Source organism: Cupressus sempervirens, chromosome 6 (assembly GCF_028749045.1).
Source record: "Cupressus sempervirens isolate cs-2001-9-10 chromosome 6, ASM2874904v1, whole genome shotgun sequence".
In the NCBI taxonomy this organism is placed as follows: domain Eukaryota; kingdom Viridiplantae; phylum Streptophyta; class Pinopsida; order Cupressales; family Cupressaceae; genus Cupressus; species Cupressus sempervirens.
In genome coordinates this window covers 334882435-335026613 of record NC_143123.1, presented here as the reverse complement: position 1 = coordinate 335026613, position 144179 = coordinate 334882435, and the positions used below count along the sequence as shown (strand labels likewise).

Here is a 144179-nt window from a genome sequence, read left to right as displayed (position 1 = left end):
TCTTCACTAGAACTGAAACCACTATTGGCTTTGGAGGAGGAACTCCCTAATCATTGATCTTTGGTCCAAACAATACATCATTGTCTTTCCTAACAGAGGTAGTAGAGGGATTTTGCTTTTCAATCATTGGGTCTTTGTGAACCCCCTCCTTCTAACCACTCTTGAAATTCTTCTTTTTCCAAATTAATTTGTCCCTCTATTGAGAAGAAGAAGGAAACTTCTTCTTATCCTTTTTAACCTTTGGACATTGATACACCTTGTGCCCTATTTTCAAACAATGAAAGTAGGCAAAAGGGATACTTTTGCAATCCATCTTTTGAATATGAGTACATAGCTCAAAGTGAAAACACACCACTTCTGGCATGTCATCCCCTTCCCTAACACTAATATAAATCCTTGCATAAGTTAATCTACTCTTTGAAACTATAATTGGATCAATAGATAAAAGTTCCCTAAAAGAGTTTTCCACTCCCAAAAAACATCCTCATTCCAAAACTCCAATGGAAGCTCCAGAAGTCTGACCCATACTGTGCTTGTTGAAAGAAAGATTCATTGAGATCTAGTTTTGATGACCATTTTTGTAGCACCAAGATAGATCGACCTATACTCCAAGGTCTTGACATAAAATGTTAGCTAGGTCCTCTTTGTAGGTAAAATCAAAAGACAGAAATCCTTTTGCCATTGTTGTAACATTGACCTGACCTTTAAGATGTCATTTCTTCATAGTGAAAGCTCTCACCACATCTATATTTTCTCTTTGCCCAATGAACATCCCAACCAAAGTAGAGGCCATAGAAGCAATACTATGATCAACAAGCTCATCCAGAATAGCAATCACACCGACCCCTTTTCCAACCTAGACAAGATCTTGACCAAAGGGAAAGAAGGCTTACCAGACAGTTTGACACAAAAAAGGGAAGACCATTTCCTCTCTAAAAGATTCCCTGACCTATCCACCTTGGGTGTCAAAAGTGACTTGTCCAATCCTTTGCCATTGTCATGTGGGTCCCCATCCCCATTCTCTATAGCATCTCCACACTCTACTAAACTCTCCTCCTTCGATCCTAGTTTCCAATTTCCCCCTCCTTGTAGATTCCCACCCAAGGCCAATTTTAAAATTTGAATGGACATTACCCCATCCTCTCCCCTGACCACTCTCACTCTCACTTGACAGAAGATTTTGAGTGACTATAAAAGTTACAATTTGAGAAAGATTTGACTTTGAGGCTAACACAGTTAGAATTTTGAATTAGTAAAAGTGTGTGGAAGATAAGGATTGATGATTTGTCATATCTAATGCATGGGAAGAATTTGTTACAGGATCAAAGCTAAGGATTTGATCAAAACTTTCTAGAAGGAGAAGGAGAACAAAAATATGGAAGGATTCAATGAATCTAACCTAACCCTAAGATCAATGATGATGTTCAAGTGGAAAAAGATCAAAATTACCTATATAAGGAGGCATAAAGAATGAGTTGTAAGGTTGGTTCATTTTTTATTAGAGATCTTAAGGAGAAGCTATGAAGAGTAGAACAATACAAGTGAAGTGTGAAGAGTTTTGAAGAAGTGGTTTCTTGAGGAGATGCCAAGAAGATCAATGATGAAGATGTCAATGAAGGCTAGTCAATGAAGTAGTAGATGAAAAAATGGAGATCTAAATTTGTAAAGTGATTTGTACTTTATAGACCAAACCTACTATTACATTATAACCATTGTATTAGTCCAAAATTCTTTAATCAAGGTAGACCTAATAGTCATTTTGTAAATCTTTTAATCAAGGTGACATTGTAATGGAATGTTCTAAATTCCTCTAACAAGGCCACTCCTAACACGGTGATTAAATCCTCTAACATGGTTACATTTAATAGTGTATTGTATAAGCTTTAACAAGGTTGGCTATTAATCGAGCTCACTTCAAAAGAGTGAAAATTTCATAGCATAATACTTGATGATTTTTCCCAAATTGGGCTTCCACATTAAGTCCTAGTGTCAAAGTGTTATTTTCACATGGGGATGTTATTGTTTTACATGTTATATTTTACAAAATTTTATTTACTAGAAGATGACACATATAGCGACAATGAGTTAAGATATTGCATGGGTTGGAAATGTAGGTGTGCCCTAGGTGACTAAGAGAGGGGGGAGGGGGTGAATCAAGAACCAATAAAACTTTAACTTATATTCACTAATTAATCCTTCATAAGCTATTCTGATCTAATTGCATGCATGAAAGATTGAAAGCATTAAAACATTCATAAAACTTGACATAATATTTGGTAACCCAGAAACCTTCCAAATAGAAAGTAAAACTAGGGTGGGGATGATACCTACAAGCTTTATGACTGTAGTATAATGTTGACATGTTAAGGCTTACAAATGATCACTTCTAGTGATCTACCCTATTAGGAGAAATAAGGACTATTAGGTCCACCTTGTGAAAGGATTTATACAATATAATGAAGTATGCACTTAGTTAGGAGATTCAACATAAGACTATTAAGTCCACCTTCTTAGAGGATTTGATTGATGCACCTGTTAGGATGAACTAGTAGTTGATCTCTGATTTGCAACTTGATTTGTTGTATGAGATTCCTTTGACGTAAACTGATCACCTTTTATGTGATGGATGAGACTCTACTTTTCCTTATATTGTTTGTAGCCTTTGTCTTCTAATTTGAATTCATTATGCTTCTTACTTGTTATACATTCACAATTGGATATGATAAGATGTAATACATATATACCAATATAATCAATTACCTTCTAGAGTCAGCTACAACACCAATTTCAAACAATCTTCACTAAGTCAGCTTACTGTTGTAACTCGGGTTCAGAAGACCACTTGGGTGATATTCGAACACTCTACAATGCTGTCAACTCAGAAAGCTCTGGTATTTGGTTGACACTAGTGCTTAGTCCACATTGATCACTTGGGAATAGCCACAAACTTGGTTAACATTTGGTGACTTGGCAAATACTGGAGAACTCAGTGGACACTGAAGGGCTCGATTGACACTACAGCTCGGTCAACACTACCTTCCTTCTGCTTGGTTTAGATGGCTAACTTAGTAGACACTGCTAGCTTGGTTAACACCACATCCTTCTTAGTTTGCACTATGAAGCTCGGTAGACTCTGTGAAGCTCAATAGCAATGTAACCAATCAAATTAATTAAGTGTTTAGTCACATACTGACAAATGATTTGACCATCATGTCAACAATCCCCCCTTTGGCATTAGTGACAAAAACACTTATCATATCAAAATTTTAAGTGCTCAAAATATAATATAAAACTCCCCCTATCAATATGCTTGGGTCTATTATTTGGTTTTGATTGTTGTGCTAACAACTTGGTAAATATTGGCTCTATTTTTGAATTTTCAAAATTGTTTTTGTAGCTTTGTTGTATATAACTGCATTTTCCCCTTTCTATATTTCCCTTTGGATGCCCTTCCATATATACATATGCATTGTATAGTCTAATAATAACTATTTCCCCCTTGATTTTGACACAAATGCCAAGAAAATGCATATTTTAAAGGTAACACCAAAATGTGAAAGGAAATCACTATGTACCTTCAAAATTATGGACATGGTTTTGTCCCAATTCTCTTGCAAAACTTTGGAAGCATGCAAAGCTATCTGTACTTTAGCTGATAAATTCATCATGTGATCAACAATTAAAAGTTTTCATCATGGATTAATGTTTTTGCATGCACAATATGTTTTTGCATTACATCCATGTTGGGAATTATCATATTTTGAATATATGCTAGTGTAGCCCTTATTTTGGCTTCTTCCCTCAACAATTATGTCTGTAAGTCTATCAGATACCTTATCTTCATAGAATGTGTGGAGTTAGTGCTAGAATCAAGTGACAACTGGTGTGCACTTGCCTTTAGATTAGCTTCATTTTTTGATAATTTCTTCTTTATTTCCTTTGTAAAATTAGCAGTGTCACTTAACTTTAGAAATAATGAAACAACATTATTAACAGAATTTTCAAAATTTTCAAGAATAGTGGACAATTCCACTTAATCAATGGTAGTTTTCTAAGCCATTTTCTCCAAAACTTTATTTTCAAATTTCCTTTTTACCCTCTACAAAAGTTTTTCTTGTCCACTCAATTCTTCATTGAACTTGTGCACAATGTCAACAAGTTGATCCAATATAGGTTGTTTCTCATCAACCTCTACTCTTAGTGCATCAAAAAATATACCCTTAATGTCTTCAAGCACTTGTTTTCTCTTCTTCTTTTTAGCTCTTAGCTTCCGTTATCTTTCCCTTTTCTTCCAAAGCTCTCCTAGAGTGTCCATCTGATTAGGAGTTAGACTAGAGAGATCCCAATCTAGTATGACTATGTCTTCTTCTAGATCAATCTCATCATTGGAAGCTTCTACCTCTTTACCCTTTTCTTTATGAATAGTAGAAGGAATAATGTATTTTCCTTTACTCAAATCCTCTATGTTCGATGGAGGCTTAACCTCAACTATCATTGCACTTATTGTTGAAACACTAGAAGAAAGAATAGTATCAATTACAAAAGAAACAACAATAATAGCAGGAATATTCACAATACCTTGCTAAAACTTAGCCTGGCTTATTGCTATGAAGAGTGGAGCCTATTACTCGATAGATGAAATGGTGGAAACAACACTCATCGTTGCACTTGATAAACAAGCTCCAAAAATCAATTGGTTTCTTGATGGAACTATGTTTACCTCAATTGATTGTGACTCAATAGCAACCTACTCTAGCCTAGATGGCACTAAGGCTTTGCTAGAAGAGTTGGGAAGGGAGGACATTACCTTTGTTGCTATCTTCTTAGGATCAAAATATTGGATATCCTAAATCTCAAGTAGATCCTCACTAATTGTACATCTTCTTCATCATCTTCCTCATTATTACCATCATCTACTTGTACAACCTCCTCAATAGGCTTTACATCATGCAGTCCATAGATGTTCTTCCATGTATTTGTATTTAATTGTACCATAGCTTCAATATCTTTTGATAGAATTAGGAATGAATTGAACCTGGGAATTAGTTGTTGTTCATTCTTTTCCAATGGTTCCTTCACTTCCTTCTTAGAAAACTTTAGCATTGTCTTTCTTAAGGTCTATCTCTAATATCTTTGGCAACATTTATTGCATTTTCCCATTGATGTGCAACAACCTTTAGTAAGATATTAGGAACTTTTTTGGTTAGCTCTTCTAGAGAGTACTTCCACTTAGCCATTTTAGCCACTAGGGCTTCTTCAAGCTTCTTTTGTTCTTCTTTATTCCTTGTTTCATACTTAAGAAATTTAAAGTCAACCATACCTCCACCATCTTGCAATCTTCTTAGTCTTTCCTCAATAGTGGGAGCAAACCTTTTAAAGGTTACTTGCTGCTCTTCTTCATCTTCCTCTTCATCCTACAATTTGAGTTTCTTCCTCGATTTGGTAGGTCTCCTTGTGAAGAAAGTAGGTTAAGACTTGGCTGGTTTCTCTATTTTAACCTTCCCCTTTTTCTTGGAAGGCTCTTCTTCTTATGGTTCTTCTTTTTCTACATGTTCCTCTTCTCCTTTTCTTCATCAATATCATCACCTTTTCCTTCTGTTAGCTAAAGAGGGAAACTAGATTTCTTATTCTTCATTTCAATTTTCTCAACCTATTTTATTCCTCTCTTCAAATCTTAAGGTAGCTTAATTTCCAAAGAGATTCCAGTTTCTTAGCCTCTTCATAGGATCCAAAGCACAGTGTCTTGGGTTTCATTGGCTCATTGACAAGAGCCTCAATGATATCTCTTGTGTCATCAATGTTTACCTCATATCCAAGAGGTTTTACCCATGCTATTCTTGGCCTAATTGCCTAAATATGCACCTTGTCACAATCCACAAGAAAATATATATCTTGTTCATAGTTTTCAACTAGCTACTTGGGTATTCTAAAATTGCTTTGCATTCTTTCCTTGAATGTCTCAAAATATGCATCCATGAAGTCCTAAAATTTGTCTCTCATTTCTACTATATACTCATTAATTTGATAAAGAATAGGTTTTTCTTTCTTCCAAACTATAGTGCCTTTGGAAGGGAATCATTTCTGAACATAAAAGAATAGACTGTCAAAAGTGAGCCAAACTTACACAGATTTGTCTTAGATGCTTGAATGCTTTCCATAGTCTTGCTTATCTAGTTTAGCTACAACTTGGTAAGGTCAAATGATAGATTGTTCTTGACCAATTTGTATGCTAAGTCCATAGCTTCACATAGAATATTGTTCAATCTACTAGAATTGTAAATTTTGTGAGCAATCACATGGATTCTTAACTTGATTTACATGTCTATAATACCATTCAACTTCATTCCTCTATCATCCCACTTGGCAAAAGTCTTCTTTGCTAGCTCAACCCAACCTAGGATTTTTGTTTTCTTTGCTTTGTTGAGAATTGGTAACCTAGTAACCCTATGAATCATTTCCTTTATTATCTAAATAGGTTGATCAAGCCAAAATTACATGTCATGGACATGACTTGGGATAAATCTGATCCATTTGATTTGGAAATCCCTTAGCATATGTAAAATGTGAGTTAAACCCTTTTTTTCAAAATGCTTACGCTTAGGTTTCAAACTTTCATCCACACATAACACCTCATATGCTTGATTCATCTCAAAAGTACCTAATTCCAAAATTGAACAATGATAGAATGACCTAATGTCATGAATTAAGAGTGCCTTTGGAGGGATTTGCAAATGAGCTCTAACTAGATCTATTTCCTCTATGATCACTAGATATAGTTTGAATGTCAAGGTTCTATGTTCAACACCTCTAGTTAACATCTCAAAACCTTTCTTTACTTTGTTGCTAGATGAAGATGCCATTACGCTTGGTAATTGATTGATAAAACCTTTGAAAACTTCTCAATAAATCACTTTGAGTCACTCAAGGGCTCAAGAATGCTCTACTATATCTTCTTAATTCATGGTGAAGAATAAACCTTTCAATTTCATCTTTTAACCAAAATTTGTCTTTAAGGTTCCATTAATGCATTGTATGATAGATAGCTCAATGATAGCCTATTCAATTTAGCAGTCATAAGATGCTTGGTTAAGTCCATCAACTCAATATGTGCCATCAATACTCAGTTGAAACTACAAACTCACCATTTGTATCCAAGCTCGGTTAGGTCTAGCAACCCAACCTTGCTCAATAATGTCTTAAGACATTACTTCAACTTTTATCTAACTCAGTGATCCTAGTGTATTTGAGATACTAATTTGGATCTTCTTGCTTGCTAACTAGAACTGATATGAGATAATTTCTTTGAATCATAGTTCCAGTGATCTCCATGGATAACTAGTTTGAAATGGTTGAGTTACCCAACTCATTGACTTAAGTGTCAATAGTTTTAGGACTTTAATTTGTATTCTCTAGAGATTTATTTATCCATTTCTGCCTCATTTGACTTATTATATTGTCAGCCTTTGCTTTCTTCACATCTTTAACTTTACCTTAGTTCATAAAATTTCTAGCTAGATGTCCAAATTGTGTACATACAAAACATCTCTTTGTAGGGTCTCTCTTCCTCATGTGAGTTCTTATAAAATTTGGTCCAATATGACCATGCTTATCACATAAACGACATTAGCACCATGTGCTATAATCCCAACCAAAAATAGCTTTCACAATCTATTCTGTTGGATTCCATTTCTTGGTCTTGCATTCTGAAGATGTGTGCCCTCGTTTGTTGCAATTGAAACATTTTTCTTCAAACTTAGATTTCTCTATGCATTCACTTGCTATATGTCCTAGCTTGTCACAAATATAATATTTTCCACTGAATTTTGATTTCCCATTGCTTCAACACTTTTTTGATGTATACCCTATCTTCCCACAATGATTAAAAGTAGGTATTTTGTTCTTTTGAGCTCCTTGCTTAGATGATTCACCTTCATCTTTATAACCTAATTATTCTTTACCTTTGTGTCTAAATTTAGTTTGTTTGTCCAATTGATTCATGCTTCTTGTGATTTCATTATCCTCTCATTGGTTTGATTTTATATGCTAAGATCATTTTGTAATATTTCATTCTCCATCCTCAAGTTCATAAGCTCTTAATTTGCATAATTGATTTGATTGATCAAATCTTCTTGTTGAAGAGATAGGTGATAAATTCTATTGTCCTTTTCTTCTATCTTTTCAATTAGAAATCTTTTTCTCTTCTTTGGCTTTGTCCTTTTGTTCCATGTCTTCACACATTCTGACTGATTGAATTTCTAGTTCTCTTTTCAACTTTCTAACTTCTTCATGAAGAGTACGATTCTTTTCAAGTAGATCTTTGATTACTACATCAGCTTCATCTAAACTTCTATCTTGGCAAATGTCTTCAATTATTTCTTCAATGTAGAGATTGTCATTCATCTATGATGTCAGGTCTTTTCTTCTTTTCAAGGATTGAGAGAGTTACTCCTTCATTTTCTTGAATTGATCCATGGTCAATTGCAGATCCAAATTTTCATTCTCAATAGCTTTCTTTAATCTATACACTTCTATTGCCTCTAATCTTTTCTCAAGCTGCTAGACTTTTGATGTGAGAACCAAAAGCTTTGATACCAATTGTTGGAAATGTAGGTGGGCCCAAGTGAATGAGAGGGGGGGGGGGAGGGGTTGAATTAGGAACCAATAAAATTTTAACTTATATTTACCAATTAATACTTCATAAGCTATTACGATCTAATTGCATGCATTAAAGACTAAAAGCAATAAAATATTCATAACACTTGACACAATATTTTGTAACCCATAAACCTTCCAAATAGAAATTAAAACTAGGGTGGGGATGATACCCACAAGCTTTATGACTATAGTATGAATTTGGCCTATTAAGGCTTATAAATGATCACATATGGTGATCTTCCCTATTAGGAGCAATAAGGATAGTTAGGTCCACCTTGTGAAAGGATTTATACAATACAATGAAGTATGCACTTGGTTGGGAGATTCAACATAAGATTGTTAAGCCCACCTTGTTAGAGGATTTGACTAATGCACCTATTAGGATGAACTAGTAGTTGATCTTTGATTTGCAACTTGATTTTTTGTATGAGATTCCTTTGATGTAAATTGATCACCTATATTTGATGGATGAGACTCTACTTTTCCTTATACTACTTACATCCTTTTTCCTCTAATTCACATTCATTCTACTTCTTACTTTTTACACATTCATACTTGGATATGATAAGATGTAATATATATACCAATCCAATTAATTACCTTCTAGAGTTGGATACAACACTAAATTCAAACAATGTTCACTAAGTCATCTTACTATTGTAACTTAGGTTCACTCAGGTGATATTCTAACACTTAACAACACTATCAACTCAGCAAGCTCTAGAATTTAGTTGACACTAGTGCTCAGTCCACATTGATCACTTGGGAGTAGAAATGAACTTGGTTAGAATTTGGTGGATCGGTGAATACTAGAGAACTCAGTAGACACTGAAGGGCTTAGTTGACACTACAACTCAATCAACACTACCTTCCTTCTACTTGGTTAACATGACTAACTTGGTAGACACTATTAGCTCAATTAACACTACATCCTACTTAGTTTGCACTATGAAGCTTGGTAGACTCTCGGTAGACATTGTTAGCTCAGTTAACACTACATCCTACTTAGTTTTCACTATGAAGCTTGGTAGTAACCTAACCAATCAAACTAATTAAGTGTTTTGTCACTAACTGAAAAATGATTTGACCATCAGGTCAATAGCATGAAATGTTAAATTGGTAATGATATGTTATACAGACCAAGTGGGTATCTGAGTTGGATTAAGTTGTTCAAAGAGTTCAAAAGTTGAATTGGTACATCTAGACATGAGGATAACTGATTCACCACCCCCCCACCCCCTCCTCCTAGTTATTCTAAATCATTATAGCAACTAGTATCAGAGCTCTGGTTTTTGTGAGGAAAGTTTGAAGGGACTTTGGTCAAAGATCAAGATGTATAAGAGAGAGATACCTAAGCTTAACAAGGAGAATTTCCTAGCATGGAAAAGTTTGATGAGATTGAACTTATATGGAATTGGAGATTCAACATCCTACTACTTGGACAATGACTACATTGAGGTGCCTATACCTATGACATTTAAAAAAATGAAAGAGAATCAAGAGCACAACCAAATGATGATTGAAATTTCAAAAGCCTTAAGTTATGTTGAATTCAATGATGTGAAGGAGTGCACTACTAATAAGAAAATATGGGATAAGTTGGCAAAAATCCATGGTGGAGACAAGAATGTGTTGAGAGCTAAGGCATCAATCTTAAGACAAAAGTTTGATGACCTGAGAATTTAGGAAGGTGAGAATTTTTTTTTTTTTTTGGGTGAAAGTGGTATATACCATTATATATATATATATATATATATATATATATATATATATATATATATATATATATATAAAATTAGAAAAACTAGTTGAAGAACTCCATGGGGAAAGAACTATCAAGAAAACCCCATTTCTAGTGCAATTACAAAAAAGCTCACAAGAATTATGTTAACTAATAATAAGTCCTAAATCTTGGCATGAAAAAATCCATTACATTTTTCATATGCCAAGACATAACATCAAAATTGACCTACTGAAGACTAACCAAAGACATGCAAACAACTCTACATGAACTTAGAAATATGAAGCTAGCCAAGAAAAAACCAAGGCTAACAATCTTAGAAAAAAACTCCCAAACCAACTATTATAGGTATCACCAATTCAGGAAAAATGACCCAGGCTAAGGATAGAAGGACAAGAGATTTCAGTGACATCATATAGTGACCAACTCATCATTAATGATATTGCATAGTATTGTAGTTGAATTAAAGAAGTGAATTCTATTAGAGGATCTGAAGGACATATAACTAATGAGACTATGATAAGTAACGTATTAAGGATTTTGCTTCCTATCTATGCAATCAAAGTATCTATAATTCAAGAATTGAGATGTACACCTAGTAATGATCTGACCTTCGATAGTTTAATTGGTAGACTTACTACATTTAAATTATCAAATTTTGATAATTACTCCCCTACAAGTGGTGAACCTACATTCAAAGCCCAACTAACCCTTGATGGAAATAAGAAAAAGAAGAAAAGAAAGTATGTAGCAAGTGACAATGGATTTGATGATGACCTTGATGAACTTGAAGCATTATTAGCAAGAAGACTTCCAAGAGGAAAAGGAAAATACAAAGGTAAACTTCCTATTATTTGTTCTATATGTAACAAATTTGGTCACATTGCAGCTAGATACCCTTGTAATCACCTAAAAATGGTCATCTAGACTATTAACTCCCTTCTCAACATTTTGGATAAATTAATTAATCATTTCCCTAGGCCAAATTGCTAAAAATCAATTCATTTGATTTAACTTATTATTTGACTATAATATCCTAAGTTCATATTTGATTGAAAGAACATGTCCCCTTTTATTAAATAAAAGACCCCATTATTCTAACCCACTCTAATGTGTACACATAAAGTCTTTTTTCCTATTTACAAATTAAAAGAAATGGCTTTTGTCTCACATGGAAAAGGCAACTCTCTCTCATTGGTTGACATGCTCTTGGACATTAATCATGCCAAAAGTCAACCTCCATCCTTGATCCCTCATTTCTTGATCTTAATCTCAATCGTTCATACACCTTTAAAAGAGAGAGCTCTCTCCCTTTCTAAGGATCTGGTTTTTGAGCTAATGTTATGTTGAAGGTTTATTACCAAATTCCTTAGAGCTTTTGTGGAGAACTTATATTCTTCTTTTCTCATTCTTTCATCCTCCATCTTAGCACTAGATTCATTTAGAATATCTTGATTTCCTTTATTAAAACAAAGTTCACATAGCCTAATTAGAAATGCTTGTAACACATTCATCTTGATTAGCTTAGTTGCATTCTTCATTCTTGTATTACATGTTTGAGATCTCTCTTGAACATTTGCACTCTTTCTCTTGTCTAAGGAATCTCCCATTGCATGGTTTACTATCAAGATTTGTGTCTATAAGGCTTAGCTAAGAGCTCCTCATATGCACAAGCACACACATTTTCACTACATGGATAGGGATCCCTAACCTGTCATTCAAGCATTCCAATCTATGGGATACCTTAGATAGAAGGATTTAGAGAAGTGCACAAATTGAGTGTACATTTTTGGCACCTAAAGAGCCTAAACATACTTTTGAGATGAATTTTTAATCCCTTAGAAGAATTTTATGGCATCATCTTGAAAATGTTCCTTGCTAATGAGCTCATCACATTGCCTAAGACTAGCTCATATGGAAACCCATTCTTGGATATCTATTGTGCTTATCATTAATATAATGAGCATAGTACTTTAGATTGCATTGAGATGAAACATAAAGTCTAAGATCTTTTTGATGATGGGATCGTTGATACCTCTAATGGCTCATATGGTGAGGATACTTTTCTTGAGAAAGATCATATTAATGAACCTATGTCTAGTGATGGTTTCCTTGATAACTCGTGCAGCTCCCAACACTTCAAATCTTTCCAGTGTGACTCCATCAAACAAAGAACCTAATTCTTTCCATATGGACTACGCCTACCCTCAAGGGCTGCCTCTAAAAGAAACTCAAGCTAACCTTCACTTGGCTGAAAACCTTTTCCACACTACTAAGACTAAAGATCCTCAACCTTCATGTGATGCTATGCTTACTATGCCCACTTTATTTAATCCTTCATTACCTCTTCAAGATTCTATCACACAAACTCCACATTCTTCCCTTTCTTTAGAAGTGGTTCTATGTCAAGAGGACTCTCAAAAAGAAAAAGCTATGATTTTCAAGAAAGATCAAGATCAAGCACCCTTTCATCTTCTTCAAAATGTCACCTTTCCATATCCTATGTCTTACCCACCTCCTACATATGATGAAGATAACATTGCCACTACTTCCATTGAGCTTACTAAAAAATCATCGAAGAAGTTATATGCCTATGCTACCCAAATAAACATGTTAAGATTAAAGTATCCCCTCTTGTTCTACTTCTCCATATCCACTTTAAAACTATGCTCAAGCTTCAAATGTTCCAACTAAAAATGTTTCTTCTATCAAAGTTTCACATGAGTCTATTAATGACCTTAGTCATGTTTCTCACTCTAAAGATGTTGATAATCCTACTCATTATCCCTTTGCATCTCCAAAATCTATCCTTGGTCCTTATCCATCAAAGTTAAAACCTTCAAACCTTCCTTCCATACTGGGGCCTTATGTTCCTTTATCTCCTACACTTTCCACTTCTATCTCTCATATTGTACCTCAAGATCAAAAAAGACATTCATCCTTGAAAAATATCCATCCACTCAACCATCTAAACTAGTCATATCAATCTTATCCATCCATTATTCCCAAGTCTTATGGAAGCAATTTGGATGTTCAACACAAGAAATACAAGAATCCAATGAAACATAAAAATCATTATGTCTCATCTAATAGGCATGTGAATGGTATGAAAGAACAATCATTCAAGAGACCACAAGGGTCCACTATCCAAAGATATAAATCAAAGGAAATAAGGGTTCCTAAATCCATTATTGAATAAATACACTCTAAAATTCCAAAGGAAAAGAAAAATCTAAAGCTATATGGATTCCCAAGTCTTTCTTGAAAGACTTAAATATTGAAACAAATCAAAGTTGACATTTAAGCTTCCAAACGCTTCCATTCCATCTTCTTCTAAACATCTTCCTCAAAATATTTTGAAGCCTTCCACTCCATCTTCCTCCAAGATTACTCTACCACTTCATATATCAAAACCTAAAGCTATTTCATCCATGATTACTTGGTCATTCCACCACCCTTCAAGGTGTGTGTCAATGTTGATCTTTCCTACTTTCTCACCTATCATTATGCAATCTTTTCAAGCCTACATGTACTTACTATCCAACCTCCTTCTCACCTTCCAAGGTATGAACTAATATCCTCCATATACCTTTTCCTCTATCATCTCCTTTTCATCACCTTATCAACATTTTTGAGCATACCTTTCAATGGTCTTGGATTATCATGGCTTATCCTTCCAATAGGAGCACTATCCAAGTTGAAGAATCTTGAACTCTTTCCGAAAAATCCAAATAGAAAAAGAAAAAATGAAAAAATGTGCCTTGGTGAAAACCACTTCTTGTGGCACCTTGGTAGCAAAATTAAAGAGAAATAAACTCATTATATGGTGAAAACCATTTCTTGTGGCACCCTGGATAAATACCATGATGAAAACCTGGTAAACAGGCATTATGCATAATTCTTCCATCATCCATCTCTTCCCTCTTCCTCTTTGATATTGACAATGTTGATCTATTCTTGTGTATTGGCTATTTTATCCATTAACTTTCCTACTGTGATTTCTTATTCGCTCATATCCTTCATATCTAGCTCCATCCTTATTGCTCTATCTCATTGCTATCCTATCTAGTTGACCCCTTGGTCTTTATCACAATAAAGAAAAGCATGGTTTTAGGCCTCTTGACATGTCTTCTCTTTTTAATTACATGACATCATGTTATCTTTCTTATTAGCTTGCATTGCTTATCCTATATGCTATCTCACTTATTCACTTCAACTTCTTATTCTACATGCTATTTGCTTTCATGGCTTTCTTGGCTTGTCCAACACATGCTTCATATGGCTATATTTTCCTAGCTTGGGTACTCTTGAGGAGTTAGTCCTTGAGGATCACTTTCACTTGCTTCATACTCCTTTCTTATCCATCTTTTCTTATCAACCAGCTCACTGCTCCATCATGTCCTACATCTTGCTTGACAATGGAATAAAATGATGTGATCTTGCTCGAGAACTAGTGATCTCTAAATCATTCAAAAAAATCCCCAAAAATCATATATAATGCTGAAAAATGCTAAAAAAAAAAGAAAATATCCTTTAAAATGATCATCTTAGTGAAAACCTGGCAATACATAGTTTGATGTATCACCAAAAAAAAAAAAAAAAGATAAATTGAAAAAAGTCCTGAAAACATTTGCCAAGTAGTCCACCAAGATAACTGAGAGAGGGGGGGCATGAATCAGTTATCCAATAATTAAAACATTTATATTCTTTAAACAAACTTAACCATTCAACCAAAGTAAACAACAACCATACAAAGATGCACATAGAGAATTACACCAGATATGTTGACTAGGGAAACCCTTGATCAGAAAGAAAACCCTAGTGGGAATGATGCCCACAAGATGATGTACTAATATAAGTATTCCTTGTTAGAGGATGGACCCTATTAGGATTCTATTACAAAATTTAGTACAATGAGTCCTTATTAGGAGACTTTGAATCCCTTTTAGGAGATTCCAACCCTATTAGGAGTTGTGGTATAATGTATGCAAGAAGAACCCACTGCCCAAACATGCAATTTCAACTACAAGAAGAGCTCATTTCTTAAACAAGTAATTACTATTATCTTATTCTTTCCTCTATCCTATCAATTGGACCAATCACTTTTAGACCTTGTAGACTAGGTCATAAACCTTGGATCCAAATACCAAACCTCAGATCTCTTAGCAAAATCTCGACAATGAAGTTTCTTTCACTTTCGCATTGTTCTGCTCAACTTCACATTCTGCACTCTCTTCTACTTATCATCAATTCTCATTACATTTATTTGATACCATGATAAAGGAAAATATCATTCCTTTATATCGAGCCCATAAATCAAATTCCATGAGTCAGTTGTTAGACCTTCTCAATTAATTATTATAGGACCACATTAAGAATGTGTTACTCTTAGCAATAACCTTAATCTTCCACATTGAAAATTGAATAACTTTCCATATATGCAATATTATGACAAGTGAGCTTAGCCATGTCATCGTCAACATGTCTTCTCCATGTCCTCAACCTCGATCCTCAAGATATCAACTTTGCTAAGAGATATAATGAGTTTACCAAAACATGCCTTTGTAAAGTCTATCTCAAAATAGACATCACCAAAACTTACATAACTTCTCCTAGGCTTGTCTTTCTTCTTCTGATGTTAACTACCTGTACTAGATACTCAGAAGTATCTCCCATAACCTCGGGTGGTTATTATGCCAAACTAGTCATCCATACCAACTTAATCTTTCCACTGTTCTTCTGTTAGATACCATAGAAAACTTGCTATGTTGACATCAAACTTGATATGTTGACATCAATGGCAAACTCAGTCATGAATGTAACATATCATCATAGTAGTACTCCCCCATAGGAATATCATCAGCATTCATGCTTCCAATCAATCTTCCAACAATCTTCCCAATCTTCCAACAATCTCCCCCTTTGGCATTTATGGCAACATAGATGAAAAACATCTAGTTTCAAGAATACCAACAAAAGATAGTCCAATTTCAAATCCTCTTCATCAATCATACTCCCCAATTGATATACCTCGATGTGCTCTGTACCAAACTATTATTCTACATATTGTGCTTATGTTGAACTTCTCCTTTTTAGCATAATGTTTTTTATGTGAAACTTCTCCCCTATTGACATCAATGTCAAAAGTTTCTGCAACCAACATCTCTACATAAAACTCAGCAACAACTTGCTAGCTCAAGTGTCAAAAGACATTGTTCAAAACAACATCAGAAAGAGTCCTAGATGACTCTATCCATCACAGATACTCCCCCATTCAAGAAGCATCAACATTCAATCCAAACAAAAATGGTGCTTTGTTACCTTGGACTAATGCACTCTTATATCTTCTACTCTAATTTAGGAAGGGGCATAACCCCAAGCATACCTCGCAAATACTCAAAAGTCTCTTTGGGAAGAGGCTTAATGAATATATCTACAATCTACTCTTTAGTGATTACATACTCCAATTTGGTTTCCTTTTCTGCAACTTTTTCTCTCAACATATGATACTTAATAGAAATGTGCTTAGTCCTTGAATGCAATACTAGATTCTTAAACATATTTACCATACTTGTGTTGTCACAATGTATAACAATAGGTTCACTAATTTCTATCCTTATATCCTTTAGCATCTACTTCATCCAAATGACTTGATTGCTATTATTTTTTGTTGCAACATACTTTTCTTCTATTGTACTTTGAGATGTACAATCCTTCTTCTTTCTTAATCAAGAAACTAATCTTCCTCTAAGAAAGAAAGCTCCTCCATTGGTGCTCTTTCTATAATCCATACTACCTACCCAATTTGCATAAGTATAAGCACTCAAAGTAAAATCATTAGATCTGTCATACCATAATCCAAACTCAGATGTTCCCTTTAGATATCTAAATATCCTTTTCACAACTACATAATGTGCTTCTGTGGGATCAACCTAGAATCTTGCAACAATTCCAACTGCATTTTCTATATCTGGCCTTGTGTGAGTCAGATATTGCAATCCTCTTATCATAGATATTTATTTCTTTTTCCCAGCAGTAGGTGTTTCATCCTTTGTAGATAACTTGTGTCTAGTTACCATAGGTGTTCCAATGGGTTTACATGCTTCCAAACCAAACCTTTTTAGTAAATCCTTCAAGTACTTAGTTTGAGAAATAAAGATTCCTTCTTTGTTTTCTATAATCTGCAATCCTAGGAAATATTTCATCTCTCCTATCGTACTCATTTCAAATTCTTTCTTCATTTCTTTTGAAAACTTATCACTTTCTTCATCATTTCCTCCAAATATAATGTCATTAGAAAATAATACCAAAACCATCAAACCATCATCAGTTTCTTTCCAATAAAAATTACTATCTTTCATACCTTTGCTATATCCAAGCTTTGTCAAATGCTTATCCAATCTTGCATACCAGGTTATGGGTGCTTTCTTTAATCTATACAATGCTTTCCTTAATCTGCATACTATGTGTTTCTCATCTATCAAATTACATCCTTCAAGCTACTCAATGTATACCTCTTCTTTAAGTCCTCCATTCAAAAATGTTGACTTGACATCCATCTAATATACTTTGAATTTCTTCTATGTTACACAGGCTGAAAATAATCTTACTACTTCTATTCTAGCCACTGCAGCATAAGTCTCCTCATAATATATTCATTCTTTTTGTGAGTTTTACAACTTGTCCTTTCTCATTCATCTTGTTCCTAAATACCCATTTAGTTCCTATCACATTCTTGTCTACTAATCTAGGGATTAATTCATTCTTTTCTATCTGATCCAATTCCTCTTTCATAGCTTACGTCCAATAGTCATATTTACATGCTTCATCTACATTCCTAGGCTCAACTTGAGATATCACGCATAGTTCTTCATTTATTCTACTTCTATTTTCACACCTTTATCTTTCCTTCTGATGATCTATTTGGATGGGTGATTCTTTCTAATGTTCTTTTCTGAAGTAGGAATTGCTATCTCAACTCTTGGCTCTACTAAAGGTTCTACGCTTTGTTCCTGCCTTGGCTCTTCTTCATTTTGCAAATCATTGTTAGTCTCAAGAAATACCTCATCATTCCTTGTCTTAGTAACAACATCATCATTGTAACGGCCCGCCAAGGGATCCCAAAAGAATAAACCTAAAGTTTTACAAACTTTGCCAAACTTTTTTTTTTTCCTAATACATGAAAGATCAACCATTCACATCAAATCATGATAGTGGAAGCATTAACATTTAATCATGTAAAGCATACCTAACAGGTTAAATTCCTTAAGGATCCCAAAATGTTGAGTCACATTTAATTTAATCAAACTAATTTTAACAACATCTACTTCCACATTCATATAAATTATAGAAAGTCTAAGATTGAAAATGTTCTAAATGCATCTTGGCAAATCAATTATGAATGCTCAATCATCTACTGAACATGTCACATGGTATGATCGGCTCAAAAGGATATAAAAATACAAAGATAATGATTCATCAACCTTATTAAATCCATGATACAAGTGCATTCAAGTATTGAAACTAATAACATACATGATACATCCATTCATCACTAAAGATATAACCAGCATCGTAAAAGCTAACCATCTATCATAATACACAATTAATCTAAGTGCGCGGTTCCTCCCAATCGTCAATAGCATCATTAGACCATCATGGGCCCTAGCCATCCCTCTGTGTGTAACATCCCAAGTCACCGAAGAGATCATCGGTATTACCAAAGTAGGAATGTCACTCCTAAAACATACTACATCATACGTAGAAAGAAATCTAACATGTTACAACATATGCATGAGAAATCTAATCATACAAAATAAAACATAAGATATAACATCCATCACAATGATCCAAAAATAGAAGGAAGGTAAATGCCAACAAAGAATGTGCTGAAAGAGATAAACTCAAGTCGAAATCCAATTGTCAAGAGTACATCATCCAAAAATTGCCAATCATCATCAATGTAAATCGATAGTGATAGTAAGCACATTCAACAATAAGTACACCATTAGAGGTACACACAAACTCTACAGAGGAGACTTAAGTTACATTCTAGGGAGTGTCATCACATGGTTGCTTGAGTTACCCTGGACTGGTCTCTCAATAGACCCCAGACCCTCAAGCGTTGAGTTACCCTGGACTGGTTACTCTGAACCTCGGACCCTCAATGTGGCACATGTGGAACTAGAAAGCCCTCTCGTGAAGACGAGGTAATCATCCCATTCCCATCCTTAGTCTATACAAGCACTCAAGGCATGGGTGGATCAAATATCTCTAACTTATCTTTTTAGTGTGTTTTTCCCCCCCATAAATTTTAATTACTAGATTATCACTTATTACATAACTTGCATCAGGTTACCCTGGTACTGACCACTTTGGGCCCCAGACCCCTTCTGCAAGCCACTTCCAAATGATATGTACCTAGACATCCTCTCTTGGGAACATAATACATAGGTGTGTCCCATACCACAACCTTCGCAATAATCAAACTCGGTTCCTTAGAAGGCAACCTGAAATAAGCGGGTACTTCTACCCAAGTAAGCATAAATCCTTTGCAAGGTAAACCTCACAACTATAATTTCCAATATAAATCACATGACATACATAAACATTATAAAAGATATCTCACAAATACCTCTAGTATACACTGATGAAACCAAAGAATCATATAAAAGCACCTCAGTCGTATATAAGTGACTGGTAGCAACAAAAGATAACCCTAATGTTCACAATGAACAACTGAATGGCAGTAAATATCCATTGACTCTTAGCAAGCATTCTAAAAGTATCTCAAAATAATACTATTTAAGGATTCCAACAAGATCAACCCAAACATATCACAATATGGCATCAACAAGAATGAATCACTCAAGGTGCCTCAGCTTCACACAAGGAACTGGAAACCAATCAATAATCAACATTACTAATAATTAAATAATACTCTATTAACTTCAAAAAGCATCTCCCATTATTCAATTGTTAGAAAAGGAATTATCAATCTTCAATTAAATAATTTACATTTCATTAACCTCGATACTATCGGTGATCATTTTAGTTAAAACCCATTGCATAACTTACTTTTCAATTAGATTTAATTAATTTAACAATTACATGAATTTATAATTCCACTTAACAACTAACAATCTGATGCATTAATACTCCAAATGGCATAGAAAGAACTATTGTTTAAATTACTAAAACAATGACTCAATGTCATTATCCAATGATTAGTTCAATCATATCATCCCATACAACCCGATATGATTTTTTTCAAAATTATTGTATTAATTATCTTAATATAATTTATCATTCCTTACTCGTCAACTGTTCTATTATTATGAATAATTCCAAAACTTATTATTAAAGAAAATTAGGATTGTGAATAATTAAATAAATCCCTAATAAAATATTTGTAGTACTACTAAGTCAAACAATAAAAGATAAATGTCCTATTTAGCTATTGTTTATAATAAATTGAATTAATTTAAAATAAACAAAAACTACCACTCATAACAACCTTTATTAAACTTTTCCATTAATAAAGTCAATTTTCAAATGGGTCTACCTTAAAACTAACTCATATTGGCACTAACTATGATCAAACGCTACTTCATTGCAATGTAATAAACATTGCATAAAAGATGAGGGATTTTTTTGTTTATTTTTATTTTTTCCAATCCCAACATGGCTCACGACTAATTGAGCTACTTATGCCCTTCACTCACACACTCGTCGGTAGAGGTAAATCGACAAGCAAGAGTTTCATCCTTTCCTTACGAGATTGTGAAGAACTGGGATATTGTTTCTTAGAATTCCCAAATCAATGACCAATCCCCATTCCAGAGCTTCAAACTACTGGTCTGGAGTAATTCCATGGCATGTAACTCCGAGAGCTTGCTGATAAATGAGTCTTTGTCTGTTTATTCGGACATTGATGACAAGGAGTAGTGGACTCAGTTTCTTGTTGATGGAAAAGAAGATGATCAGTTCTATGTTGCGAAGAGAGATGATCAAGTGGAGAAAGCTGTCGAGCGTAGACATGAGGATACTAAAGCTAATGTGTGACTCTAACCACTACACAAGGACTATAATGGCAGCCCATATGGAGGAGATTAGAAGGTTGGACGAAACATACTGATGTAGGGGCATCGAGAGATAACAAATTATTTGCCAGAGCCAAGATTTTATATACACAACTAAAGACAGCTGAGAAAAGTACTAGAAGTGTGTAGAATGTTTCGTATCAAAGCAAGCAAATAAAGATGTAAGGAGATATCAAAGAATGGAAAGAAGATTTGAATTTTGTTAAGAACTTTGTACATTATATGAGAAAGGAATAATCAGAGAATTAGACTCATAAGAACTAATAAATAAATATTATTCTATATACTTCTCATCTACACATATACCGTCATTGACGCATTTTGATGTGCCCTCTATGAATGGGTTGCTTTTAGGGTTCAAATTTACATGCCAAATTGAACTGGGTTTGGTTATCACTACAAATTCATGTGCCAATTTATATGTATAGTTCTAGGAAAAACTAACTGGTGTTTATGAGATCTGTTGTTTTTCCCGTGATCCCTAAACAATATTGTATAGATCATGCAGAGTTACGTCTACAGAGATATTACCCAGCGGTGATTGAATTTAATAGATGCCATCTATGGAGAAGTCACAAATATGTTTGGGGCACCAAACAAAAATTTCATTCCTTACACTAGCGATGGCAAAGTGAATCCCTAGCAAGGGAGCAAAGTACTCAGGCAAGTTCTAAGATACAAGGACAATTTTGATGGTAATAGTAATGTCTCTATCATGGTTACACCCACCGACAAGAGATGTATCACCGATTTTGGCTCTCCTGAGAAATTCCTTTCTTAGGTAAATTATTTACTTGGCAAACAAGCTCATTCTGAAAAGACGACATCAGAGGGAGGATTTGACACGAATGTTGTGGCAACTACATCTTTAATAGAGTCTAGAAGTCACTGACTACGCTCTCTCCTTAGTTTCATATGCGCAGGGTTTTATACAGTCATTGATTATTATTATTAGACCATTTAGCTCCCCACATTGCAGGTATATTACAGGCCATAAGTCGATAACAAATATAGGGTTTGTAATCTTCCATTCAGGCACATATATAATGGTGGGATTTATTGGATGGAAATGGAAAACAAGTTACCATAGCTAAGAAGTCCAAAAGACAAGAACACGAACAACACATACTAATTGCTGATTTAAATAACAACTCAATAGTAACAGATCTCATGTGTTTATTTCTAACCAACACAACTATGCACTTTATGAGCAAACAAATCAAAATTGAGAGAAAGAAGCTGAACTCACTGGGCACCCTCGGGAGGCTATGCTTCTTCATACTAAAATGGCCCCTCCAAGAATTGAGATCGAGCTGCTTGCAGTCTTCAACCCCAATTTTGTGACTTGCTGATAGAAGAGCATACCAATTTGCAACCAAAGACAACATAATTGAGCGCAATTGTAATGTCACCCCATGCTTCTGGATGTTTTGACTACTCGTTAAGCACAAAGCACATATATGGTCATCAAATCTGTATCATGGGCAGCTACCGCATGATCCAACCTGACTCTACCAAGGCAGAAGCACTATCAAAATTCTCCAAGTTTTCTCCTTATGCATTGATGGTGTTGTTACAACTTTCTCCCCGCTCTCCCCACTCTCCCCCCAAGTGACTAAGAATGCCTAGATCTAAAGACCTCTCAGGGAGCACCTAGAATCCTCTAGAAGCAACTAGGAGATAAGATAAGCATTGCCAACTAAGCGTAAGCCTTATCCCAACCTTGAGTGATGACACGGATATGGTTGTAGACACCATGTGCTCAATTGGCGTGCTAATTCCCATGATGGAGACAACTCGTGCATAATAGAGATGCACATACTCCTAGGTAAATAGTATGCATTAATTTTACTAATATTCACGTGATCCCTTTAAATTTAATTTATAGTTTCTTTTCCACTTTTACATTTATTTTTGAAACTTAATTGGTAATTATTTATTAACTTAAATAATAATAATATTTAGTAATTTATTTTAAAATGAACACTAAATAAATTAATATTAAATAAATATCATCTCGTTCCAACCTTAGACTTATAACTTTCATTTTCAAATAAATTCTTTTTATTTAATTCTCTTTTATTTATTTAATTTTCTAATTAATTAAATAAATACCAATATTAAAATATCCTTTTAATTTTTTATTAAATTAAATCCTTAATTAAATCTTTTAATTAGACTTAATTAATAGAAAAATACACCAAGAAGAGTTTGGCAATGATAACAAAGTCGTGACTAAGGGGGAGGCACTACAATCATCTGAATTGTAATCAACTATTCTCTCTTGTATTCTGAATTTTTCATTAATTCTCACATTTGCACTTTCCATAATAGTCTTAGTTCTCTAATTATAACATCTATAATCCTTGCTTTTCAATGACTAACTAAGAAATATACCTTCATCACTTTTAGTATCAAACTTACTAATGTAATCATCTTTCTTTATGTAACACTTACTTCCAAATATTCTAAAATACTTAACTGTAGGTGAGTGACCAAACCACAATTCATAAGGTGTCTTCTTTTTGTCTTTCTTGACTTGTACTTTTTTCATAGTGTAGACTGTTGTATTCACAACATCTCTCCAAAATGTCTTGGATACATCATTTTCTATTAACATAGCTCTTGTAGCTTCTATAACTAACTTGCTCCTTCTCTCTGCAATGCCATTCTATTCAGGGGTTCTTGGAGCTCGTAGTTGTCTTTTGATTCCATTTTCTTCACAAAACATGTTAAACTCATTTGAAATAAATTTTCCTCCTCTATCTAATCTTAAACATTTAATCTTCACACTAGATTCATTCACAACTCTATTCTTGAATATCTTGAACTTGTTGAATGCCTCAAATTTCTCTTTAAGAAATGCAACCCACATCATTCTAGAAAAATCATCAACTAGAATCTTAAAATACCTTTTACCATAGAATCCTTTAATCTTTGTGGGACCACTGAGATCTTTGTGTACAATCTCCAACTTCACTATAGTGGTAAACTTTTGTTGGGAAAAGAAGTTCTGTCATGCTTTTCGAAAACACATTCCTTGCAAATTGTGTTAGTAGGCTTTACAATCTTTGGAAAATCTCTAACTGCCAACATTTTAATAGTCCTCACAATACTATCAAATTTTATATGACAAAATCTCGTATGCCATAACCAACTATCATCTACCTTTGCAACCAAACATGTCATTTTAGTAGGATTCAACTAAAATACATTACCTCTAGATCTAGTTCCTATTCCAATTACCTTTCCATCCTTATCTTTGATCATGCATGTCTTTTCTATGAACTAAAATTGATAACCTTAGTCTGCTTATTGTCCAACACTCAAAAGATTGTGCTTTAAACCATCAACAAAGTATACATCCTTAGTGTTAGTTTTACCATCAAGAGTTATAGATCCAATACCTTTTACTTGGCATGCTACATTGTTTTGGACTCTAACAATTCCTCCATCTTGACTTTTGAAGTCAATAAACTTGTTCATATCACCAGTCATATGATGTGAACAACAACTATCAATTATCCAATTATATTTCTTCTCAACCTGTAATACCAAAGCTACATTCTCTAGAATTTCTTCTTTAATTGCCATAAATCCAATTTCACCATCACTAGTACTTAATGCTTGTTCATCAAAATCATTATCTTCCTTTGCATATAAACACTCTCTATCTTTTCTAGGCTTATGATTTCCCTTATACTTTTTCTTCCTTTTAGGACACTTAGATGCATAATGACCATATTCATCACAAGTCCAACATTTAAATATTTTCTTATCTCCTTTTTCTCGTCTTACCAAAAGGGCTACTCCTTCAATCTTTCTATCTTCTTCAGATTTTCTACTACTAGAAAAATCTCCTCTAGCACTTGTGCTCCTTAATAAGTTAGGTCAAATATTCAAGGCATTGAAAGCTATCTCTATTTTGGTCAATTTTCCATACTGTCTAAGTTCATTCACAATTACTTCAAGTCTTCCAAGAAATGTCTCCTTTGTGAAATCTTTGGTACATGATATTAACAATTGTATCATCTGAACTGCTAACTTGAATGGTGGTGTAAGAGTCTTCAATATCTTCCATATAAACTCACCATATTCTTTGGTTCCTCCTTGAGCTTTAATAATTGTAGTATCTTTTGATATCCTACCTATATATGTTATTATAGATTCATCTTCCATCATTTTAGCATTTTGAAATGCACAAATCCAAGTTTGTAGCCTCAACTTCCTAGAATGTGCATCACCTTCAAAACTATTTTCCAAAGCTTTCCAAATCAATGTGAAGTAGCAAGTGATTTTACCTGATTGTATTCAATTTTAGGAACTATAGTTAGTAGTGCTTCCCTAGCTCTCATGTCACACATGAAAAGATCTCTTTCTGCCTCAGTGCAAATTTCCAAATCCTTTTCTTCTATGATTTTCTTTAATGATTTTGTTAAGATCCAATATCCTAGACCCATACATAACAAATTTGTCTTCATCTTTTCTTTCCAGCTATCATAGTTTGTTCCATCAAACTTCAAACTATATTTCTTGAACATGTTCACCATGGATCTCCCAAAGCTGTTAAACTCTTTCGTCAAGGACCTAATGCTCTGATACCAATTGTTAGAAACAATAGTCCACCAAGATAACTGAGAGGGGGGTGAATTATTTTTCCAATAATTAAAACATTTATATTCTTTAAACAAACTTAACCATTCAACCAAAGTAAATAGCAACTATACAAAGATGCACATAGACAATTACACTAGATATGTTGACTAGGGAAACCCTTAACCAAAGGGAAAACCTCAATGGGAATGATGCCTGCAAGATAATGTACTAATATAAATATTCCTTGTTAGAGGATGGACCTTGTTAGGATTTTATTACAATATTTAGTACAATGAGTCCCTGTTAGGAGACTTTGAATCCCTGTTAGGAGATTCCAACCTTGTTAGGAGTTGTGGTATAATGTATGCAAGAAGAACCCACTACCCAAATATGTAGTTTCAACTACAAGAAGATCTCACTGCTCAAACAAGTAATTTACTGTTATCTTCTTCTTTCCTCTGGTCTTTCCCCTATCCTATCAACTACACCAATTACTGTTAGACCTTGTAGACTAGGTCACAAACCTTGAATCCAAATACCAAACCTCAAATCTCTCAGTAAAACCTCAATAAAGAAGTTTCCTTCACTTTCGCACTACTCTACTCAACTTCATATTTTGCACTCATTGTTTCTTATCATCAATTCTTATTACATTAATTCAATACCATGATAAAGGAAAATGTCCTTCCTTTATACTAAGTCCCTAAAACAATTCCCTAAGTTGGTTGTTAAACCTTCTCAATTAATTATTATAAAACCACATTAAGAACATGTTACTCTTAATGATAACCTTAATCTTTTGCCTTGTAACTTGAATAACTTTCTATATATGCAATATTATGATGAGTGATCTTAGCCATGTTATCCTCAACATGTCTTCTCTATGTCCTCAACCTTGATCCTCAAGATATCAACTTTGCTAAGAGATATAACAAGTTTACCAGAACATGCCTCTGTATACTCTATCTTAGAATAGACATCACCAAAACTTACATAACTTCTCCTAGGATTGTCCTTTCTTATTCCTACATTAACTACATATACCAGATACTTAGAAGTATCTTCCATAACCTTGGGTGGTCATCATGCTCAACTAGTCATCTGTACCAACTTAATCTTTCTGATGTTCTTCTGTTAGATACCACAAAAAACTTGCTATGTTGACATCAATGACAAACTCAGTCATGAATGTAACATATCATCATAGTAGTACTCCCCCATAGGAATATCATCAGCATTCATGCTTCTAATCAATCTTCCAAAAATCTTCCCATTCTTCCAACAGTGGTGAAAACTTGGAAATAGATGAATACTTGAGACACTCAAACCTATGTCTATCAATATCACTTTCTCATTTCACAACTCAATTTCCTAGCTTGGACTTGTCTCTTTGTCCTTATCTAGGGGGCACAAATTCTTATCTTATCAAGGTCTTCTTTTTCTTTAGGGTTCCTTTGTAAACTTTTCTAAAATAGTGTTTCTCAACACTACCCCCCTTGACATCGAGTGTTTCTTAACACTTTTTGAATACCTTACCTATAGTCTAGGATGCTAAAATGTTTCTCACTGTCAAATGTGAGTCTTCAAGAAATGGCCACCTAACATACACATGCACTTAAACATTAAACTTGTTGAGCTATGATGAACTTTTTCTTTTTCTTTATGTGATGTCTATGATGATTTCTTTGTTGAGTGTTCCCTCCCTAATGGTCTCTTAAGGATGTCATGGACTAGAAGACTGGGGGCATGGGGCATGTTTTACTTTCTTTCTACTTGTGGGTATACTTTTTAAGCCTAAGGCATTGAGATAATTTATGCTTGTCCTACTTAACACTTTGGACCTACAATGCATCATCCTTGTCTCTTTTCACAAGACCGTAGTCGGGGGTTATCTTGGAACTTATGCCTTGATACATGTGTAGTCTTGCTATACTAAACTTAAGGAATCTAACTACATTAGTCATCTTGACTTACATGTCTTTGATGCTTAATTTGGATTCTCACATACCTATCCAATATAGATCACATTCATATCCTCATGGTTTATACTAGTGAGCATTGTATGATCTTTCAATGTCCCTAATAATGCTCAATGATGAATTAGAGTCTAAATGTTTTACGTCCCTTGCAAGTAAACCATTTTTTCCATACTATTCTGCATTATATGATCATTCTAGTTTAGTCTTGCATTATTTCATATGGAGAGAGCTCTCTATTCATCTTTCATGGGGACATCAGCTAATTACTTTCACATTCTCTTACTTTTCTTTCAACCATGTCTTCCATTCCTTGTTGACCATGTCCACTTTCTTTCTTCTTCTATAGATGTGATTACATCTATATAACCTTTTGACCCCCAACTAATTTCGACATCCTGGATCCATTTTTTAGATTGAAATTGAAATTTGAGTTCATCTTGATACTCAAAATCATGTTTCAAAATTCTACCTTCTTCTATGCAGTTAGCTAATCTTTTAAGGTCTAATCTTTGAATCTTCATTGGGGCATCTTCATTTCTCCATGTCTTCATCATTTCTACACTTTGTACCTATTAAAGTGGGATTTTCATCACACCAAAAGACTGATATGTCAATGCTCGATAAAACCACTCAACTTATAGTACACATGAGGTGGTTAAGCCCTTGTCACAAATCTCGAGGGGAGTGCTAAATAAATTTCCAACAATCTCCCCCTCAACATTACTCGAGGGTTTGAGGATTCAAATTTGTGACCAAGCTTTGATACTACTTGTTAGAGTGGGGTTGTTGTCACACCAAAAGACAGATTTGTCAATGCTCAATACAACCACTCAACTTATAGTACATAGGAGGTGGTTAAGCCCTTGTCACAAATCTTGAGTGGAGCATTGAATAAATTTACAACAGTACCAACTTCAATTCACCCCTTTCACTTCTAAATCATCTTTCTACTTTAGTTGACCTAATTTCCAAGCTTCTTCCTTCTTGGTCAACTCTAGTCAAACTAGGGCATTCTATCACTTCCTTATATTCACTCTTGGAATCTAATCACTTATCTATCATCATGGACTTTGTTATATCTTGATTTAATCATATCTTTCTCATTTTTTCATTCCCTTTACTTCATTTTGATTTTGATCTCGAGGGGGGGAAATTATTCTATCATTACTTGCTTGCTATAAATATCTATTTGTTAGAAGCATATGCTTGATCTTTTCATTTTTTCTTAATCTATCTTCTTTTCTCATTGTTATCACTCTTCTTGATCTCTAATATCACTTCTCTCTCCTAGTGTTTAGTACTACCACTATCAAGTTGTACATTCAGGACTTTCTATCTTGCTCTTTACATTTTGTTCTTCAAAATTAAATCTCTCTATTTTTCATTGCCTGCTTGGCTTCTCTATTCTTTAATATCATGTGTTCCTAGATCAATCACACATTAGTCAAAGAGGGGAAAATTTAATCACCCAAAAATGGTCATCTAGACTATTAACCCCCTTATCAGCAATTATTAATCATTTCCCTAGGCCAAATTGCTAAAAAAATCAATTTATTTGGTTTAACCTATAGTTTAACTATAATATCCTAAGTTCATAATTGATTTAAAGAACATGTCTCATTTTTATTAAATAAAAGACCCCATTCTTCTAACCCACTCTAATATGCACACATAAAGTCTTTTCCTATTTACAAATTAAAAGAAAAGGCTTTTGTCTCACATGGAAAAGTCAACTCTCGCTCATTGGTTGACTTGTTATTGCCTGTGGATCATGCCAAAAGTCAACCCCTACCCTTTATCCCTCATTTCTTGATCTTGATCTCAATTTTTTGTACACCTTTAAAAGAGAGAGCTCTCTTCCCCTCTAAGGATCTGGTTTTTGAGCTAATGTTATGGTGTAGGTTTATTACTAGATTCCTTAGAGCTTTTGTGGAATTTTTTATTCTTCTTGTATCATTCTTCATCCTCCATCTTAACACTAGATTCATTTATAATGGCTTGATTTCCTTTGTTATAACATAGCTCACATAGCCTAATTAGCAATGGTTGTAACACATTCATCTTGCTTAACTTAGTTGCATTCTTGCATTTCATTATAACATAGTTCATTCTTGCATTGCATGTTTGAGAGCTCTCTTGGACATTTGCACTCTTGATCTTGTCTAGGTAATCTCCCATTCCATGGTTTACTAGAAAGGGTTGTGTCTCTAAGGCTCAAATTAGAGCCCCTCATATGCACAAGCACACACCTTTGCACTCTATGGATAGGGAGCTTTAAGTCGACATTCAAGCATTCCAATCTATGGGATACCTTGGATAGAAGGGTTTAGGGAAGTGCACATATTGAGTATACAACCAACCCTAACAAAGATGAAAGGAAATATTTCAAGTACAAAGGAAGGAGAGACAATAGAAGCAACAGAGACAAAAGGGACCACAAAGAAAAAGGTAAGAAATCTTGCTATAGTGTTGAGGAGGATGGTTCTGATAGTAATTCTAATGATCATGATGAAGAAGTTATTTATGTTGCAATGAAAGATGATTCTAATAAAGATGAGAAAATGACATTGATCTCACATGTGAGTAAAAATGATATATGGATAATTGATAGTGGTTGCTCACATCATATGACTAGTGATACAAGTGAATTTGATAATGTTGTCAACTTTTAGTTTCTCCCTTGTCAGCTATAATTGTTGGTATTCATTGAGTTCCTATCCTAGATTGATGTCTAAGTAGCCTTTAGGTAACTTACTTCTCATCATTCTTGAGGCTCTCACTTTCTATATTTTTCGAGTCTCCTTTCCTTTACCTTTACCTATTCCTCCACACAGGTTTCTTGTTATTCTAATGCATTCAGGGTCTAGGTGATTAGGGTGTGGATGGGATATGTTTCAGGTGTCTTCCCAATGAGAAGTAAGCCTTTCTTATTCCTTTATCTTCTATCTTGCTTCACCATTCCATGTCTTGCAGATTCTAAGCAACCAAGCTAGTTTTCCCCCTTGGCGAAGTTCATTGAGCACGCACCTAAAGAGTAAAGTCACAAAGGTATCAAAAAGTTGTACACTTGATCATCTCATGATTAAATGATCCATGAAGGTGCAAATAAAAGTCAAGAAGATTTTGAGTTAAGTTACAGAGGTAAAAATCTATTTTTATGAAGAAAGATAGATCCACGGGTTTCCAATTGCTCACTAATGGAAACACATTTATTTTGTTCTTCTTCTGAAGCTAATATGGCCTATGAAAATTTTAAGTCTTTATGTACAAGAAGGATTAGCATGATGTTAAATGAACTATTCTGAGCCCATGATGAATGATCCATGCTCGAGACCTCACCTTGTAGCCATCGGATCAAGATTAAAAGGAGGATGTTGTAGAGTCCTCTTTGCTCTAGAAAATGTTGTCTTTAGAGGGTTTTTTCACCCTTGGGTAATGTAAAAGACTATTTCTTTGAAAGCTTTGAAAATAGAAAACCAAGTCACTTTAATAGGCCAATATTCTTCAGAGATGCTCAAAGATGCTTCTGACGAAGTCAACTCTAAAGGTATGACCCTGACATAAAGCAAATCAAGTGTTAAATGCTTAGGGCATAAAATGAAAGAATGAAGTACACAAGTTATTGCAAGATCAAACCCTACATTGTGATTCTGAATTAAAGAAAATTTGGGCTTACAAAAAATTTGATGTACTCTCTCTCCCCCACACATGTTAAGTTATCTACTTAATCTTCATTCAAAATTTTGAAGGGAAAAGAGGCACTTTCCACTAAACTGAAGTCCTTGTTTTGGTAAGTGGCCTTTAATGATAAGACTTTACTTTAAGTAAAGTAACAAGGCTTTTGGGGTTACGAGCTTTTTTTTGTGCATGAAAAAGGGAAAATTTTAAATAGCTATTGATCATGAAATTTAATGCAAATCCTATCATTATGATCATTGGCTAAACTTAATTTCATTCATATGGTGCCAATGTTTAGATTTCTATATCTATTTCATTAGAGTTGCTTGAAATTTTTTTCCTCAAGTATTTTAAAATGGCTATTTATCAAGAAATACATCATGTACAATCATAGAAAATGGCAATTAGGGCTAGAGGTTATGATAAGCTTATAGGCCCAGAGAGTGAGTTGAAGGATTTAATAGATACATCATTCAAGTTTTATGATTTAGGTGATCTCCATAGAAGACTTAACTCTCAACCTATTCACTTGATCACTTAGAAGTTAAAATAAAGTTGATTTAGAGGTGGTCAAATTTCCCATGGCAATACAAGCTTAAGAGCTAGTAAGAGAGTGCATTGAGAGATACAATCCGAAAATGAAGTAGATTATGTTTCCTGACTAGTATATCCTCCTTGAAATCAACAAGGATTTAATGCATTTTTTTTTTTAGAATCCCTATGAAGGAGGAGTATTATGACATCAACTTTGGCTCCTTTTCATCCATGTTCAATGAGAAGAAGACCCATAGAAGGGAGGATATGCAGAGGACCTAGTTTCAAATGCCTCACTTGAAGAAGAGCAAGATGCCCAAGACCCTTTTTGGACCCAATCTAAATAAGGAGATTGTAGACTTCCTTGCATTGATAATCAGACTAAAGAGAAAGGAGGAAATTATGGAGTTTATTAAGCGCCATTTCTTTCTAGTGCAAGCTATCTATGTCAAAGGTCTACAAATTGACTAGGCTAGATCATCTATGATGAGCTCATCTCATGGATGAATTTGGAAAAAGGGTTCAAACATTTCTACATGTCCTCTTACCTAATTTATGCCTTGGCTATACATCACCTTTGGTCTAACCTTTCTAGCATTCAGAGTTATAATGAACATACAAAAGTGTATGAGTTTTACCCGCATCTATAGCTGCAAAGGGGCTTTGAGGAATCTGTAGTAGTGAATAATGCCTTTACAATGTGATTGTGTTAGGAATTACAAGGCTTCCCTGAGAGGAGATTTTCACCAAAAGCTATTTTGGCTATTAGCCAATTTGGATGCTCATTCATTCAGTTTCCAAGCTTCGCCTACCTACAGATAGGTGCTTTTGATGACTTTCCCAAAAGACTTCCTAGGTACCCAAAGGACAAGGTTGTTCTTGTTGAATTGTCTCGACAAATTCTTGAAGTGAACACCTTGTATTCAAATGTGAAGAAGATAGCTAGGATTTCCTTCCCCATAGTAGTTGGACCCTATTCATGTGCCTCTAGATCCGATGCTCAGAATCTAATGAAGAGCTTTGAAGTAAACTTAGGTTGATTGATTACAAGGTATCCAAGCCTTAGTATGACCTAGTGAACTTTGTGAGGGATCATTTAAAGCTAGGATATGCCTACAGACATGTTCCTAACATTGAAGATTATTGGGTAGGATGTCTCAATGAGTATCAAACCCTGGAGAAGTTTTGGTCTTGGTTAACTATTGATGAAATTAAATTGTATAGTGATTTTATTAATGTTTATGATCTTGCAGATGATGGATCCTACATGGCTCCCTCATCTTACAAGTAGATCAAAGGCACTCCCATTGTGTCTACCCCACCTACATGTCATGTTATTGATACCATGGAGGTCCTGATGCACAGAATCATCAAGAGGACATACAAATGGGTAGAGTGGACTAGGGAAAGGAAAAAAAGAATGGTAATCACTAGTTCTATAGGTGGAGTATCTTTTGGAGTTGCCCAATCAACTACAAAGACTACCACTGTGATTGCTACTTTAACATTTGTAGGTCTAGCTTAGTCTATAGGCCAAGGTGGAGACCAACACCTAGACAAGAATGTTCCAATCACTCCTACTTATGGAGGTGGCTCTCTTTTGAATGCTAGAAAAGTTGGGGAGAAGGAAGGGGACAAAGACAAAGAGAAGGAGAAAGAGAAAGAGAAAGTCATGGCTAAGCCTACCTCCTCTATTCAAGTCATCAATCTAGATGGTGACATTAACCCCATGGATGGACAAGTTACATCAAAGAAAGGGGATACTTTGGACCTCTCAATGACCAAAGTCATTGCCTTCCCAACTGCTTCTCAGAGCAAGCAAACTCCCCTAGTCCCAAGAAAGTTGTTTGATCCTACTGCCTTGCAGTCTGCAGTCAAATTCATCTCAACCAAGTCATGGTTGGAGGAACCATTAATTGAATGAAGTAGAGGTAAAAAGAAGCCACCCCATCAAAGGATCTTATCACACAAGATACGTCTACTATGCCACCCTCCAAGAAGATAAAGAAGCAAAAAAAAATTTACAGCATTGGATGATGATCCTTCTACTAGCCACATGTTGGTGGAGATAGTAGAGCCACAAAAAGAGGGGAAGTTCCATGAGCATACCATGAATGACTTCCATATTAGAACGATGGATCTTGGGATCCCTATTCATGACTCCAAGGTTAATATATGGAAGTATACTAATGAGAAGATTGAGGATAGGCTAGAAGAGCCGAGAATAGAATAAGAGGTCTTCAAGGCCTCAAAAAAAGAATTGATGGAGTATATCAAGTCTGCACTAGAGAGTAACTCAACAAGCTAATTCGACCCAAATGTAGAGGAGAACAAGAATTTACTTCTAAAGCTACAACAAGAAAGGAAATTCGGGCAAATTGGCCAAACATGGGTGGATCAAATGAAGGCTCAAGGTCCCCCATTGATTGAAAATTTGGGAAATCTATTGTTGTCTACTAACAAGTTGAGGGAGACAACTTCTAGCCATCAGATCACCGTGCAAAAGGTAGCAAATAGCTTGATAGAGAAGATGGTCCTATTGCAAGAGGTCATCGACATGAAGACCAATGTTACCATGACTCACGAGATCCTTAAAATGGGCAAAGAGCCATTGTTTCATTGGAAACAATCTTTGGAATGCATAGTGGAAAGCTCCATGAGGTCTATGAATAAGCTTAAGGATGTGCACGATCTAGTGTAGAAGGTCATTGAGAAGCTATTTGAATATTTGAAGGTATTGCAAACAGAATCCCATCTGTCCACTAATGGAAAATTAGTAGATATTGAGAGGATGAAGTCGAAGTTCCTAGCATTTTTTGATGAAGTTGTTGATTCACTCAATTTCCATATGTCAAAGATCCAAGAGCTTTCATGAGTTAACTCAATCATAAGGAGGGCAAAGAAGTTCCAATTAAAGATTGCTAGAGTGGATGAGCTAACAAAAATGTATGACTACTGGATGATTCAAGCTGACAATATCATCTTTCTAGGTGTCGAGGAGTTAGACAAAGTAACTAATGCAATGAAAGATTATAGAGTTAAGGCAATTATTCCTAAGAAGGCAAGATGCTCTTACATTCTTCCAGACATTTGTCATTCCCTTCTCTCTCTTTCTTTTTGTAGTCATTTATGGCATTTTGTTAGTTAGCCTAGTCTCTATAATGGACAATGATTCAATCATGTCCTATTTTTAGTTTATTACATTCAAAGATGCTTTGCAATGCAATCATCTAATGTAACTAGCCATTTTGAGAAGCCCTATAAATGTAACTTTTTGATAAGTTAATAAGATCAACAAAATTATAGCTGGGACTATTGTGCATGACTCTGAGTCTACTTTTAATTCTCTTGTTCATTTAGTTACAGTATAGTATTTGGAATAAGTATGATATCATTGAAAATTGGATGAATACAAGTGAACTTGGTTTTATTTCCTTCATTTAGTGGATTGTAAGATTTACTTTCTTCAGTATAAGCATTTTTTTTTCTTTGTGCTATACTCTATAGTTCATATGTGTAGTTTAGTTCATTGTATGAGAGGGCCAAAAATTGATTACTAGAGTAGCTAAATAGTAGACAATCTAGGTATTGTCAAATATTAGTTAACTCAACAATCCTGCATGTGTCCATCTTTGCATTTAAGATTAGAATAGATTGAGTTTGAAGAGTTAGTCACTAATTTTGAATTGCCTAGGTTGTTTAAGGTGTTGAACAATATGGTCTTTTCCTCTTCTGTTGTCTAGTTAAGAGCATACCCCTAAAACCCAAAAAACAAAATTTATTGCAAATCTTACACCTAAAAGGGAGTTGTACCTTTCAATTCAAGGATCTTTGATAGATTACTACATTGATCCATTTTGTTGATTAAATTCTATGTTCTCCATTATCCATTGGACATTTTCAAGAGTCAAGGTATAAACCAAAGAATTAAGGGAGACAAACTATTAACTAATAGATAACCTAGAACATTAGAATGGAAGTAGTGTTAAGTTTGGTAATGATACACCATGTTATGTGAAAGGTAAAGGATCGATTAAACTGAATGAAAAGATCAAGTGTGACAATGCATAGTGGTTTATGGTTTGAAGTATAACTTGTTGAGTATAGCACAATCGATAAGTTTGGGCTATAGAGTTGACTTCCAGAACAAGAAAACAAAGATCTATGTTGCTACTGGTGAAATAAGAGGAGAGAAAACAAGAGGTAACTTGTTCTATCTAGACCTATATAAAGATACTTGTCTATTTACACAATGCGAAGATTTTTGGTTATGGCATAAAAGGCTATGCCATGTGGGCTTTGACAACTTGGAAAGAATTGGTAAAATAAGAAGAGTTAGAGGGTTACCAAGACTAAGTAAACCTAATAAAGTAATGTGCAAACAATGTCAAATGGATAAAATGACAAAGTCTAGTTTCAAGAGCAAGACATATTCTTCATATGAAGTTTTGGAGTTGGTTCATACTGACCTGTGTGGTACTATTGAAATACAGATCTATTATGGTGATAAATATTTTATTATGTTTGTTGATAATTTTTCAAGAATCATGACTGTGATGTTTCCAAAGGAAAGATCTGATGCATTTCAAATATTTAAGTGGTATCTTGCTAGAGTTGAGAAAGAACAGGTAAGAGTCTGAAATGTTTGAGATCAAATAGAGGTGGAAAATTCATTTTAGATGAGTTCAACATATTTTACAATGATAAAGGAATCTAGAGGAAAATGAGTGCACCAAGGACACCACTATAGAATGCTATAGTAGAGAGAAGGAACATATCAATTATGGATTGTGCAAGAACACTGATGATGGAGAAGGATGCTTCATAGAAGTATTAGAGAGAGATTGTAAGCACTGTAGTCTATACTTTGAACCCAGTTCAAGTGAAGAAAGGAACAAAAAACACACCTTTTGAACTCTGATATGGATAATGCACCAAATATGAATTATTTTAAGTCTTTGAAAGTAAATTTTATATATTGAAATATGCTAAAAGTGATGAAGGCATATCCCTTCCACTAAGAGAAAAGATTATAAGTGTTTGAATTCTAACACTAACAAAATTGTGGAAAGTGAAAATGTTAGAGTTGATGAATTTGTAGAGAAAAATGAAAAAGAATGCAAGAAAGAACCTACAGATTATAGAAAGTTTGACTACGTCTATGAAGGTCAACCTAGCACCTTACCTGAACCAGAGAAGATGGTTGTTGAGCATCAATAGGTAGGCACTGCTGAGGTTTTGTAGAAGATTTATGTTAAGCTTTAGCAGTTTGTTGAGCATTTGGCTACAATAGTCGAGTAATAGACTATGACTTCCAAACAACAAATAGAGGAAGCTGAGTTATAACCAGAGACAATAGAAAATATTGAACATGCAAAATCTAGTGAAAAACAACAAGAGGAACCAAGATTAGAACTCGTATTAGAAAAGTATCTAAGGAGACATTATGTAACAAAACAAATTATTGGAGAAAAATATTTAGGAGTTATGACAAGGAGACTCGGGAATGACACAAGCTTATCGTGTGAACTTGAGCCTAAATCTATTAAAGATGCTTTGGAGCATGAAGATTGTATCAAGATAATGATTGAAAAAATTGAGTAGATTGAGAAGAACAAAACATGGACATTGGTACCCAAACCCAAAGATAAAAATGTAATTAGTACTAAGTGGGCATTCAAAAACAAGTTGAATGAGAAAGGTGAAGTCACTAGGAACAAGGAAAGATTGGTTTGTAAGGGATATGCACAAGACTAAGGAGTTGAAAATGGTGAAACTTTTGTCCTAGTTGCAAGTTTAGAAGGAGTGAGAACTTTGCTTGTATATGTTGCTTACAAAGGATTCAAAGTATACCAAATGGATGTAAAATCTATATTTTTAAATGAAATTCTAGAGGAAGAAGTCTACATTGAACAACCTAAAGGATTTGTTGATCCAAACAAAAGGAATACAGTATGTAAGTTATGCAAATATTTATATGGTTTAAAGCAAGCCCCTAGAGCATGGTGTGAAAGGTTACATGATTACTTGGTGAAAATTGGGTTTGAAATAACTAATGACAATAGCAATTTGTATATGCAACGTGAAGCTAAAAATAAGATATTGCTAGCTGAAATGTTTCTCGATGGCATCATATTTGGAGGAAAGGATTCATTGAGAAAGTCATTTTCTGATCAAATGAAAAAGGATTTTGAAATGGAAATGTTTGGAGAGATTAAATTCTTTGTTGGTTTGAAATTTTATAGATGAACAAGGGTATTTTCATTACTGAATCAAAGTATATCAAATAAATTTTGAAGACTTTTGGTATGGAAGACTCAAGACTAGTATGAACTCAAATGGCGACTAAATATAAATTGTCAAAGAATGATGATTTTGGTGAGGTGAATCAAACATTATACAGGTCTATGATTGGGAAACTACAATATGTTGTACATAGCAGACCTGGCATTGTATTAGATGTTGGAATTGTTGCTATATTCTTAGTTAATCCTAGAGAAAATCATACGATGACAATGAAAAGGATACTAAGATACCTTAAAGGAACATAAGACAATGGCCTATGGTATGAGATGAGTGAAAAATTTGAACTAAAAGTGTACACATATGCTAATTGGGATGGAAATACTAAAAGAAAGAGCACAAGTGGAGGAGCTTTCTTCTTGGGTGGAAAACTGATTTCATGAACAAGCAAGAAGAAGAACTGTACTTCACAATCTACAATAGAACCTGAATATGTTGTTGCAATAGTGAATTGTTCAAACATTGTATGGATCAAACAATTATTGAAAGGCATGAAGGAAGAGATCATTGAACCCATTGTGATTTATTGTGATAACACAAGTGCTATAAACATATCAAAGAACCCAAAAATGAACATCTAGACTATGAGCCCCCTTTCTAGCATTTTTGCATAATTTATCTAATGCTTATCCTTGATCAAATCTCCAAAAAATTATTTATGTGATTTTATCCTATAGTTTGACCACTTTATCCTAAGTTCATATTTAATTTAAAAAAATGACCCCCTTTTAATTAAATAAAATTACCCACTCATCTCTTATCCTAAGTTGCACACACAAAATCATTTCCCTTATTTAAAAATAAAAGAAAGGACATTTTTTTTCCACATGGGGGACAAAAGTCAACTCTTCATCATGATTGGTGGAAGTGCTTGTGCACATGGATCACTCCCACTTTCAAACTCCACCCTTGATCAAATGCATCTTGCCTCATGATCTCTATCATCCATTATCTTTAAAAGGGGGAGCTTTTTCCTCACTTCACAACTCCACTCTTTTACTAATGTTATGTTGCAGGATTGAAGATCTCATACTTGTTGAGCTCCTCTTCTTCTATATTCTATTATTCATTCTTCATGCTTCTCATTCATTCTAGTTTCTCTCCATGCTTATAGCTTAAATCATCTAGTCTAAATAGGGGTTTTGTAATATTTAATACTTGTTACCTTGACATTTGCATCTCATTTAGTTTACTCTGCATTTGTATTGCATACCCATTTGGGGATTCTTGGATATTGGCACTCTTGCCTGTACTCTTTGAATCTCTCATTCTATGGTGCACCTTACAAGGGTTGCATAGTTTAGCTCATTTGAAAGCCACGATCTCATAGCCTTTGCAAGTCATAGATAGAGAGCTATAAGCCACCTCTTGAGATGCCCTCTTTCATAGGTATTCTCAATAATAATGATTTATAGAAGTGTGACATTTTTTGTACACACATTTTTTGTGCCCACTATGGGGTTTCAATCAAGTTTCTAGCTCTATTTTCTTTCATTTTAGTTTCATTTCTCATTTTTGATTTTTTATAGTAGCATATTGGATCTAATCAAGTGATTTTTCAAGTTTATCATTTTAGTTATAAGGCTAGACCTTGTATAGATTTGTGGGTAAAATTACAAAGCTATGTCACCTTTAGGTTGACTTATCAAAATGATTGAATTTGAGTATTTCTATCTAAAAATCATTTTTTTTCAAACATATGATCTAGATAAATTCATTCTAGCTAACTTACATATGGTCTCACACTTTTCCAATTGCACATGTCTATTAAATGCATGGTTTATACTAGTTTGTATCCAATTACTAAAGAAATGAAAATATTTTAGAAAATTGGTGTTTCAATAACTGTTACTATTTTTTATGATATTTTTTTAATAACATATAAACACCATTTTATAGAGCTCAAAGTCAAGAATATTCTCATATAGATTTTATAGTGTTTTAATTAGAAATAGTATATTGTAATTAAAAAATTCTATAAACACGTATTTTAACACTAAAAAATATGTCAATTTTGAGAAAGAAAAAATATTAAATCATATTAAAAAAATATACAAATTATATGACATTCTAGAGGAGAAAGTCCCCTTCAAGAATGTATAATTTTTCTCCTGGTTAGAATAGAATTATTTTGAAAAATGTGGTGGGAGATGAAAACTATCAATTTCAAGTGACTTGAAATTTGAATCATTATAAAAGAGAAAATATAGGTCTAAAGCTGATTTTTGTATTTGATTGTTCTAGCTATATATGTTATTTATAACATAGTTTGAGATGAAAGGGAAATAAGATTATTTTCATATAGTTTTGTGGTGGGAACTAGACCCCTAATTTTTAGCATTTTTCAGTAGCTAAAAAATTATCTATAAAAACTAAGAAAATATATCAATTCTTATTCCAAATAACTATGAAAAATTATAATCCTAAACTTCATCCATTTATACACATTTCATTAGTTTACTTCATTTTCAAATTCAAAATAATAATACAAATTTTATGTCATTGATGGTGAATAGATGTACTTTTGTTAGCCTTTTCCTTTACAAAAGAGTGACACAAGTTTGTGTTTTTACCCTTGTTTAGGCCAAAACCCTAGGATTCTAAAGATTTGATCATATCTCTTAAATTGTTTAGCATTCAAATCTGATCTTTTTTTGTAGCTTACAAATACATCCTAAATGTCTCAGTCCAATTTTCTGAGTGTTGTGAGTTTATTTGCATCTATTATGAATTTTCTTTTTTTTCATAAAATTTCATTTTTTAGTGTAAATCAGTGAATTTTTTGAAAAAATGTATATTTTCAAAAAGGTATTTGAATTCTAAAGAGGGTTTGTTCTTTGTGTTTTGAATTTAGAGGTCAGCTCGATTTGAAAAATCTAGTCTATTTTGGGAAAATGAGTCCCTACAGCAAAAATGAAAAGATATGGCTGAATTTCTTACATTTTTGGAAATCTCTTTAGTTTTTAGCAAGGGTCTCTTCCTTGTATTTCTAGTTTTGGAGCTAAAATCATATCAAACAAGTCCAATCTTGTTGACTAGGTCAAAAGCAAAGAGTAAAATGAGAGCATTTGTAATTAGCTTGCACTTTCTTTGCATACACTTGGTTAAAAGATAACTTAAATTTTTGAGGTAACTAATCACTTTATGTTCTAGGTCTTACTTGGTTACTATGCCCTAACCTTAGTTATTTTGTTCAGAGTTTCTCATTTCATTTCTAAAAAGAGCGTATGTCAAATACCTTGCTTGCTAAAAGGACTACTAACACTCATTTGCAGGGTTGCCCAAAGAAAATAAACAAATAAAAAAGTGTTCTTTATTTTCTTATTTTTGTGTGTGGCAATATTACTAGTTTTTCATATTTCATAGACACAAAACTTGTAATTGAGATCTCTTGGTGATAAGAAAGTATGCTCTTCACCCTTGTGGTGAATCAAAAATCTTGTATCTACACTTCATGCCCTTCTCCAAGCTGGAATGATGATTCCCCTAAAGACTCCAAAAACCCTTTACTTATACCCAACTAAGCCACAAGCCAACCCAACTCATTACAAACTAAATTAAATCCCTTACATTAAATATAGGTCAAGCCACAAGTCGGCTACAACACTAAATTAAATACCCATATAAAATTAAATGCCAAAAGTTGGCTCATAGACAACTCGACATGAACAAAACCAAGATCAATATTGGCACTCAACACATATTGGAACACTCAACATCCACTAGAAAAATCAACACCAACAGGTTCACTCAATATCCACTAAGAGCTACAGTAACTCGACATCCACTAAGAGCTACAATAACTTGGCACCCACTAGGTACTACAGTAACATGGCATCCACTAAGAGCTACAATAACTCGGCACCCACTAGGTGCTATAGTAACTTGGCATACACTAGAGCTATAGAAACTCAACACCCACTAGAGCTACAATAACTTAGCACCCACTAGGAGCTACAATACCTTGGCCTCCACTGAACATCTCGGTAGCAACACATTTTTTTGAAACCACTGGCACTCAGCTCCAACATGTAGGATTGCAAGAAATCCTAGGATGGTCCTGCATCAGATACCCCAAGTTTGAAAAGATGTTAAGTAAGTGGAAGAACATCTTCTGGGATTTATCACATAAATACCAATTGGTTCTTCACAGACATATCCTTCAAATACTCAACTTGTACACTCTTTCCCTTGTTCTTCTTCTACTTCTTCACATCCATCTTAGGTGTGTTATAGCTTTGCTTTCCACACTAATCTCTAACCTTCTCAGAATCTGTCAACTCAAATTGGCTACCAATACTCAGGTTCCTCCTACCAAGCTCTTCATTTTGCAAAGGAATCAAGAAAAATTTCCTGCCACCTTTTTCAATAGTAAACACATTCTTAACACAATCATGCACAACCCTACAATAATACTACCAAGGTCTACAACACAACACATGACAACTATTCATGTCCACAATATCACACAATACTTGATCCTTATACAGCCCAATCTGGAAATCAACAAGGCATTTCTCCCTCACTTCCAAAGCATGTTTACCTTGCAACCAGCCAATCCTATAAGGATAAGGATGTCTTACTCTCTTCAAAAAAAGTTTATGAACCATCTCCTTAGCAACAATGTTATTAGTACTACCACCATCCACAATCACCTTGCAGATTTTACCACCAAACTTACAACAAGTCCTGAATAAACTAGTCCTCTAATAAGATTCCAATTTCCTCTCACTAACTAGTACTCGCCAAGCCAACAAACTTTCTCCTTACTTAAGCTGACTGTCTTGAACTACAATATCATTGACAACTGTAGTTGTCCTAACAATCAGACATTCAAAAGATCTATGCCCTTCTTTACCACATCTAAAACAATTACCTCTGAAGCCACCTCCACTTATTCTCCTTTTCTAATCAATAGGTTTTGGTTCACTTTCTACACTTGGTTTAGCTTGTGCCAAGTTATCCTACTTCTTCTTCCCTCTAGCATTACCTAGACTTTCCCTTTTCAACTTATCTTCTGCATTCAAAACATATTGATAAACATCCCCAACTGAAGAAATATTCAACATACCAACCTCATCCTGATATTGAATCTCAAACTATTAATGTAGTGAGCTACCTTTTCTTTTGACAATTCTCTATGACTAGACCAAATAGTCAACTTATAGAACTCCTCGTTATAATCTTCCACAGACATATCTTTCTATTTCAGATTCTACAACCTTTTATATAACTCAAGTTCATAATCAATAGGAATAAACTTAGCCTTCAACTTAGTCACCATGAATCTCCATCTAGTGATCTTCATTTCACCTTCCTCTTCTTTGTCTCTTTGCAATTCTTTCCACCAAAGAGTAGCATGTCCTTTCAATTTAGTTTGTGCCAACCTCACTCTAAGTGGATCCTCAATATCCTCAAGCTCAAAGTAGTCTTCCAAATCACCAATCCAATCAATCAAGTCTTCAAGAGTCAAAGTTCCTAAGAAATTAGAAACCTCCATCTTATGTTTTAGCTTCAACTAAGATCTAGGTCTAACAAACTAACTAGTCCTATTTCCAATAGGTCTCTCCACACAATCAGCTCTATCCTCACCACTAGATTCGACAACTTCAAAGTCTTCAACAACTTCCTCATTACTACCTTAAGTACCCACATGCCTAGGTACACCACCTAAAGCACTTACAATTTCAGCAATCATGTCACTCTTCATCAGTGCAATCTCAAATCTGAACTTTACTCTTATCTTCTCTGAGATCCTTTCTTCCATAGCATCACTAAGATCATTAATTGCCCTAGGGTCCAATCTTCTTGGAAGAATTTTTCAAAATTTTAGCAAACCCTAAGCAATAGATCCACCAATCCAAAAGATAAATTAGCCACATGATCAACCTTCTCCAACCTAAGATCCTGACGCAAATTGCCTCAACTTTGGTGATCTATCTACACACATAGGATCAACCTTTTCTCTGATACCATCTAACGTAGTGCAAGGCAGGAAAATCCCAAAGGAGATGTCCAAACCACCAACAAACAACCACATAGTAAAAATACAACAATAAAACAATAATAATGCAAGATCTGATACCAAATCATAATTCTTTATTCACAGATGTAACTAATTACATGCAATATGTCTAGTTAAAAGGCCTTTTAGGTTAGGGTCAAATACAAATTACAATTACAAAATTAGTTCTACAAGGTCCAACAAGATCCAACTTACAAACCTAATCCCAACTAGTCTAGATACATAACTGGATAAGAACACCAAGAAGAATCCACACTTGTACCCTTAAGTCCACTAAGCAATCCTCTGGTTCCTAAGCTACAACCCTAGCTCTTCAAAATTTTCATCTACACTTCATCCCCTTCTCTAAGCCAGAATGATGACTCCCCTAAAGACTCCAAAAAACCCTTACTTATGCTCAACTAAGCCACATGTTAGCCTAGCTCACTACAAACTAAATTAAATCCCTTACATTAAATATAGGTCCAACCACAAGTTAGCTACAACACTAAATTAAATACCCATACAAAATTAAATGCCAAAAGTCAGCTCATAGACAACTTGACACGAATAGAACCAAGACCAATACTGGCACTTGACATATACAGGAACACTTAGCATCCATTAGAAAACTTGGCACCAACAAGTTCACTCGGCATCCACTAAGAGCTACAATAACTGGACATCCACTAAGAGCTATAGTAACTCGACACCCACTAGGTGCTATAGTAACTTGACATCCACTAAGAGCTATAGTAACTTGGCACCCACTAGGTGCTATAGTAATTTGACATCACTAGAGCTACAGTAACTCGGCACCCACTATAGCTATAGTAACTCAGCACCCACCAGGAGCTATAATAACTTGGCCTCCACTAAATATCTCAGCAACAATAGAAAATTTGGAAATCACTGGCACTCAGCTCCAACATGTAGGATTGCAAGAAAGCCTAGGATGCTCCTGCATCAAAAGAATCTAATGCTTTTCATATTGACTATGTGTACCCTCAAGGGCTACACCTAAAACAAACTCAATCTAAACTTCACTTAGATGCAAACCTTTTCCATGCTACTAAGGCTAAAGATCCTCAACCTTCATGCAATGTTATACCTACTTCATCTAGTCCTTCATTATCTCTTCAAGAGTCTATCATGCAAACCTCATATTCTCCCTTGTCCTTAGAAGTGTCTCCATGTCAAGAGGACTCTCAAAAAGATAAAGCTATAAATGTAAAAAAACATCAAGATCAAGAATCCTTTCATCTCCTTCAAGATGTCACTCTTCCATATCCTATATTTTACCCACCTCCTAAGTATGATGAAGATGCCACTTCCACTATTTCCCTTTAGGTTATTGAAAATTATGAGAAAACCTCTATTCTTATGCTATCTAAAGAAACTTTTCAATATCAAAGTCTCCCCTCATGTTCTACTTCTCCATATCCACTTCAAAACTATGCTCAAGCTTCAAATGCTTGCATTAAAGTTGTTGCTCCGATCAAAGTTTCTCATGAGTCTATTGATGGCCTTGGCCATGTTTCTCACTCTAAAGATGTTAATACCATTTGCATCTCCAAAATCTATCCTTGGTCTGTATCCATCTAAGCTAGAATCTTCAAACCTTCCTTCCATATTGGGGCCTTATGTTCCTTTATCTCCTACATTTTCCACTCCTATCTCTCCCATTATACTTCAAGATCAACAAAAACACTAATCCTTGATAAATATTCATTCATCTATCCATATGAACCAGTTATACCAATCTTATTCATCCACAAATTTCATGTCTTTTGGAAGAAATTTGGATGATCAACATAAGAAATACAAGAATCCATTGAAAAATAAAGATTATTATGTCTCATCTAATCGACATGTGAATAAAAAGAGAGAACAAAAATTCAAAAGACCACAAAGGTCTACTACCCAAAGAGCTAAATCAAAGAAAATATGGGTTCCTAAATCCACCAATGAAGAAATGCACTCTAAAGCATCCAAAGAAAAAGAAAAGTCTAAAGCTGCATGGATTCCCAAGTCTCTCTTGAATGACTTGGAGATTGAAAATAAATCAAAGTTTACATTCAAGATTCCAAAGGCCTCTACTCCATCTTCTTCCAAATATCTTCATAAAAAGCTTCCAAAGCTTTTCACTCCATCTTCTTTCAAGATTTCTCTACTACCTCATACATCTAAACCTCGAGCTATTTGATCCATCATTCCAACACCCTTCAAGGTGTGTGTCAATGTTGATCTTGCCCAATATTTCAGCTACCCTCATGAAATCCTCTAAAGCTTACACTTGCTATCCATGCTTGGTCAATTCTTTCAAGACATGAACTCTTATCCTCCATATACTCTTCCTATTATTATCTCCCTTCCATCACCCTATCAACATCTTTGAGCATACTTATCTATGGTCTTGGCTTATCATGACTTATCCTTCCCATAGGATCACTATCTAAATTGAAAAAGCTTGAGCTCTTTCTAAAAATCTAAAAAAGGAAAAAATTCAAAAAAAGAGAGAGAAAATGTGCCTTGGTGAAAACCACTTCTTGTGGCACCTTGGTAGAAAAATTAATTCGTTCTATGGTGAAAAACACTTCTTGTAGTGCCTTGGATAAGTACCATGATGAAAACCTTGCAAACAAGCATCATGCATAATTCTTCCATCATCCATCTATTCTCTCTTCCTCTTTGATCTTGACAATGTTGAGCTATCCTTGCATATTAGCTATCTTGTTCATCAGCTTACCTATTGTGCTTTCTCATTCACTCATAACCTTCATATCTAACTTCATTCTTATTTCTCTATCCTATCTACTTGACCCCTTGGTATTGATCACAATAAAAAAATGGTTCTTAGGCCTCTTGACATGCCTACTCTCTTGGATTACATGGTTTCATGCTATCTCGCTTATTGCCTTCCACTACTTATGTCATATGCTATCTCACTTGTTGGCTTCACTTCTTATCCTACATGCTATCTTTCTCATTACTTCCATTTATTATACAAAACCTGCTTTATATGGCTATCTTTCCCTAGATTAGGTACTCTTGAGGAGTTGGTCCTTGAGGATCACTTTCACTTGCTTCATTTTTTTCTTTCTTATGCATTGTATCCACTTGGTTTCTACTCCATATTCCACACCTTGCTAGACATTGGGACAATTTATGTGATCTTTCTTGAGAACTAGTAATCTCTAAATCATTCTGAAAAATCCAAAAAAAAAATATATGATGCTGAAAAAATCCTAAAAATTTGAAAAAGTCCTTATAAAAATCTACCAAGTGGTGAAAACCTAGAAATGGGTGCTACTTGAGATCCTTGCACCTATGTCTATGAGTCTCATTCATTTTACAACACATTTGCCAGCTTGGAATTGTCTCTTGTCCTTGTCTCAAGGGCACACTTGCTTATCTTATAAGGGTCTCCTTGTGCATTAGGGTTTCTTTGGAAACTCATTCAAAACAATGCTTCTCAACACTTTCCCCTTGACATTAAGTGTTTCTCAAAACTTTTCGAATACTCTACCCATAGTCTAGGATATTGTGATATTTCTAACTATCAAATTCAAATCTTGAAGAAATGGCCATGTGACATTCACACATGCACTTAAATAGTAAAACTCATTGAGCTATGATGAACTTTACCTTCTTTGCGTGGGGGCATGAGGCATGTTTACTTTCTTTCTTCTTACGGGTATACTTTGTTAGTCTAAGGTGTTTAGATAATTCATGCTTGTCCTACTTGACACTTTGACTTACAACATATCATCCTTGTCTATTTTTGCAAGACCACACTCAAGGGTTATCCTGGTGATTATGCCTTGATATAGGTGTAATCTTGCTATACTAAACTTAGCAAATCTAAATGCATAGTCATCTTGACCTATATGTCATCGATGCATAGGTTGGATTTCCACATTTTTATCCAATATAAGATCATATTCATATCCTCATAAGGATCAATGATAAAAATTAGGACCTACTTATGTAACCCTTGCAATTGCACCTTTTTATTCTAACTTGCATGCTAGGGTTAATTCTAGCTTAGCTTTTCATTTTGCATGTTAAGAGAGCTCTTTTCTTTATCTTTCACGGGCTTGTCAACTAACTACTTTCATCCTTCTCTTTCCTCTTCTCAATCTTATCTTATCTCTTCTTTCGTATTTCTCTCTTCTTTTCTATCTTACCATCTCATCTATGCTTTTGACTTATCTTTTCTAATCTCGACATCCTAGATCCATTTTCGAGATCGAAATCCAAATTTGAGTTCATCTTGCTAATTAAAATTTCTTCCTTCTTCTATGTAGTTGGCTGACCTATTGAAGCTAAATCTTTGAATCTTGTTGGGGCAATCATCATTTCTTCATTTTTTCATCACTTCTACTCTCTTCCACTCTTCGCTTTCATTTCTATTTCATCTCATTTCCTCTTTCTTCTTTCTTTGACCTGATTCTTATGCTTTATCTTTTTGGGTCAAACTTAGTCAAAATGGGGCATATCTTAAGTGTTGGTGGTCACTCTTTGGTCTTAATCTCTTATCTATCATCATGAACTTTTTTGTGTTTTGATTTGATCAAATCTAGCTTATTTCTGCATCTCCTCTATCTCATTTTGATTTCACTCCCAAGGGGGTAGGAATATGTTAGAGAAAAAAGTTTATCTCATTTCATTTATTAAATTACCTTTTCTCCCTTCTTAAGATTTCACTTTATGCACGTTTGCATTCTCATTTAATAATTAATTAGTAATTATTAAATAGCTTTTACCTTTTAGGTTACCCTTTTACCTTTTAGGTTACCTTTTTCGGGTTTTGATCTCCTTCTATAAGGATAGATCGTTTGTAATTACCTATTATATTTTTCATTTCTAAGAATACAATTTGTATATTTTCAAAGCAAACCTTACCTCTTCTTGTCTTTTTCTTCTCTATGACATGTTTTTACATGCAGGAATTCTTTGTGCTTTGTGGATTTGTATTACAAATTGCTCAAATCCTTCATGGTATCAGAGCTATGTAGTCAGAATAAAGTACTTATTGTCTCCTCCTTTCCCTTTGTGTCCCCGCTCTTTCATCTATTGTAGTTTGTTCAGTATTTGGAGAAAAAGGAGAATAAGGGTTTGACAGAATATATCTGATGATTTTTCAAACATTTTTCTTTGATTATCGAAGGTGTGACGGCAGTGATTCGAAAAAAATAATTACAAAGGTGATTTTCAAATAGCGATATCTCCCCCATATGGAATCCTTTTTCTGAGCAATTTTTTTTTGTTTTAGGGTAGAATATCGTGATTTACACATTGGTATAGGTTGTTTGTGATCTTTGTTTCTAAATTTTTCTAAAAATCACAAATCCTAATTTTTTCAACTTCAAAGGCTTCGCTCAAGCTCATATGAACACATATTTTGGTGTTATTTTTTTAAAAAGTGCATGATTTATTGTCTGCTTTCTAGATCTGGTATCAATTTGGAGTAATATTGAGTTGAAATAGTACTTTCAGCATTTGGTAATTTTTTGGCCTACAAAAAATAAGTATTTGTGATTCATATTTAAAGCTTTTTTGCTCTTCTCTCATTTACACATTCCTACTAGTAGCTAGGGTTTAGTTTTTTGCATTATGGGAGGTGTTTTGTCATTTTGTTTCTGTTGTTTACTTATGTAAACCAAAACTTCATTAAAAAAAAATTCAATACCTTCTAAAGCAATGGTTGAGACCTCTTCTTGTCTAGAACTTCTAACCCCTCATAACTATCACACATGGAAGATCTTGATGACATGACTTCTCTGGTAAAAAGGGTCATGGTCTTGTTTAGATGTTCTACAACTAGTTTTAAAGAGGCCTTTTGAGGTCATGCAACACAGGAATAGGTTGGATGATGCAATAGGATTGATTTCCTTATAGGTCTCTAATAGTCTATAGTTTTATCTTGATGGGTGCAGTACCCCTCTAGCTTTGTGGACCAAACTTGAAGGCTTGTTTGGTACAGTGAATGAGTTCAAGGCACTTTAGATTGAGGTAGAGCTTACCTCACTTATACTGAATTATTTTCCCTCCAATGAGTACTTCTTGGTGAAATTCAAACAACTGAGATCTTTATTGCAAGGTTGTGGGAAAACCAAGACTGACACTAAGTGTATCTATCTAATTCTTTCTAAGCTTTGTGGAAACTTTAAGATTTTTTCTTCTACCTTCTATTCTACCAAAGATGCTTTGGATAATAGATCTTCCATGCCGTCCTTTGAGGTTTTTCATGATCATTTGTATCGAGACAAAGCTAAGCTTTCTTAGTTGGATTCTCTCATAGGCTCTCATACTCATGCATTGGTAGTTCGGCCATCTTCAGGGACAAAAGAGAAGACTCAGAAATCTCATTCTATAGAGTCTTAGATTGATTCCAATACTCACAGTTCATCAGGGCCACCTCCTCCTAAAGGGGGTAAATCAAAGCCAGAAAGACATAAATGTGCTTATTGTAACAAGCCTAATCATGATGAGTCACATTGATATGAGAAGAAGTTAGATGGCTATGGAAAACAGGTTTAAGATTTGACAAATCTCCTTCAAAAGAGAAACATTGATATTCTTTCTACTTCTCACAGAGCTTCTTCATCATCATCATTTCAGTCTGATGGTAAAGATATAGGAAAGGGTCATGCACCATGTGCAACTACTATTATTCATTCTTCTAGATGGTTACTGGATTTAGGTGCTTCACACCATATGTCATCTTCTTAGGATTTGTTCTCTTCTTTTGAGGCTTCTCCTACTCCACACATATTGATGGGGAACAACATTGTTATGATTGTATGTGGGAAAGGTTCTATTGACATTGATGCTGGTATATTTGTACTTTGTGTTCCATCTTTTTCCTCTAACCTTCTCTCTATTTATCAGATTACACATAGTGGGATTGGGAAGACAGTTGAGTTTGCACAAGATTCATTAGACATCAAAGATAGTGAGATAGGCAATATTATTACTACAGGGACTGTTGATCATGCTTCCCACCTATATTCCTTCTCACATTTTGGTCCACTATCTCCACTATCGGAGACTCACTCTCTTTTCTCACGAGAGTCTACTAATGTGAAGTTAGGTCATTTGAACTTATGTGTTGTTCCTGAGACTAGTGTTGTGACTTCTACACCTCCACCTCCTGTTCAAATTCCATCTCTTGCACAAGATTACTCTTCAACATTGCCTACTATTGTAGCTCTAGTCATCGAGCCACCTACTATAGTTGTTGAGGATATATTAGAGGACACACATCTCCTCTCATATGATAGATTCAACACACCAATTATTCCACCTCCATTGGAAATTCCATTTTAGGATTCTCATGTTTTCTCCTTTGAGCATCAGCTAGGACTTCCAATTGCACCTTACATACATGGGTTTTATCATCATTGTCCATTGCCTCTATTTCCTTCAGATTGGAGCCACATTGGTATGTTCATTGATATAAGAGTTCTACCATTCTGGAGGGGCTATGGAGTCTCAAGCTTCTATCATGGAGGCTTTCATTGTACTTATGGTATTGAGAGATTCTCTTAACATGTTTCATTTGTGCATGCTTTTCTATCTCTTTTTGGAGTAGGTTTTTTCCCACTAGGTTTTCTCTATTTCTCCATTTCATAGAGATTTTATTGTGATTTGGTATCTCATCAGACCTTGTTGTTGTGACCCAAGTTTTCTTTCCACATTGCATTTTAGTTTCCTTGATCTTTTTGCATTGTTTGTAGTTGTATTGTTGCTCATCTTAAGGGGGTGTTAGAGAAAAAAGGTTAATTTAATTTAATTTATTAAATTACCTTTTCTCCCTTCTTAAGATTTTACTTTATGCACCTTTTGCATTATCATTTAATAATTAATTATTAATTATTAAATAGATTTTACCTTTTAGGTTACCCTTTTTGAGTTTCGATCTCCTTCTATAAGGATAGATCATTTGTAATTATCTATTATCTTTTTCATTTTTGAGAATATAATTTACATATTTTTAGAGGAAACCCTTGCCTCTTCTTGTCTTTTTCTTCTCTATGACAGGTTTTTACATGTAGGTATTCTTCAGGCTTTGTGGATTTGTATTATGTATTGCTCAAATCCTTCAAAATATTCTATCATTGTTGCAAATTGCTTTCTACTACAACTATCTATTTTCTCTCTATCTATCTACATTATTTTCTCAATATATCAGTGCTCATATTGGGTACTAATATTGTCTCTTGTCTCTCCAAATGTTCATTATTGTTACTAAATAGACTGTGCATTCGAGATCTGCTATCTCTTTGTGCTTCATTCTTCAAAGTCAGATCTCTCTATCATCTTGGCTTCTTCATTCTTTGACGTAATGTGTTCTTGAATTGATCACACATTAGTCAAAGAGAGGTAAATGTAATCACCCAAAAATGGTTATCTAGACTATGAGCCCCCTTTCTAGCATTTTTGCATAATTTATCTAATGCTTATCCTAGATTAAATCTCTAAAAATTAATTTATGTGATTTTATCCTATAGTTTGACCACTTTATTGTAAGTTCATATTTAATTAAAAGAACATGTCCCCCTTTTAATTAAATAAAATTACCCACTCATCTCTTATCCTAAGTTGCACACACAAAATCATTTGCCTTATTTACAAATAAAAGAAATGACATTTTTGTCCCACATGGGGGACAAAAGTAAACTCTTCATCGTGATTGGTGGAAGTGCTTGTGCACATGGATCACTCTCACTTTCAAACTCCACCCTTGATCACATGCATCTTGCCTCATGATCTCTATCGTCCATTTCTCTTTGAAAGGGAGAGCTCTCTCCTCACTTCAAAAACTTCACTCTTTTACTAACATTATGCTACAAGATTGAAGATCTCATACTTGTGGAGCTCCTCTTCTTCTATCTTCTATTCTTCATTCTTTATGCTTCTCATTCATTCTAGTTTCTCTCCATGCCTATAGCTTAAATCATCTAGTCTAAATAGAGGTTGTAATACTTATTTTCTAGTTTAGATTGCATTCTACTTTCTCTCATATAGCTTTCACTTGCACTACATTCATTCTAGATTCTTGGATACTAGCATTCTTGCTCCCATCTTTGAATCTCTCATTCTATGGTGCACCTTGAAAGGTTTGCATAGTTTGGTTCATTTGAGAGCTACCATCTCACAAACTTTGCACATCAAAGATAGAGATCTATAAGCTGCCTCTTGAGATGCCCTCTTTCATGGGTATTTTCAAGAATAATGGGTAATTTTATTTAATTAAAAGGGGGACATGTTCTTTTAATTAAATATGAACTTAGGATAAAGTGGTCAAACTATAGGATAAAATCAATAAATGAATGTTTGGAGATTTGATCAAGGATAAGCATTAGATAAATTATGCAAAAATGCTAGAAAAGGGGCTCATAGTCTAGATGACCATTTTTGGGTGATTACACTATATATATATATATATATACATAAACCCTATGATGCATACAAAGACTAAGCATATTGAGATCAAGTATCATTACTTGTGAGAGCTAGTACAAGAGAAAGAAGTGAGATTGGAATATGTGAAAAAAAAGGTGGTTGGCTGACATATTCACTAAGGCACTATCTAAGGATGCTTTTGAGTATCTAAGAGGCAAGATAGGGGTCATCCCCTTAGCTGAAGTAAACTGAGTAGAGATGTTGCATTGCATCAATAGGAAAGAATCAAAATATCATGAATATTGATGCATGGGGTTACACTTTAGGAGCTACCTAAAGGTGTGGAATGGAAGACACTGAAGTATGAGTAGAAGAAGCTACAAGGAGTTTATGAAGATATGATTTGTTGTATCAGTCAGAGAAGTGACATGAAAATGTGTGCGCATGGTATATCTTTTGCATTATTATTAAAGGAGATAAGTACTATTGAGTTACCATACAAGTATATAGTAAGAGTGAGAGAATGTATGAGTTATCAGATAAAGAGGGAGACGCTAATTGGAGAAAATGATTGTTATCAAGAGGTTGCCACTTGTTGAGGTTGCTATAGAGATGAGTATGTACTTAATTTATTGAGGGAGCATATTGAGTTTGATTGAATGGGAGATTGTTGGAAACTACAACTGGAGTAATTATTATGTTGTCATTGATGTCAAACCTATTGGTAAGATAGAGTGTCAAACCTACTGGAGAGACATTTACTAACAATGTAGATTGTCATATCATTTGATTGATGAAGAGGATTTGAAAAGAAGAGATGATGAGATGACCTAGTGAAAGGTTGAGTTGAGATGTGTTATGTATCATAGAAATTCAATGGGCACTTAATAAGTTAGTCCTTGATAAGATAATGTGTTGTTCAATCAATACATGAAGTGTAGAAGATAATCAGATGAAGCTAAGAGTTGAAACAAGTCAAAAGGCCAAGCTTGATTGAATGTCAGTATTACATGGTCAATGAAGGAGGTGAAGCAGTAGATTAAGGAACTTAGTAGAAGCTAAGTGAAACAATTCAAGCTGAGCGCTAGTTATTGCTAATAGAATGTAAGAAGAAGTGTAGTTACATATAAGCATAGTATCAACCAAGTGAGCATGTTGATACTGAGTGAGAAAGTATAGTTATTGCCGAGCTACATAGTGATGACCGAGCTAAAGAACACAATGATTGTTGAGTGACAACAAAAGTTATAGTTTGAGAAAGATTTCATTTTGAGGCCGACATGGTGGGACTTTTGAATTAGTCAAAGCATGTGGAAGATAAGGATTGATGAGTTAGAATATTTAATGCATGTTGATAGTTTGTACATAATCAAAGGCAAAGATTTGAGTTTCTAGAAGAAGAAGGAGAACAAAAAGATGGAAGGAATCGATGAATCTGACTTAACCCTAAGATCAATAGTGATGTTTAAGAGGCAAAAGATCAAAATTATCTATTTAAGGAAGCATAATGAATGATTTTAAAGGTTGGTTCGTTGTTGATTAGCGATCTCAAGGAGAAGTTGTGAAGAATAGAACAACAAAGGTAAAGTGTGAAGAGTTTGTGAAGAAGTGATTTCTTTAGGAGATACCAAGGAGATCAGTGATGGTGATGTCAATGAACCAACATATGAGTGAATGGAGATATGAATTTGCAAAGTGAGTTGTACTTTACAAATCAAATCTATTGTTACATTCTAACCATTGTATAAGTTTGAAATCCTTTAATCAAGGTTGACCTAACAATCATTTTGTAATTTGTTTAATCGAGGTGACATTCTAATGGAATGTTCTAAAGTCCTCTAATAGGACCACTCATGTCAAGGTGATTAAATCCTTTAATAGGGTCACATTTAACAATGCATTTTATGACCTTTAACAGGGTTGGCTCTTCACCAAGCTTACTTCAGAAGAGTGAAAAATTGGTAACATGTTACTTGGTGGTTTTTCCCAAATTGGGTTTCTACATTAAATCATGATGTCAAAGTGTTATTTTCATGTGTGGATGTTATTATTTTGTATGCATAGTTTATAGTAGTTTATTTATTGGCAGACGAGACATATAGAGTCAGTGAGTTAATATATTGCATGGAATGTTAAATTATTGATGATATGCTATAGAGACCAAGTGGATATTCGAGTTTGATTAAGCTATTTAAAGAGTTTAAAATTTGAATTGGTACATCTAGTCTTGGGGATAATTGATTCACACCACCCCACCCCCTGCCTCAATTATTCTAAATCATTATAACACCTTCAACTATATTCTAAAACCAAATTGATAATCTCCCCCATATTTCCATAGTTAAATAATTTTAATCAATTATTAATTAATTAATGTCTAATTAATTGTATCACATTTTCCTCTAGAAATTAATTAAATAATAATAATATAATTAACATCCCTACATTTCTATTTTAAATAAGTAATTACTTTATTTAATTAATATTCTTCATGAAATTGTTGCATTTATGCAATAATTGCCATTAAATTGATATTTCCTCAAATAAATGTTAATTTCTTTAATTTTCCTAATTTTTACTTTTTACTATTTCTTTTAATAAATAATAAATAATTTATTTATTCTATATATTTGAAATAAAATAGATTTTATAATTTATTTAAATGATTTTCTTCTCTCAATTTTGATTGATATTAACCCTTTGTTTGACTACTTGGTTAAATGTGTCAACTTACCAATAAATTTTTTAACTATTCAATCTATCTTCTAGACTAACCATTCTATTCACTCTACTAATTCCTTAATCCACTTTACTGATCAATCAAGTTAGATTTTTCCAATCAAATTAGGCAACTGCCAAGTCAACCTTATGTCACTTCTCATTGACTTAGTTAACATGCCAATATTTAGTTTCACATCACTTCATTGGTCAATCAATTTTTTCATTTGATCAATCAAATGAGTTGACTATTCAATCAAGGCACTTAACTCATTAATCAATTTGAGTTTAACTTATCAATCAAATTCATTCAATTCTCATCAATTATGCATTCAAGTTGAAGCCCAAAATTTTATAAATGAGATGCATTTCTCATCATTTGACAACTACGATCTTTGAATTCTTATGTTGTCAAATTGAGTGAGAAGGATTGAGAGACCAAAAATAGTCAAAAGGAAGGAGAAGAACAAGGGAGGAATCAAGATGGTTTGCATCCTTGTATGAGTTGAATTCATTATTTTATGCATGAATTTCTGTTATTATCATCTTCTCTCTTGCATGTTCGGGTTTCGTTTGCAACTATTAGTTTCTATGGTTGGATAACACTATTGTTGCATCTTTGTAGATCATAGAAAATTAACCCTTACATACAAGCTTCAAGGAATTCAACCCATTTCAAATATTAGTGTTTGAAATAGAAGCCATAATCTTCATGCAATTCTTCGTTGCAATATTCCTAATGTTGTCCCTATCATTCTATATTTTCTTATCTCCATCAGTGATTTCATTAATTGCATTTCTAGTCTTGACTATGTATAAAAGAATTTAGTAATCAAGTCCCTCTTCTTGATCCACAGTCCTTTGGCCTTATCCCTCCAATAAATTTCTTTCCTAGCTAGTGTTTCAATGACTCTTTTTTTAAGGCCTTTTCCTAAAGGCAATCTTCATTATACATTCCCCCTTTCATTATTTTTTCATTCAAATTTTCTAATCCCATTTCAATCTCCTCTTTCTCTACAAATATGTCCTTGAATACTTCTTTGTTCCATATTCTTAACTTATTTTTCATGTTATGAAGTTTTTTTGTTATGTGAAAATTGCATATACCTTTATAAAAGCTACATTTATTCCACTATGTCTCTAGTGAATACATTAGTATTTTGTACTTCCACTGCATGTTTTAAAACTTGAAGTAGTTGCATCCCCATCTATATGTCCCATCGATCTCCAATAATAGTAGATAGTAATAAAAAATTGCATAGGCTAAAGTGGAAGAATTTTTCAACATATTCTCCATGGCCATTTAGATCTAAGGAGAAATTTGTCGAGCTGCTTTGTAATATCTATGAAACTGATTATTTTACTTGTCCATGTAAAACAACCACCCTTTGGTATACAATTCATTGCATTAATCCTAGGCACAAACTCCTTGAAGTCTAATATGTCCGTACTAACTTTACGGACACCGCATTTCTTGGATAAGTTGGTCATTGCATTGAAGTCTCCCTTAATAATAGACTTACTTTTGTTGGAGGAGAGGATACCATTCATAATTTCTTCCCATACCCTTGTCTTCTCCACAATTTGAATTGGTCCGTAATGTTTCATAGAAAGAATTCTAATTTAGTTACTTTACACTGGACCCTCTACAACATCCACTTCTTCATACCAACAAGAATAAGCTGAAATGTCCCTTTACTGATTTTTTATGATATTTCCAGCCTCAAATCTGAACTTTAAAATCAAACAACCAATATAACAAAGATCTGCCAATTTTCCAATAAAACCCAAATCGGGTATGTCCAAATTAGTGCCAAAAACTTCACAACTTCACAAATTATTAATAAATCTGAAAATGGACATTTTTACAGAGATTTCAGCATCATAACAGCCTACAAAATGACATTTCTAGATTTGTATAGCCCTTACACAACAGATCACAAATGTAGGGCAAAACTATGCTCAATCGGGCTCCCGAAATTAACACAAAAAAATGCCCGGAAACACCACAAAACACTCATAAATTATCTCAGAAGTTTAATCACGACCCAATACATATATTCAGCTCTATTTTAACATCATAAAGTCTGAAATACAACAGCAAACCAAACTGATATGAAACACTCAACTGAAAACCCAAATTCAAACCAAAAACAACCCCGAAAACACCCAAATCGGCACTATTCAGCACAAGGGCAAACTCTGTATGAGCATGCACATGGAATGGCTTCAAACTCCCATCCTTAGCCTTCCTGGAAACCTGCAAACTCCCGTTCTTGGGTCTCCTTCTCCACAGGTTTGGCAGCCTCTGAAGAACAACAAGAAAATTATCAAGAATCAAGATGTAGAATGAGCCCAAAATGCCTCCAAACCCCTTTTAAAGAGGGCATAACCCTAACTCACGTCCAAGAGGGGTTAATAAAATATAATTTAATAATAATTTTTATTTATTAGTCCATTGGTTTCCAAAGATTAACCCTTTTTTCCGAAATTTCACCTTTTTGGAGCCTGCCTGCCTTAACAAAGTTTATATTTTTTTTTTATTATTTGAATAGGGGACATGACAAGTCCTCCCCTCCCAAATATTGCTTGTCCTCAAGCAATGAAGGTTGGAATTTTCAAGAATATGTTCTCCTTCCCAAGTTGCATCCTCTAGTGGTAATCCTTTCCATTTGACCAAATGCTCTGTGATGCTCCTATTTCTCAACCTTTTCTCTCTTGTATCCAAAATCTCTTCTGGTATCAAAACTAATTTCCCTTCATCATCAAGAGGTGGTAATTCTGTAGATACTATGGTTTGCTGGCCTAGAACCTTCTTTAAGCAAGATACATGAAAAATATTATGTATTTTGCTGTTTGGTGGGAGCTCTAATTCATAAGCTACCTCTCCTACCTTCTTGATGATTTTATAAGGCCCATAGAACCTTGGCTTGAGTTTCTCTGCCCCACTTCTCTTCAAGGTGCTTTGCTTATATGGCTGCAACCTCACAAATACCAAATCTCCCACCTCAAAAGATCTTTCAATCCTTTTCCTATCAGCATATATCTTTTGTTGGTTTTGTGCATGTTGTAGATTATCCTTGAGGGACCTTATTATGTCTTGGCTTTGCTTGATGAAATCACTTGCTGCGGGTACTCTGCTATCGGAAAGTATTAGATCAACAAAGGAAAGGGCATCATAACCATAAAGAGCACGAAAAGGAGGCATACCAATAGACATGTGATGAGATGTATTGTAACAATACTCCCCTAGGTGTAACCATTTCACCCAAGCATGTTGTTGATTTGAAACATAGTTCCTCAAATATCCTTCTATCCATTTATTAACTATCTCTGTTTGTCCATCTGTTTGAGGGTGATAGCTAGTACTGGGAGTGAGTTCAGTTCCTGCCAAATGAAAGAGCTCCTTCCAAAAAGAGCTGAGGAATCTACTGTCCCGGTCACTAACAATGTTTCTAGGCAAACCATGTAATCTAAAAATTTCCTTGAAGAACAATTCGGCCACTTGTGATGCCTTGAAATCAGATGTGATAGGAAAGAAATGTGCATACTTAGTTAGTCTATCTACCACCACATATATGCAATCCTTACCTTGAACTTTGGGCAACCCAGTGATGAAATCCATGGAAATACTTTCCCATTTTTGTTCAGGAATAGGAAGTGGCTGCAACAACCCTGCAAGAAAATTTTGCTCACTCTTGCTTTGTTGGCATACCATACATTCCTTAATGTGTTTAAGGACATCCTCCTTCATACCCTTCCATGAAAACCGCTCTCGAATTTGCCTGTATGTCTTGAAGTATCCCTGGTGACCAGCCAAAGGTGTGTCATGAAAGGCCCTCAATATCCTCTCCTTAGTTTTTGACCCTGGCACTAAGAAGATCCTGTTCTTGTAATAAATCAATTCATCAACAACCTTGTACCTGTTATCATCCACTAACTTATCCAAAATCTTGGTGGCAAATGAATCTTTAGCATACTCTAAAATTATGGAGACTTTCCAATCAGCAGAGATAGATGATAAGGAACACAAAGTGGGCTTTCTTGAGAGAGCATCAGCAACCACATTATTCTTTCCTTTCATGTATTCAATATCAAAATCATAAGCTTGCAATTTGCTTACCCATTTTTGTTGACGATCATTCAAATCCCTTTGGTTCAAGAAGAACCTGAGGCTATTATGGTCTGTCTTTACAATGAATCTCCCACATACCAAATATTGTCTAAACTTATGAAGTGCATGCATGATTGCCAACATTTCCTTATCATAGATGGAGTACCCTTTCTCTGATTGATTTAATTTTCGACTCTCAAATGCTATTGGATGTCCCCTTTGAGTTAGGACAGCCCCTATACCTTCTCCCGAAGCATCACATTCAACAACAAAAGGTAAAGAGAAATCTGGAATTGCAAGCACAGGGCATGAACTCATTACCTCCTTAAGCTTATCAAATGTTTTTTGTGCCTCTTCTGTCCAAACAAAAGCTCCTTTCTTTGTCAAATCAGTCAAGGGGGCAGCAAGCTGAGAAAATCCCTTGGCAAATCTCCTATAGTAGCTACACAACCCGAAGAAACCTCTCAACTGTGTAAGATTAGTGGGTGGAGGCCAATCCAAAATTGCCTGGATTTTTTGTTGATCAACCTGTACTCCTTTAGAGCTTATAATATGTCCCAAATATAGGATCTCTGTCAAACCAAACTCACATTTAGATAGCTTAGCATAGAAGGATTGCTGCTCCAAGATTCCCAAAACAGTGTCTATGTGCTTTAGATGCTCTTCCCATGTTTTACTGTATATCAAGATATCATCAAAAAATACCAAAACAAATTTTCGAAGATGCTGACTGAATACCTTATTCATACAAGATTGGAATGTTGCTGGTGCATTAGTGAGTCCAAATGGCATAACAAGAAATTCAAAGTGCCCATAGTGACATCTGAAAGCAGTCTTTTCCACATCTTCACTCCTCATTCGGATTTGATGGTAGCCTGATCTTAAGTCAATTTTTGAGAAGTATACAGCACCATGTAACTCATCAATGAGTTCATCTATGCGTGGTATGGGATACCTATTTTTTATGGTCTTCTTGTTTAGAGCCCTGTAGTCTATACACATTCTCATTGTACCATCCTTTTTCTTGACAAGTACCACAGATGATGCAAATGGACTAGAGCTAGGCCTTATGAATCCCATGTCTAGGAGTTCTTTAATAGTTTTTTCAATTTCTTCCTTATAACCTCTTGGATGGCGGTATGGGGTTGTTATAACTGGTTTGGTACCCTGTTCTAACTCTATAACATGCTCAAAACCTCTATCTGGTGGTAATCCTGGAGGCAAGTCATTGAAAACTATACTATGCTTATCAAGAATATTTTGAATTTCAAAATGGAAATTACCTTGATTCTTGGGAGAGCTTGTTGGTTGGATTATGACTCCTGCTGCCCATGTTACTTGTCCTCTTCGAAAAGTCCTCTCCATCCTCTTTGCAGAGACCGCCTTAGGTGCTCCATTCGATAACCCTCTCAATATGACTTCTTTCCCATTGGAATGAAATTTAAACTCCATAGTTTGATGGTTCATGTAATAGCCTCCGATAGAGTGCAACCATTGAACACCCAATACAAGATCTGTCTCCCCAATACCAACCACATAGAAGTCATCACATAACTCATAATCTCCTAAGGTCATCTTGAGTTGTTTCACCACCCGTGTGCAAGGCATAGTGAATCCATCAGCTACAGTAACATTGAATCCCTCAAAATCTTCTGCTTTAAGCCCTCTTTTCATGACAAATCCCTCATCAATAAAATTGTGAGTTGCCCCACTATCAAGAAGAACAGTCAACCTTTGCCCTGCTAGTACCCCTCGAATTCGGAAGGGATGGTATCTTGGGACTCCTGATAATGCTGCTAAAGTGCCATCCTTGCTGATTTCTTTTACTTTCTCTTCTTCTACCTCCTCCTTAATATCATGAAATTCCTCATGCTCATCTGAATCAGATTCTGAAGCAACTTCAATATAGTGCACTTGACCTTTCCCCAAACATCTGTGTCCTGGAACCCATGGTTCTCTACAAGTAAAACAAAGCTTTTTCCTTCGTAATTCACTCCTAGTCTCTTCATCTACCTTCTTTTTTGCCACATTTGTCACATCTTTTGGTGGTAGTGTTGGGAAAATCTTTTTCTGAAAATTTCCCTTATGTTGCCAAAGATTTGGGGGTTTTTGATTAGTGACTGATTTCATAGGCACACAAGTTTCAAGTTGCAAGCTTCTTTTGATAGCTTCCTGTAAGGTTGAGGGTGAGAAAGCCTTAACCAAACCCTTAACAGAATCTTCTAAACCATCAAGGAAAAGATAAATGATCCTCTTTTCACTCATATCAGGTACCATAACAGCCACTTTTTGAAATTCTTCTATATACTCATTAACTGATTTGGTTTGCTTCAACTTTGACAATTCTTTAAAGTACTCTTCATCATCCTTGAGGTCAAATCTATCTATCACCCTTTGACTGAAATCTTCAAATGTAGTTACCTGATCGTGACCTTGAGTAGTCATTCCATGATACCACCAATCATAGGCTGCATCTTCCAAGTGTAGACTTGCAAATTGAATAGCATCACTCTCTTTCATGGGGTTAAGTGTGAAGAAAGTTTGTAATTTTTGTAGCCATGCTCTAGCTGAAATTTTATTTGTTCCATCAAAAGTAGGCGCTGTAAACTTGCTTATTTTATTTTTGAGCTCTCTTCCACTTGTGTCATGCTCCCTCCTATTCTCTTTCTTGGGCATCAAAGCGTTCATCATATCCACATATTCTCTAAAAGGAACTGAACTACGAAAGTCATCATCTAAGCCATTGTAAGTAGCTCTTAATGTAACCAAATTACCTGTAACCTCTTCCACTGGATTAATGGCTGGATTTGGTACTGGTGGCTCATCTGCAGGCAAGAAAATGGATTTGGTTGATTTAGATGGTGTGGATCTCCCATTATTCGGCTCCTCTGAAGTGCTCCCTTTCTCATTAATAGATGCAATTCCTTGTAATTTTTCTGTCAATATTCACAAAGCCTCTCTAGTTTCCACCAAACCATCCACTGTTTGCTTCTGAGTATTTTGGATGTCTTGGAAGAATTTCTTTGCCATCTCATCTGGATCAGCCATACCTTTTTCTTCCTTGGATTTTGTACTTTTGCTTTCAACTGGGGCTTTGATCAAAATTTCTTTATTCTTTTCTCGCTGTAAATATCTTTTTTCTCTTTCACTTAGTTGCATGCAATCATAAAATATGACATGCAAGATCTGGGTAGTTATCAAAACTTGACATGCAAGATCTGGGTAGCTGTTAAAACTGACATGCAACTTCTACAAACCCTCAGGCTGGCAAGATCACGGCTCTGATACCACTGAAATGTCCCTTTACTGATTTTTTATGATATTTCTAGCCTCAAATCTGAACTTTAAAATCAAACAACCAATATAACAAAGATCTGCCAATTTTCCAATAAAACCCAAATCGGGTATGTCCAAATTAGTGCCAAAAACTTCACAACTTCACAAATTATTAATAAATCTGAAAATGGACATTTTTACAGAGATTTCAGCATCATAACAGCCTACAAAATGACATTTCCAGATTTGTATAGCCCTTACACAACAGATCACAAATGTAGGGCAAAACTATGCTCAATCGGGCTCCCGAAATTAACACAAAAAAATGCCCGGAAACACCACAAAACACTCATAAATTATCTCAGAAGTTTAATCACGACCCAATACATATATTCAGCTCTATTTTAACATCATAAAGTCTGAAATACAACAGCAAACCAAACTGATATGAAACACTCAACTGAAAACCCAAATTCAAACCAAAAACAACCCCGAAAACACCCAAATCGGCACTATTCAGCACAAGGGCAAACTCTGTATGAGCATGCACATGGAATGGCTTCAAACTCCCGTCCTTAGCCTTCCTGGAAACCTGCAAACTCCCGTTCTTGGGTCTCCTTCTCCACAGGTTTGGCAGCCTCTGAAGAACAACAAGAAAATTATCAAGAATCAAGATGTAGAATGAGCCCAAAATGCCTCCAAACCCCTTTTAAAGAGGGCATAACCCTAACTCACGTCCAAGAGGGGTTAATAAAATATAATTTAATAATAATTTTTATTTATTAGTCCATTGGTTTCCAAAGATTAACCCTTTTTTCCGAAATTTCACCTTTTTGGAGCCTGCCTGCCTTAACAAAGTTTATATTTTTTTTTTATTATTTGAATAGGGGACATGACATAAGCCCAATTAGATAAGGGTCCCATAGTATTCTAAGCCCCCCAACATGTCCCTTCATTATCTAAAGAACATCTGATCCTTTCCTAAAATATTTGATAAACTTATTCTAATCCTCAACACTAATTTGGTTTCCTATAAAAGTACTATATTACAAGTTCTTTTTATCTATATTGCACTAGACCATCCTTCGTTTGTTAGGGGTTGCTAGGCCCCTATCGTTCCATGCTTACATCTTCATTATTTTCCAAGGAAGCGGCTTGCTCCATTGGTATTTTTCCTTTTGAAGAAATCAACATTGTAAAGCCCTTTTTCCTATTATATTTGTGGTTTCTACTATATCTATTATTAAATATTATGTTGTATTATAATTTTTTTGTATAATGCAAAAACTAAACATATTAATAATATAATATGATTAAACTATACATTCATATATTTGTTGTTTAATTTTATTTATTTTTATATATGCTATTATATAATAAGTATTAAAATATATAGATAATAAATATAATGTACATAAATAGTGAATTATACTTTATTTTTGAAGTAATTATCTATCTTACATCTCCCTCTTTCCTATTGTCTCTCTCTACCTGATTCAATTTCCTTTTTCCTCTATCCTTCCATCTCCTTCTTACCCTCTTATCTTCCTCAAACTTATGTATGTATGTATATGCATATATACATGTATACATATATACATCTATATACATATGCGTAAACATACACACGTGTGTATGTAAACACATCATTTTAATTCTCTCTTCATATTTTCACTTCCACCTCTCTCATCTCTTTTCATCATCTCTACATCTTTCTCTACCCCTATATATCTCCCTCTCTCCTTATCTCTTAATATCACTTCCTTTCTCTCCTATACATATTTTTCTCCCCTCTCTATGCTTCTGCATCTCCAACTCATCACTATCCCATTTCCATCTTGATCTTTATCTATCCTCTTTCTACCCTTCTCTCTCTTTTGGTGTCTCTATTGAAAACATGATATAAACGTATTTGTAAAATAAAAAGATCTAATTATCTTCTTGATTGAAAAATTATATTCTACAAATATATAATTGAATGTTAATCGATTTGAACCTCCCCAGTTCTCAGTTAATACATTTTTGCAGAAGGAGGAGTGAGCCACGTAGCTACAAAATTCAGTTTCGATATCTTTTGCAACATATCATGAATTATCGGTATTTTGTGGCCATGGGTTCATGCGAGTCAAGAACTTAACCATGGCGTCTAATTAGTCGTCCGACAGAGTGGAGATTGGGGCAGCTGGTTTCAGAATCAGCAGTGGATATGGCAGCAGCCGTAGATGTAGCACACCCATGTTTTCGTACATTTGCTTCGCTTTCATTATCCAAACGTCGCTCACATTGTTCTTTTAATTTATCTGGGAGACCCCTTTACCAGAGACCTAAAACCTTAACATTGTCATCAAACCTAAGCCAATTCACTAGCAATTTACCCACCAAAAATGCAGCGTCTCTTAGTGTAAGATGCAATGCCAGCGAAGTCTCTGCGTCCGTTGCAGAAGAAGCTTCTGGCATGGGCAAGAATTGGGTCCCTGTGGTGCCTCTTGCTGCATTGCCCCAAGGAGAGCGCAGACTTGTTAGGCAGACTAACGAAAACATTTTGCTTCTATGGTATAAAAATGATGTAATTGCCATTGAGAACAAGTCACCTGCTGAGGGAGCCTACAGTGAAGGCCTTGTCAATGCAAAATTAACACAGGTAATCAATCCTTTTCAGCTAAATGCTCTGTTTCTTATGTACTCTGTGAAGGTAGGAAATGAAAAAGGGAATCCCCACTTGGAAATTCAAACTCCCAATGTGTAGAACACCTCCAGACGCTCCTGTGCAGTTGCTTGTCTATTAAATCTTTAAAGGCGAAGGTGGCTTCATGCAGTTTGTTGATTAAAATCCTATAGTTTAGGATTTGAGACTTTAGCTACAAGGAGGGAGCTAAATTTGTGCAGTCATTTTTTTGATCTACAAATTTACTCTATTCCTTCATACTTTATCCACCTGCATGTTTACATTTTCCTTGAGTTTAATCCAAATTTTGTTCATTAAGAAAAGATCACCATGTCTTAAACTTAATAGAAAACGAAATCATGGGATGGCGGATCACGAAAACACTACTCTGATTTTTTTTAAGTGTTTGCTTAAAAATTTAGTTAAGCAGTTTTATGGGATCTTTAGCGAGAAAGCGTACCTAAATGGAACTGGAACTTTATGGGAGCTGATAGTCAATGCACCTAAATCAACTCATTATATGTATTAAAGAACTTTGTTGGAAAAGGAGTCACACCTGAATTAGAGACGGAGAGGTCTAAACCAAGAAGGCTGGAAGCTCAGTAGTAGAGCACCTTGGTAACAATGGGAGGTTCTAGGTGAATCCTAGTTGGTCCATGAAAATATTTAACATGCTATCAGAGTTTAGAGATAAGTAGAACTAGCCCAAGCTAGGATCCTTGAAAACCTACACTGTAGCTCAAGGGGAGCTGTTGGAAAATGAACACCACCTAATCCAAAGATGGATTCGTCATCAAGATGGCTAATAGTTAGTGATAGGGCGCCCAAACAACAAATGAGAGGTCATAGATTCAAATTGAGTTTGGCCCGTGAAAATTTTAACAAATGTAATTTGTCAGCATAATACTGTCAAATGGCAGAATCCCTGCTCTTCGAACTGCATAAAAAATTACCTCATCTAAGTCATGTAACAGTTGCTCCAAATCAAAGGTGACGCCAAATATTTTAGGAGATCTTTATCTTCCTCAAGGTCTCACAAAACTGCCACGAGTATGGAAGAGATATCTATGTTTATTGCATCCGTGCTATGCAGTCATAAATTCTTCACCCAACTGTAACATCCTCTACTCAAATTAAAATAATTAACAGCAGATTGGTTGTCCTTTCCTTGAATTACCCAAGAGAGGGTAAAGGATGAAAAGAATCATTGCGTAAGATTTGGGAGCCTTTGACTTGCTCGAAATTCTATTCTTCGGTTGTGTGCATGTCTTTTTGTGGAACTTAAGTGAACTTGAATAATTTTAAGATATGGGCACGTCTTTAGGCAGCTAAAATGACTTTAAGCCAAAGGACTTAAGTTGTCCCCTTTTCATGTAATTCAAGTGATGTTTTAAAACATGTGACAAATTGGCAAAAAACTGGTGTACACCTTCTAGGAACTTATAAAAGCATATTTTAGAGTTTTAGGCAGGGGTTCCATGAGAGGGGCTTAAACACTATCTTTGGGGAAGTGTGTGGTTTTATGGGCAAAAAATTATTTTGTTACGGGATTATTTGAATTCTTCTCCTAAAAAAATAGAAGCCCCTGATTTTTAGCAAGTGGTTGAAAAAGGGGTGGGGCTGAAAATTGGCCCACCAGCTTAGGAATGCTTTTTGCGACATGTCAAACACTTTAATTTTAGACTTTTTGTTAAAAAATAGTTTTAAAGGGAAATTGAATTTTTGTTCTTATTTTTAATGCATAATGTTTAGAAAACAAAATTATTGTTTTCATGAGACCACCACCTTCCTTAAATTTTGAGCAAAAATTTTCAGCTTCATGGGACTGCTAGCTTTAAAATATTTCCTAAAAAATAGCAATCAGCTTCCACTCTATTTTATAGGAAGCCCCCTTCCACGAGACCCCAGCCTTATTTTGGGCCATTGGATTAAGAGGTGGAATTTCAATCGTGGAGATTTGTTCATCTCTTTAGAAATTTTTACATAACTCCCTAGTGCTAATTCTGAGATCATCATGTGATGAAGATTTTGTTTATTGTTACTGCATCTTGGCTTGAGGATTGAAACCCTTAAGTATCCTTGATTTTGGTGAGACATAGGTTTTCCTTATGTGTCTTTTGGTGGAAAAATTCCAGTTTGTGAAACCCTGGCACATGATTATTTCTTGGTTGTAAATATTCATCAGATTTGGAGATCGAATCGCAGAAGAATATATTTGTTGAAGACTCAGATTTGGGATCATCTACAGCTGCAAAGTTGCAAACCACCAATTTGTGAGCACTCTAGGAATAGCTACTAAAGAGCCCATAAAACAGACCCAGCGCTGAGCATTTTGGAAGCCAGACTTTGAGGCTCAGCGAGGGTTTGGAAATTATTTTGAACCAATTCTGAAGCATATTTGGTATTGCCATGTGTATTTATCTCTTCCCCACCCACCAGCCCCCTGCCCCAGAAAATTTAAGGAAAGACATTGTATTTCAGTCTGAAAATTCTGGGCTGTAACGAGGGTTTTTTGTTGTAATTTCCTAAGCATGTAAATAATTTGATAACTATATCTGCACAAATCAGTTATGAATTATGATCAGAACTCTGGAATTGTAATGGAAATATTTATATGTAAATAAATTTCCAGATTATGTGCCCTAGTTACAGAATTTGTCTTTTTTGTAGCATCCCTATTTGGGGATATTATTGTGTTATTAGAGTTGCAAGATCTGGCAGCCTATTTGGGTTGGTTGTATTTGTGGAAAAACAGAAGGAAATAATGTTAGACAGCAATCAACTACCATTGTCAAGTGAAGAGGAAACAAATCAAATGTTTGTAAAATTGCTAGGACAGCTACAAAATACCAATCTTTATTTGAGTCAGATGGCTCATAACACAACAAATGGAAGAAACATTGTGCATGCATATACAGAGAGAGGAAGGTAGCAAAGCTGTAAAAGATAATAATAATTCTACCAGCAAACCTTCAGGTGCATCATATTCTAAACCTTTCATGCTAACATTTATACAAGAGGATGAGCATACACAAGAGGAGCCTATGGAGGACAATGAGGGTGCCAAAATTTTGGCTAAGTACAAAACTTTGGGAGAAGACTTTCAATCAGTGATCTCTTTTAAAGACTACTTGGAGGTCACCAAACACACAAAGGAAAGCAAAAGAAATGGAATGAAGGAAAGCAAAATTACAAGTTGCAAAAGATTTTGAGACGTCTATCCTTACCAAGTTTGATGGATCATCCACATGTACGACTACAACTTGGCTTCACAAATTGGATAGTTTTCTTGCCCTAAATCAGATGAAGGAGATTGATGATAGGGAGACTCCCACACTAAGTTCCTCTGAACTCCTCACCAAGGCCACTTTCTAGACCTTCCAGGGTTTTCTCTCCTCAACCCTTTTTCCTTGGGAAACTCAATTCTCTTTCCCACACACACTAGAGTCTCTACCAATTGAAACTCAACCTACTTTGAATTCACACTAGTAAGTTCACTCATCAACTACCATGGCTACTCACCATCACTTCACAAGAGTGTTTGGCCTTTAGACTAGCTACTTCAATCACATTTGGTTCCATTTTGCAAGAACTTAACAAGTTTCTCTTACCAATCTCCAAATTCACTAGTTTTAGGTCTTGTAGCCCTATTATGCCAAATTAGCCCTCCTAATTAGTTTTTTGCCCAATAACTTATAAACTTCCCAAAAGAGCCTGCAAACTAACCACCAATGCAAATACTCTTTTCAAAGACCTTAAAGATTTTTAAGGTTTCTGGTCCCCACCTTGTCATACAACACGTCCCAATTTGGATCAAAATACAAAGGAAATGGGCAATCTTCACTTTTTCAATGGGTTACTCTCCCAAATGTATTCAACTGAGTTCGATTTCACACCTAGAGCTTCCTTGGGCTCCATTCAACACTCCATGCCTTTGGATTGCATTTGCCAATCCACCCCTGCATTTTTCACATAATTGTCTTGTCTTGCACCTAGCCGGATTGCTGCTAGACTCCCCTAGGGCAAGGTCTCAAAATTAGCAAACTCCATTTTCTGAATCTTTACAAAAGGGAGAAGAAAGCTTATTGAGTCTACTAGCTATCCTCAAAAGGCCGTGAAATCCCCATGGTGAAGATTCAACCTAGACTCATTTAATTGCACACGACTCTATATAGGCCAGAAAACTGACACGAAGCAAAACGATTTAGTGTAACCTAGCTATATTGTACAAAAGTTCACAACAAAACACTGGAAATAAAACTAATTATTCTAACTATCTACAATGAAAAGATTCAAGTTTCAATCCATGAAGTATAAGTTGCACCAGTTGCAAAGGTGACTGTGATAGTTTTATCAGAAAATGTGCTCTGTTCTCTATTACTTCCACATCAAAACTTCAACAACCCTTCACAGTGATCTTGGGAACGCTTAAATATGTTTTTCTCACATGTTCTTGCAGGTATTTTGGGTAGATAACTGTTTCTACACAAGATGCAACTTCTATGCCAAAGTTTTCATGCAACTTTGCAAAATTGCAAATGTTGTCATGTCAGCTTTTTGACAACTTTAGCAATTTCGCCTTCCCTCATACAAAATTGACTCCCACTTGTGCAAAATGACTTAGAATCATGTCTAGGACATGTCTACCATCATTTCAACCTACTCTTAAGCATTTTGGGGCCATTACCCCTATTGTGCCCAATTTTGCCTACCTAGCAACTTTTTGGCTACATGTTGGCAACTTTTTGCGCATGTTGCATTGACTCACCTTGACCTCTAAACTTCCTAGAAACCATCTATTAGACCCTCCTATGGTCCTTATTTCACTCATGACCTAGCTAAGGTCATTGCAAGCCAAAATTGCTTTGGGTTTTGCACTAAACCCTAGGTGCTCCTGCATCAATTGAGGCCATCAAATTTGCTACCCTTCATCTTCAAGGAGATGCATATGAGTGATGGTATCATGGTTCAGCAACACAACGACATGATGCAATAGTTTCTTATGATCAGGTTGGCATTACATTGACATAGGGGTTTGACCACAAAGATTCAAAGGCAAACTCTAAAGAGTTGGCTCAATTGAGACAAGTTGGGACACTTGATGCATACATTTTTTAGTCTTGTTGGTTGTCAATTATGGTGTTTGATTTGATAGAGAGGAGATTGATTTCTTGGTTTATGGAGGGTCTATCAAAACAGATGCAGGAGCATCCTTGGGCTGTTGGCAATCTTGCATCACCCAAAAATATATTTGTTGTTTTCTGTTTTGCACTTACCTATCTATTGGTTTGTATTGGAAAACACTTGTTTTTTGTTTCTAGATTCGGCGCTCTTGGCTTCATATTGGGGACATATAATGGATCATTACCCTAAGCACGCATAATCCTTTGTGATCATTTGCAGAAGTTATGCTTCATCTTCTCGGGTGCTATTTTATTTTGGTTTCTCTCTAGCAATGACTGGTATTTAATTTGGCGTGGTTATGTATTTAAGAGTCAGCTTGCACACTCTTGGATTTAGGTGCTTGGTTATCGTGTAGACCTATACGTAAGGTTGCATAATGTAATCCCATGTATTATGTATTTCATCTTTAATTTATTGGGTGTAGTGTCCCCATTTTAGCAGTTGACCAAGTGTGTGTGCGTTAGCCTTGTTCTACATGGTCCCGAGGGCTAACGAAGGGTTTAATGGGATCTTGGAGTGTTTTGACCTAGTCATTTCCAGTTTGGGCCAAGACGAAGTTGATTTACTCAGTTTCAGGCATACTTACTATTTTTAGTAAGTCGACAGGACATAGTGCAGGTCAATTTTGGTGATTGGATTCAATACTCCTTGGTGAGAGCTTTCCGATGAGCTATCACTCGCATTATTCGGAGTCCGATTGCTAATACATTTTAATGCCTGAAGTTTTATTAAAGTAACGTCTAATTTAATTGTAAAAGATTAAAGTGTTACTTTAATATTTATTTTTTGGTGATGTGTACCCAAGGGAGACATAAGGGGTGTTTTAATATATGTTTTATATATTACACATCTTTTATCCCACATTGCCTATATGAGTTGAGCGGACCCTTGGAAATAGAATAAAAGGAAGCATTTGTGGCTTCATTAGACAGGTTGAATATGAGAAGAAATTGGTGTGTGAGTTGCAGCTCCGTTCTTGGCATTTGAGGATGTCTATCCTCTCTTGTAACATTCTAGACGTCATTCCCTTGGGGTTTGGCCTTTGGAATTTCTTCTTATTGGCTTCATTATCAGGCAGTTTAGTTGCATTTCCGGCTACAGGCAGATTTGATATTTTGCTCATATCTTCTTCACTACTTGTCCGATGCTTATGCCGCTTGGAGGGAATGGTATTATGAAGGTAGTGGACTGATTGGAGTACAAAGTATTGTAGCAGCAAGTTCGAAAGCATGGGCTGGAGTATTATGTCAATACTGCTGAAGTAATTAGTGAGTAGATAAATCTGCCATGTATTTGGTTTTATGAATTCTGAAAATAACATTTTATTAGCAGCAGTTCATTTCCACTTTGCATATTATTGTAGTTTCTTTCTTGTTTATGTTGTATGATACCAATTCCATGCACAAAACACAACAAACAAATAAACGTTTGATTTCCGGAGTTCTAAGGGGTTTAAAACATTAAATGGAGAAATAAGAGGTTGCATGCATCATGGTTGCTTTAGTGTTGGGAACCATGCTGAAGTGTTGGGAAGACATTAAAATTTCCCCAGGGCGAACTATTCACCATCATTGAGTAGTTCACAGTCTCAATCATTGTTCTAATGATTTTAATGACTTTCTGGTTGAAGCCAATCTTCTCCATGACTTCATAGAGAAAAGACCAATTGACTTTATCATAGGCTTTTGAAATATCTAGCTTCAGAGCCATACCTGGATTACCACTCTTATGCATCAAGTGAAGCACCTCATGGGTAGTAATAGTAGCATCCAAAATTTGGCGACCCAGGACAAACCCATTCTGGGGTTTGCCAATAAATTTGTGAAGTAACAACTTCAGGCAATTCACTAAGATCTTAGAGCAGATCTTGTAGGTTGTATTGCATAAGCTAATAGGTCTGAAGTAAGTGAGAGCCTTCGGGTCCTTAATCTTCGGGGCCAGAACAATTAACGTTCTATTAAGTCTTCGAAGTATCTTCCCAATCCTGAAGAAATCCCTAGCAGCTCTAACTACATCAACTCTTATTATGTCCCAAAAGTGTTGGAAGAAGGCCGGGGGGAACCCATCAAGTCCCGATGTTTTATAGGCCTTCATGGAGAAAACAACTCTCCGAACTTCCTCCTCCATGACCAGTTGAGTAAGGTCAGCATTATCATCCGCCAAGATCACATTAGGTATGGAGTCGATCAATCACTTCTTGTCCTCCCTATTGGACACACTATGCTGCTCCTTATAATCATTTTGGAAGAAATTACTCGCCTAGCTACCAATCTCCTCCATCTTAGTCATCTTATTGTTCTGGTCATCCATCACAAAGTCAATCATATTTCTTCTTTTATGATTAGAGGTTGACCTATGGAAAAATGCCGTATTACTATCCCCCAGCTTCAGCCACAAGATTCTCGATCTTTGTTTCCAGAACGCTTCCTCCCTGGTTATTGTGTCCTTCCATAGCCTCCTACAACTGTCCTCTTCTTGAATCATATCTTCTGAGGCCAACCCATCCCCCATCGCCTTTTGGAGATTCTCCAGTTTCCTTTCCACCTTCTTCTTGATCTTAAAGATATCTCCAAAGGATTTCTTATTCCAAGGGAAAACATTCCTTCTCATGTTATCCAATTTAGTAGTGAGCCTAAACATAATAGTACCCTCAATCCTTATATTCCACCACTTCACACATTTTCTAAAGTCTGGGTGGGACTGCGACATTATTTCATATCTAAAAGGTCTTGGGCCCCTCTGCACCTCCTCCTTCCAGTTGAAAAGGATAGGGGCATGATCTGATGCCGTCCTAGGGAGACCCGTGAGAGTAGAAGAAGTCAGCCGCTTCCAACCAACCGGGACAAGAAGTCTATCCAGTTTGACTTGAATAAGGTCCTCCCCTACTTGTTATTTGACTATGTCAGCTTGACTCCTCTCAACTCCAAATCCATCAAGTCATTGGTATTAATAAACTCCGCCAAATCATTCATACTATTAGTAAAATCATTCGCTCCCCCAAACTTCTCAAAGGGGTACAAGGGAGAATTGAAGTCGCCCATACAAAAGGAGTTACTAGAATGTGATAAGAAGTCGGTCAATTCCTCCGAGAGCCGGCATCTGCCTTCTCTCAAGTTTGGAGCATAAACATTAATGACATTCCATACTTCCTAATCCTTCATATGCTGAGTAATGAGGTAGAACTTCGAACTGTGAATAAATCTCCCTTTCCCGGCACCAGGGTTCCAAAAGGTGGCCACTCCTTCTGAAGCTCCCTTCGCTTCACTATAATAGCAACTAGTCCTCGGCCAAATATAACCCGCAATCTTATCCAAATTTTTCAAGGACATTTTCATTTCCTGAATCGGTAGGATATGTACCCTAGTATCAGATAACTGTTGTTTCAATGCAAACTGCTTTTCAGGGCTATTCAACCCCCTCACATTCCAGGAGAGGACAATCATTTCCTACCTTTGGTCATAGCCTCCAGGGTTGGTTGCCTGCCACTAGCCACCTCCCTTGCCATCTGCTTCATCCTCCTGTTCTGCTTCGTCGTCTTCCCCACATCCAGCTTCATTGCCTTCCCCACCTCCGGTTTCTTTGACACTCTAGTCTGTCTTCTTCGAGTCTGCCACATCCCTTCATCAACTCCCAGGGGGGAGACTGAAGCCGAGGTTGAGGCTCTTGTCAAATCCTCCATCTTGGATTCTAGTGGGGATCCAACACTCCAACTAAGCATACAAGCCAACTCTTTATCTATCAAATCAGTCCTCTCATCTTCTTTAATCTCCTTACACACTCCTAAATCCACACTTACCTCCTCTCTCACCACCGTCCCTAGGGGGGTTGTTAGAAGGTCCTCAATACTTCACAGGAAGGGGAAGGGGTCACCCCCATCAACATCAACAATCTCTCCTTCCTTCACTATACCAGATGAACTTCCCACCTCAAGAGGTTTCTCAAGCAGACTCAAGGACGCCTCTATTAGCGACCCCTCCCCTTGAGTACCTGTCGACAACTTATTCGCCTTCTCATTAGCCACCACTAGGATCTCCTAGGGAGCAAAGTCCACTGATACCCTCCAACTGGTCTTCTCTTCCACCTTCTCATTAGGTAGGTCCACCACTTATTTCTCACTCAGGGCTTATTATTTTTTTTGCAGTCCACAAACACCTCCGAACATTGAGCAATTCTAGCAGAAAAGCCTCGCATTTTCATACACTATAGGCTGGAGCTTCTTACCCCAATTGGAGCTCAACAAGATGGACTCAAGGAGAATCGCATCAATTGATACATTCACATTGAATCTCGCAAATACTAGTCTAGACTTCTGTAGAGTAACCAAATCAGCAACAACAAAATGACCAAAGGAGTTCCCAATCGACTTGAGGATCCTTTCATGCCAAAACTCTAGGGGAAGGCCCGGAAGCCTCACCCAAACTGGAGCTAGCTGATTCAACTCCTTCGTCGGATCCAAGCCAGGATGCTATTTAGCTACTGTAAGACCATGTTTAGCATAGTATCATGACCCTGCTAGAACCAGGGCCATGTCTTCTTCAGTCGTAAACTTGAAGCAGAAGAGACCTCCAGGCATTGCCAAAACAACAACACTGCCCTTCACCTTCCACTTCTGATTCACCCATTTCCTAACCATCTCAATCGATGGGTGAAAAGCCACAAAGCATCCCACTAGGCACAACTTTAGGTTAGCTGACACACTATCAACCAAACTGTCAGGGACAACAACCTCTAGCTCCTCATCATCACAGATCACCTTGGGGGCTTCAAAAGAGTTTTCTGTCGATTTCTCCCCAAGGACCATATCCTTCCAACGAGAGATTACAGGGGGCGGGTTGGTTGCAACATTCCCCTAGAGATCCCCAAGGAACAGGCCTGACACAATTGGGTCCCCACCCAGAGAGAACTGGGGATCCACTTCCACTTGGGCCCTCCCACTCGAGGTCAAAACCAATTGCAGGTTAGGGCAAATCGTAGGGATTTAGCTTGCCAAAAGAGGGCCATCCCAGCTCATAGTAATTCAAAAAACAAAACAAGCGGGAAAGTTGCAGATTTATTTTTTTAGAATATGTTATTCAAACTAAACTTAATTTGATGTTGCGCATTCTCCCCTCTATTGATGAAGTACAGATTGACTTGAAGTTAGTTGATCTTGTGATAAAGAACAGAGGTAAAAGAAAGAAAATTCCTAATCAAATGAAGGCATGCAACAAGTATGATTCATTTGATCATAGTAGTTGCAGTAGCAATAGAAGATTTGAGATTGTGGATGATACAGTTGGTTGCAGCAGTAAGTTTGGATAGACTTCTATGTTGATTGATGAAGAGGATTTGTGGATTAAGAATGAGCATGGGATTTATGTTCTGAATTCCTTTAGATGTTCATAAGTCCTTATAGAACATCTCTTTGTCACTTTGGGTGTCTGATGCAGGAGCATCCCTGGTCTGTTGGCAATCTTGCATCACCCAAAAATGTATTTGTTGTTTTCTATTTTACAATTACCTATCTAATGGTTTGTATTGGAAAACACTTGTTTGTTGTTTCCAGATTTCACGCTCTTGGCTTCATATTGGGGACATTTAATGGATCATTACCCCAAGTGCACATAATCCTTTGTGACCGTTTGTGGAATTTATGCTTCATCTTCTCGGGTGCTATTTTCCTTTGGTTTCTCTTCTAGCAATGCTTGGTATTTAACTTGGTGCGGTTTTGTATTGAAGAGTTAGCTTGTGCACTTTTGGATTTAGGTGCTTGGTTATCATGTGGACCTATACCTAAGGCTGCATAATGTAATCCCATGTATGTATTTGGTCATTAATTCATTGGGCCAGTCCTATATTTAATGTAATGCACATTTCCTGTTATTGGGGATTGTAACTCTAAGCTGATCTCCCTGTCTAGATGACTATATATGTAATGTTCTTGAATCTTAGGGGGCATCATTCTAGTAGTATCATTTTGAGGAGATACATGGAGCTTGGATAGTGAGCTTTGGTTAGTAATTTGGAATTGTACATTGGTCGTAACCAAGAAGGCCTTACAGCTTGCCATATTGTCCGTTATTCATGCTAGTTGTGCTATCATTAGTGGAATGTATGCTGAACATTGGATATAATTGAATCTCTGTTGTTAATAAAGTGGTTTCTTGCAATTATATCTTGTTTACTTCTGCTGTGTTGTATTTGTCGGGGGCTTGGTCATCTCCTTTGGAGACTTACCTGCCTTGTATTGCATCAAGAACTTCTCACGAGCTGGGTCAAAGATTTTGATCCACTATGCTTGTAGGATCCTACCAAGCATGCTAGGGAATATGGATTTATTTATAACACAAGTTAGGTTTCCTAGGAAGTCTCCACAAAGATCCTTATCACAAAGTTTGTTGGAGAAGGACAGGAAACCAAAATATACCAGACCACTAGGTGAGATGTCTAGGCTAATTAGTGGTGCATTGTGTGGTTTGAGAGATGAGATGAGATGAAAGAGGCTTTGTTTTGATTGTTGTGGACCATGGACTTGTGGGATTAAGTGCAAAAGTGAGGGCAAGGTCACTAGATTGAAGTCTTTAAGGAGCCTAGTGATGATGAATTGGAGGAGAGATAGGTTCATGATGAGTAGTATGAGAAGATCGAGGAGGAGATAGGCATAGATGAGCATTGGGATGATTTTGCATCGATGAAGGGCGTGATTGCAACTCTCACTATAACTCCTCATTATAATGCCTTCAAAGTAAGGGGCATTGAAAGGACAACAATTTGTTATATTGATTGATAGTGGGGCTGACCAAAACTTCATTGATACATCCTATGGAGAGAAAAAAAGATTGAACATTGAGGAGCATGAAGGTTTTTGTGTGAGGACAACAAATGACACATTGCATTGTGTTAATCTTGTTTCGTAATTGAGCAGGACCCTGGGTAAGTACACCCTTATGAAGGATTTTTATGTGATTGATATTGAGGAGACCAATGTTGTGTTGGGTGTTCAATGGTTGCACACTTTAAGTCCATACCTCAAAGACTTTAAAACTATGCAATTGAGTAGTACAACAAAAGGTCAGAAGGTGCTATTATGTAAAGTCCCCATTTTCTAGTTCTCTTGTGTGTTGGTTTCCTCATTTATAGTCAGCAAGATCAAAGAGGTATTATGATGTCACCAATTTGTTTAGATGGTATAATGAGCATAACACCCTTTTCAGACACTTTACCCTTAATATATTTAGTAAGTTAAGTTTGTGGCTATTTTTAGTAATATCAATGGAGTTGATTTTGATGTTTATCTTGAGATTTGATTATATGGTCTAGAGTTAAAATAAAATAATGATAAGCTATTGATTTATAAAGTTAATTGACTATTTAACTTTATGGTTATTTTAATTTATTTTATAGAGGACCATGAAAAGGACATATCTAAAATAAAATGTATAGTTTTAAGTGGTCTTTTATTTTAAAGTGACATGAGTGAAATATTAAATGAAAGTATTCGCAGAAAAATAGTAGAAAAGCATTCTCTCAAAAGTGATGGGGAAAAAGTGATTTTATATGGTCCCACGGGCATTGTTGAAGAGGGCCAAACTTCTTGGAAATAATATGAAACCAATTATGTGGACCTCATTCTCATGTTTGAGTGAATATTGTTGTTATTTATGCTTTAGTTCTTGAAGGAGATTGTGCTTCTTGCTGGTTTATGAGGACAGGAACCCTTGCAAACATCATTCTCCATGTTGCTGAGATATAAAATCTGGAGAATTGGGAGTGGCTTCACTGTAGGAGCATGAACATTGGATCTTGTTGGGAGTTATTACTTCAATCTTCAGCAGCAAATATTGCAGTAGTTGTGAGAATTTTGGAGAGTACAGCAAGTATATTCATTGTTGTGCATGTTGTTGCATAACAAACCCAGCAGTGGTATTTTGGCGATATATTAGCTAGGCTTTGAAACCCTTTGTATTTTCTGAATATAATTGTTGCAGACATTCATATTCATTTGTAGTAAATGGGTATGTTGAATTTGTGCTTGTATAATGATTTGATCGTCCATGTATTCACAATTTGCAACAGTACTTCAATTTCATATTTGTATCAGATTTTGAGTGAAAGATGAAGTTTTCAGTATATTATTTCAATTCTTGATTTGCATTATAAATCTGCCTTCTATTCTATTGTATCTTCTCTCTTCAAGCAATATATGTATCAGTCCAAAATAGGGCTGTATATTACATTTTATGGGGCTTATCTTCAGATGATCCTAGAGTTATTTCAGCCAAGAGGACGGGGATAATTTTTCAGCATTCAAAGGCTGAGTGGGCAGTGTAGTTTTTCATTTCAGGTAAGTCTACCAACACAGGACAGAATTAGAATTGTTGATGTGAGTTTTGTTCCACTAGAACATGCATAGTTGAATACTTAATATTTTGAGATGAAATACTAAATCTCCAACTCTATCTTGATTAAGGATGCTCATATGCTAAACAATGTTTGTTTAGTATGTGATCAAAGGAGACAACCTCAATGCTCCTTCTTTATTGTGAACTTTTACTCAGTTTTAAAGATGTGATATACTTGTAATCACAAAAGGACATGCTATTCAACAATGGATATCAATTGCTTCAACTTATTCAATCACTTCCAACCAACAAATTGCAAGGAAAGAAAATTTAATCTAACTCTTAAGAATGCAAGATACTCTTGATGATGGGTGAGCCTCTAACTAATCCTTGCTTCACCATGTCAACTGTTTACCGTATGGATTAATTAAGCAATGCACACAGGAAATAGACACGAGCACCGAACAGCAAACAACAGAACTATTATTATTATTCGCATATGCCAACAGTACATCATGCTTTTCTCATATGATAATGATAAGATATCATTACAATGCTTCCCGAAGGGGTTATAAATACTTTCCGACGAACCTTCCCGAAGGTATCCGTCGGCCAGATACATCATGTCCGCTACAAACTATTCACCGTCGGCTACATAACAAGAACTTTCCCGAAGGGACCTGTCGGCCGATACACAATTTCCTTTCCGAAGGGACCTGTCGGCCGATACGCAATTTCTACCGACGACATCATTCCCCCCAAAAAAGAAAAGTCGTCTCCTGACGACTACAAAACAAAACTCAAACAACTAATACAACAATATTGATTTGCCATATTACTTTCACATTCATCCCGTTGCATCTATAGCCTTTGCTAACACAATACTGACTCTTCAAGCTGACCTTGATAGCCACCTATGCTGCTTTCTCTGCTTCCAACTCCTCGGTACCCTGAGCCAAGTGTCGCTGCACTGCCTCCAACTGGATGATTAGCTCCTCCCGAGCTCTCTACGCATCCACCAAGACAGCCTCACAGCCAACACCTGCTCCCACTGCCTCTGGTACACAGAAAGTCCATGCCTGTAGCAACTTCAATTCTTCTCAACTGGTCAGACTCCCACGACTGATATCCGCAACGACTGGGGGTCTAGGGGGCAACGCCCCCGGCGGGGTCGAGGGGCAGCGCCCTCGCAGGGTCTTGGGGCAGCGCCCCGAGTGCGCTGGGCGAGGTTGAGGGGCAGCGCCCCTCGCCGCCAACACCAATTTAGCACTTTGAAACCCACACAAAACTACACGGAACACACCATTTCTGTCATTTTCTGTCGATTCTACACTCTTTCTGGCAATCGCTGATTCTTCCCCTTCCTATGGTATCATCTGATATTCATTCTGAGCATTCTTGATTTGTCGACGTTTTTTTTTTTTTTATAGTTATTACAAAACCTCCTTCCACAATTTCTCTAACCCTTGACAAAGATGCAAAATATTGGCTACTCCATGCATTAATCTTTCAAACATATAATTTAAATTTTACACCCCGTACACCAAATTGTGGTTGAAATCCGTATGGCCAGATATATACTGGAAATCCGTACAGCTTAAAGTCCGTACAAGCATGAAAAAACCGTGCTCAAATCTGGAAAGCTTAACTGCACACCAAGCTTGAAATCCATACGCTGAACTGAGAAGAAGAATCCATACGGTGCAATGCGGGATTGACAAGAAGCTAATACCAAATCCGTATTCCATAGTGAACAAGCTTTGTCCCCAAAATCCGTACGGTAAAGTGATTGCCAAATTCCGTATGCTAACTTGCAATTCGTACATTGTAGTCTTTATTGCAATTTCTGTATGCCACTTTGCAAATGAACTTGAAATCCGTACGGTGCAAAAAAATCCGAACTTTACCAGTGGAAAACTGTACTTTGCTAAGAATTCTGTACCTCACCAATGGAAAACCGTACGGCAACATAAAATCCGTACCTTGCTATGGAAAACCGTACGGGAACACGAAATGCGTACCTTGCTGATGGAAAACCGTACGGTAACATGAAATCCATACCTTGCTGATGGAAAATCGTACGGTAACATGAAATCCGTACCTTGCTGATGGAAAACTGTACGGTGCTTTTCAAAATCCGTACTTTAGTTCTGAAAAACCGTACGGTGCTCTTCAAAATCCGCACTTTAGTTTCAAAATCCGTACTTCACTTCTGAAAAACCGTACGACACTTCAAAATCCGTACGGTGCTTTCCAGAAACCGTACGGTGCTTTACTTCACTTCTCTCTCTTTTTTTTAAAAAAAAAAAAATTATATTGAAAATCTCACTCCTGGAACAATTATGTACAATATTTACATATATATAGTACTTACAGTCTTCTCTTAGTTATTCGTCCACGGGGGTGCGTTACTTCTTTCATTGTAGACATTCAACTTCGACCTCTTCACTACATCGAATACTTCCTTTCGGTCTAGCATCCACTGTTTTATTGCTCCGTTATTGCTTACTTCCCGCATCTAGTACGGCCCGACCCATTTAATTTTGCCTGGTTTGATCTCATTCCGATTGTCGTACTTCAACACCCACTGTCCGAGTTGAAACCTGCTACGCTTGTTCTGTGTCATCTCCATACTGCCCAGTTTTTTCCCGAAGCTCCGTAGCATGGACTCCATCAGTTGCCCCTTCTGGCCACCAATAACATGTCCACTCCGTACTGCTGCAACTTTTATTAGACCCTTCCGCTTTGTTTCCTGTGCAGACCATATCGTGTGCCTTCCTTGCTGCCAGTACCTTTCTGTTATATTTGTGGTTCGACATAATACTTTCTTCCTGCGCAATCGTACAGTAGAATCTTTCCTTCTTTTGGGTTCGTACTGTATGTTCTGTCCTTCAGCTTCAGTCATGCTCGCATTTCCTTCTTCGGCTTCTCTATGTTGCTTCGAACATTCATTTCCTCCTTCGGCTTCTCCATGTTCCTTCAGACATTCATTTCCTCCGTCGGCTTCTCTGTGTTCCTTCGGACATTCATTTCCTCCTTCTACTTCTCTGTGTTCCTTCGGACATTCATATCCTTCTTCTTTCTTACCTTTGTCGATCCTTAGCATATTACAACTCGGAAAGAGCTCATAATCCTCTATCTGCCAGTGGTAAAGACCATTTACTGAATCCAAATCATCATCTCCTTCCAATCGTAGGACTCCCTCCTGATCGGGTTCCATACTCTGCCTCCTTTTATCGTCTTCTCCTTCAGAATCCGACGACAAAGCTTCTTCTCCAACCATCTGAGTGTGTAGATCGATGACATACTTGCGGCCTTTGCTTTCAAGTGATAAAGTATTTTTCTTCCAATCGTGTTTTACCTTGGCTTGTATCAACCACCCTCGGCCCAGAATGGCATCATATCCTCTCCGCTTCAGTGGGATTATGACAAAGTCCAACAGGAATGGTTGTGTTCCAATCGTCACTGGTTGTGCTGTCAGGACTCCCAAGGGCTTGATTCCATGTTGATCGGCTGTTAGCAGCTGGAATGTAGGCGGCCATAATGTCGGTTGTCCCAACTTTTTCCAAGTGTCTTCAGGCAACACATTGACACCGGACCCTCCGTCCACAATTGTTTCCGTCAATACAGTCCCGAGAATTCCCATTTCGACGACTGCTGGATGGCGTCCGGATGAGAGGGCTAACAACATTGGATCTTCTGCACTTGCGCCACTTTCCTTCTCCTTTTTGTGCACTGTACTTGCTCCACTTTCTTGCTTCCTTCCATGTTCTCCTGGTAGTTGAGCAGCGGGAACGATGTTTGTGAGTGCTGATCGGAGCTGAGGCATAGTGAGCAACAGATCACTTATCCTGACAGGTATCTCGGCTTGCAAAATTTGCCGGACAATGTTCTGTTCTGCGCAGTTCCGTACGGAAGTACTCGGCGTGTCCTTCAGGTGTGCCGTTTCTGCCCGTGTTGCTTTCTGGATCTCTGCCCTTGCTTCCTCCATTCTCTTCTTTTCTTCCGCTGGGTCAGGGTATAGCTTCGCCTGTTTCCGAGTGATTGCCAGAACTTCTTCTTCGTCTGTCCTTACGGTAATCAAGTTTACTCCGGACTTCGGACACTTAGTATCATCATGATCTCCAAGTCCACACCATCGGCACAGCAACTTTGGTGGGTTCGTCGTTGTGCACTCTCGGGCGAAGTGACCCCACAGATTGCATGCGCGGCATTGAACAATTGGCCGACCATTCGCATCGTACTGAATTCGACTCCTTCCTCCATTGTTGTTGTTGCCACCATTGTTGTTATTGCTGTTGTTGTTGTTTGGACCACGCCGGTTATTTCTATATCCGCCTGATGTGGCACCTTCCGCACTGGTGTTCTCGTTTCCTCTTGACGGGGATGCCTCCTGTGACAGGAACACTTGCTACGGTGTCCTTGTTTTTAAATTGAAAGGGCACTCCTTTACCGAGTGTCCCAAGATCTGACAGATTTCACAAAATTGATCTTTCGGGCAGGATCCCTTCGTATGGCCTTCTTTCTTACATTCTGTGCACCATAGGTCATTGCCCTTAGTTTCCTTGTTCATGTTTTTGAATTCTTTCATCATCCGCATCATGTCCTTCTGGAGAGCACGGACTTTCTTGCTACTTCCCTCGTCATCGTCGCTGCTATCTTCTCCTGAAGGCTCATCGTCATCTGAATCCAACGAGCTGGTCTTCTTCTTCTTCTTTGTCTTCTGGTCACTTTCGAGGTTCATTGCTCGGTTGTAAGCTTCAATGTATGTCGATGGTGGCACGATCTTCATCTTCTTCCGCAGCTTCGGGTGAAGGCCTTCAATGAACCATCGTTTCTGTAACCCGTCAACTGGCTTATTCTCCATCTTACTGATTAAGTCCTTCAACCTCCTGGCAAAGACCCGTACAGTTTCATTCTTCTTTTGCTTGGTATTGAATATCTCTGCGACAATTTCATTGTCATCATGCAAAAGTTGAAATTCTGCGATGAACTCCTTCTTAATGTTATCCCAACTATTCAATTTTTGTGGATCAGCATCAGTAAACCAATCAATGGCAACACCCCGTAGGGTTGCGGGAAATTGTCGGATCCATTCGTTTGTATCTGTTATGCCATTCGCCCTCCAGATCGTTTCACATGTTTTACAATGTCGAATGGGATCAGCTGCTTCATCACCATCAAATATAGGTAATTTTTCCTTCGGACCTGCCATTATTACTGTATGTCGAGGGTTTTGTTGTGTACCTGTGCTGTTTTGCACTCCCGCGCTGTTTTGAGCACCCGCGCTGTTCTGCACACCCGCGCTGTTTTCGGCTTCCGTGTTGTTTTCAACACCCGCGCAGTTTTGGACTTCCGCGCTATTTGGTGAAGAAGAGGGTTTGTCAACCGTAGCTATCCGTTCCAGAAGTATATCTCGAACGAAGAGGTCACTCCATGCTCGTGCTCCTTTGGCACTCCGAGCCGTGCGAGTCGATCTCCTTCCGTCAGGATTCTCTTCCCGTGGCGTATGCAAGTTTAGAAACTCTTCCCTCGCTTCTTCCACCAAATCAAGCCGTTGTCGAGTCTCCTTCAACAATCCTTCCGCGCTCTTGCTTCCGTCGGAAATCTTTTGAAACCTCCTTCGACGCTCTATCTGCTGAGCCAAAATTAAATTTTCTTGCGCAACGCGTATGTCATCTTTTTCCTTCAGCTTACTCTTGCCTTTGTTCAACTGATTCGGCATTTAATTCATCTCCGCCTGCCTGCGTGCCAGATCCATCGGGCAACGACGCCAAATGTTTACCGTATGGATTAATTAAGCAACGCACACAGGATATAGACATGAGCACCGAATAGCAAACAGCAGAACTATTATTATTATTCGCATATGCCAACAGTACATCATGCTTTTCTCATATGATAATGATAAGATATCATTACAATGCTTCCCGAAGGGGTTATAAATACTTTCCGACGAACCTTCCCGAAGGTATCCGTCGGCCAGATACATCATGTCCGCTACAAACTATTCACCGTCGGCTACATAACAAGAACTTTCCCGAAGGGACCCGTCGGCCGATACACAATTTCCTTTCCGAAGGGACCCGTCGGCCGATACGCAATTTCTACCGACGACATCAACTAGGCACAAGAGGGTGCTACTTCTATGGATGCAAGAATGATTTTCACATTGTCAATGCTTATCCAAATTCCCTACGAAGGGACAATCTAAATGAACATCTCTAAACACTTGCAATTAGGCCCAGGTCTAACCTTGCCCTATTACCTACAATCAGCAATACCAAAAGGCATGGATACTAGCTTCACCATCAATCACCGTTCAACAATATCTTCCTTCCATCTCTACTTGACATGAAATGAAATCTAATCTAAGTGAGGAATTGAAGAAATCATGCAATACTTGAAACCAACATTAAGTAATCTTCCGTGATGACAAATAATAAATCATCAAGTATTTTGATAGCATTATGGCAACAATTTCTCATGAAGTCTCCTCTCCTATTCTACTTCTATGACTAGCTAACTTCTCTATTGAATCTAATCTCTAACCATTTACAAATGAGGAGGCCTTGGCCTTTTATAGTTATTCAGTTAGAATGAAGGACCAAGATCAATTCAAGATCAAGGGGCAAGATTTATCCATTACAAACCATCATTTAATTATATAAAGGGACCCCCTTATGGACTGGTTAGAAAAATATAGTGCTTTTGAGAGCCAATAAGAAAATTTTACACTCAGCATGATATGATTGAATGTGTTTGGACGTGTAACTAAAGCCTTCTGATTGGTTGAAGACAAGTGGGCACCACCTCAGCTTCTTTATCTTGTAGATTTGATCAATATCCTTGGGTGGTGAGAAAATATCTGTTGATACTCAATATCATCAAGTCTTCAATTGTGATGGCATATTCACAAATTGCTTCATCTTCTCAAATTTTCTCTATCTTCATTCTTGATATTTTCTCATTGCTACGGTTTGAACTTGCTTGTGCTTGCAAACTTTAAAATTCTTGAAGTGATGAAGTCATCATGCACTTGGATTGTTCAAAATGAACTTGGATTGCTGGAGGAAATTCAAGTTGATGAAATTTTCTCTTCCACTCATAAATTCTGAGTTTTTTCCCTCCTTGTTCTTTGGTTTTCTTGTACTTCATCTTGATCTTGCCTTGAATTCTCACTTTGATAATATGATTGGAACCTCCTATTTTGAAGTCCTCGAGCTTGACTTTGCCTCCATTCTTCACTTTCCAAGCTTCTCCCTTTTCACCTTGCAAAACCCAAAAAGAGAAGATGTGTTAAGTTCATGAAATGATGGAATGAAAGAAATCTGATAGCTTTCATTAAAATCAATATCAAATCAAAGAGGCAAAATGGATCTTCTTAAGTTCAAGATCAAGTTTCTATTCCTTGTTACAAATCCTATGTTCTGATCTTATTGGTAAGATGATTAAATCTTGCAACTCAAACCTGAATTACTTGTAATCTGGAAGATAAATAAGTGTTTGTGATGTATGACATGCCTAGATTTCATTTCTTATTGCTCCTTTATCTCTGATTTTGGAGAAGAATTCAGTCTTGAAACTCTAATATCTCTGCCTCTCTTTAATTTTCCAAATCTCACTTTGATATCGCTAGCAGAAGAGGAAGCTTTGCTGCTATAGCAGAGGGGAATCTCTGCCTTTGAAAGGAATAAATTGTTGCCTTGAGATGATAGTTTGTTGCCTTATGCTAGTAAGGATGTCACTACTTTAGCAGAGATGTCTTTGTATTTGCTTCATGTTGAAACGGATCAACATTACCACCCTTATAAATCACACTCCCATCCTTCCATTAGTCCTCTTTCAACTCCTTGGCAGAATTTAGCCATAAGGGAGGATAAAGTATCCTTGGAGGATGGCAAAATCTGCCATCCTTCAAAGAATTTCCCTTTGTTACATATTTGCCATCCTTCAAGGAATTTCCCTTTGTTACATACTAAAATTCGTTCGCCATTTTCATGTCAATATGTTGGAGCTCATCATTGTCCTTCTTTCATGTGATTTGAAAGTCCAAAAACAAGTATTTAGTCTCAACAAACTATGGTGGAGATTAGGCATGTCCAAGGATTTTGAATCCTTATTCAATTTTCAGACTTATTTTCCATTTCCTTGTGACAACACTTCATCTGCTTTCATCCTCCTTTCTTCCCTCTTCACACTTGGTGACCAAAGGTAGGTCTTGAGCTCCATTTATCCAAGGGTGGAATTTGATGGTGTTAGAGGATTTTAGAATCCTCTAGGGGTTGTGGAATCCACCAGTCCTTGAGGATTTTTATTTGCTTACCATCTTTTCCAAATCATCATTTTTCTTCTTTCAGCTCCTCTGTGGAATTTGAGGGAAAGAGAGGATTTTTGAATCCTCAAGGATAGGCGGATTTTGCCATGCCTAGAGAATTTTCTCATTCAAACTTATAGTTTCCTCCCATTTTCCTTGTAACTCCAAAATTATCCACTTCATCCCTTGATCAAGTTTTCTCTCCATGTTTTTTGATGTTCATTTTTGGTGTTTATGGAAATTGGGGCGTTTATGGTGTGAACTAGGGAGCTCAGTTGAGCGAAAATTCAAGTGGGGAGAGGATTTATTAATCCTCGGAGGATGGCAGAATCCACCACCTCTAGAGGACTTTTGCCTTTTTACCAACTCTTTCTCATGCCTTCACACTTGATCGCTTCACTTTTCAAACTTATTTTCATGGGTATTTCCCACCTTCTTCAGATGCAATCAGATCTCCAATTTTCCTTTAAGGTGGAATTGATGATCAATCTGATTTGGGTAATTTAGAAGTCTGATTTCATGTTCATCTTCCTCTTTTTCACTCTGATTTTCAACCTTTTCATAGTCTCAACTACATCTTATCCCTAATATATTGACCTCCAAACATATCTAATGACCTCATTACTTACTCATTGGTGGAATTTGGGGAGTAGGTAGGATCGCAAAAAATAGAGAGTGTAAAATTTTGGGGTGACAGAATTTTGGAATCATCAAGCGCAGGTAGAATCCACCATGCCTAGAGGATTTTCCTCATGTCTAGTTTGTTGTCTATAGTTAGCCATTTTCCCCTTTTCTCAAGCTCTTCCAAGGTGAATTCACAAAGGTTTTCTTGTCTATCAATTGAACTTGGGCAAATTGAGTACTACCGCCTTCACATATCCATGTTCAATCTCAATCCTAAGCACTTTACTGATTTCCCTCCTTGGCTTCATCAAAATCTTCCTAAGGCTTGGAGACTTGAAAATGCTACCAACTAGGACCACCTAATGCCAACGAAGGGCCCTAAGACCACTACTCCTACTACTAAAGAAAAAAAACTAGGGGCTCTTATTTGCAATGGGGCGATGGTGTGAAAACCTCACAACAGGTATCATGTTGACATATAGGGCTTGTTGGACAAGCAAACTATGGCATTTTTAGATCAATTGCATAGACTACCTTGAAACTGTGTATTTGAGCATATTATTGAGCTTATGGATAGAAAGCTAGTTGTTAGAGATCCTTACCATCATCCTAAATGATTCAAGGATGAGATAACGAGAGCTATTAGGGAGCTATTGTATGGAAGACAGATACGACCTAGTTTTAGACCCTTCACTTCTGTTGTTGTCTTGGGGAGAAGGATGGTACTATGAGGATGTGCACTAACTATGGTGCACTCAATAAGATTGTCAAGAACAAGTATCCTATTCCTCATACTGATGATTTGTTGGTTGAGTTAAATGGAGCAATCTATTTCTCGAAAATAGATATTTGTTCATGAGATGTGCATTAGATAGCTTTTATGTACTACTATGAACATTTTGAGTATTTGGTGACGCCCTTTGGACTATCAAATGCTCCAACTACTTTTTTGTCTTGCATGAATCATGCATTCATTAATCAATTACGAAAGTTTGTGTTGGTTTTTTTTGATGATATCTTTGTATATGGCAACATGGGGGAGGAGCATCTTCGACACCTTGATGAGGTGTTGAGTATCTTAGCATCTACTTTGTTTTTTTCTTGTGAAAGCCTCTGAGTATGAGTTTGGCATGACTAAGCTTTTGGATCTAGGATATGTCATTGGGAATGGTAGAGTGGAGGCATATAGGGAGAATATTCACACTATACTCGATTGACTGCCACCAAAGAATGTGTCACAGTTGAGGGGCTTTTCTGGTCTATACACATACTATAGACAATTTGTGATAGGGTTTTCTTCATTAACCGCCCATTGACAGATTTTACCAAGGATGCTTTCATGTGGACAGATGAGACACAAAGAACATGAGACACAAAGAATCATGGATCATATTAAGAAGATAACGAGTGCTTGTCTTGTTTTGGCTTTACTGGATGATCTCTAAACCTTTTGTCCTTGAGTGTGATGCATTTGGTATTGGTGTTGGGGTTGTCTTGATGCAAGGCAAGCATCCCATTGCCTATGAGATGTTTGTGCATATGATAAGATGTTGGCAATCATGCATGCACTTGACAATTTTAACCAATATCTTGTGGGCAGCATGTTTATAGTTAGGATCGATTATAACAGGCTCAAGTATTTCATTGAGAAAAAGGATTAAACAAGAGACAACAACATGGGGTAAGTAAGCTACAAGGGTATGATTTTGACAACTGACTTTGTCAAACGGAAAAGTAATGTTGTGCTAATACATTGTGTAGAAATACTGCATTTTGCTTACTCTTAGAAATTTCAGCCTCTTCGAAGGATTGTATACTAGCAGAATATTTAAGAATCAGCATGCTTGCCATATTTTAAAAGGTAGAACTGATTATGAAAGGTATAAGGTGCTGAATGATGCCATCGATTATAAGGATAGATTCTACTTAGTGTCCAAATGTAAGCTGAAACACAAAGTTCTTATTGTTTTTCATAACAATCAGCTTACTGCTCACCATGGTTATTTAAAGATGCAGGGAAACATTTGTGAAAGGTTTTCATGTAAAGGTATGAAGGATGATATTCTTAACATGTGAGTGAATGCTTAGAATGTCAAAGGAACAAGGCTGAAGTTTCTTGTCCAGCAACACTTATACAAATATTTTCTACTCCCAATCAAAAGTGGGAACAAATATCGATGGATTTCATTACGGGGCTTCCTAAGGTGAATGGTAAGGATAGTACTTTTGTTGTGGTGGACAAACTTACTAAAAATTCTGGTCTTATGCAAATCCCTTTCAGATTAAAAGCTCTACAAGTTGCTTTGTTTTTTGAGCAAGTTTTCAGACTTCATAGAGTTTCTAAGAGGATAATAAGTGACAAAGACTGCATATTCATCACTACTTTTTGGAAAGACTTGATGATGGATGGAATGGAACTTGATCATAGGAGTAGTTATCATCCTCAAATGGATGGTTGAATTGAACTTGTTAACAAATGTCCTGAAAGCTACTTGAAAAACGATGGTTTGGGGCAGCAAAAAGCATGGGCAAAGGGGTTACATTTGGCAATATTTTGTAACAACATTACCTATCCCATGAGCACAAGCATGCCTTCTTTCAAAGCTTTTTATGATTACGAAGCTTCTATATTTCTAGATTTGATGTTTTTTGTTGTAGAGCTCCAAAAGCTCTTGAATGGGCTAAAGAAAATCAAAATATACTTAAAGCTCTAAAGAGAATAATCAAATTGCATAGAAATAGCATAAAAAAAATGTTGATCTCCATCAAGTTGGGAGGCCTTTTGAGGTGGGAGACACGATATTTATGTTCTTCAACCTTATAGACAATCTTCATTGAAAGTAAGTGGAGCAAAAAAGCTTATACCAAGGTTTTATGGGCCTTCAAGGTTACTATGAAAAATGGTGAAGTAGTATATGAATTGGAGCTGCCACATACAAGAAAGATTCACAATGTATTCCATGTGTCATGCCTCAAAAGGGCATTCAAACAACATTTGACCCCTTCAATAGAATTTCCGCCCATGGATGAAGAAGACAATTGATTCTTATTCTAGAAACAATTATGCAAGGGAGAAAACGTTGAGAACTAAAGTAATTTCTGCATATCTTATCAAGTTGCCTATGGAGGATGCAACATGAGAAGGAGAGGATATTCTGAAGCATCCTAGTCTTCAAATGCTTGAGGACAAGCATTATTTGAGTGAAGAGGAATGTAATGTTGCCATCTCAAATAGAAAAAATTAACAACAGATTGGTTGTCTTTTCCTTGGATTACGTTAGAGGGAAAAGGACAAAAATCACCATTGGGTAAGATTTGGGAGTCCATGACGTGCTCTAAATGCACATCTTTTAATGGAACTCATGTTATATAAATGTTATGGGCATGTCTCTTTAGGCAACTAAAGTGACTTTGAGCCAAAGGACTCAAGTTGTCCCCTTTTCATGTCCTTAATGATGTTTTAAAATATTTGACAAATCGCCAAAAAGTGGTGTGCATCCTTATAAGAGAATATTTTCAGGGTCTATTGTAGGCCATGGATTAAGAGGTGGAATTTCAAATGTGGAGATTAGTTCATCTCTTTGGGATTGTTATGACGCCCTATTGGTCATTTTGAACCCATTATGTGATGACGATTTCTATTTATTGTTTCTACATCTTGGCTTGAAGATTGAAAACCCTTATCCCTGATTTTGATGAAACATATTGCACTTCCTAGTCTCAAGAGTGTGTTTCGGAGAAGAACTCTAGTTTTTAAAACCCTATCACATTAATATTTCTAGGCTGTAAGTAATCACCAGGTCTGTAGACCAAATTAGAGAATCTTAATGTTGAAGGATATAGAACTAAAGTGAACTTAAGTTATTATAAGTTATGGGTGCATTTTTTCAGGCAACTAATGTGACTTTAAACCAAAGGACTTAAGTTGTCCCTTGTTCGTGTACTTAAAATGATGCTATAAAACGTAAATTTTTTCCAAAAGGGGTGTACATCTTCTAGGAGCTAATAAGAGCATATTTTTAGGATTTTATTTTAGGTGACTGGATTAAGAAGTGGAATTTCAAAGGTGGAGATTAGTTCATTTCTTTAAGAGTTTATATAACTCCATGGTGCTCACTTTAAACTCATTATGTGATGAAGAGTAATGTTTAATGTTGTTGCATCTTGGCTCAAGGATTGAAACCCTTAAGTATCCCTGATTTCAATGAGACATATGAGCTCTCCCTAGTCAAAACATTTGTTTAGTAGGAGGAACTTTGATTTTTGAAACCCTAGCTATTATTATTTTGGGTAGTAAGTATTCATCAAGTTTGGAGTCAAATCAGTGGAAAATCTCAATGCTGAAGACTCAGATTTAGAATCATCTGCAGCTGTAAACTCTCAATTTCTGAGCACACCGAGGACTGCTACTATTGTTAAAGTAACTAAGATTGTTTCTGCAAATCTCTAACTGTGACTTGCAGCAAAATCTTTGACAGTCTTCCTCCTTCAGCAATGGCTAATGTACTGGATCGCTGTATAACAAAAGAGGTGGAGGTGATAACAATAATATTAAATAATACTGATATTTCTCTGCAGGTACTTGGATGCCTTGGATTGATGCTTTTCCCTGCGGCAGTGAGCAAGTATATATATAGGTAGTGAAGGACATGACTCCGAAGAGTCATGTCCCTACGTGGCCAAAAGCCACGTAGGGACATGCCTCTTCGGAGGCATGTTAGATACTAATAACTGCCCAAAACAAGTTTATAATCCACCGCCCGATAATACATCAAGGGCTCAATAGTAATCAACACATGATAAAGGCAAAGCACAGGGTATGAAACCCAATACAAGCAAGACATTAAAGTCGCTGATAACATGAAGCCCGACCAATATAGGTTGGTCAACAATATGCTTTCTTTACTGTCAATAATCCCGATGCATGACAGAGGTGTAAGCATACGTATATGTATGCATACATTAATATGGATATATGTATGTATACTTATATCTCTGTGGTGCATAGCAGACAATGGTAGCATAATTCTGATGCTTGTATCTCTGTGATGCATAGCAGATAGTAGTAACATAATACAGATGCTTATATCTCTGTGATGCATAGCAAATAGTGGTAACATAAAAGATTCATGTTTTGCTTCTTCTAACGCTAAACATTAACACTTCCTCTTTAGCTAGGGAGAAGTAAAACATTAATTAAGTCAGAGTCATCATATAAGCAACACAATATGAACAGTAAACGATCTCTACTTGCACTTAAGCAATGTCTAAAGATAGCACACATAGTCTCTACTTGCACTTAAGCAATGTCTAGAGATGGCTCACATAATCTCTACTTGCACTTAAGCAATGTCTAGAGAAGCCCAGAAATAATCTCTACTTGCACTTAAGCAATGTCTAGAGAAGCTCAAAAACAATCTCTACTTGCACTTAAGCAATGTCTAAAGAAGCCCAAAAATAATCTCTACTTGCACTTAAGCAATATCTAGAGATGTTCATGACACAATCATGATCTCTACTTGTACTTAAGCAATGTCTAGAGATGTACACGATACACATATGATCTCTACTTGCACTTAAACAATGTCTAGAGATGCCTATAATAATAGGACTATCATTTGTAAGATCGTCACCTTACAAAGATTACCTTATGTTTATTATCATGGTGTCTTGCAGATTCCGGCCCAAAGAACCATGATAATAGGCCTATCACATGTAAGATCATCACCTTACAATGATTACTTTCTGTTTATATATGCCAATGAAAGATCGTCACCTTTCATTACATATCTGAAACAACAATTATATAACTAGATATAGATTGAAATCAACATATCAATTTTTACCTTTGAAAATTTCAATTTAACATTTCCCTTTAGAATTTCTCCTCATAGAGAAGATATCATCCATAAGGGATTGCATCTCAAAATTTCTCCCTTTGAATATTGATCCTGGGATGTCAGGTCCTCTTGTTACTTAAAAAAAACTCTCTTTTCCCAAGGATGCTTGTCAAACTCATCACTCCCTCATGATATATGTAGGAGTAGGCCCATCAACATCATGCAGTCACCCACATGGATTTCTAGACTCCCTCTGAGTATCAGTCTTCTAAGCTCCAGCATTGCCTTTGAAGAAGTGTCACACTCCCTCTTAATGTAGAAGAATCTCATAATCTCAATCATCAAAGATAATTGCTTCAAGATCCATTTTGATCATTAGGGTCTTTGGAACTACTATCATTAGATTTAGTTTGCACAATATTTGGTAGCATATTTGAAGTACCGACCTTCTTTTCCTGTAAGAATATCCTCAAACATAAAGGAAAAGATCAAAGCAAATAACCCTTAAAGTATGTATAGTTCATTACAAATAAATGAATATATAAATGTAAAAGATACAAGTACTTATCTGCCCATGAGGATCATGTAATATCTTCTTTTCTAAGGATGGTTCAAGTGGGAATGAAACATTGCCTATTATTCCCCCACAATGTAAAGTTACCACTCGTATATCTTTGAACACTTCCACATCACATCAAATTTGAATACTTCTAAGTTACAACTTGCTCTTTTCATCCATAGACACTCCAAACCTTAAGCTTAGTAGTATGTAATGTCCCCATTTTAGCAGTTGACCAAGTGTGTGTGCGTTAGCCTTGTTCTACATGGTCCCGAGGGCTAACGGAGGGTTTAATGGGATCTTGGAGTGTTTTGGCCTAGTCATTTCCAGTTTGGGCCAAAACGAAGTTGATTTACTCAGTTTCAGGCATACTTACTATTTTTAGTAAGTCGGCAGGACACAGTGCAAGTCAATTTTGGTGATTGGATTCGATACTCCTCGGTGAGAGTTTTCCGATGAGCTATCACTCGCATTATTCGGAGTCCGATTGCTAATACATTTTAATGCCTGAAGTTTTATTAAAGTAACGTCTAATTTAATTGTAAAATATTAAAGTGTTACTTTAATATTTATTTTATGGTAATGTGTACCCAAGGGAGACATAAGGGGTATTTTAATATATGTTTTATATTACACATCTTTTATCCCACATTGCCCATATGAGTTGAGCGGACCCGTGGGAATAGAATAAAAGGAAGCATTTGTGGCTTCATTAGACAGGTTGAATATGAGAAGAAATTGGTGTGTGAGTTGCAGCTTTGTTCTTGGCATTTGAGGACGTCTATCCTCTCTTGTAACATTCTAGACGTCATTCCCTTGGGGTTTGGCCTTTGGAATTCTTTCTTATTGGCTTCATTATCAGGCAGTTTAGTTGCATTTCCGGCTACAGGCAGATTTGATATTTGGCTCATATCTTCTTCACTACTTGTCCGACGCTTATGCCGCTTGGAGGGAATGGTATTATGAAGGTAGTTGTAGCAGCAAGTTCGTAAGCATGGGCTGGAGTATTAAGACAATATTGCTGTAGTAATTAGTGAGTTGATAAATCTGCCATGTATATGGTTTTATGAATTCTGAAAATAACATTTTATTAGCAGCAGTTCATTTCCACTTTGCATATTATTGTAGTTTCTTTCTTGTTTATGTTGTATGATACCAATTCCATAAAAACGTTTGATTTCCGGAGTTATAAGGGGTTTTAAGAAATTGAATGCAAACTGTTTGACATAATTCCTTTCAGCAATTTGGTTTAGTTTTTGGGACATTTAGGGGTGCCCATTACAGTGGTATCAGAGCTATAAGTCCTGCCATCCTGTGGAGGTCTTATAGGGAATTTGGAACAGCCGGATAGAGGGAAAAAGTAAGTAAAAAACATAGGCTAAGCATTTATGTTTGAGCATGCGACAGGGGTCTTATAATTTTCGCGATACCAGAGCAAGACAAAATAGGATTTCAGACTTGCAAAGCAAACAGTCTAGTACATTCGTGCAGGGGGACATTGAATTCAACCATACAGACACAGAGGAGATATTCTGTGATCAGGACAATAATATGGGTGATCGAGATGACAGGAATACAGGATTAGGCTGAGGCAGAAATGCTGGTCCAGATCAGGGGGAGGTACTATTCCGACAGTTACTGGATACATTAGAGCAGGGGCAGCGTATGCAGCAGGAGCAGAATAGGCGAATGGACATGATGTTGCAGCTCATGGCTAGACAGATGGGTGTCAATATTAATCCAAGTGATGCCAACAATAGAAACAATAACAACGAGGGAAACAATAACAACGGGGGAAACAATAACCATGAAGGCCAAGGCAACAACAATGGTCCTGAGAATAACATTAATGGTAATAATGGACACGGCAACAATGGGAATGAGGCTGATAACTTTAGACACGTTGCACGCCCAACATGGACTGCGAGCTCGAGACCTCTTCTACCCACTTTTCCACCCAGAGATCCGGTTCATCCAGTAAACGAACCATAGATTACCGAGTTACAGGATCAGTTCAGGAGGGACTGGGAGGCTAGTGGACCAGAGTTTCAGGCGGATATTTCTCTTAGAGATTATATGGACTTGAGGATGAGACACATGCCTAAAGCAGGAGGGAGGAATCAAAACTTTGAGCTGAGGAAGAAAGTTGGAAAACTTTCTTTACCTTATTATGATGCTTCAGGGAAGATGACTGCACGAGCTTGGGTGCAGAAGGTAGATACATACTTGCAGCTAAATCCTATGCTTGAGGAGGAGGCTATCAAGTATGCGGCTATGCACTTGGATGGCGTTGCACATGAATGGTGGCATCATGGCATGGTGACTTTGGGGCATAATCAGATTACATCCTATGAGGAATTCACCGAAACATTGATTGGGAGATTTGACACTAAGGATCTCGATTTACATTTCAAGGAGCTAGCACAGTTAAAACAGTCAGGTTCTGTGGATGCTTACATTGCCGAGTTTCAGCGCTTGTCTGTACTTGTTACTGATATCTCTCCTAGGAGATTGGTGGTGTTATTTTGTGATGGTCTTGCTGATCCATTACGAGGTTGGGTGAAGGGACATGATCCACTCACGTTAGCTGAAGCAACTAAAAAGGCACGAGATTTAGCCCCTTCGGTATACAAAGGAAAAAACCATTCAACAGATTCTTCCTACCGCAAGGACAAAGACAAAAAATCATTTCAGAAAGAGTTTAGCAAACCCAAAGAAGGATCAAAAGGACTAGACAATGAAACCTTGAATGAACTCCGAAAGAAGAAGCTGTGCTTCCATTGTAGAGAGCCTTGGGACTTATCTCATAAATGTTCTCTCAAGGCTAAGGCAAATCAAATGGAGTATTTTTCAGCAGAAGAGTCAGAGTCAGAAGGGGAGGATCAGCACTCCGATTCAGATGAGGGTAACACTATAGAGGAGAGCAACATTCCTAAGGATGATAGATCATTGGCACGCTTGACAGGGGCCCAAAAGGCAATCACATTTAAGGTCAGGGGTACTATCCAGGGGCAGAAAGTGATATCTCTTATTGACACTGGGGCTACACATAACTTCATAGATGCACAGTTGGTAGCCAGGAGAGGGTTACAGACAGAGGAGCATGATGGGTTTAGAGTCATGGTGGCTAACGGTGATAAGTTATTATGCACTCGGAAGATATCTAATCTTCGCATCGGGTTTGGAGATGGCTACAAGTTGGAGGATGAGTTCTATGTTGTGGACATGGGAGATTATGATGTCATCCTCGGCATGACATGAATGGCTTCACTAGTTGAGTTCACACTCAATCTAGCGAAATTGGAGATGAGATTCCAGCATGAGGGCAGAACTGTGGTACTTAGAGGGCTTTCAGATGGAGGTTGCAGAGTAGTGTCCTTGAGGAGAATGCAGAGACTTCTTCGTCATGATGACAGAGTGGGCGGCAGAGTGCCACATTATGCCAACTTCACCAGAGACACAAGAAAAGAGTCATCCACTAGATGTCTAGAAGATACTTGATAGACACGCTAAAGTATTTAGCGATATTCCTCATGGGGTTCCTCCTGACAGAGGGATGGAACATGTTATTGAGCTCGAGGAGGGAGCCAAACCAGTTATGATTACTCCCTATCGTCATCCTAAGAAACACAAGGATGAGATAGAGAAGGCGATTAAGGATTTGTTGGAGATGGGGCATATCAGGCCCAATAAGAGCCCTTTTGCTTCAGCAGTAGTATTGGTAAAAAAGAAGGATGGGACGATGCGCATGTGCATCGATTACAGGACACTAAATAAGAAAACAATTAAAAACAGGTATCCCATTCCTAGGATTGATGAGCTGATTGATGAGTTGCATGGGGCATGCTTCTTCACCAAAATTGATTTGCGATCCGGATACCATCAGATCAGGATGAGAGCAAAGGACATTGAGAAAACAGCCTTCCGATGTCACTATGGCCACTTTGAGTTCATGGTTATGCCATTTGGTCTAACCAATGCACCTGCTACATTTCAAAGTTGTATGAACCAGGTATTCAGGAAGCAGCTGAGGAGATTTGTCTTGATCTTCTTTGATGACATCTTGGTCTTCAGTAAGACCTGGGAGGAGCACTTACATCATCTAGAGGAGGTGTTATCTATTCTGGAGAGAGAGTCATTGTATGCCAAGGAATCTAAATGTGAGTTTGGCATGACTGAGCTCCTTTACCTAGGGCATATCATTAGTGCAGATGGCGTTCGGGTTGATCCCGAAAAGATTAGAGCTATTGTAGAATGGCCTACTCCCACAAACCTTACACAGCTTAAGGGATTCTTTGGTTTATGTGGTTTTTATAGGAGGTTTGTTAAGGGATTCTCACAGATTGCTACACCCTTGACAGATCTTACCAGGAAAGGAGCCTTCGTGTGGACAGGGGCAGCACAGAGGTGTTTTGAGCATTTCAAGCAAGTAATGTCTTCATGTCCAGTTCTAGCTCTACCGGATTTCACGAAGCCTTTTGAGCTTCATTGTGATGCATCAGGTGATGGGATTGGAGCAGTATTGATGCAGGAGAAGCATCCCATTGCATTCGAGAGTAGGAAGCTCCGAGGAGTTGAGAAAAGTTATTCTGTCTATGACCGGGAGATGTTGGCCATAATGCATGCATTGGCCAAATTTCGATCATATTTGGTAGGTGGACGTTTTGTGATCAAGACTGATCACAACAGTATTAAATACTTCATGAACCAGCGTGATCTTAATGACTGGCAACAAAAATGGGTGACTAAATTGCAGGCTTATGACTTTGACATAGAGTTTGTCAAAGGTAAGAAAAATGTAGTGGCTGATGCCTTATCTCGGAGACCTCACTTATGTGCTCTGGCAGAGATTTCAGGAGATTGGAGAGATCGGATTATAGCAAAGTATGTCGGAGATGCTTGGGCTTCTGGATTGATTTCAGGTACCATACAGGATGATCGCTATGAGGTGATAGATGGATTGATCAGAGTTCAGGACAGGGTTTATTTGATTTCGTCATCACATTTGAGAGAGGCAATTTTGAAGGCATTTCATGATGCACCCACAGCTGGACATCCGGGGGTCTTCAAGACCTACAGGCAGATCCGAGAGCGGTTTTCATGGAAAGGGCTCAAGGATGATGTTCAGAGGTATGTCAGGGAGTGTGTGGTTTGTCAACAGAATAAGGGAGAGCACACATTTCCTGCAGGTTTATTACAACCCTTGCCCATTCCTGATAGGAAATGGGAAAGTATTTCGATGGACTTCATCACTGGTTTACCACGAGTGCAGGGAAGGGATTGCATCTATGTGGTGGTGGACCGCTTGACGAAGTTTGCTCACTTCTTTGCTATTCCGTCCACTTACACAGCAGCACAGGTGGCAGATCTTTTCTTTAAAGAGATATTCAGGTTACATGGGCTGCCCAGATTCATTGTCAGCGACCGGGATAGTAAGTTTATGAGTGTTTTTTGGCAAGAGTTGTTTAGGTTGTGTGGTACAGATCTTACACCTAGCACTAGTTATCATCCGCAAACAGATGGGCAAACAGAGATTGTGAATAAATGGGCGGAAGGATATTTGAGGAACTATGTAACTACACAACAAAAGGCTTGGATCAGATGGTTGCATATGGGAGAGTATTGTTATAACACCACTTATCATATGTCCATCAAGATGACTCCTTTCATGGCACTCTATGGTTATGAAGCACCTAGCTTCATGGATTTAGTTTTGGGGGACAGTAGAGTGCCCAAAGCCAAAAACTTATTGCAGGATAGTCAGGACATCCTGAAAGTGCTCAAAGAGAATATACAACAGGCCCAGAATCAACAGAAATTGTATGCTGATCAGCACCGAAGAGAGCGCAGCTTCGAGGTAGGGGATATGGTTTACTTGAGGCTACAACCATATAGACAGTCATCGCTCAAGAAGAGCGGAGCTGAAAAGTTGAAACCTAGATTTTATGGTCCCTACAGGGTGATTCGCAAAGTGGGCAAAGTCGCCTATGAGCTTGAGCTTCCAGAGGGCAATCGAGTGCACAATGTGTTTCATGTGTCTAGGCTTAAGAAAGCCATTGGTCAGAGTGTAGTGCCTTCTGCAGATTTACCCCCTTTGGATGAGGAAGGGAAGCTTGTGTTAGTACCTGAGGCTATTCTGGATACCAGAGAGAGGAAGCTTAGAAACAGGATAGTGAAGGAGTATTTGGTCAGATGGAAAGACCTGCCGGAGGAAGATTCTACATGGGAGAGTGAGCAGGTTATTCAGCAGGCTGGATTGAGATTGCTTGAGGACAAGCAATTTCAAGGGGGGCGGACTGTAATGTCCCCATTTTAGCAGTTGACCAAGTGTGTGTGCGTTAGCCTTGTTCTACATGGTCCCGAGGGCTAACGAAGGGTTTAATGGGATCTTGGAGTGTTTTGGCCTAGTCATGTCCAGTTTGGGCCAAAACGAAGTTGATTTACTCAGTTTCAGGCATACTTACTATTTTTAGTAAGTCGGCAGGACACAGTGCAAGTCAATTTTGGTGATTGGATTCGATACTCCTCGGTGAGAGCTTTCCGATGAGCTATCACTCACATTATTCGGAGTCCGATTGCTAATACATTTTAATGCCTGAAGTTTTATTAAAGTAACGTCTAATTTAATTGTAAAATATTAAAGTGTTACTTTAATATTTATTTTATGGTAATGTGTACCCAAGGGAGACATAAGGGGTATTTTAATATATGTTTTATATTACACATCTTTTATCCCACATTGCCCATATGAGTTGAGCGGACCCGTGGGAATAGAATAAAAGGAAGCATTTGTGGCTTCATTAGACAGGTTGAATATGAGAAGAAATTGGTGTGTGAGTTGCAGCTTTGTTCTTGGCATTTGAGGACGTCTATCCTCTCTTGTAACATTCTAGACGTCATTCCCTTGGGGTTTGGCCTTTGGAATTCTTTCTTATTGGCTTCATTATCAGGCAGTTTAGTTGCATTTCCGGCTACAGGCAGATTTGATATTTGGCTCATATCTTCTTCACTACTTGTCCGACGCTTATGCCGCTTGGAGGGAATGGTATTATGAAGGTAGTTGTAGCAGCAAGTTCGTAAGCATGGGCTGGAGTATTAAGACAATATTGCTGTAGTAATTAGTGAGTTGATAAATCTGCCATGTATATGGTTTTATGAATTCTGAAAATAACATTTTATTAGCAGCAGTTCATTTCCACTTTGCATATTATTGTAGTTTCTTTCTTGTTTATGTTGTATGATACCAATTCCATAAAAACGTTTGATTTCCGGAGTTATAAGGGGTTTTAAGAAATTGAATGCAAACTGTTTGACATAATTCCTTTCAGCAATTTGGTTTAGTTTTTGGGACATTCAGGGGTGCCCATTACATAGTATAAGCAAACACAAACTTGTCCACAAGGGGTAGACCCATTAAATTACATGGTTGCATGAAATTATAGTCCTTTGTTACATTTTATCGATCATTGAAGATTCTATCACAACACGATTTTACTCCCTCTGAATCAATTAGGATCACATAACTGAATGAATTATAGTCCTCTTTACTGTTAGAATTTATCGATCATTGAAGATTCTATCACAACACGATTTACTCCCTCTGAATCAATATGATCGAGATCACTGAAGATTGGCTGAATCATATCATCTATTTGCTCCCTCTTTTAAAGTTGCTTGAAATAACATTCTCAAAGGAAAAGATCAAGGCACATAGCTTTTATAGTATACATAACAATCTTAACATTAGTTAGGATTCCTACAACATAAAGTTATATTTCTCATTAATAATATCACGATTCACTATATAAATAATCTACAATTGTGAGAAAATAATTTTGCATTTATAAAATGAAAGTTCATAATGATCTAGTTATGTATATAACATAATAATCTTTATATAATTTCCAATATAATATAGATCAAATAAATATTTGAATATATATATATATATATTCAATATATATATTTTAATCTATGTTTTCAAGATATTATTTCCTCATTTTAATATTAAACATATTTCTTAACTATTAATATTCACTTAAGTGCATATTCACAATAAAATAGATAAATAGTTACCTGTACATAGACATCTTTGATGCAATCTTTTATACTTTTTTGACTTGTCCTCTTGATACTAATATCAATACTTACTCTACTTTATATAAATTATTCTATTCTATCATCTTCCTAGTCAAGAACTTTTGGATCCGTATATCATATATATATATATATATATATATATATATATATATATATGTCTATTACTTTAATACACCTTACCTTATGTGTGAGCTCTTGTTCTCTATCTATTCATCTTGATTGAAATACCTCTTACAATACCCATTTACATTTTATATGAATGCCATTGGAATATTGTCATTGTTGTAGCTTTAAAAGTATTCGCATATACCAGCACAAAGGGTATTGTGGCTTCGTATATATATACATATATATATGTATGTCTATTACTTTAATACACCTTACCTTATGTGTGAGCTCTTGTTCTCTATCTGTTCATCTTGATTGAAATAGCTCTTACAATACCCATTTACATTTTATATGAATGCCATTGGAATATTGTCATTGTTGTAGCTTTAAAAGTATTCGCATATACCAGCACAAAGGGTATTGTGGCTTTGTAGTTCATATACAGGGTATAATGCGAGTCCATGGAGGATTTGTCGCCATCATCAAATTCTTCGTCAATTGGGGAAGCAGTTGGGCTTTGGAGGATCAGAGTGGAACTGCTGAAGAAGATGGCGAAGAAGTTCAAAGTTCTTTAAGAGGATCTTTGGACAAAATGTGGTCTCTTGAAGATGCGCTTCCTATAGAGTAAGCATTCAGGGCATGAAAATGCCCCTTTAGCAATGGTTGGTTTTGGGGTATGGGCCCCCCCTCTTTCACATGAGATCCTTGTGCTGCGATTAAAGGAGTTATTTGCCTTGTCTTGGGACGATGAATGCCATCTGAGATCTCTAATATCATATCACCTTGTGTTTTCCACGGTATTCGTGACTCGTCCTTCCCCTTTCGTGTATGGACCTGTGTGTTTGTGTCTTCCATAGGCAGTATGCTGAATGCTTGCTCGCTCTTTATCACTCCCGGTTGATTGAAATACGGATGACTCCTCCTGCGATAGGTATTTGCAATGTTTATAACCTGCAGTGAAATCTGTCTCTTCCATGTGGCTTTGATAGTTATGTCTCTCATAGTTCTATGACGTGTGTTCCCTCCTTGTTCATCCACAAACTATAGTTTAAGTGGCAACTACAGCAGAGTTCAAATTTATTTATGGCTCTTGTTGGCGCTATTGTTATATCCATGCAAATTGTGTTACAGGTTCCCAAACATACATTTTTTGTAGTGGATGAAATTTGAGAGACGTCTCTTACCTGCAATTTCGTTTCATATACAAACATTTATTACTCTTAATTAACAGTAGAGTTTCACACCCTTTTATTTTTATCTTTCCTTTGTGATCTGCGGTGCTATCCTATCTCCCTTTGCTGATGGTATAGCCTGAAGTCATCTTATCTCCTCATGCAGAGTGGGCTGGTGTATATATCCTTTGTTCACTTAATTAACCTGGCAGCATAGTCTCCTACTACGAATTGATGGATGGTGTTTGACATCATCTGTAGGGTGTAGTCTCCAAGCTACCCTACCTGATATAGGCACATGTAGTTATTTAATTTCTCATTCTTGTACTATGCCATATTGTGGATATAAGCTATATTTTACATGACCTCTGATATACTTTTCATCTTAGAGTATTTTATATCTGTAGTGTGTTCGTAAGCAATATCTTTTCCTCCTCATTTTAACACATCCGAACATTTCTATGCTATTTGAGACGATGCTATATCTCATTCGTATTGTCTGGATTTCGTGTGTTCACTCACTGGCTTCAGACCATCGGTTGCTTTCCTTAACCTAACTGAAGTTTCTCAACAACATTGCAGGTCTTTCCTTCATCTTCCAGTTATTATTCATTTGCAGCTTGCTCTGATACCATGTTAAAGTAACTAAGATCGTTTCTGCAAATCTCTAACTGTGACTTGCAGCAAAATCTTTGACAGTCTTCCTCCTTCAGCAATGGTTAATGTACTGGATCGCTGTATAACAACAGAGGTGAAGGTGAAAACAATAATATTAAATAATACTGATATTTCTCTGCAGGTACTTGGATGCCTTGGATTGATGCTTTTCCCTGCGGCAGTGAGCAAGTATATATATAGGCAGTGAAGGACATGACTCTGAAGAGTCATGTAAATGCCTCTTCGGAGGCATGTTAGTTACTATAACTGCCCAAAACAAGTTTATAATCCACCGCCCGATATTACATCAAGGGCTCAATAGTAATCAACACATGATAAAGGCAAAGGATGGGGTATGAAACCCGATACAAGCAAGACATTAAAGTCGCTGATAACATGAAGCCCGACCAATATAAGTTGGTCAATAATATGCTTTCTTTACTGTCAATAATCCTGATGCATGACAGAGGTGTAAGCATATGTATATGTATGCATACATTAATATGGATATATGTACGTATACTTATATCTCTGTGGTGCATAGCAGACAACAGTAGCATAATTCTGATGCTTATATCTCTGTGATGCATAGCAGATAGCAGTAACATAATACAGATGCTTATATCTCTGTGATGCATAGCAAACAGTGGTAACATAAAAGATTCATGTTTTGCTTCTTCTAACGCTAAACATTAACAACTATGGATCACATAAAACAGACCTAGTGCTGACCATTTTGGGAACATGGAGCCACTTTGAGGGTCAGATAGGGTTTAAAATTAATTCTGTACTGATTTGAGGTATTGTCAAATCTGCATATTTATCTCTTTCTTTTCCAGAAAATTTTAGGAAATTCACTATATTTCAATCTAAAAATTATGGGCGGTAATCAGGGTTTTCTGTTGTATTTTGCCAATCTCAGAAATAATCTGATAATTGTACATGCACGAATCAGTTATGAATTCTGATCAGAAATCTAGAATTGTAATGAGAATATTTGTATGCAAATAAATTTCCAGATTTTGTTCCCTAGATTGCAGAAATTTGTCTTTTTTGTAGCCCCCTTATTTGGGGATATTATGCCAGCACTTGCTGCGTCATGTGGAGTAAGCCACTTCGTTTCTTGAAAACACATTTCAGTCCTTTTACTGTCGTTCCTCCTATAAAGACCATTTGCCTTTGGTCACAAATGAAACAAATCACCATATCCATTAGAGAGCTCAAGGAAAGGAAGGATTTGTTTTCTCCACAGGTTGGACTTCCAAAAATATAAAGACATACTAAGAATATCATTATGTAACTTGCATCTATTTGTCCTTGAACTTAAATTTTTTTCAAGAGATTGGCATGAATGAGATTTTCCATCTTTAATGATGTGAAGATATCACCTCCTTTGGGATTTCTATATTTAACTAGATGATTTATTTTAGTATCACTTGAACACATGGTTTTTGACAATTTCATTATTCCTTTTCAACTTCAAATTGTATTCTTTTTTTGTTTCAATTTTGCCTACGGATCAATCAGTGAGTAAATTATGCACTCCTCTTTCAAGTTTCATGTCAGTTGTCCAATTGAGATGGATATTTGCTCATTAATCTCCCTGAAAATATTGTGTATGGTTAAAAAAGAAATTGTTCAACCAAAATAGGTCATACTTGTTTGAGTATTTTGACTTTTTAGTGTTGTGACTTTTTTCTTTTTAATACTATTGACAATTATTAGCAAAGTTCGTTCAATTTCAACTCTTTTGCAACCATAAGTACTGCAAATTGGAGCCCAAGGATGAAGCATTGAAACTTAGTTTCATTATTTGTTCCCTTCTTTAATTTCTTTGTTCCTACTATCAATTTTCCATATCTAGTAATGCATCTAGCTGCAGATGCTCCTGGGTTCCTTGCTTATGTTCAAACAAAAATTTATTTTACACCATCCTAAAGGGAGAGCTTTCTTTTGTTCTTCTTTCTTGAGATTAATAGAATTAACTCTACCACCCCCACTAATAGGGGAATTCAACGGCCTTGTCAATTTCTTATTATTTCATTGTTCAAAAAATTTATAATAGATTCTTGCAAGCATAGGAATCATGGCAAAATTTTGAGCTTTATAAAACTCAAAAGTCAAGCCAACTTAAAGAAATATTTTCATGTTTATTCTAAGCTAAATGCACTCTATGCCTTTCCCCTATAATCTCAACGAACTAGCATGTAGTTTAATAGACATTGCGGCTAATCTTTATTATAAGCTAAGTTGCCGGTTTGGATTTGGGTTCGGATGCAAGTTTGAGATTCGGGTTCAAAATTCGTTCAAGATTATTTTGGGGTGGGTTTGAATTCATTTTGGGTTCATCTGTACAAAAACACATGTTTTATATATGTATGCATGTATGATATGTATATGTATATGTATACAACAAAAAATAAGTTCATAAACCACTATGCTAATAGTAAAGCAACATAGCAATATACACCACCATTTATATATATATATTAGTGTTTTAGTCCAAATAGCATATGTTTTCTCTTTGTAGCCTTTTTTGTGGTCTATTTTAGGGTTGAAGAATTGGATTGACTAAGATGGACCAAAACAAACTTTATCAAAGTAAAAAAATTCCATTTTTTGGTAAAATTCATGCTACAGATTTGGCAATTTGCCATAGAAATTGCAAAATTTATGTCGAGTTTGTCTAACAAAATTCGGACAGGCTTTTGCAAGAATATGATAAGGACCAGACTTTTGCAAAAATGGGACTAGACTTTGGACTTGCCAAGGAAGAATTTGGTAACCTCCCCATGACCAGGAAAGTATTGGATGACCTAATATGACAACTTACCATTGAAGTGCGCAATTTGATATGAATTTTATCTTTGCAGTATTAATGATTTCAATCCCCTTGTTGATAGCGTAGAATTATTTTTAGTTTCATTGCATTGATTACAAGCCAAATTTATAGTATTTTATCTTAGGTTGTAGGGTTTGGACCCTGCCAGCCAAGTCTAGGTCCGAGTCCTTCTCAGGTCGAGATTCGTGTCGGGTCTCGAGTAGGATCCATGCCACAGACTCTACTTGAACCCACTATAGGCCCACAGGGACCTGGGAAGACCCTTAAGGGCCTTGTCCGAACCTTGCGCAAATCCTTAGAGACCCGCGAGGACCAACAATCCATGAGGCCAAAAAGTATGTTAAAAACACTAAAAATTATATATTTTTTATTATTTTATAATGGTACAACTATATATATATATACAAACCACAATTTAAGCCAAGATGAACCTTAATTAAGCCTTGCGCTATAGACCTTGCTCGAACCTACCACAGACCCACATGGACTCGGGAGGACCCTCAAGGACCCTATGCAAACCCTCATAGATCCTCAAGGACTCGCGAGGACCCACAATTCATGATGCCAAAAAGTGTGTTAAAAACACTAAAAATTATATATTTATTATTATTTTATAACAGTACAATTTTATATATATATATATATATATATATATATATATATATATATATATATATACATGAACCACAATTTAAGCCAAGATGAACCTAAATTAAGCCCTTAATTAATTTGTGTATATATTATATCAAATTGTAGTTTATCAATGGTATTGTTATAAGATGCGATTAGCCAAAATAGTATAACCGTACCATTAGTAAACTACTATTTGATATAAATAAAATTAAATGGTACAACTCACACACACACTCAAGCCCACCATTAATAAATATAATATGTGACACTAAATATCAATAGCAATTGAATTAATCCAAATACAACACAAAGATGATTTAAAATATCGCACCAAATTGAAATATATATTGATAACTAGAAACCACATTAGCAGTCAAGCGCGGTCCTAAATATTGTTTCTCTTATATCTATACACACACACATGAACCCCCCCACGTACCCAAACGATTTTTTTTTTTTTTTGCCCGAACCTACAAACCCAAATTTGAATCTGTCCTCGAATCTGAACCGACAACTTATATTTTATCTTAACAATATTTTTGAATATTTCTATTTTCTTGGTGACAAATACTTGATACAATCATGTTAGACGAATATATGTATTTTATCCTACATCATATTTATCATGTTCTCCGATTTTTGTATTTCATCTCTAACTATATCTCTAAATATCCTTGTTGAGATCCTGCAATCATGTTAGATAAATATTGAAGATACAATTCACAAGATTAATCATTACTAGTATTTAAGAGTATTAAATTCATAATCATTTTAATGGTTAGACATATAACTTACTTAATTTGTCATTAGGGTTCATCCATAACAAATAAGAAGACATGAAAAGGAGCCCAAAACGATGCTCTACCATAGGCCCAAGAGCGAATGCCCTATCCTTCATGGCTTCATGGCCTTCTGCCATGTCATATGAGGTGGTGTATCTAGTGAGGAAACCTATTGTTGTTCACCTTCATCATGCAATGCTTATTCACTCTCCTTTGACTGAGACTCCTTTGAATCCTTCCCAACAATTGTTCAATATAGAGGTGGGGGCAGAAGCTACAATAGAGTGCCCAAGTGATCCTCTACCTTAGGCACAAGAGCAGATATACCATTCCTCTTGGCCTCACGTGGCCTTCCGCCATCTTATATGAGGTGTTATGCCTAGAGAGGTATCCTATAGCCACTTCTCCCCTTGTACTCTATTCTCCTTCTTGCCATGATTGATTGTTTCTATTTGGAGATCCACATATTACTTATATCCAATATATATATACATAATGTTATGTGCCGATCTTGATATGTACAAAAACTGTACACTTATATTGCTGCATATATCAGGCATACACATTTGGACATATTTATACATGCCACAATAACAAGAAAGTCACTTCCTTTTGATCAATAACAGGATTTAGTCTTGTTCATTGTTATGCAATTGCTGATGCTTATCAATGTTCTGACTTGGTCCTCCTCCCATTTTGGCGATCTCTATATATACCTTAATATTCCCTTGAAGATATGTGTCCTTTGGAAATGGCTGCTCTTTCATAAAGAATCATGTTTCCTTATTGATGCCTCTTTGTACTTAGTTATCACAAATGTTTCTTCAAATCACACTTCTTTAAGGATCACTTTTCCTAAGTTTTTAACTTTAGTTCCCTTCTTTCATTAAAACCTCTACTTGCTTATAACCCTATCACTATTCATGAACAATCCAATCGTTGTTCTTGTAATCATGCTTTCTAATTGCCCCCTAGAAAATCATGAAGTCTTGAGGCGGAAGGATTTTTGTTAAGACATTTCTATCCTCTTCACGGTGGGGTCTTGAGATGGTTTAATTGTTAGAAATAGGAAATATTGAGGGGGGTGAATCATTATTCCAACACTTTTTGGCCAAATATGGATATCGGAAATTAACCTTAAGCATGCATAAACAATTAAACTGAATAGCAATAATAAGCATCCCACAAAGAAACTCATAACACCATATTTTGTTAACCAAGGAAACCCTAGCCAAGGGAAAACCCTAGTGGGGATGGTACCCACAAAATGATCCACTAATCAAAAGTACCTTGTGAAAGGTTTTGACCCTGTAGCAGTCTATTACATACATATAGTGTATCTGTTTGCGTTAAAGGACTTAGATCTTGTTAGAGGCCTCAACTTTGTTATGAGTTGTATTACAAAATGGTGAGCTCACTACTCTACAAGTGTGGTTGCCGTTGCACTAAAAGTTTGACCTGTTGATGCCTGACACAACCACTAGACTTATAGAATCCATAGGAGGTGGTTAGTCCCTTGTCACAAATCTCGAGGGGAGTGTTGTTTCCCAAACCCGTAGATTGGAATCGTACGAGTCTTGCCAACTTGATGGTGGGATATTTAACTGGTTATCGCCAACTTGACAAGATCAATCATTTTGATCTTCTGCACTTCTGGCTCTACAAGGCCAAGGTGGGTGCACTTGACCTTGAACAAAGCACTTAAGTCCAAGATACTTAGAGCAAATTGGTTAGAATGTGAATGCAACAAAAGTTTCCCAAATGGCAAGGATTTTAGAAATTTTAAGCTTGCAAATTATGAATTAAGAATAATGATTGAATATATGAATGTTGTAAAATAAGAGTAAAAATGGATTAATGCAACAAATGAATATACTAATTCTTCAAAGGAAAGATATGAAATAATTGCTAGCATATAGATTATGAATCACGAGTAATGTAAAGATTGGTGCAAGAATTGATGGGCAAATAGAGTTAATATTATAAGTTATTATGTACAACTTTATAAAGTTCTATAAACCTTAACCATAAACAATTTAGTAATCAAGACGCGACAAATCAAATATATAGATGTAATTTTAAACTAGTCTAGAATGCACTTTAATCCTATGGTTAGGAGACAAAGCAGACACAGATACAGAAACAATTAAATATTTCACTATATCTATGATAATCAAGTTTAAAGTCCTATAATTGACCCTATCCACTTATCTATCATATAAATTATTTATAGAATTTAAAAATAATTATAAAGGACAACTTAATAATATTTCCAACTTGAAAAATTAAAATAAATAATTATGCTTTACTGATTATGCCGGAAATAAATTGCAAGAAAGACACTCCTTACAAATGATCCATCCATTGCAAATTTATCCCAGAATCACATAAATTTTTATCTAGTAATCCAAATACACGAGCTTTGTTCGATCATTCACTCTTTGCCAATAGAAGAACATAATATATCAAATGTGCATATATAACTTGAGTATGTAATTTTTTTAGGAAATTGTATATGAATCGTATATTCTTTACTTTGAGTTTGCATCTCATATTTATAAAGGATGGAAAGGTATGTCCTTAACCATCTCACCCCATCATGACCAATAACTAATTTTGTGTGCGTAATATGGTTCTAAATTAAATCTTATGACAATCCTCATCATATTATCTCAAAATGCGTTTAATGAATCCTGATTAGATATTAGCTATGGATGGTCACCATGGCGTGTTTAATCATGACGGTGATGATCTTTGATGCCGGGATTCCACCTTAGGAACTCATATTGATCTCAACTCTCCTTCTATCCCTGCTGCTATGCTAGTTCTAGTAGAGGTTTTCCGGATTCCCTCCTAATTCCTCTAGTGCACATTTTCAGACCATACTCTTCTATTTCATATCTCCTAATCTCCTTAATTGCTCACGATAAACCAACCATGCCGACCGCCACTTCCTGATGTGTGTTATGTTGTAATAAGAACAACTACAATGAGAAACCATAATACGTTAAAAGGTATAATACAAATTCAATTGAATAAGAAAAAATAATGCAAGGATTGCTTTGCAGTTGATACACAATCAAAGAATTGTATTTGAATTCACAAAGACTTTACTCCAGCATCTACAGGTTATAATTTTTGTATACTTGCTAGAGTTTTGAGGATGTGATAGAGATGATTGCGCTAGTAAAATTCCTTTCCATTATTTGATGCATCGCAGGGGTACTAGGTGTAAAAATGATTTTTGATTGGCACATTTCAATAATCAATGCTTATTGAATTAACATGTTTTATTATACTTATCTTTGAAGTCTAAATCTTCCAAAATCGCTTGATAGCTTCTAGATGTGAACATGGTGGATGAATCGTAACAGAGCACTCTAGGCTGGATAGGAGCGGAGCTGTTCGCAATCCATTCCCTCTCAATAAGTATGCGAGCTTGTGAATGTTGTACTCATCTTCCCTTCGTGGAGTATTGGACAGTCATCAAACTTTTCCCGATATGCTTATGGCAAATATCATATCTATGGCAAAGACTTCTCCTGCAGACCACTCTGTATGCCGAAGGCTTCCTTGTCTTTATTTGTGTTCCTCCAAAATATGAAGAGCTTCTGTATTTGACACATCGTGTTTGCTTTAATAATAAATCGAACCTTTGTTTTTCCTTTGTGTTTGTTCGCAAATTTTATAAAACAATGCTTTCTAGCTGTTATTGTCACACAAGAAATCATATTGATGCTATCACGATACTTGTTCATTATAGCATAGTTTGATGGAGGAATTTGTCTCATCATTGTTTAATCATTAGGATATTATCATTGTCTTATGAAAACTTACCATCTTCCATGAGTTATTTATATTTAACTCTTTCCAACATTGTCAGACCATTATAAGGACCCAATCACTGTATTGTCTCTTTATCATTGCTGGATATGATAATAGAAGTGGCTGCTGGATATGATAATAGAAGTGGCTGCTGCTTATATGTAAAAACTTTACAAAAAATTTCTTCAGTAGCTTTGCTCGGCACCTCAAGGAGCCGAGTGACAGGCAATGCCGAGTTTCTCGGCATTAATGGGTGCTGAGTTACTCGGTCACCAAAAGGGAGCTCGACAGACAAAGGCTTGGTAGAGGAGACCTAGTTGCACAGTCAGTACAAGCCAAGTTACTCGGTTCAAGTAGAAGTCGAGTAATGCAGGGAGGAAGAACAACGTTCCAAACACGCATTAAATGGTTTCTCCTCCTTTCTCCCTAATCTTTCTAATCACGCACGACGAAATATAATAAAGGAGACAACATATGTAACCACAATAGATTGGAGATGGCAAATATACTTGCTTGCTTTCTATTAACTTGAAACAAAACTAATACAAATCTGGAGAATAAACTATTAAACCCTAGATGAACAAAATATCCAAAAAGTTGAATCAAACTTACAACGACGAATGGCTGCATACGATAAACCTGGAGCAATCACTACTTATATAGGACAAAACGTTACTTTCACAAAATACCCAGAAAGTCATCCACACTTGCTACTACTGCTGGATCTGATCAAACTTTTTGCTTCTACTTTTCTGTTGGATTCAAAAAACTAACTCTCTGAATGTCTGAGTCTGACTTATAGAATGGAAGAACATTCCCCCCTTTTTGTCTCTTGCTGTCAACTCGAATCTCCCTCTCATTTTTGAATTTCAAACTCACGTACCATAATAATTGTTTCTGACTATTGCAGCTGATTGTTAGACATAGCAAGTAGGTGCAGAAGGCTCACAGGACAACTTGAGCATTAAATATTTCAACACTCCCCCTTTGTCCCTAGCCGATCATACAAGGATCACTGCCAATCCAAATCAACTACGCCTAGACATCCTCTTAGGTGCACAAAACTTGCTATGCCCAATGGCTTAGTGAAAATGTCTGTTAGTTGCTGCTTGGACTTACAATATTCCATTTTTATTTCTCCATTCTCCACTAGCTCTCTGATGAAATGATATCTGATCTCAATGTGCTTGCTTCTCCCATGGAAGATTGGATTCTTTGACAATGCAATTGAAGAAATGTTGTCACAAAAGATTGTGGTTCCATCCTCTTGCTTTTCATTCAAATCTGTCAAGATTCTTCTTAGCCAAATATCTTGACATGTTGCATTCACTACTATATATTCAGCCTCTGTTGTAGATTGAGCAATAATTGATTGTTTCTTGGATGCCTATGAAATTGCACCCGAGCCCATATTAAACATATAACCGAAAGTGCTCTTCCTGTCATCTAGACATCCAGCCCAATCACAATCAGTGTAACCAATCAGCCTAAATTCATTATCAATAGTATACAAAATGCCAAATCCCTTACTACCATTCACATACCTTAGGGTCCTCTTTCCCAATTGCCAATGGGAATCCTTTGGAGTTTCCATGAATCTAGAAATCAAACTTACTGCGTGCATCAGGTTAGGTCGAGTTGTTGTCAAATTCATCAAACTTCCAACTATGCTTTTGTATAATGTTGGATTCACTTTTTTGTTGCAATCTTCCTTGTTCAACTTCAGACCTACTGTTGTTGGTGTTGGGGCTGCCTTACTATTTTGCATTTTGAATCTTTGCAAAATCTAATTTGCATATTTTTCTTGAGAGATAAAGATGCCATCATGCATTTGTTTTACTTCTATGCCTAGAAAATATTTCAATAGACCTAGGTCTGTCATCTCAAATTCACTCTTCATGGCCTCTTTGAATTCACCAATTAGAAAATTATCATTTCAAGTGAAGATTAAGTCATCTACATACAAGACAACAATCAAAACCTTACCTTTTGCTACCTTGATGTAAAGAGTGAGCTCACCATCGCTTTTGCTAAAGCTATTGCTCATTAAGTATGAGTCAATCCTTCTGTACCATGCTCGTGGAGCTTGTTTGAGCTCATAAAGAGCTCTCTTCAACTTATACACCTTGTGTTCCTCACCTACAACTTCATAACCAGGTGGCTGCTCCACATACACCTCTTCTTTCAATACTCCATTCAAGAAGGCGAACTTCACATCCATTTGATATACCTTTCATTTGTGCTGGGCTACAATTGCTATGAGAACACGCACTGTTTCCATTCTTGCAACTAGGGCATAAGTCTCATCATAACCTTTGCCATACTGCTATTTGTACCCCTTGACTACTAATCGTGCTTTATGCCTATCTATTTTTCCTTCAACATTGCATTTGGTCTTATAGACCCATTTAACTCCAATTACTTGTTTCTTAGGAGGTAAATCAGTTAACTCCCATATTTCATCTTTCTATAGCATCTATTTCCTCATCCATGACATTACGTCATTTCTTTTCTTTCATAGCTTCTACAAAATAGATTGGATCACTATGAGAAAATAATACAAAATTAATACTCTCATCATAGTCTTCATCATACATTTCATCTTGGTATATCTCGCTTAGACTCTTAGTCTTTCTTGGTATTAGGGAGGCGAGAGTGTGATCTGAATTTTCAGTAGTACTGTTGTTATTGTTTTGCACACCAATTCGAGGTTGTCTAGAACTAGTAGGAATTGATTCTCAGCATGTTTGAGGTTGCTTTCCTTTTTGCCTCTATTTGAAACTATCTATATTTGCCGCTCTTTCATCTTGCTAATCACAATCTTCATCTTCTTCAACAATAATCGGCATTTTACTTGAAGTGCTTGATGATTCATCCATGGAGCCATCCCATGACTGATTTTCAAGAAACTCCACATCTCTTGAAATGATGATCTTCTTAGTGATTGGATTATACAATCTATAAGCCTTTGATTCCGAATTATAACCTGCGAAGACACACTTCACACTATTGTTGTTTACCGTACTGGGTAAAGAAAACAATGCATACAGACAACGGAACATGAACAACAAAATTCCTTCTTATTATTCGCATATGCCAGAACATTACATTATGCTTGATAAGATAAGATGAATGATTAATGATGGAAGATGCTTTACAATGATCTCAGACGGGATATAAATACTATTTGCCGAACCTTTCCGAAGGAGTCCGTCGGCCACAAATATTATGTCCGCTACAAACTATTTACCCGTCGGCTACAGAGTACAGAAACACCAATGACAATCACCCCGTCGACTACAGAAACACCGACGACAATCCAGTCGGCTGACACCATCCCCCTCAAAAAGAAAAGTCGTCTTCTGACGACTAACAAAATATCTGAGACAAATTAACAATCAAAATACATTAACGAACTAATTACAACAAGATAAATCTACTTCTGACACATCACTATCACCTTCGTCCCGTGCCTGTAGCCTCTGTTAACACAACACTGCCTCCTCAATGAAGCTAACTTTGATAGCCACTTGTGTTGCTTTCTTTGTTTTCAATTCCTTGGTACCTTGAGCCAAGTGTCGTTGCACTGCCTCCAACTGGATGATTAGCTCCTCCCGAGCTCTCTACGCATCCACCAAGACAGCCTCCTGGCCAACACCTACTTCCAGTGCCTCTGGTACACAGAAAGTCCATGCCTGCAACAACTGGTCAGACTCCCACGACTGATATCCGCAACGACTGGGGGTCCAGGGGGCAACGCCCCTGGCGGGGTCGAGGAGCAGCGCCCCAGGTGCGCTCGCAATACAGGGCGGGGTCGAGGGGCAGCGCCCCTCACCGCCAAGACCAAATTAGCACTCTGGAACCCACACAAAACTGCATGGAACACATTGTTTTTGCCATTTTTTGCCGATTCTACCCTTTCTGGCAACCACTGATGCTTCCCCTTCCCTTTGACATCATCTGCTACTTATTCCGAACAACTTGAATCTGTCGTCGTCTTTTTTTTTTTTTTTTTTTGTAAGAAAACCCCTCACACCCATCTTCTACATAAACTCGAATAATCTCTCCTCCACAAATGAGAAACATAACTCCAACAATCTTTCGTTGAAGATGGCATGGAATAATAACGACGACGGTATATTGTTTTTCACTCGTGACAATTAGATTGAAATCCGCGGCCTCCAAATAACGCCGCAGGAACAGGTCCTCCACCAAATGCAACGAAGAGGAATCGAAACCCATGAAGATGTAGAATTCGTGGCTTGACAACCCCGCGGAGCACCTCCCGCGGACAAATGCCGGCGGAGCACCTCTTGCGGACAAGTGCCTGCGGCTAGATGCCCGCAGAGCACCTCTCGCAGACAGATGCCCGCGGAGCACCTCCCGCGGACTCTTTTTTTTTTTTCAATTTTTTTTTTAACAAAAATAAAATTTAAAAAACAACACCTCAATTTTGCCTCCATGTATCGCCGTTCTGCAACGACGACGACAAGGGAATCATCTGATCATTCTGTGACGGTGACGGCGATGGCATCTTCCTGGCACAGTAGGATCCGTTGACTGCGTGAGGTACCTCTTGCCAGTCCAACGTCCCCAACTTTACCACTCGATTGTCATCGATCTCTCGGATCTGATATGGTCCAACCCATCTTGCCCTAAACCTTACCTGTTTGCTTTCATTCCGGTCGTCATACTTGAGTACCAACTGCCTCGGCTGAAACCTGTTGAGTTTGTCATGCCACGCCTTATGCCTGTTCTATGTCACCTCCGTCGCCCACTGTGCCTGCGGTCGTCGCGCATCTAGCTTATTTCCTTGCCGTCGGTACCCTTCAAGTAATTTTATGGTACGATATATTCTTTTCTTCCTGTGCGGTCCGTTCACCGTGTACCGAATGGTGGGATCTTTCTTTTTTTTGGGTTTGGACTGTATGTTCTTCCCCTCATCTTTAGGCGTAATCGCCTTTCCTTCTTCCGCTGCTCTGTATTCCTTTAGACACTCATTTTCCTTTTTTTTCTCACCTTCATCGACCCTTAGCATATTACAACTCAGAAACAATTCGTAGTCTTCTATCTGCCAATGGTAAAGGCCATTCACTGAGTCTAGGTCGTCATCATTTGATCCTCCTAGTGTCAATACTCCTTCGTTCGGTTCCATTCTCTTTCCTTCATCGTCATTTCTTTCATCGTCACTGTCGCCTTCACCTTCTGAGTCTGACGATGCTGCCTCTTGACCTACCATTTGTGTGTGCAGGTCAATTATGAATCTTTTGCCTCCGCGCTCCATTGATAGGGTATTTCGTTTCCAATCATGTTTTACTTTTTCTTGCACCAACCAAGTCCATCCGAGAATAGCATCATGTCCTTTTCTTTTCAATGGAATGACCACAAAATCCAATAAAAATGGTTGCGTACCAATGGTTACCAGTTGCGCCCGTAAGGTTCCCAATGGTTTGATCCCGTGCTAGTCTGCCGTGAGCAATTGGAATGTAGGTGGCCACAGTGTCGGCTTTCCCAACTTCTTCCAAGTATCCTCCGGCAACACATTCACGCTGGACCCTTCGTCGACAATTGTGTCTGTCAGAACGTTTCCCAAAATCCCCATCTCGACGATCGTCGGATGCCGTCCGGACGTGAGTGCCAGCAGCATTGGGTCTATTGTCATCACTTCCCTACTGTCCCTTCCTGTGTCCTCCGTTGCTTTCGAAAACGGTGTATGATTTAGAATGTTCGTCCGTAACTGGGGCATTGTGAGGTCACTTATCTTGACCGGTATCTCCATTTGTAAGATTTTCCGTACAATGTTTTGTTCTGCGAAGGTGTCAGTGATGTCCTTCAACTGAGATGTCCCTGCCGACGATGCCTTTCCAATTTCCACCTGCGCTTCCCCCAATTTTCTTTTTTCTTCCGTCGGCAGTTTTGCTTGCCTCCGCGTAATTGCCAGAACCTCCTCTTCATCCGTGTCGATAGTGATCAAGTTTACTCTAGATTTTGGGCACTTGGCATCTTCATAGTCGCCGAGTTTGCACCATCTGCATAATAATTTCGGTGTGTTTGCTGCTGTACAATCCCGCGCAAAATGACCCCACAAATTACATGCTTGGCATTGAACAATCGGCCGTCCGTTTGCATCATACTGGGTTCGACTTTGGCTCCCATTATTATTATTGTTCGCATTGTTGTTATTTTGCCCTCTGTTATTATTCCTGTACCCTCCGGATGTGGCACTTGCGCTATTCATATTTCCGCTACTGCCCGACGAAGAAGCCTCATGTGTGAGAAGCACCTGCGGAGATCCTGTTGTCTTCATGTTAAAGGGGCACTCTTTTGTCGAATGGCCCATGCTCTAACAAAAGTCACAAAATTGGTTCTTTGGACACGATCCTTTATTATGACCGTCGGTCTTACACTCCGTGCACCACAGCTCATTGCCTTTTGGCTCCTTCTGCATGTTTTTAAACTCCATTATGCGGATCATGTCCTTCTGTAGGGCACGAACTTTTTTATTGTTGCCTTCATCGTCGTTGCTATCACCTCCGACAGGCTTGTTGTCATCCGAATTAGATGAGCTAGTCTTTGTCTTCTTCTTTGTCTTTAGCTCACTTTCGAGGTCCAATGCTCTATTATAAGCTTCCGTATATGACGACGGTGGCACAATTTTCATTTTCCTCCGCAACTTCGAGCATAGGCCTTCCATGAACCATCTTTTCTGAAGTCCGTCTGCTGGCTTACTTTCCATTTTGTTTATCAAGTCATTTAATTTCCTGACGTAAACGTGGACGGTTTTGTTCTTCCCTTGCTTAGTATTGAAGATCTCTGCTACAATTTCATTATCATCTTGCAACAGTTTAAATTCTGCCAAAAACTCCTTTTTAATGGTATCCCAACTGTTTAGCTTTTGTGGATTTGTATCAGTGAACCAATCAATTGCTACGCCTCATAGGGTGGCCAGAAATTGTCTCATCCAGTCGTTTTCATCAGTTATCCCATTTGCCTTCCAGATCGTTTCACATGTTTTGCAATGTCGAATGGGATCGGCCGTACCATCGCCATTGAACTTCGACAGTTTCTCTTTTGGTCCCGCCATCACAATTGGTTTCTGTAAACAGGCGTTGCTCAGTTCTGCAACACTGGCGCTCTTCACTCCCACACCAGCGATTTGCACTCCCACATCGACAGTCTGTATTCCCACACCGGTGGACTGGTCTCCCACACCGGCGGACTACACTCCCACACCGATGAACTGGTCTCCCACACCGACAGACTGCACTCCCACACCGGCAGACTGTTTTCCCACATCGTCAGACTCAATAGCTATGAACCTTGGTGAAGAAGGGTGTTCTGAAGTTTTCGCCTGCACAAGTATATCCCGGACGAAGAGTTTACTCCACGCTCTTGCTCCATCGGCACGTCGAGCCGTGCGAGTTGATGCTCTTCCGTTTGAATTCTCTTCCCTCGGCGAACACAAATTCAAAATCTCCTCCCGTGCTTCTTCCACCAATTCCACCCGCTGCCGAGTTTCCTCCAACAAATCTATCGTGCTCCAATTTCCGTCGGCACTTTTTTGAAATCTCCGTCGGAGATCGGCTTGCTGTGCCAGAATTAAATTCTCTTGCATAGTACGGATTCCATCTTTTCCCTTGACCTTATTTCGATCCTTGTTAAGCTGATTTGGCATTAATCTTCATTCCTCCCACCTTCTAGGTTCATAAGGCAACAATGCCAAATGTTTACTGTACTGGGTAAAGAAAACAATGCATACAGACAACGGAACATGAACAGCAGAATTCCTTCTTATTATTCGCATATGCCAGAACATTACATTATGCTTGATAAGATAAGATGAATGATTAATGATAGAAGATGCTTTACAATGATCCCAAACAGGATATAAATACTATCTGCCGAACCTTCCCGGAAGGAGTCTGTCGGCCACAAACATTATGTCCACTACAAACTATTTACCCGTCGGCTACAGAGTATAGAAACATCGACGACAATCACCCCGTCGATTACAGAAACACCGACGACAATCTAGTCGGCTGACAATTGTCATCCAAATATTTCCTTTGCTCCTTTGGCACATGCATAGGCTACACACCCAAACACTCTCAAGTGCTCAACTGTCCATCTGTGTCTTGCCCATGCCTCAAGTGGAATCTTGTCGTGGACTGGCTTTGTTGGACACCTATTTATTAGATATACTGTTGTTGCTACAACTTCTCCCAATATTCAGTTTGGTGTCCTTTTTCTTTCATCACGCTCTTTACCATTTCAACAATGGTCCTATTCTTTCTCTCAGCCACTCCATTATGTTGCGGAGTATAACTGGCTGTAAGCTCCTTTTTGATGCCATTTTTCTTGCAAAATTTTACAAAAGAATTGGAGGTATACTCCCCCGCTCTATCTGATCTTAGGACTTTTATATAATGTCCACATTCTTTTCAGCTTGGGCTTTAAATTCTACAAATTTATCAAATACTTCAGATTTGTTTTTCAAAAAATACACCCATGTCTTACGACTGAAATCATCTATGAATGTCATAAAATATTTATTCCCCCCAATAGAAGTGGTTTGCATAGGGCCAACTAAATCAAAATGCACCAACTCTAATGGTACCCTTGACCTTCAAGAATTACTAGAATTAAAGGGAGGCCTATGTTGCTTAGCCAAAATACAAGCATCACACTTGTCACATGAATCTACAATGTTTGGCAAACCATCTGCCATTTTTTTCTTGAAGAACAAATTTAAACCACCAAAGCCAAGATGTCCATACCTTAGATGCCACAGCTTGGAGGGGTATTCAATCACACTCTTTAAAGCTGATTGTTGATGTATTGTTGTACGTACATGCTTGGGAGGTGCAACAATAATTTGAAAAGAGAAACAAGTCTCTATCCTCAAGGGGAACATCTGGTTCCTTGTCGTTTGGATTGCTGCTAGAACATTCTTACTCCCATCTTTCTCATGAATAACACACACGTCATTTTCCATCAGCACCTTGTAACCATTTTGAATGAGCTGTCCAACACTCATTAGGTTGTGCTTCATACCCGGGGCAAAATATACATTTTGTATTTCTCTCTTCTCACTTTGCTTGGTGTGGATCATTATAGATCCTTTGGCCACAATAGGAATGATTCCATTGTTTCTCATTCTAATTTCTCATTTGAAATTCTTATCAATAAATGAAAAAAGACTTTCATTACCAATTATGTGGTTGTTGCAACCGCTGTCCAAGTACCATACCTCAGGGTTGCCTTCTTCACTGATGTTGCACATGATGAAGGTTGTGGGATTGTTTACTTCACCCACATTTACATCAGCCACATTTGCATTCTGCTTTGACTGATCACCTTGTTTCTTCCAACATTCACTTGCATAATGCCCAAATTTATGATAGTAATAACATTCTATACTACTCTTGTTAGAGTTGTAGTTTTTCTTACCTCCTCTAGAGTTGTTTTGAGAGCTGCTTGCTCCCTCTTGTTTGCCTACTCATCTTGAGCTTTTTCCTCCAACATTCCTTTGTCTGGAGTTGCCACGACCTCTGCCTCTAGAGCCTCTACTAGAGCCATTTCTTCCTCTCCCCCTGCCTCTTGAATTGGATTGAGCTTTGAATGCTTACTCTTGGGAAGATGTTGCTGATCTATTAATCCGGTGCTCATGGGTTTGAAGAGTACCCATCAACTCATCCATTGTCAAGGTAGTGATGTCTTTTGCCTTTTCAATGGTCATCACAAGATTATCATACTTTGGAGGCAGACTCCTCAATATCTTTTCCACTATTCTCTGCTCTATTTGATTTTCTTGAGCTGAAATCTGAAATAGATTCATTGGCCTTCATTTGAAGGTTCTCAAACTCCCTTCGAATCATCTGTAGCTTTACTACATGGACTTTATTAGTCCCTTTGAAGTTTGTCTCAAGGATATCCCATGCTTCCTTTGAACAGTTAGCTGCTGCTATTTTAGGAAAAAATATTTTTGTCATGGCTGCCTCAATCAAGCTTAAAGCTTTTGCATCCCTTCTTCTTGACTCCTTCAGCCAAATCTTCTGATGGTTGGTGAGGGCAGCATAGTGTGCTGGGTCGGTTACATCATTGAATCCATTCACCACAAACTCCCACAAGTCATTTGCAACCATAATGGTTCTCATCTTCTTTGCCCAAGTGTCATAATTTTGTCTATCAAAGGATGGTGGCTGCTGCCATATCTTTCCTGCATCTCCAGCAATGTCTCCTACACAACAATGTCAAACACCCATAAAAACTATGCCCAAACTCACGAGGATGTGGGACCTTATGGCTTTGATACCATGTAAAAACTTTACAAAAAAATTCTTCAGCAGTTGAGTTGCAGCAGGGAGTGCTGAGTTGCTCGGCACCTCAAGGAGCCAAGTGATAGGCAATGCCGAGTAGCTCGGCAGTAATGGGTGCCGAGCTACTCGGTCACCAAAGGGGAGCTCGGCAGAGGAGACCGAGTTGCTTGGTTAGTACAAGCTGAGTTACTCGGTTCAAGTAGAAGCCGAGTAATGCAGGGAGGAAGAACAACGTTCCAAACACGCGTTAAATGGTTTCTCCTCCTTTCTCCCTAATCTTTCTAATCATGCACATCGGAATATAATAAAGGAAACAAGATCTGTAACCACAATAGATTGGAGATGGCAAATATACTTGCTTGCTTTCTATTAACTTGAAACAAACTAATACAAATCTGGAGAATAAACTGTTAAACCCTAGATGAAAAAAATATCCAAAAACTTGAATCAAACTTACAGCAACAAATGGCTGCATACAATAAATTTGGAGCAATCATTGCTCATACAGGACAAAACATTACTTTCACAAAATACCTAGAAAGTCATCCACACTTGTTGCTGCTGCTGGATCTGATCGAACTTTCTGCCTCTGCTGTTCTGCTGAACTCAAAAAACTAACTCTCTGAATGTCTGAGTCTTGACTTATAGAATGAAGGAACATTCCCCCCTTTTTGTCTCTTGTTGTCAACTCTAATCTCCCTCTCATTTTCAAATTTCAAACTCACCTACCACAATAACTGTTTCTGACTATTGCAGATGACCGTCAGACATGGCAGTTAGGTTATAGAAGGCTCACGGGACAACCTGAGCATTAAATATTTCAACAGTATATCTATTTGTATCAGACATACTCCTTGAAACTGGCTGACTTTGAACTCTTCTCATCGTTATGACATTTAATTTTTCAGTTCTCTTTCTTTCAATTGTATCTATATGATGCAAAACAAAATTCATCTCTGTTTCTCTAATTATGCACTTATTTGTTGTCCTATGTCCAGCTTCAATTAGCGCTTCACAGGCCTGTTTCTTCATTTTATATATTGCAATGATAACTGTGGCTGCTGGATATGATAATAGAAGTGGCTGCTTCGTATATCTATTTGTATCAGACATACTCCTTCAAACCTGCTGATTTTGAACTCCTCTCATCGTTATGACATTTATTTTTTCAGTTCTGTTTCTTTCAATTGTATCTATATGATGCAAAACAAAATTCATCTCTGTTTCTCTAATTACGCACTTATTTTTTGTCCTATGTTCAGCTTCAATTAGCGCTGCACAAGCTTGTTTCTTCATTTTATATACTACAATGATAACTGTATTGGTTTCTGGTTTGACTGGAAAAGTCACCTGTGGTGGGATTCCGGTGTCTTCTTTATTTCTCAACCTCTCTGTAGTTCAATCATACAGATATATATTGCTGACTGCATTAATAATCTGCACAAAGTCTGTGAGATGTATCTGACTGTGCTGATGCCTTCTCTCAATAGGTTCACATTTCAAGAGGTAGATATATTGGAGTTAAATTGTTGTACGCTGTTCATCATGTTGGCTTCAATCTTTCTAACATAATCTTTGATTTTGTCTCTAACACTCTTCATATAGGATAGAACAGTGATATGAAAATGTCTTGAGCAAAGGATCTATTGCTTCTTCATATTTAAAGTATATAGTTGAAGTAGATACTTATACATATTTTAATTGTCTTCTTTTGATTAATAATATCCTTGTCCATATAAGATTAATGCATTTTCACATTAATGACAACCTCCAGCATATAATGTCCTGAAAATCTCTGACATCCATGCCAATACTTCCTACAATCTCCAATATCATCTCCAAATGGTGGCCTTGATTTTTTCCAAAAAATAGGGCTCAAAATCAGGGAGCACTGATCATTTTGCCAACACCTATGCCATTCAACATCCTAGATGCAGCAATTTAAGAACCCCCGAATATATCCTTCATATTCACCATGTAATCTATTTCTTTGTCATACTTCTCTATTAATGCCACCTCCTTTCATCCTCTTTCTCTCGCCTTGACTTTTAAAGTAAGAGCTGTTGCCTCTATTCATTCTTACCCTACTATTCTGAAACATTACCAAGTCACTATGCCCAGTAGTATATTTCCTTGAACTCCTTGTTTCCTCTCCAATAGTGTTTAAAAAAAAGGAAACACGAGAAATATTCAGCATTGGCAGTATCAAAGCCAAAAAATGAATAATAATTATTGATAGTGTAGGATGTTACATGGTTGACTGTAATTGATTTCAGGATGCTTCTTTTTAGATGGAATAAGACCCTTCAAAATCATCATCAAGAAAGTATGTTTTGTTGGATTCTGCAATGAAATTGTTACAATTGATCGTGTGCAGGATGGTTGTATTGTCTGCCCAACCACAGATAGCACTTTCAGTCTAAAAACAGGAGATATCGTAGAATGGTACCCAAAAAACCCAGTGCTCAGGTTTCTGACACCACCTCTCAGAAAGCTCTTCATTTATGCAACAAAAGTGGAATCAGATTACATCTATATTAACATGGGACCAGCATTAGATGGTGCAGAATCGGCAGAAATTGTTTTCAGTGGAAAGACACAGGCGGGTTTGACGGCCACTGATGTGAATGTGGAGGAGGTTTTCTTTTACAATTCCAGTCATTATTTCTTATATGCATTTGATTATTTCAGCAAATTGATAAAAATGTTAAATAACTTAATATGTACCACATTCTATAACAAGCACTTATTTAATTTTATGCTGTTTTAAGCTTAAAATTTGTCTTTGACAGGTTCGGATGGTTGTGGATGAAAACGATACTGGCTTCGGTTTTACACCAAGAAATGAATTGATCAATGGAAGAGCAGCCACAGTAGGGTTCTTATTGTTGTTGAATTTTGAACTATTAACTGGTAAAGGTTTACTAAAAGGAACTGGATTCCTAGATTTTCTCTACTCTGCATCTCAAGCCTTAAATCAATAAACATCAGAAGTCAATGGTTCTGCAGTAACAAGCCTACATTGTTGCGCATATTGCAATGGAGTCCTGTGGTTTTATTTGGTAAGCTCAAATGAAGTGAGAGAGAAAAACTCGTGGGCCGATGATGAAAAGAGTTGTTGATGGCCAAATCCTAAATCTATTTGTTGGCCCGACGTGTCAACCACAAAGTTGCGTAAAAGTTGTAACCTTTATTGCATGTTGAATAGTTTCTTTATGCTTGCTACTTCCTTGTATTAATTAGGGCCGTCTTTGCTGTAGCATATGAGAATAATCCTTTTGTTTAGCCTTGAACTGCTTTACGAGCAATTTTCCTTTCTCGGTTTAATAAGTAATTGCGCAGCCCTGCCATCTTCTGGATATCCAAGTATATCATTTGTCCTTGTTTGCATGCAAGATATCCTAGATTCACTTTTTAATAGAAAACAAGGAATGAATTTGTTATAAATGCAGGAATTATATAGTGGAATAATGTTTTTTTAACTCAACTATAGAACTTAAGCTTCTACGTGCCAAGGTTTCTGTAGGATGATAAACAATGGTAGCCAATTGTAAGACTTCTGTGGGATGATGAACATTGGTAGCCAATTGTTAGTCTTGTTAGAAGACAATTGAGTCTGATTGTTCCTAACAATTTAGTCTTTGATTAATATTTTTTAACCAAAGGTTTAGTTTTGGAAGATAATTTAATTTGATGTTTTGGTAACCTAACTATAAAACTTTAAGTTTTTATAAGCCAAGGTTCTCATTGTAAGATAATTAACATTGCTAGTTCATTGTTAGTCTTGTTGAACGACAATTGAGCTTGATTAATTAATTAATATTTTTCTAAACTGTAAAACTTAAAGCTTCTATATCCCAAGGTTCTCATCACATTTGTAAGATAACTAACATTGGTAGTCAGATGTTAATCTTGTTAGAAGATAATTAGGTTTGTTTAGTTTTTTAATGTTTTTATAATTCAACTATAAAACTCAAGCTTCTAGGATAGTCATTGGTAGTCAATTGTAAGTTTTGTTAGAGATTAGTTAATTAATGTTTTGTAATCCAACTTGACAACATTTGTAGGATAATTAACTTTGGTAGTCAATAGTTAGAAGAGAACTAAATCTTATTATTAATTAATTAATGTTTTTGTAATTTGACTACAAAATTTAAGCTTTTATATACCAAGATTTCCATGAGAACATTTGAAGGATAATTAGTTTTGGTAGTTAGCCATTAGTCTTGTTAGAAGACAATCGAATCTGGTTAATTATTTAATTCTTGTATAATTCAATTGTAAAATTTAAGTCTCTATATGTCAAGGTTCCCATCACAACATTTGTAAGATAATTAACAATGGTAATAAATTATTAATCTTGTTAGAGGACAATTGAGTCTAAGTAGTTAATTAATATTTTTGTAATCAAATTATAAAACTTAAGCTTCTATATGCAAAGCTTCCCATAACAACATTTGTAGGACAATTAACATTGGTAGTTAAATGGTAGTCTTGTTAGAAGATAGTTGAGTCCAATTAAATAATTAATGCAAGACAATTGAGTCTATTAATTAATTAATTAATGAAAAATTGTAATATGTACATGTTCTATGTAATGGTTGATTAAGTTTTCAAAGCATGCGACCTCCTACTTTCTTTCATGCTTAATACACCTTATATTACTCTGAATATAGTGAAAACCATTGTGGGTGTAGTAAGAAAGTTACCCCATAACGGTGAGCAATTTGATTCAAGCCATGATCACAAAGAACATAAGGATGCAGAATCTTGAGAATGACTATATCAGAGAGGGGCAACTCGCACCCCCCCCCCCCCCAACTAACTTTCACCATCGTCTAGTAACCTACCTCTAATCCCTAGGTCTAATGTTCTTGTTGTGGTCACGGTCAATGTTCCTATCAACCTCCGTGTAGTGTTGTTAGATATTCATGAGACAAGTACATCAGACTACCTGCATAAAATCTCCCCCAAAGCTGACTGTAAAGGTGCACATGTAGGGGGGCCTAATGGTCGCCTAGACTCCTCCTTTGCAGAATTTGCTACCACTAAGGAAGGCACTAAAATTAGCCTCTCAGATGTTTTAGTGCATAGAATGATGGTTGACTTGAACCTTGCTCTAGTGGGGAGATTCTTCAACTTCAGACCCACAATTGACATGGTCAAGAAGTGGGTGAGAATACAATGGAAGCTCAAAGGTAGTGTGATTGTCTCAACAATGTCCAATGGTTTGTTTCTTTTCAAGTTCACTATGGAAGAAAACTTTTCCTTTGTGCTCTTGGGGTCCTAGCTTTATGGAAAACACTACCTCACAATGGCAAGGTGGAAACTTGGCTTTGACCCCTTGACTGAGCTTAATTGTATGGCTCTTGTTTGGATTTTCCTCTTGGGTCTCCCCCTTGAGCTTTTGGGATGAGTAGGTATTTTAATGGGTTGTGGATTCCTTCGGCCACTAAATCTCCACAAGTACAGTTACTTTAGCAAAATCCCACTTACTTTTTTCTAGGTTTTGTATCAATGTAACCATTAATAAAGCTCTTCCAAACTTTGTTACCCTCAAATCCATCTAGGCGAATGGACTCAGACCATTGTGTATGAGGATGCTACCCTTTTTTATCAAGCTTGCAACTCCAAAGGTCACTTGGTTCTTGACTGTAAGGTATGTTACTTGACGAAATCCTCTACATGCTACTAATAAAAGACTTTGATAAGGTTGTCATTGCTGACAAATCACATCAAGTCAGCTAGTGAAATAATTAAGTCATATTGAAGATGCTATCAGAAGATGAAACATATTATTGCTCTTAGTTTGTGGTGTCTAGTTAGGTAACTACTCTATACTCCATAATTCCTTGATGGGGTTCAGGGAATTATTGACTATCTTTCTGTGGCTGACATGTAGTTATTCTAGCCCTAATTTTGTAAGTGGTGAATTTTTTTGTATAAAATGGCTTAGGGTTAGGGATTTTATCATGTGTGATGACATAGTAGCTTCTTGCGACAGTATTGAGTTGTAAGGGATTACATATTGTAATTAGGTTGTAATTGCTAGATAATAATATATTGGACTCATTGTTTTATGGCGGTCATTAGAAGAATAATCCAAGAAACTGACTGCTATGATAGATGATGACTCAGATATTTTCGATAGAAAGACACTCGGAAGTATTCGATTATTTCTAGCACAACCAGTGGCATTTAATATTACAAAAGTGAAGACGAATGAAGAGTTGGGGCAAACCCTAACAAGGTTGTATAAAAAGCCCTCCACTTCAAACAAGGTATTTCTCATGAAGCAATTATTTAATATGAAGATGGAAGGTAGATTTGTTGCAAATTATTTAAATGAGCTTAATACAATTACCAATCAATTATCTTATGTAAATGTTAATTTTGATGAAGAAATTAGGCCTCCCTTCATTTTGTGTTCTTTGCCTCAAATCTAGAATGGCTTGGTAATGGTTGTGGATAATTCTATTTATGGATCTAATACCCTAAAATTTAATGATGTGATTATTGTTAATTCGAGTGAGGAGACTCAAAGGAAAAGATCAAGTAGATCTACATTAGGAAGTGTTTTGAGTGCACAAAGTAGAGACAAAAAAAATGAGAGGAAACAATTCTAGAGATCATGGGAAATCAAGAGGAAAATCAAAGGGGAAGAGGTCTCAATCAAAAGGACCAAGATATTGTTGGTACTGTAGGAAACCAAAGCATAAGAAGAAAGATTGTTGGACTTGAAAGAACAATAACAGAGATAAACAAGAAGGGAACAAGGAGGCAAATGTAGTAAATAATAAATCCAAAAAGGATGCTTTGCTTATTTTCTTAGAAAGTGTTGATGATTCATGGATTTTAGATTCAGGAACTTCATTTCATGCTACTCCCCATAGAGGTTATTTTCTTGATTATGTCTAAGGGGATTTTGGGCTTGATTATTTGGGGGATAATGAACCCTATCAGATTGTTGGAAAGGGAAAAATTAAGATTAAGTTGCAGAATAGAAATCATTGACTACTACAAGAGGTAAGATATGTTTCAAGGCTAAGCAGAAATTTAATTTTAGCAGGACAATTAGGTGTTGAGTGTTGCATAGTTACTTTTAATAATAAAAATTGGAAGGTTCAAAAGGTTCCTTGTAAAAAAAAAAGTGTAAAAGTAGGCATTTTATATCTTTGTACATGTCATACTGTTCCTTCTAATTTAATTGTTTCAAAGAAAAATGAATGTTCAAGAACACTTACTGCAATTGAGTAGAGAGGACAAACAAATGTTGTAGATTTTAATACAACACTATGACACAACAGACTTAAGCACATGAGTGAGAAAGGTATAAGTTACTTTATTCAAAGAAAATTTATCAAGTCTAAAATGTGTCAATATGGATTTATGTGAAAGTTGTGTGAATTGAAAACAAAAGAGAGTTAGTTGTGTGAAGTGTGGGAAGGAAAAGAAAAATGAGAAATTAGAGCTTGTGCATATAGATGTATGGGGACCAACTCAGGTATCTTCCCTTGCTGGCTCTCATTATTATATCACATTTATTGATGATGCAATTAGAAAAGTATGAGTTTATTTCCTTGGATAGAAATCTGATGTATTTATAACTTTCAAGAATTGGAAATGCTTGGTTGAAAATGAGACTAGTAAAAGATTAAAATGTCTCAGATCTGATAATGCTAGTGAGTATTGTAGGAATGAATTCAAAGATTATTGTTCTACTAATGTTATTCATAGGCAGAAAAATGTTCCAAGGACTCCACAAGAAAATTGAGCAATTGAACGCATGAACATGACAACAATGGAGCGCGCAAGGAGTATGAGGTTGCATGTTGGACTACCCTTAAACATGTGGACAAAGGTTGTCAATACTGCTATATATTTGATCAATAGAGGTCCATCTACTCCTTTGGGTTGTGGTATTCCAGAGGAAGCATGGGCTAGTAAGAAGGTGGGTTATTGTTTTCTCAAAACCTTTGGTTGTAAAGTATTTGCACATATAGATTCTGAAAATAAAGTCAAGCTGAAAGCTAAATCTAAGAAATGTATATTTGTTAGATATGGAATTGATGAATTTAGTTATAGGCTTTGAGATTCGAAAATCATAAAATTGTAAGAAGCAAGGATGTCATATTTAATGAGAAAGTGTTGTATATAGATCTGTTGTAGTAGCATGAGAAGAAATAAAATGATTATGTAGAGATGGATGTTAATCAAAAGTATGATGTTCCTGTAGTCCCTCATGCTCTATAACAACCACACCAATGAATATCACACACCCAATGAATGTTAGGCGGTCAACAAGGCTAAGTAGACCTCTGAAAATGTTTCCTCCCTATTTGTATTCTATTTTATTAACAAATGCCGGTATACTTGAATGTTATGATGAAGGTGTGTTGGTGAATATAAATATTTAGTGGGAATCTACAATAATAAAAGAAATAGACTCCTTGTTGAAAAATCAGACTTGGGATTTATGTAAGTTACATGTAGGTAAAAGGGTTTTACAAAATATATGGAGTTACAAGTTAAAAAAAGAGGATGGAGGTAAGAAAAGATTTAAATCTAAGTTAGTTGTAAAAGGATTTGCATAGAAAAAGGGCATTGATTTTGATGAGAAATTTTATTATGTTGTTAAAATGACTTCTATTTGCATTGTTTTAAGTATTGTGGTTGTTGAATATTTCCATTTGGAGTAGCTTGATCTTAAAACAACATTTCCTCATGGTGATCTGGATGAAGAAATATATATGACACAACCACAAGGATTTGAGGTCAAAGGTAAGGAGAATCTAGTGTGTAGATTGAAGAAAAGTTTATATGTCTTGAAGCAAGCACCTCCGCAATGGTATCTTAAATTTGATAGTTTTTATAAATGAGCATGGTTATACTCGATGTCATTCAGACCATTGTGTTTATTTTAAGAGGTTGGATGATGATGAGTAGATTATATTATGTTTATATGTTGATGATATGGTTGTATCTCGATCTAACATGTATGATATTAAGGGGTTAAAATAATAGTTAGCAGATTCATTTTCTATGAAGGATTTGGGGGTAGAAAAACAAATCCTTGGTATGAAAATTTGCAAAGATAGGAAGAACAAAAAATTGACATTATCTTAGGTTGATTATATTGAGGTGTTGCAACATTTCTCTATGTAATGCCTCATTTAGAGATCCTTGGAACAAGGATAAATATAAGCCAAGATATATATATATATATATATATATATATATATATATATATATATTTTACAAGCATGAATGCACATGACAATCAACATACAAGGATCAATAAGATCACAATGGAAGACTAACCAAACATCCAATCACCAACAGATCTCCAAATGCCACTACCGAACTGACACAACCAAACTAAATAATAAAAATTAAAGATGACATCAAAACACAAAATCTTTGATTTGTCTAAGCAAGGAAACACTAGCATTCCTAAAGGGTACTCAAAAGTCCAAATTGTGTTCTCTAAAATAACAGAGATGCCCCCTTTTTTCACGTGAGAGAAATTGCAATTGATAATCTCATGTGAGGAAGTACCTCTTTGCGCAAGAAAGTACACTAAAGCACATGATAAAATGCCCATTCGCACTGGGAAGTACTGGGTCCAGTAGCCAAAAAATCACTCCACTGGTATTGAGGTTTGCACGAGGAAGTGCACTGAGCCACACGAGGAAATGCAAAGAATCATGTGAAAGTTCCACACTCTTGTACAAGGAAGTGAAATCTCAAACGAGGAACTAGAAAAAAAAACTAGGAAAACAAGGAATAAAAATCGAGAAAAGACAATTCCTCCACATCGGGGAGTACCAAATCCACAATCAAGGCATAGACACTCGAACAATAATTACTAAAAGATGGAAACTAAATCTAACCATCAAAACATAGCAATGAAGGAAAAGAACCGAAAGTAACATCGCAATGAGTTGAAACAATGAAACTAAGTGCACGGTTCCTCCCAACCATAATAGAATCATCAGACCTTGAAGGCCCTAGCCATCCCCCATGCGTAACATCCCAAACTACCAACTAGATAGTCAGAGTTTTCTTATGAGGATGTCACTACTAAAACGTAATAACATCATAAAAATAGGAAATCTAATATGCTAATCCAATATGCAATAGATACTCCAACTAAATCAATCATATTATCTAATCATATGCTAAACATCATAATATAGGAATGTCTCAAATAAACTAACATCATCTAACCATGATATCCAAGCATTCCAATGAAATCATAAAGCACAAGGAAATATACTATGGATAAATCAAATACTAAGTGAACATCAAGCATTAGTCGCATTGGAACAATAAACTATCTCTATACATTGATCCCTAATAGTGGTATGAATAGTTGTGCTTCCCAATCATGTGAAACCCATAGGTCCACTCCTGCCGTGCCGATGGAGATAATGATCCAACCACACTCACATAAAGCGAACATCCATGGCTAACACTCATGCCAAACAGTAAGAGGACTACAACCAAGATCATGAGACAATGCAAGTACAATAGGTCTTAGTCAGACACTCAATGGGTTACTATGTAGGGACTCACCTAGAGGGGAAATAACATGGTATCAAGTAGCCCAAGCTAGCATGGTGCGGAATCAACTTCCCAACAAAAAGGTCACACACTATGTCCTCAAACTTAATCGGGTGCTCACACATTTTATTATCTTAAGTTTATTACCACCCAATATTTTTGTTTAGTTATCACTTAATTAAGCCTTCTATCTATCAACTTGGGCATGGTCACCAGGGATGTGATAAAAGCCCCTCCATGAAGCTACCCTACGCTACCCACACTCATCCAATGATGAGCACTCATAGGCATACGTATTCCCAACACAACCCCAAAGATATAACTCAATCACATTACCACCGAGAATTTGGGCCTCATAAGTCATCTGATAAATACATGTACATGTGCTTGTGAGTGGGTGCACCACCGTCACGGATATCAAAACACATGGGTTGGATGAGAATACAAGCAATAAAACACTAAACCAAAAAATAGCTTGGGAGGATGGATGTGGCATGCATCCCAATGCAACATAAAAGTGCAACAATGATCTGACTAGCATCCCAATGGATGATCTGGGTCCACGACCAACATCATGACAAGAAAACTCGAGAAAATAGGGTAGTATGAAAAATGAGGTAAAAAACCCAAAATTGATTTTTTTTGAAAATAAAACCCATTTGGTCTTTGGGCACAAAAGCCACAAAAATCCAATAAAACTTGAGTTATGATACCATATGCAAAAATGACCAGCATAAGGATGTGAAACCCCAAACCCTCATCCCAAAAATAGGGAAAACATTCATACCCGACCAACCAGGCAGAACCAACAAATAGAAATGGAGGGGAACAATAGTTCTCAGCCTCCTAACAAACTACTACTAGAAACAAAAGTAGAAATTGAGCTAAAAAATGAAAATTGGAGAGCCCTACCTAACAACAAAAGGGGCTGAAATAGGAAACAACACAATAAAATAAATAACTTGTAACAACTGCCGAAAATCATGACACAACAAGGTCTCCCCAAGCTAGATCCAATGAGACTGACCTCGCGAAGATCCCATGCCTGTAGCTCCCACAAAAAATAAAAATGCAATCCTTCATAAGAGGATTTTGGAAAAAGCTCTCAAATTATCCATTTCCAAAAGTGAGAAGTGAGGAATTAATTTCCTCTTTCAATACTTATTCACTTTTCGAGTGAATAATCGATTAGGGTAAATAACCATTTAAATTAGTTAGACCTCAAATCAACTCAAACAAAAATAGGCTATTCCAAGTAATTGGAATTCATCTATGGCAAAGTTGCCAAAAATTAAATTGAATAAAAAATAAAGCCCAAAAACCCAAAATCATAGAAATCCTTAACATTTTTCGTGACAATGTGAACCCCTAAATGCATAGACATACTCATAGGTCTAGTCACATAATGCAAATGAGTTCGGATTTAATAATCACTGAAAGTTTTAATTTAAACAATTAATTAAGAATGCATCGACCATACAAGGATGACATTGGCAAATATGAACAGTTGAATCACTACTCTATTGTGCCACTATTAGGGATATGAATCCTATACACTAAAACACATTATCAAGTACAATTGCATGTAATATCATAGCTGAAGCAATAAATGTATTAAATACCTAATTTAACCATTTATTCAAATATACTAAAATAATCCATTTACATCACTCACATTCACATAAAGCATAACAAAGCAAGAATGAAGTAAATCACCATAGCATCAAATCCAACACATAACCAAATCAGAGATATGTCCAAATACTGAATAACTAGATATCATCATAAACATACTATCATTTCAAAATGGCATCATCATGAAAATATGATCAACTAAACAACATAGTAACCTAACATTTATGATATTGAAATCAAAGTATAACATCTGACCCTCAGGTCATCTCAAATGCAGTATAACAAGAGTACAAGTATCTCTCAGATCAAAATACACCAAGGTACAGACTGCAAACATGAAAGACACTACACACTATGGAGAATGTCAAAGATGTCAATACACATTTGCCTAGTCATTTGAAATTGACTCAGGAGATGTGTCCAAAGACACAAGAAGAGGAGGATAAGATGTCCAAGGTACTTTATGCTTCAGTCATAGGGAACTTAATGTATGCCATGGTATGTACTACGCCAAATATTGCACATGTAGTGTGAGTTGTTAGTAGGTATATGAGTCATCCTATGATTGAGCATTAGAATACGGTCAAATAGATTCTTAGATATTTGAGAGGAACATCTAGTAAGTGTTGAGATTTTGGGGGCTCTGCTACTGATTTACAAGGCTATGTTGTCTCAAATTTAGTAGGGGATCTTGATACTAGATGGAGTTCTATAGGTTATGTTTTTATTATTGGTGGGACAACATTGAGCCACGTTTCTCAATTAGAGAAAGTGAGTGCTCTATCCACTACAGAGGTAGAGTATGTTGTTGCTCTAGAGGAAGCCAATAAGGAGATGGTATGGCTTTAATTATTCATGGAAGAATTTACACATCCACATAGGGATAATTATCTGTATATAGATAATTAGAGTGTCATTCATCTTGCCAAGAAATCTACCCTACATTCAAAGAAAAGACACATATAGTTGCGATACCAAGATAAAAATAGATGATAATACATGAGATATTTTTATAAAGGTAGTGATAAGGGAGAAGTTGAACTCCTCTTTAACTTTAGTTGGTCTTCTAGACTAATTAAAAATCAAGGAATAACTGAGTCTAGGGTGGTTTGATCCAGTGGGAGACTCATGAAGTAGCAATATTACTACTAGATTAGTCTCCAAGTGGGAGATTGTTAGTTTGTGGTGATTGATCAAGGAAGTAGTGTACACTCTTTCCATAATTCCTTGACAGGGTTTAGGGAGTTATTGACTATTTTTTCATGGGCTCATATGTTGTAATTATTCTAGTCCTAATTTTGTAAGCAAAAAAATTTTTGTATGAAATGAATTAGGGTTAGGAATTTCATAATATGAGATGAGATAGTAGCTTCTTGTGGTGATATTGAGCTTTAAGGGATTACAAATTGTAGTTAGGTTGTAATCATTGAATAATAATATATTGGACTCGTTTGGTGGGTGTAGCCTAGGGATTGGGTGAACTACATTAAATCTTTGTGTCTTGTGTTCTCTTCTATGTGATTTATTATTTTATGATATTGGCTATATTTGCATATAATTTTTATTTGTCTCATTAATCCTATCAATTGGCACAAGGGAAATGATTATAAAATGTTTAATTGGTGAAAGATAAATGAAGAAAATATAATTGAGGATGACATCTATTGTCAAAATGGTTTATGGAAGATTCAAGAAGAAGTTTGGTGAAACCCCAATCAGGGCAAGTAAGTATAGAAGGAGATCAAGAAAGAATGAAAATAAATGAGCATAATGTTGATGAAGAGATAGAGAAGAGGAGAATCAAATATATGATATTGACGAAGACCAACAGATCAGAGATCAAGAATGGAACATAACATAGGGATAGTAGAATAGGATCTGACAAGCTTTAGGAGAAAGAAAATATAGGTCAAATTTATTATTGATTTATTCCTAATAATTTAGTGACAAGATTGTGAAATCCCTTAACTGGGTAGTATTTAGCTAGACTTAGAAGTTCTATTTGGAACTTATTGTAGATCCTTTAATCGAGTGAACACTGTATTAGTGGGATAAAATATCCTAAGAAGGTAGTCTTTAGAAATACTTTAGATACATCTAACAAGGTATCAGTCACTCTTAATAGGGTGAAGTCATTTAGAAGATGACATTTATGTAAGCTCTTAACCAAGCACCTTATTGTTTTAGCGATGAGTTGTGGGTATCATCCCCACCATAGTTTTTCCCTCTAACCAAGGATTTTTTGTGAGACCAAATATGGGGTTATGTGTTTGCATGTTTATGTGTTACAAGTTGATTACTCTATAAGTTATTAATTTTTAATGCCACAACAGTTATCGGTAAAAGTTACAAAAGATATCAGTATAAGTAAGTTTTAAGTTTTAAGTTTGAGATTTATAGGTAAAAAAATAAGATTTCTTGAGGTACATATTCAGCCCCCCAGTATCTAACTTGATTCTTTCCAACAAAGTACTTAAGGTACATGATTTAAAATAGAAAATCAAGGCTATTATTGGCTCGAGTGCTTCATAAATGATTAGTCAAGAAGCCATGCTCAAGACAATGACCTTTTCTGAGGCAGTTGTGTTTCTTAGTTGCAAGGAGCCCCCTCCACTCCTTTAGGTTATTTATTTTTTAGTTCTTGTGTTAGAAGAGGGGGAAATCTCTAGATCTCAAGATGTGGCTATATCATTGATTTATACTTCTACAAATGCTTTAGGGATCTTAGGATGCCACCCCAGAACCCCTACACTTACCATTGTTGCTAACAACATTGATGACTCCAAAATGACTTTGAAATAGGACACCCCTTCCCTTGTAGTAGTCTTCTAGGTTGTTAAACCTCCTTCATCAAAATCACTTGGGATGCCTAATGATGACCGAAAATGATAGACGCAAAGGAAGAAGACTAGGAGTAAAAATATGGATGTGGGGAATGACATAAAGGTAGGAAGACCTTCAAAAAGGGATACTCATAATAAGCAAGTCATAAGGGAGATTTTTTTAGGGAGGAGACTCACCCTCAACCTCAATAAAAAAAATAAGAAATGATTTTTCTTTCCTAGAATATTAGGTTCCTTAATAACTCCCAAAAGTAGTTTATTGTTTGACAGTATATCGTTGATCATAAGGTGGATATTCTTATTTTGCAAGATGTTAAGACGAACTATTCCAACTTTAAATATTTTATGGGGAAACTCTCACCTAGAGCTCTTTTCTCCTCTCAAAAGCTTCGAGGACATCATAAGGCATCACTATTATCTAGAATCCTTCCCATGTTAAGGGAGATGTCTATGCCTTCATCTAACACTGCTTGGTTGTTACTTTCATTTATTAGAGTGACCATTGACATAGTTTCAATGTGTATGCTCCTAATACTTACTTGGGTAGATTGGGATTATGGAGCAACCTTACCTCTTTTTTTCTTAGTCTCTGAGGGGATAGAACCATGGTTTCTGGAGACTTCAAATCCATCTTATTTATGTCAAAAAGTATTGGATGGCTTACTAACTATTCTAATAGCATATGGGAACTCTCAAAGTTTATTTCCAACAATGGTCTCTTTGATGTTGAGATGACTAGCACCCCCTTCACATTGTCTAACAATAGAAAGGCATACACCTCATCCAAGTTTGGTTGAATTGGTTCCTGATATCATCCTCTGGTACTTAGGTTGTGTGTCCTCTCTTGTCGCACTCTCTTGCTAATTTAGTAGTTTCATTTATCATTTAATTGATGAAGAGGCTTTGAATAAATTATAATGATGTAAGTGTTGAAAAGTGTATGGTACTCAAATACACTTGAATGAGTTAGACTCTGATAATATAGGTTTGGTTTGGAATGATTTGATTAAGTGTTGAAATCATGTTTAAGCAAGACAATTTGGTCCGTGAATGAAGGAGTTCAATATTAATTGACCTACTATAGTTGTCACCAAGCACTTGATAAAGAAGTGAAGATTGTGCAGTATTAATTGAGCATTTATAGTGTTAACTAAGCATTGTATTGACCAAGCTTATGTGATTTTAATTGAGCGATGGAAAGGAATAACAATTTGAAAATATTTGATTTGAGGCCGACATTTAGTGAAATTAAATATTGTTTGAGAAGTTTCCAAGATAAGGAAGAAGTTAGTTATGAGATCAATGAATGGAGAAATTCAAAGAAGATCTAATGAAGGTAATTTGAGCATTTGTCTTAAAGTGCTAATTTCAAGGTGAAGGCGTGATACATGAGTGTCTAGATTTAGTGAATCTTAGTTGGATGAAGATCTAATGATTGTGATTAAGTGACAAAACCTAAAAGATTCTAGAGGAGCGAAAAAGAAATGTATTTAAGGGATGAATACATTGTTCATTATTATTGGTCAAGTTGAAGAAGAAAAGTGATAGATAAAGGAGAACCAAATAAAATTGCAATGAGAAGATCAAGCAAGAGAAGTACTGTAGAGGAAGAAAGAGGAAAATTATTAAGTGAAATAGATATATGAACAAGCAAGGTATTGCTAAAGCTAAGAAGGGCATCTTTTAGGCCTAATATCCTCTATGATGGTAAGTTGGACTGTGTAATGGTCTAATCTATACTAGGTGAATTTTTCATAGATAAAGTATTTGAAAGGTATATTATACTAGCCTTGATAATGGACATATCTAGTTTATCTTCTATGCTATTGAATCTACTCCTTTTTTTTATTCCATGTGAAATAATCCTTATCAATCTTAATTTCCATTAGATAAATTTTGTAGGTCCATTAAATTCCTTTGCAGATTGGGATACATATTGATATCCTCCCAAATTCTCATTGTGGTTTAATATAACATTCAAATATCCTCCAATTATATATATTTGGTTCAAAATCATTGGCATGTATTATTCTATTTTACTCCACACCCTTCTTTTATCTCTAGTTTATGTTGGGCCATAAACATGTATAAGAAGAAATTATGAGTTATTCTTAATACTCTTTACTCATCCAATCATTCATTTCTCTTGGCACCTCTCTATCTTGAAGAAGAAAAATCTAGGGTCCCATATTATTTCCATCCCACATGAGGTACCATTTTACCAAGAGATCACAATTTCCTTAACTCCTAATTTTCTCTTATTTGTTAAATTTAGTTTCCATATCATTATGATATCTATGTTAGACATTATAATGCAACATTTTATGATGCGCTACTTGTTTGGAGCATTCATACCCCTAATATTCCAAGTAGTGAGCTTTATGGATTACTGGGAAGTACCTTCCCCTTACAAATATAGAATATAGAAGTTAATTTAATCTAACCCTCAATCGATCTATTTGTGGTTCTCAATTCTAACATATATTTTCTTCCTCTCTTCCTAATTTTCTTGGCATAGTGAGAAGTATTGTTCATACATTTATGTAGTTTAATCCAAAATATTTCAAGACCTTATTCATTCCTTTTTTTGTTGAGATTTATCATAATTTCTCCATTATATAACCTATTTTTTCTAATATCCAAATATATCATGTTTGCAATTAGCAAGTATTTTTCTAGTGTCATTTCCTCACCATCAATTACTTCATCCATAATTTTTTCCATAAGGTCATTAATCACCTCATTGCATGCATAGTTTAATATTATATTTACTTCCTCTTCAACCTTTTCATGTTCCTTGGGGATGGTTCCTTCTATTTAACCTTCACCTCCTTACTCTCCTCTACTGTTAGATCAAACATCTGTTAGCCCCAACTAATAGTGTTGTTGATGTATGTGAAAGAATCATATCAGTTGTTATGTTGTCATTGGTTTCAAACCTTAATTGGTTAGACATTATGCTAATTCAGTAGAGTTTCAAGCCATTTGATTTATGAAGAGGATTTGAAGAATGTATGATGACATATGAGTTGATAATTGTATGGTATTCAATGAGAAATTGAATGATTTAGACTCTGATGGTATAATGTTGGTTTGATTATTTTAAATGATTTGATTATGTTTTGAAATCATGTATAAGAAAGATTGTTTAGTTAGTGAATGAAGGAATATAGTATTAATTGAGCTACTTGAGTTGTCACCAAGTACTTGACAAAGAAGTTGAGAATACATTGTGTTAACCAAGCAAGTTTAGTGTCGACCGAGTCTAGATTTGACTGAGTGAGTTGTAGTGTTCACTGAGCATGAACATAAAGAGCAAGCTTAGAATTTTTTTAAATTTGAAGCTGACATTTGATGAAAACTAAAAATGTTTGAGAAGTTTCAAGGATAAGGAAGAAGTTAGTTATGAGATTAACAACTAGAGAAATGTAAAGAAGATCTAATGGATAAGATTTATCAATTTGAAATGGAGCACAAAGTTCGATGTGGAAAATTATTTCCCAAGCAATTAGATTTAATGAATCTGAACCTAATGGAGATCTATAATTGTGATTGGCAAAACCTAGAATATTCTAGAATGGAGAAAAATTTCTATTTAAAGGTATGAACAAGATGTTTCTTATTATTGATGATGTTGATTGTTGATTGTTGATTGTTGATTGTTGTTATTGATCAAGTGAATAAGGTGAACCGAGCAGAGTCTCATTGTGAAGATTAACTAGAGGAAGTGCTAAGTGGATGTGTGAAGTGTGTGATCAAAAGGACATTAAGAGAAGTAAAGATTTGAAAAAGAAAGGTGTAGTGCTAAAATCTAATAGATCTTTTCACTATTAACTTCTTACAATTATAGCATAAAAATATCTTAACTGAGTAGACCTAACAATCTTTTGAAATCCAATTTGTTAGCATTCAATAGTAATGTTTGTAAGTCCTTTAGAGTAGGCCACATTTTATAAATATCAAGGAGTGATAAGGTCTATATTATCTTTGGTGTAAATCCTCTAACAAGGTCAAATTAACAATGCATATGTAACATTTATTAAGGTTGGCTCCTAATAGAGCTCACTTCAGAAGAGTGAAAATATTTGGGTTGTTGATTCCAAGGTGGGTTTTCACTTTACAGGGTTTCCATGTTAAATAGTTGTGTCAAAATGTGTGAATGTTTATTGTGTTGCATGTGTATTTCATGTTAATTATTTAATGTTGTAAATTAGTATAATCTAGATTTTTACTCTAATACTCAGTATATTAAGGAACAAAAAGTTGACAGTTTAAAGAAAAGTTTTTATTGGTTAAGATTATGTTGCTAGATCTGGTTACCGAGTTAATGATATAAAAGTTTAAGAAGTATAAGTTGGTGAAAAGTGTTTTAAAGGCCTATAGGATAACTAGTTATAACTAATTCACCCCCACTACACACAATTATCTAACAACATCTTATGATTAATCATTATGTTTTCTTCCTTTGTCTCTATGTTTTTAGATTTATTCTTCACATCTAGTTAGTTTTTATCTCTAAATACCACTTTTGCGTCTAACACTTTCACCTCATTGTAGTCATGGTTAATAATCATAATGATGACTTCTTCCATCTTATCATTATCCTTTCAGTATATTTCCCTTTACTATCTCTTTTACCTTGTCAATATTTTCCATTACAAGATCAGGCATCTCATTGTTAATATTTTTTTTGCCTCTTCATTTTTTTCTCTAATTTTAGCCATAGCTTCAATACATAGTGAACGTTTCTCTCCATGGCAAGGGAAAAGTTCATCCAGTCTTTTATGAAATTGTCATTTCCTACTACTAGGATTAATAAGGGGGGGTATTTTTCTCTCTTTCCTCAAGAATCTACCCTTCTTCCAACTCTTTTGGACCACATGGTTTAATGATATATCGTATTTCTTTGGGTTGATTTAAGCTTACTATAAATCTTCCCTTTTCATTAATGAGCCAAATGTTGACTCCGTTATCTATCGTAGGTGAAACATAAGTTGTCCTCATACTAATGTAGGCTAAAGAATCCCCTAACCTATGTACAACATCATGAGATACTCACCCAACATTGAATTT

General features: G+C 36.4%; 1 protein-coding gene across 1 annotated transcript; it reads left to right on the top strand.

The window, feature by feature from the left end:
* Window positions 1-66045: 66045 nt before the first annotated feature.
* Window positions 66046-127423, top strand: LOC149552518 (Rieske (2Fe-2S) domain-containing protein). The gene is made up of 3 exons (XM_089788104.1): window positions 66046-66755; window positions 126440-126700; window positions 126855-127423. Exons 1-3 carry the CDS (start codon window positions 66321-66323, stop codon window positions 127044-127046), a joined length of 888 nt encoding a protein of 295 aa, XP_089644230.1. The 5' UTR covers window positions 66046-66320; the 3' UTR covers window positions 127047-127423.
* Window positions 127424-144179: the final 16756 nt, after the last annotated feature.

What these genes read in the sequence shown, in the direction of transcription:
- LOC149552518 (XM_089788104.1), top strand. Translation starts at nt 66,321, where the DNA reads ATGGCAGCAGCCGTAGATGTAGCACACCCATGTTTTCGTACATTTGCT. An exon ending in TCAATGCAAAATTAACACAG is followed by an intron (nt 66,756 to 126,439) that starts GTAATCAATCCT and finishes GATCGTGTGCAG; the next exon opens with GATGGTTGTATTGTCTGCCC. An exon ending in CTGATGTGAATGTGGAGGAG is followed by an intron (nt 126,701 to 126,854) that starts GTTTTCTTTTAC and finishes TGTCTTTGACAG; the next exon opens with GTTCGGATGGTTGTGGATGA.